The following is a 141,491-nucleotide window of genomic DNA, read 5'->3' as shown; positions in this document are numbered from 1 at the left end:
GGAGTTCTGACGTTTTCTCTTTTGTCTGAGTCGTCCGATTGTTTGCCTTCCCCATTCTTCTCTAGGAGCCATATGCACTACTTCTTAGAAGAGGTCAAAGTTAAGGATTCTCGTTCAGGCTGGATCATCCCAGGTTTGATGGCATTAGCAAGAATTTTCAGGATCTTTTCCGTTCACCAGTAAGGCTACTGGGTGGTGAGGTTGAAGGTAGGAACTGAGCTAGTTTGGACCTCTCTGTTTGCTCCAGACAAATCTGGTTATTTTCTTGGGCATCTGTCTAGTTTGGCTGATGTTCATGATGTGTGTGAGTGTGCGTGTGTGTGTGTGTGTGTGTGTGTGTGTAACATTTATTGCTCATCTCATTAGGTATTAGAGGAGAAAATTCATTGTCTTAACTCAGAAGTCTGATATTTATATTAGATTTTGTTTTATATATTTAGAAGCTCTGATATGAGACAAAAATTCAGTACCTCTTAATCGTTCTTTTATTGATATGAAGTATCACTATTTGTCCATTTTAGTGCTTTTCATCTTGAATTCTACTGTTTGTTACATTAATATTGTAACATACATAACACAGTCTTTTGTTTGGTGTGCTGGGAAAATATTTTGATCTTTAAACCCATGTGTTTTTATTCACTGTGTAACCCTTTCTCAATTCAGATGACTAGACTGTGAGTCACTCTTTGCCTTAGAGGAGATTGTCGAAATGCAACCAGAATACAAAAGAAGCAAATTCTTGGTTTGTGAATGTCAGAGCTGTGGCTCAGGTGTAAGACATTCTCAGCCAGTTTCTTCACCCTCAGAGGAGAGAAGAGTCAAGTCACATTCTGTTTGCCCTGTTCTATTTCCTTAGGTGTTACTTCTCTTTTTTGTGATGTGTGGGGTTTCTCATTTCTGATGTCAGAATTTTACTCAAATATTTTGCTATTCTTGGGTTGGGTGTTTTCACTTAATTTTTGAAGTTTCCTCATTAGCCCACATGTGAGTGCTGGATTGGTTTATGGCATCTCATTGCCAGGAATTTCAGGAAAGTGCTTTGCTGCTGGGGGGGGGGGGGCAAATGGGTGGGGGTTGGTATGTTAGTGTCTAGTCTTCTGGAAATGGGGACAACCACAGTACATGTCACCTACTAGTTTGCTTTTCTGGTTGAATCCTGACTTACACACACCTATATGTTGAGGCTCTGCCAGGAGTGATTTCTTTAGCACCAATAACTTCCCCAAAGTCTCCCACCATCAAAGGACTTACACATCAAATCCCCCTCCTTCCTTACCTACTCTTCCTTCACTGTAGGATGTCTCCCTCACCCCCTGAAAGTTCCCTCACACATCCTGTTATTTCTGACATTATTTATGACCTGATTCTGCTGTGAGTGATCCTAAAGGTCCTAAGACTCCCATATGTAAAAACATCCTTCAGAGTTGCAGCAAAAATCAACTCCTGCAAGGTGGTAGGTGGGACTATAAAAATGGACTATAATGGGAGGGAAAACTAGACACCAGTCTCCTACCCAAGAATTTAGTGACTTCATTGGTATTCTGTGGAGTCCTAAAGGCTTTGAAGTCTCTAAGAATTTCTGGGTGTCGTGCGGGAGGGAAGAGAATTGGGAAAAGAAAAGGGGCTCATTTCCTCAGGCCCTTCTGGGAGCGATGCACGGGCTTTATATGTAGACTCATTTAGTATTTAGGACCTCATGACGCTCCCCTATGCTTCTGGTGGAAATGCAGATTGTTAGAACCTCTTCACAGGTGGTTTGGAAATGTTCAAATAAAAAAGTGTGTATGTGCACGATAAAGTTTGTATAGAGTCACTGCAGTATTGTTCCACAAGCAAATGCATGGGCACCAAATGTCCCTGAAGGGGACCAGATGAATAATACCAGTTGTATAAATGATTATCCATCCATATCATTAAAGACTCCATCCATGAAGAATGAGACATCTGCATATGCTGAGAAGAAATAATGTCTTACATGTATTTATCATAGAAAACAAGATATGTAAGGAATGCTACCGAACCATTTTTTTTTTGGGGGGGAGGATATGAACACACTGGTATCCCTCCCCCAAGGTGCTTATTTACACTTACACTATCTCTGGAAGTCCACAAAATAATTTGACAATATTTTTCTGAAAGGGAATTTGGGGACACACGAGGGAGGGAAACTTACTTTTCACTCTATTCTTTTTTGTGCGTTTTACACTTGTTCCCAAGTGTATGCATCCTTAAATTTTTTTTTTAAACTTTTTATTTTGAGATAATTGCAAATTCACAAAAGATTTGCTTTTAAACAAATTTCCAGCCTCCTCCTCATCACCCAAAGTCTCCCCCAGCCCACAGCCCTTCTCTAGGGTCTTGGCTGTAGCTGACAGCCTCCATTGGTTTCTTCAGCTGGACGCTGCTGGACCTGTGGTTTAAGGTAGGGATGTGAATAAGGGCATTTACCTTTTTACTCTGTATCTTTTATATTTTTTGCATATATAATCACGTACCTATAGTATCTTTTAAAAGCAAAGAACTTGCTTATTTAAAAAACCTCCCGACCCCTTCTCACACCCTGGTCCCCCCACCCCCCAGCCTTTTACTTGGGACGAGCTCACCAGCTGGCCCTTCTCCAGCAAGAAGTCAAGGGCGTTGTGCTCGGGCAGCAACCCTAGAAAAAAGTATTCTGCTGACGGGGAACCGAGGTGTAGAAGGATAGCGTTTGTTTCCGTCTTCGATCACACAGGGATACAAACATACCTACCAAGCAATAGGTAAAGGTTAGCTATGAAGCAAATTTGAAGCCGAATCACTACTGTTTGAAAAAGCAAAGGACGCAGCGCGCTGCATGCCGGGATTGGTTTCCCCTTTCCAGCTGGGCCATCGTGCGGCTGCGCAGAAGGGCGGCAACGCTTCCGAGCGCATGCGTGCGGCGGCGGCGGCGGCGGCGGCAAGACTGACTGCGCCGGGGTGGTGGCGCCCGCGCGGGCGCCGGGGAGCTCGGCATGGCGGTGCCTGCGGCGGCCATGGGGCCCTCGGCGCTGGGCCAGAGCGGTCCCGGCTCCTTGGCCCCCTGGTGCTCCGTGAGCAGCAGCCCGACGCGCTACGTGCTCGGGATGCAGGAGCTGTTTCGGGGCCACAGCAAGACGCGCGAGTTCCCGGCGCACAGCGCCAAGGTGCACTCGGTGGCCTGGAGCTGCGACGGGCGCCGCCTGGCCTCGGGGTCCTTCGACAAGACGGCCAGCGTCTTCTTGCTGGAGAAGGACCGGTTGGTGAGCTTTCAGGGCCTGGCCCAGGCCAGGGAGGGGGCGCTGGTGCCGCGGTGAGGGGGGCGGAGGGGCGAGGAGTGTGGCGGGGAGGAATGTGGGGGTGTCGGGAGGAGCAGGCTGCGGTGGGGGGGGGGCCGGGCTGGTAAGGGGAAAGGGGGGCTGTGTCAGGAGTGCGGTAGGAAGGTGTGAAGATGAGGGGGCGAAGGTGAGGAGAGGGGTCCCGCTGGTGGGGAGGAGGATGGATGCGGCCGGGGCGAGGTGGGGTGTGGGGGTGGCGAGGGGCCGTGACCTGATGGGGGCGCTGTCGGGGGAGGAGGGCCCCTTGGACTGTGATGGGGCCTCGGGTGGGGATGAGCCTCGGTAGCGGAGTAAAGGTGGAAAACCAGAAGGAAGGAGAAAGGCGGGAGGGCCAAAGAGGAAGGCGCGGGTGTGGGACGTAGCCTCAGTGCATTGAGAGGTGGGGAGGGAGGAGGACATTGGGAAGAGTTTTGGGGAGGAGGCTTGGCAGGACTGGGGTTTTCAAAATGCTCCGAAGTTTTGTTGGTCTCCAGAGACCTTGGTTTGAATAAAGTTAAGAAGTTTCACGTGGAGGCAGGTAGATATATGTGAAGTGACATCCGGACTCTGTTCTTTCAGGTTAAAGAAAACAATTATCGGGGACACGGGGATAGTGTGGACCAGCTTTGTTGGCATCCAAGTAATCCTGACCTCTTCGTCACTGCATCTGGAGACAAAACCATTCGCATCTGGGATGTGAGGACCACCAAATGCATTGCTACTGTGAACACAAAAGGTGACTCCAGAGAGAGGGCAATAGGAAGATAAGCGACTTATATTTATTCAACAGACATTTTCCAAATAACTTTTCTGTGCCTGGCCTTGTGCTACTTATGGGACATCCTGAGCTGAAAAGACACAACAGTTCAATGCTGGGAGAGACATATGCATAAAAATAAAAAAAAGCAACTAACATAATATGACATGGCTCATTTTATAATGGAGATGTCTACAAGGTGAATACCCAGAATGGAGATGCTTAAGTCTGTTGGGGGAGACAGGGAAGGCCTCACAGAATTTGAGCAAACTCATAGACATAGGAATTTGGTGGTGGAGGTATGGTGGGAGGATGGGGCACCTCTAAGGAGGGAAGAAGGTGTGCAGAGGCGTGGAGAGTTTGGAAAACTGCTGGTCAGCTAGAATGGCTGAAGCTTGGATGGTCCTGGTGGTCTGGGGGAAAATGACCTGAAAGTTGTGCAGGTTATTTATATGTTGTTCTTCATCAGATATTGTCCTGGAAACCTTGAGGTCATTTATTATATTTTATTGACTAAGATGTCATTGATTATAAGATGCACCAGTATTTATAAGTGCAATTAGGAATGAAAATAAAGCTTCCAAATAACCATGTATGTCAAAAATTCTGAGATGCATTTGATGCATTTTAAGATGCATTTATAGATAATAAAATGTGAAAAAAATATACATCTTAGAATCAGATAAGTTGATGACATTTTTACTGGGTGTGTTCAGTGTGGGCCACTGGACTTTGTTGACAAGACTTGTACCTGTAGGTGGAATGAAGCAGTGGTTTCCCCACGTATACAGTGGGTGATACATGCGTGATTTAGGTGGTATGTGGATGAACATTAAAAAATGGTTTTGTGTATGTTTTAATGTCTGTTAGAGAAAAAGAACCAGCTCATAGAATTTATTGCTAATGAAAGCTAAATTTTCTGAGCCAATTTTTAAAAAACTTTTCAATAAAGAAAAACATAGTTGTTACATGGATAGGACAAAATTTGTGAAAGTGGCATGTGAACGACTGGAGTTTGGGAAATGCTAGTGTTAAGAGAATAAATTTACGTTTAGATCTTGGCTCTATTACTTCATAGCTTTGACAGTTTGGCTCATTTTTCTTACCGTCCATTTCTTCCCCTGTAAACAGGGGATAGTAAAGTGATAGTAGAGTATTGTGAGGCCCACATGGGGAAATTTAGCTGAATATGCTGTGCTCATGGTCGATCCTTAGGTGGTGGTGGCTTTCCATGCACTACGACCTTAACGAAGGAGCTCTGGCGATCTCTCTGGTCTTCCTTCGAGGATAACAAAATAAACTTCTGGAGGATTAGGGGCAAACAGGTCATTTTACTGATTTACCTGGTTTCCTAGGGGAGAACATTAATATCTGCTGGAGTCCCGACGGGCAGACCATTGCCGTGGGCAACAAGGATGACGTGGTGACCTTTATTGATGCCAAGACACACCGTTCCAAAGCGGAGGAACAGTTCAAGTTCGAGGTCAATGAAATCTCCTGGAACAATGACAATAACATGTTTTTCCTGACAAATGGCAACGGTTGTATCAACATCCTCAGGTGAGGGGGTCCTAGCTCAGGGGACTCATATCTTTAACAGCTGGGTGTTCTGGTGGATACACAGTGAACTGGATGTGAATCTGTCCTGAAGGAGCTTAAAGGACACATGGTAACAAAGGATCCTGACCTCTGTTGAGCGCCTTTGAGTCAGGCACCTTGTATTTTGCTGGGTCCTCACAGAAATTCTCAGGGGTTGATGGTGTGCTTTCCATTGGCTAGATGAGGGTCTGGGATTCAGAGAAGTGAAGTCACTAGTCACCTGGTGAGCACTAGCACTGGATGCGTCTTGAATGATGGCTGATTTGTACGCTTAAAATCTCAGCCTAAATATTGTGTTCCCTCCAGGGAAGCCATCTTCAACACCCTCTCTCCGCCAAGGTTAGAGGCTTTTGTGCTTCCTTTTGGGAGCATTTCTCATTTTGTATTGTAATAGCATGTTTACCCGTCTATATCTTCCATTGGACTTGAGTCCCATGTGTTTAACTTGTTTACTGTTGAATTCTTACTGCCTAGGCTAATACCTGCTTCACATAGTAGGGATTTCGTTAAATATTTGCTCTCTAAAGGAATGAAATTGTGGAACTGAAATTCAGGTCTTTCAGGTTCTATTCTTTCTACTATCCTGGGTGTGCAATGCAAGGCAGAGTGAAATAGGTTTTACGTTAGAGAGGCTGGGAGTTTGCTGTGGAATCCCAGCGAAAGAAACTCATTGACTGGACGTTGGGGGTTGAAAGGTGCAGGTTCCGAGATTGACCTTGAAAGATAAGTAGAATTTTAAGAATTAGAAAAAGAGAACTGCACAATTGACAAAATAGGTTGTCCATGAGCAAGATTTATTTGGAGAGTAGTTTGTAGATCAGGGTTGCTGGTAGTGGTGGCAATTAAGGTATCTGAAGAGAGGGCCTGAAAATGGGACGATAGAGTTGAAATATAATTTGGGACCAGCTGATGAAAGGCTTGGAATTCTGTGCTTAGCAACTTGAGTTTTATTCTCTAGGCAGTGGGGATTCTATAACTTCCTTTTAAAGCTTTTTTATTAGAAAGTAAAACACAGATACAGAAAGCCACATAAAACAAATGTATAGCTTAATAAACAGTTATATGCATAGCACCTGTGTAACCCCACCCCGTTAAGAAATAGTACTTGGCTGGCGACCCCAGAAGTCAGTCCATAGGCTTTATCCTAATCATAACTCCTGCCCCTCAAAAGTAGGTACTATTTTGATTTTTATCGTTTTAGCTACCAAGTGTGCATCTCTAGATACTCTACTTCTGCCCGTTAAAACAATTTTTATATGTCTTTCAGGGTCCCCCTCCATCTCTTTCTTTTCCTTACAACGTACCTGTTGAAAAAAAACAAGCCATTAACCTGTAGAGATTCTTCCACTCTGGATTTTGCTGATTTCATGTGCTTATTTATTTGTCAGAATGTAAGAGACACTTCCTCTCGTCTGCTGTTTGGTTACCCAGGAATATAGTTTGTTTCGGAAAGACAGGATAAATCCTTGATTCTTTCCCTTTGTCATCAGATAATGAATGAGTTTCCTATCACCTTCCAAGGTGACCAGCTAAGAAGCATCATTATGGACGCGTGTATTTAAGCGTGATAGATGTCTTTCGATCTATTATAATTATTATCCTCATTGAAACTCAAATTATTCCATCACTGGCCAATGGGAACCTCTTCAAATTGATTCCTGAGTCTTTTTTTTTTTTTTTGGTCTAATCCTAGTGGTCTTTAGTTTCTTGCTGTCTGGTATGACAACATGGTTCAGCTTCATCTTGTACATTTCCTGCCCCAGGCCTTTGATCAGAAAATTCTCTGTAAATCCCTGGACGTTTTTTACGAAATAAGAATAGTGCTAGGAATGCCCATATTGATGGGTTGGTCATTGTTTATAGACCTTTCCAGGGGACAGAGCTGCGAAATATATCTATGTATTTTTAAAGGTAAAATACCTTGTGAATTTATACTGATAACTTCCAATTAAAATTCAGGACTACAGAAATTTTACTAAACCTCTTAATTTTACAAATACATCTCTTTCCTTCCAAACCGAGTATTGTGGATCTCAGAGATGCAGTGACATTAGGATATCCTGTGGTTACTCATCCCATGTTACACATATACTTATCTCGGAATAATCACCACCACCAGTGTTATTACTTAAATTAAAACAGCAAATTACGGTTTTTGTATATGCTTTCCTCATTCTTCCTCCATTTAAAAAAATAGTTAATACTATATATTGTCAGACTATACAGCCATGTCATATTATATTTTTCCTTTTAACCATATACAGTTTCTACAAGAAACTGTGTAATGCTCACTACTGGCCCTATGCTGATAAGTCTCTAGTCATTTTCTTGTCAAAGCTCATTCTTTAGATTCCTCTGGAAGGGTTGGTTCATGGGAACAATATTCCCTGAGTTCATACTTACTATAACTTATATACTTATAAAAGTTATAAATGCTTTATTATATTGCACTTACTATTTGAGCTCTTCGTAATTAATAATTAGTTTCGCTAGACGTAAAAAGCCTCAGTTTATGTTTTCTCGTGTATCTTAAATGTTATTCCATTTTCTTTTGGCATGAAGTGTTACTGTCAAAAAGTAATAATCGAATTTTCTTTTTCTTTAAATCTAGTAATTTTACTATGTGTCTTCACGTCTGGGTTCATGTTCTCAGGTGTGTGGTGTGCTGTGTGCTGTTTCGATAAGTTGTTTGAAATCTCTATTTCGGGAAAGTTTTCTTGAATGATAGTCTTCGATATTCTGTTTTATTTCAGTTTTCTTCTTCGTGTCTCCTATTATCATCTTAGCAGCGCAGTCCTCGTCCCACAGTTTCATTGCTGTCTGTCTTGTTTTTCAGCTACCCAGAGCTGAAGCCGGTGCAGTCCATCAATGCCCACCCTTCTAACTGCATCTGTATCAAGTTTGACCCCATGGGGAAGTACTTTGCCACAGGAAGTGCAGATGCTTTGGTCAGCCTCTGGGATGTGGATGAATTAGTGTGTGTTCGGTGCTTTTCCAGGTAAATAACTGCCAGCACCTTCCTTGTTGGAAAGATTAATGTTATTTCATTTTGGGTGAATTGTGCCCTCTTCCTGGGTTACTCTAATGTCTAATCTGTGTTACAGGCTGGATTGGCCTGTGAGGACCCTCAGTTTTAGCCATGATGGGAAAATGCTGGCATCAGCGTCAGAAGATCATTTTATTGACATTGCTGAAGTAGAGACAGGTAACTAAAACTCTCCCTACCTTAATCTTCTGTCTTTCATCTCTGGCCATCGGGACTTTTCTTTTCATGTGTTTTCATCTTTGCACATTACTAATTCACCAGCATTAGCATAAATGAATTTATTTTCTTAATATGACAGTCATAGTCAGTAATGAGGGAGCAAAGAGTTAGGAAAGACGGGCAAATCTGAAGGAAAGTGATGTAGGAAAATAGTTTGCATTTTATTAACTTTTAATTCTTTCACTATAAAAATTAAAAAAAATATTTAAAATATAAATATTTTAAATTTAAAATATAAATATTTTAAATTTAAAATATAGAAAATTTAAAATATAGAAAGTAGAAGGAAGAAAAAAGTGTCATCTGTGGTCCCACTATCTACAACCTCTTTTTAGCATTGTGGTATATTCGTATCTTTTGCCTGCATTTCAACACACACACACACACACACGCACATATGCACACATGTATAATAATACATATAAAACAGCTTTATTGTAATATAATGTACATACCACAGTTGGCTAATTTGAAGTGTATTGAGTGTATGCTGCATTTTTAAATTGGCAACACGCTACATGCTTTTACTACATTAATCTTTACTCTAAGATGGAAAAAAAGTTAAGCGAGACTAAAGGAATAACAGCTTTTGAAAATCATGTTTAATTTCAACAAGTGGGAGGAATGAAATTGGGGGAAAAGAGCGTGTATGACTCTATTACAAGGCATTGAGGTTTAGTGGATGGATCTGTAGCTTTGGCAAGAGACTGACTTTGTCTGTTGACTGTCTTGCTTCCTTGCGGTGTGACTGACTTGTTAAGTCACCTGTTTCTTTATAAAAGGGGGTTTAAAATCATTATCTGTCTTGCTGCATTGTCATTATTCTTTATGGAAATAAGGATCTGTCTGATTCATACGGGTGCTCAACAGACACCAGCCGCTGTTGAGTGTTTCTCCAGGGAGTACAGAATCGGGTTCAGAGCACAGGCTCTTAAGTTAATCCGCCCGCCTTCAGTTCCTGCTCTGCCACCTACTGGCTCGTGACCCCTCTGCGCCTCAGTGTTCTCTGTAGAAATGGGGTAATGATTGTATCTATGTCTTGGGGCTGTTACGTGGATTAAATGAGTTACTACAACTGAGAACGAGTGTGGTCTCTTACTAATGTATTGATTGGTTTCTCTACATTGATTTTTATAGGAGACAAGCTATGGGAGGTGCAGTGTGAGTCCCCGACCTTCACTGTGGCTTGGCACCCCAAAAGGCCTCTGCTGGCATTTGCCTGTGATGACAAAGATGGCAAATACGACAGCAGTCGGGAGGCGGGCACTGTGAAACTGTTTGGGCTTCCTAATGATTCCTGATGGGGGCTGGCACAGGGAGAAGGCCCTGGCCTGCCCGTGTGTGCATTTGGTCTGCTCTCCTGGAATGGGGGGCACCCAGAGTATTTGGACTTCCACTTGGTATAAAATGTAAAGTGTTCTGTTGGGTGGCGTGTTCCCGTTGCCTTCCTGTTGTGTTGGCTGTCCCATCCTTTCCCCCTGCATGAGGGCTTAGCTGTTTGGGTGCGGACGCCAGCATACTACGTCTGGGGGCCTCCTGCCATCTTGCTTTTAGGGTGGACTTCGGGGGGCTGGCTTCTGCTTGGACAGCACCTTATCTGGAGGGGAGGGTCAAGAACGGTGAGTTGGGGTTGGAGATTTTTTTTTTTTTTGAGTGTTTTTTAATATAAAATGTAATTTTGAGAATTGAGCATTTAATAAAACTGACTTGTGTTATGAGACTTCTAGGACTTTGAAATTATGGTGTTATTTTTATGTTATTATAGGGAGATGTTGCAATTTTGCATTCAAAAAAAAATTTCTAGTTTAAAGGTTGTAGTTCTATTATTTAATGTCTTACCACAAGAACTCCGAAATGCAGGGACAAAATGGGAAGTGCGTGGGCAGTGGCCGTCCTTTTAAGTCATCAGGTGTGTGTGTGTACGTGTACGTGTACCTGGCCTCGTTCTTCAAAGGATTTGTAGATGACAAATTTATAATAAGTACTGAGAAAATGAGTGAAATACAAATAACATCAGGATAAGAAATATAAATTAGAATAGATAGGCAAGACTAGGGAAATTAAAATAGAAATAAGCCAAGAATTAGGACCTAATTGAATGCGTGAACGACTTTTCCCTGCTGGCAGTGTGAAGAAGGGGGTAGTTAGTTAGCCAGTTAAAAGAAAAGCACCTGCCAGCAGAGCAAAGCTTTGGTCAGCTCTCACCTCCAAAAGAAATGGCTCATGTGGGGGATTCTTACTTGTGAGCAGTGTCTTGATTTTCATTATATTTGAATGTATTTTGGCATTAAAAAAATAGGAAGATGCCTCAGTAAGTGATGTTTGTAGAAAGATTTGGGAAAAGCAGGTAAGCCAAAAGAAAAATCATATTCCTAGCGCTTCAGTTGCAATGGTTTTTCTGTTCTCATTTGCGATTCCCATTTTACAGGTGAGTGACCCAGGGCTCTGAGCAGTCGACTCTTGGCCTGGGTTAGTGTCTGATGGCTTGAACCCGTCTTCAGGCTCAGCAGTATTTCCTCCTCCAGCCCCCGCAGCAGCCTTTGCCCCCGCCTTTTCTGACAAGATGGTCTTTCTTGTTGGCAAACCAACATGTGTCAGAAATTCAGTGCTGTTTATGTCACTAGGAGTAAATTTTGGTGCATGGTTTCTTGTTTTTGCAATTATTTATCATTCATGTGGTTGCTGCTGTGTTTATGTATCCCCCTTGTCGTTGGAACCAGATGCTAAAGGTTTTGGTATTTGATTGCATCCCTCCTCTTCCATCCATGTGGATTTTTTTCTCGGTTTTTGTAGTGATCCATGCCACCTGTCGCTTAAAGAAGAGATTTGTTGCTTTCAACTAACAGGAGTTGCAGCAACAGGAAAACTGCGAAGAAAGAGCTCCAGCTTGCGGCAGCCTTCACTGACTGTCAGGGTGGCGCTGACGTCTCTGTTTGGGCTTCAGAGTCCTTTCCTGGAGAAAGAACTGATTTGGCCCAGATCTGAGAGCCCTGTGGTTTGAGTGAGTTTTCTATTCAGCAGGAAAGCTGCTGTTCAGAGTCGCGTCGGGGTGTGTCGTGTAGTTACAACTCCAGACACTAGCAAACCAGACGTGGTCAGCTCTGACCTAGACTGGAGTTGGCAGGGAAAGTCGGATTTGCTGTGCCAGTGACCCCTTTCTGTTGACTTGGAATTACACGTCAGGCTAAGAAATAGGTAGTTAAGATTATGGTATTTCAAAAAAAAGAAAAAAAAGATACTGTATCTCCTGCTGAGATCCTGAATTCATTGTGGCTTGAGGGCCAGGAAAGGATGAAACGTGCCAAATGGTGAGCTTGTGTGAGGTGTATGTGACTTGAGGGTTGTTCCCTCCGTCCTAACCTGTGTTGCAGTGAGGCTGAGCAGCGGGGGGTGGCAGGCTGGGGGTAGTTCCTGGTGGCGTGTGTAGGGAGGCTCCGTCCTGGTCAGAGGCACTTAGATCCAGGGAGCAGGCGAAGTCCAAAGCAGGCTGTGCTGCCCACATCAGACGACAGGTGTGGCGAGCCAGAGGGCAAGCCAGGAAGAGGCCCGTTCTGGGAGGGCCCAGGGCGCGGGGTGGGGGGTGAATGTGTGTGTTACGAGCTGGTTGGGCTGTGACTGGGTGGGTTCAGTTTAGAATGACCAGGAATGGGGCACATACACTCTTAACTTCTTTCCTGTGTCAAAGATGTATTCTACTCCTGAAGGACTTTCGTCACAAAAGGGACCACGTAACGTCTACCTTCTGGGGAAGGGGAAAGCCCATCTTTCAGAGGGGAATAGAGGTCACACACGGAAGTGCATTGCACACTCAGTAGGTGGGTGAGGATTGCCTTCGTTTCTCCCTCTGATGCTGGAGCGGTGGAGAGCAGGCTGCCTGCATCCCTGAGCAGAGCTGGGTTTGAACCCAGGTCCAGCAGGGGCTGGTCCTCCTCACAGCGGGGGTGATGGATCCTCTCATCCTTCGGTTGTTAGAAGAATTGAAGGAGATCAAGTGTATGTGGAGTGTCCGGCACAGCACTTGGCACACGGGAGATGCTTAATAAACACCTGCCTTGCCCTTGAAGAAGGACACTTGTAATGAAGACGGTCTGGCCGCGGGACATGCCCCCGTCCATCAGCCGCCACGTTCATCATCGCAGGAGTGGGGGCTGTGAAGGGAGGACACGTCACACCCTGAGCGTGGCGGGAGAGCAGGGGAATAACAGGTCTGCTCTCCGCTGTGGCCTGTCTGGGCCCATGGTGGACACGTGTGCCTGTGAACAGTGGAGCGCATGTCAGAGCCGCGCGTGTCGGTGGTGGAAACAGCAGGGCCAGGGGCAGCCCTTGTTAGCTGAGGTTGCTGGGAAAGTGTGGGGAGGAGGGGACGTGTGAGAAGGTGCTGCAGCTGGGAGCAAAGCCGAGGTGGTGGCAGTGTCCTGGGATGGGGGTAGTGGTCAGGTGGCACAGGAGCTGGGCTTGGAGAGAGAAGGGAGGGAGGTGGCAGCTGCAGGTTGTTTCGTTCCCCTCTGGTTGCCAGTGTGGCCTGGGGAGTCGGCAAGAGTAGGATAGACCTCAACTGAAATCCTTTTCCGCCACCACCAGCTGGGAGGCTTTGGCCAAATGACCTCCCGTCCACGAGCTGCAGGTTGCTTGTTTTATAGTGTCCATAGTAACAGTACAGCTTACGAGGGTTAAATGACTTGACACATGTCACATGACTGCTAGGTTGTGACGCTTAATAGCTGTTCCTGTTGTGCAGGTGTTATCACCACCGCTGGGGGCCTTGTGGACCTTAACCTTTCGAGGCTTTCACTGCCCCCTAAGCTTAACCTCATTTTGTGCAATAAGGCGGTGGGGTGGGGTGGGGTGGGGTGGGATTTGGAGAAAAGGAGTAGTTAACACATTTTGTAATAGCGATGTGTAGGCGAAGGCCCTTTGCTCTCACTAACTTGAGAACCGGTCAGCCAGTGACGGCCAGTTTCCTAGCAGTTCACACGTCTGACGTCGTTGCTGACCTGGAGCCTCCAGCTGTTGGATTTCACGGCATCGGCCTCTTTGGAGAAGCAGGCAGAGTGTGAAAACATGCCCACCGGCCAGCAGTGCCCTGGCTGGAGTGCCAGGGGGTAGCGGGCCAGCGTGGATTTGCCAGGAACAAGTTCTAAGCTCATCTTGTTTCCTTTCACCCTCTTGGTAAGGTGCCTACAATAAGGGGCAGGCAGGGCGCCGAGCCAGCAAGCAGTCTGGCAGGAGATCTCGGGGTGTCCTTGAGGACCGAAGCAGTGGGCGGGGCACAGGCCAGTGTGAACCTGGTCATCGCGGCTGTACCCAGATGGGGCTTCAAGGGAACCTGGAGAAAGCTCTCCTGAAATGGGACGTCGCCGTGGAGTTCAGGGTGCAGGTGACATGCTGCTGATTGTTTACTGGACGTTTACGATGGGCTGCAGCTCCCAAACGGCGGCTCACGGGCTGCATTCAGTGTGCAGAGCGGAGGAGGCCCTCTCGTCCTCTTAGTAGGAAGGGTCATTGCTGATGGACCAAACGTCTGACCTTTCTGAGAGCTGGGCGTCGTACAAGAGAGGGGGAAACAGACTGCTGTCCTGGGGACCCATTTCACAGGTGAAAACCGAAGTTCAGGGGAGTTAGGGCCCTTGCTCAGGTCAGACAGTGGGTACATTAGTTTGAAGCCCATGTGTTTCCCACTGCTACGTCCTGCACGTGGGTCCCAAATCCCAACTGTGTAGGTTCAGCCTAGTCTAGATGTGGCTTATCAACCACAGAGGTGGAAAGGCCAGGAGTCTCAGGATTGTCACCTTCCACACGGGTTCGTCTGGTGCTTTCTGGCAAAGCTGTCCCGACGCTGGTGGGCAGAAACCAGAGGATAACTAAGAGTAGCTCAGTGAACTGAAGGGAAATAACACATGGAGGGCAAGAAGGTTCATTCAACCAGCCACTCAGCCCCTACCCTGTGCCAGGCCTGGGCGCCGTGGGTACAGATGTGCAGCTCAGCCAGTCTGTCCCAAGCCCCAGGAACCCACAGCCTGGTGTGGACATGGTGACAACACGGCATGATAGTGGTTTCATAATAGAGTAAGTCCGATCGTCTCCCTTGTGGGAAACACTGCAGTGGCTTCCGCTGAACTTTGCCCCATCCGCTCTTCCAGGCCGTGTGCTCTTCAGCATTTTGGCTTTAATTTCCTCCTTTCATGCCGCCTCGCTTTGCCCCGTTGCTTGATCTCTTCTCATTGTAAATTCACTGAGAGTACTTACATCAGAAGTTGTTCATAGCTTTGCTTGTCTTGTGACCATCTTCCCAACCAAACTGCCAGTGTCTTGGGACCTTTTTCCAGCACGTTCATTGCTTTATCTCCAGCCCCTAGCACAGTGCCTGCGACTACCAAGCAGGGGCTCAATAAATATGTATTAAATACACGAATGGCTGGGAAAGCTTGGGCAGAATGCCCTCTAGGCTGTCAATCCTGGCTTTGGAGGAGGGAAGGAAGGGGTGGTAGACAGCTAAGAAAGGTAAAGCCCTCGCTTTCCCCTCACAGTGACCCACAGAGGGAGGCAGTATAGCCCCCAACTCACAGCATGTGGGCCCCTTTCCTTGCTCCAGTGGTCCAGCTGTCAGCTGGAAGTGCAGCAGCTAAACCTCTGCAGTCCCAAGCCCAGGACCTTCTCAGTGGGAGGTTTTCTTGGCCCTGGCTGTTCCCTAGAACCCTCCACCTCCACCCCAGCTAAACCCCCAGCGGAGTCTAACTTCCCACTCGGCTGACAGCCACTGCCCTATAGCCCTGCTGTTTCTCTGGTCTGTAGAAAGGCAGGTGGCATCACAAAAATGGCCCAGGAAGGCTTTCTGGAGGAGGTATTCCGGTTGGTCCTAGAAGGTAGGCAGGAATCAGCCAGGCAACCCTTGGATTAGGTTGGAGGCAGAGGGCCAGTCGAGGCACAGGCATGGAGACACGGAGCAGCCTGGCCTGGTGTGGCAGCGATGGGGTGCAGTGGTGCGCTGGGCTTCCCTTTAACGGTGCTTGCCTCGAGGACAGAGCGTCCACCCAAGCTTTTCGATTCTTCTGCCTTGTCTGTTCTTCTCTAACCTGCCTCTCCTCTGGGTGTGGTTACCTGACGATATTCTGAGGGCTTTGGCTTCTCCAAGCTTCTGTCCCACTGTCATTAGTGTCACAGAGAAGGAGGTCAAGATGGATTTACCTGAAGGCTTTTTGGGTGGAATCGGCTGGATCTGGGCCTGGTGGCTCCATTAAATAAAGACCAGAACGTATACAGGAAGCCCGTGTGCGTTCAGACATCAGCGCCTGCCGGCGTGGGGCCCTGGCCCAGCTTCCTAACCAGTCTGGCCCCATCTGGCTTGGAAGCACGCAGGCTGTGGTGTCATGGTCCCGGGATCTTATCTTGGCCTTGCCACTTGCTGGCTGCGTGAATGTAGGCACCTCTCGTCACCTCTCCGAGCTCCAGTCTCCCCACTCTGGGCTGTTTGATTTTCCCACAGGTGAAGAGCAATATCCTGTGTGCTCAGCATGGGGGGAGCTCCAGCACAGGGGGTGCTCCATCGGAGCTGGGTTCTCTCCCCTCCCACCCCTGCTTCCCTGGATTTAAGGGAGGGGGATGGGAGTGGGGCTGGAGATACAGACTGGGGCCACCTGTGAAGGGGCCTGACCTCTGTGCTGTGGAGTTAGACCCAAGGCCTGTGAGCGGGGCTTTGAAGGGCTTGGAGCACTTGGGAGCTGTGTGTTAGGAAGACCACCCGGGTGGGTGTGAGCTCTCCAAGCTGCCCGGTGTGATGCAGAGCTGCTCACGCTGGGGGCCTCCGAACCCCCTCGAAGGCCTTTTAAAGCACACATTGTTCGATCCCACCCTACTGTGGGGTGGGGTCGGGGTCTAACAGATTTTTTGGGTACCTTGCTGCTGCGGGTGGAGCTATTAGGTCCATGGGCCGGCCCAGGGCGCTGCTGAGTTTATGTGTGGCTAGCCCCGTGGCCTCGGCCAAGTGCTCTCACCTGTGTGACCCTCGCTTTGCTCATCTGTAAATGAGATAACTAGCCAGTTCCAAAGACTTGAAAGGATTCAGTGGGGTGGTACGTGTAAGCACTTAGCTCCGCGCCTGCCATCAGCATTCAGTAGTTGTTTTATTATGTGTGTTAATACCAGTGAGGAGGCTGTTACAGGTGTGGAAGGGACAGGCTGAACCAGGCCAGCGGCCGCGGGGTGGAGCGGAGGGGTCTGGTTTCTCTGAGCCTCCGCGCCCTGGGATCCTTCCAGCACTCGGCTCTTGGTGAAAACCTGCCTGCTGGTCCCCGTGTGGCCACGAGAGGGCAGTGGAGCCAAGGTTGTACCAGGAAGGCTGGCGCTGGTCAGGGCATCCAGCCTGTATTCCTGTTCTGAAGGCTAATTGTGTTTGCATTGCAGTGCCCCTCCATCCTGGCGCTGTGCACTCGCTGATGGTTTTGAAAACACTTGGCATCGCCGGGCACCTTTGAGTTCCTGCTCGTCTTATGGCCCAGGATTAGCCACGGCTGAAGCGTCTCGCTTTCTGGCAGCTTGTTTATTTCTCAAGGGCACAGGCAGAGCAGAACGCGGGCGGCCTGGGCCCTGAACCTCGGCAGAGCCTCATTTGAACCATTGTTGCTCTCCTGCCAGTTCAAAACTTGGGGTCTATTCCATCTTACATTCCTGCCCCGCTCCCCAGCCCTCGCCTGCACCCTTTGATTCTGTGGGTGGAGAAATACAGGGGATTCCACATCTTTAATCCATTGTGAAGGCTGGCTGGCTTCAGGGTTTCCTAGGGGCCTGGTAAACAGCGCCAGTTGAATCCAAGAGAAGTGCAGGTGCTCTTTCAAGGTCATAGAATGTGGTGACGGCAGGACAAAAACGGAAAGGAAGCATGTTTACAATACTCGATGGCGTACTTTGTCCCCAGCCTTGTACATTGACGAGTAGCTTTATCCCATAAGGACGACGAAACGTACCAGTGACAGCACCTTGCACTTACGGATCGAGTGGTATGCTAAGTGGTTTTCACATATTCATTCTTTCAACCCTGATAACTGCCCTGACGTATTATTAATCCTGAAAAAACTGACTTGGAGAGGTCATAGAACGATCCGTAGGGCCACAGAATGGTGCTGTTAGAAATTCAAACCAGAATCCAAGCTTCCAGTTAGCAGCGTTGGGCATGGTCAGCTCTGCTTTCAGCCCAGCTCTTTCCAGAGGCGGGGCAGCTAGACGTTGGGAAGGAGAAGGCCAGGCTTATAACAGTTCAGCCTAGGAGGTACTCGTGACCCCACTAGTTGACCAGTTAAGAGCTTGGATTGGGGACCAGGTGGCCCAGGTTCAAATCCTGGCTCTGTCACCTGACAGTCTCTGTGACCTTGGGCAAATTCTTGACATCTGAGCCCTAGTTTCCTCATTTGTGAAATGGGGGATAATAGTAGCTCCCTCACTCGTTTGCTCTGAGGGTTAAGTGAGTTAATATATGTAAAGTGCTTAGATCAGTGCCTGGCACAAAGTAGTAACTCAGTAAATGTGAGCTCTTACTATTGTCACTATTATTTTTTTTAAATTAAATTTATTGGGGTGACAATTGTTAGTAAACTATTGTCATTATTTTTAACCATCATGCCGGGTTCACCTCTGTTCTCAGTTCCTGCATGTACTAGAGGTTGGCGAATGTGCCTTGAATGAAATGAGCCTTTGGATTCAGAAAATGTGATCTGAGCTCTGGAGGGTGCCAGGTGCTGGCGTGATACCTAAATGACTCCGTGCTCAGGACTAACCGTTTGCTAGGAGAGGTCAGCTGTGGGTGCTTACCGCTGCACAAGGCAGAAACATTCCGCAGACGTCCTGATGTGGGCGAGAGCAGTCTCGGAGTGGGGTAAGGCTGTGGGCCCGTCTCAGAGGGGATGGCCTTGGAATTAGGCCTGGAAGGGTGGGTGGAGGGCAAGGCGGGGGAGGGGGGCAGGCCAGAGAATTGAGGCTTCTTGGGTCCAGTGTGCCTCCAGCTTCACAAAGGATCACTGAGTCAGGTTGGATTCTTACTCATTCAACAAATATTCATCGGGCATGGCTGGAGTAAGGCACTGGAGACACAGTGGTGGTTTTGACCCAATCCCTGCCCTCAAGTGACCTGGATCTAATGGGGCAGCAGCCAGGACACACAAGTAATGCCAGTCATTGTGGGGAGCGGGCAGTATTGACTCGGAGCCTCTTACGTGCAGGTGAGAGACGCCCGACTCTGACTGGTTTAAACAGAAAGGAAATTCACTGGCTCAGAAACCTGGAATGTATTCAGGTGTGGCTGGATCCAGGGTCTCAGAATAGGTCCCTAGGAAATTCTCTCTCCCCACCTCTTGTCCCTGCTTTTCTCTGTGCTGGTTTTGCTCTCTGGCAGCCTGTCCCTTTGCAGTGGCCCCCAGCAGCTCCTGGCTTCCCTCTTTTTCAATGGTTTCTTCCGGTGCCAAGGACGGAGTTTCATTGGATATATTTGGTCACATGCAGTCCCAGCTGCACAGGGGAGGGAGAGTACAGGGAAAGTCAGTTCTGCTCAAATCACCTGGACTGAAGTGGCAGGTGGTGGGGTGTGGTGGGGTGATTCCCCTAAGAAAATGCAGATGCTGTCACCAGAGGAAGGAAGAGTGGACGTTTAGGCAAAATCCACGAATGTCCACTGCAGCTACCACATGGGAACAGAACAGCTTCCCAGTTAAGAACGCTGGCCCAGGACTCCAGTTCCCAGGGATGGAATCTCAGTTCCATTGTCGTGTGACTATTTCACCTGTCATTCTGAGTCTCAGTGTCCCCAGCTACAAAATGCAGATGGTCCAGCATTGTAACCTTGGGTGGCGTGGAAGCACATTGCAAAGGCATCAGGCAAGCCCCAGCAGGTGTCACTGCGGTTTGGTGTGGCATGGAGTCTAGTCTCTAGATTGTGACCTGACCAGTTCCAGGGCAGCTGTCCACAGACAGGCAGCCAAAGTGTCCCGGGTTCAAAGCCCCAATCTGCCACTTACTGGCTGCCTTTTCCTCCCCCATCATTCCTGCCTCCCAAGGAGGCTGGGAAGTGTGATGAGGTGATACATAGACGTGCCTGGCACGTATCAGTCTCTGACTAATGAGAGATGTGTTCTCAGTACTGTTATTACTGCAGAGCATGCTGGGAGCCAGGTGTGGCTCCGGCAGGACAGACCACGTGCTCTGTGAACAAACAGCCATCCTTCTGGAGAGAGGGTGCTTTTGGCCAGCAGCCAAGCCTCCTGGGAAGGCTTTGTGTAGCCTGGCCCTTCCCACCTTTTTTCAGCTGGGGGTGGGTACAGCCTCACAGAGGTTCACATTTCGCTCTAATTACCCCTCCGGCTCTACTGTCAGCCTGTCTTTCATTTCTACCACCAGGCTGTCAGCCGGTTTGAACAGAATCTCATCTGGAGTGTGTTAACTCTTGTCCTGTTGTTGGCAGAGATCTGGGATCGCCTCTGCATTAGGACAAGTTGTAAGTAAACACACATTTGCTCAAATGTGGCCCCGCCCCCAGTCCGTAGCCTCATCTTAGATTTGGGCAGCTTCAAATCAGGGAGCACAAGGTTGTTTGGAAAGGGCTGTAGAAATCATTTAATTCCATCCATTTTACAGAAGAGTAAATTGAAGGTGTTTGGTTAAGTTGCTCATGTACGTACAAATATCTTGAGGATCCAGACAGAGCTAGCTTTCAGGTCTTCTGACTCTTAGTCCAAAACTTTTATCACAATAACGAGGTCCTTCAATCATTTATTCACTCTTCAGCAATATATGTTGACCATGTATTACTATATTCTAGACTCTATTTTAGGCACTGTGAAAACAGAGCTGAGTAAGAAACAGTCTCTGCCCTTGAAGTGTTTATGATATATCCATCCACTTATCCATCCGTCCGTCCGTCCGTCCGTCCATCCATCCAGCCATCCATCCATCCATTCATTCATCCATCCATCCATCCATCCATCCATCCATCCATCCAGCCAGCCAGCCAGCCAGCCAGCCAGCCATCCATCCATCCATCCATCCGTCCATCCATCATCTGTTCCTCTTTCCATCAGTCTACTTCTCTCCACCCACCCATGAATACATCTGCTTATGTCTCCATCCATTCAATGTGTCTATAGGGCTCCAAGTCCTGGGCTGGCACCAGGGATTGAGATAAGTGAAACAACAATGTTCGCTCCTCAGGCGTTCACATCTGGTGGTGGGGACAAAACAGAAAGCTGCCTGTAAGGTGTGTGTGAGGAGCTCAAGTTGTGTGCAAAGGGGAGTCGCACTTCCGCCTATTATTTCTGAGAAGGCTTCATTCTGAGGGTGGAAATAGAGCTGCAGCTTGGGTCGGAGTTCCCAGTGGGGAAGATGAGAAAGAAACTTCTAGGCTGAGGAAACGACAGGGGCAAAGGCATGAGAATGCCCGGGGGGTTTGGGAGGGAGAGAAATTCCTTTCGATTTGATGACTTCTTAAGGCTCTGTTAAAAGGACCTTGAGTACCACACCCAGAGCCAGAACGTCACCTTGTAGGCATTTGGAAACCATTGCAGAGCTTTCAGCAGGAAGTGAGTTAGGGCTGTGGGCTTTTTAGAAAGATCACCGCAGGCAGTTGGGTCAGAGGGGAGAGAATGGACGTACAGGACTGTTTGAAGCCGGTTCTAAGGTGGGGGTTGCAGGTGCAGCCGACTCTCCTCTCCTCTCTTGCTTTGCATGATTGTCCCCGCTCCTCTTCCTCCTCTGAGTGCAAAATCAAGAACGGAGTCGTGAGTAGGTGAGGCGTTAGGGAGACAGCTTGCCGGGGTGGCCAGCACAGATGTTTGGAGGTGGTGGCAGGTGAACGCGCAGATCCCAGCTCTGAGAACTGGGTGGAGGGCGCCCAGCCTGGGCGTGTGGAGTCGCAGGTGGGGGCCCTGGTGCTGGACACCCCAGGGACAGGTGCTCCCTGGGAAGAAGGTGATACGGTCCCTTCTTGGCCACGGGGGAAGCTGTGACATGTTCTTGCAGAATATCTTTAAGATTCCTTTTAGACTGTTTTATAGAAAGTATGGAATGAAATTGAACACAATCCTTGCCGTTTATTAAGTGCCCTCTGTATGCTATTACTTTCCTATCACCATTACTTCTGAGGGGGGCTCTATGCGAACCCCACTGACAGGTGAGGAGTCTGAGTCTCTGAACAGTGGTGGCTCCTCTGCTTTGATTTCTTTATTTAAATGAGAGCAATGTGCACGGGGAGCCAGAGCCTGCTCAGACAGAGCTCCCAGGAGGGTTTTGTTTTGTTTTCCTTCCAGGCTCTGCTCTTCAGCTTGGCAAGTTTGGAGCTGGAGGGCAAGGTGGGGTTGGGGGGTTAGGAAAGAAAAGCAGTATCGAAGGTTCATGGGATGCCAAAGAGGAAAGGAAAGTTCACATACATTCTCCCCACAGCCCTGCCTTGTGAATATCGTGGAGAGGACTCCTCTCGTCTCGTCTACCCACAGACACTGCACGCGTGTGACCCTAGCTGTGCCAGGCGTGCATTCCATTTCCCTGGCCACACTGACTGAGCATGTGACCTAAATCAGGCCAATCACATCCTTCCCTGGGATTCTTAAAAAGTGGAGCTGACAACCCTTTTGCTCCCTGAGCGGAGCAAAGCTATCCTCTGACGTTCTTCACATCGTGTTGACACAGACTTCAAAGAGTTAAGCGGACATGCAGAACGAAGGAGGAAAGGAAAGGAGGAAGTTGTAGCATCATCGCCCTTCCCCCTCCCAAAGCCCCGATTTCTGTTTAGAGAGAAACGGGCTCTGGGAACATTGACCCCCCCCCCCCACTCCAGAGGGGACCACGTGGCGGGGTGGGGCCGCTCAGCACCCTCCACTCCCCCACCGCAGGCATTGCCAGAGATGGGTGGCACCAAAGCTGGTCCAGTCAGGGTGAATGACAGACTTTTACTAAATGCTGGGGCGCAGTTTCTCTTTCCTGTTGGATGAGAACTAGGAAGCATGTAGCTACCAAGTGAGCGTCCGTTTTAGGCTCAGCAGGTAAACCATTCATGGGATGAGGTTGCCAATTAGAGAGGAGAGACGAGCAAGACTCTGGGTCTAGTAGTGGATCAGCTCTTTCCTGATGCCCACTCCAGATGTGGACCCTCCAGCTCTGGGGACCATAAATCTCTATGGTTTCACGTGTCACCACGAGCTTCTCAACTGACAGGTTAGTCCTGGTGCTATTTGGAGGTCTGGTTCCAGGCAGCTCAGAGGCTGGTTCCATGGATTCTTCCCTGGCCATCATCTTGTTATATGAACAATTACACTTATCTTGCTTCTTTCTTTAAAAATGAAATGATTTAAAAACATTTTAATAGAAACATAAAACCGTATAGAAAAGTAGACAGACTAGTATAACGTATGCATTCTCAACCAGGGTGGAGGGGGTGGTTAAAAGGTGGCAAACATTGGTTTCTGGGGAGGGAGTGAATACATCTTAACTGTGAGAATGGTGTTTCTCCAAAGGGTCATGGTACGTGAACATCCACACAACACATCCTTGATGTTGAAATTTCAGGGGTGGGGGTGCCATTACAGAACAATATCGAAAAAGCTTCTTAGGGGGATGATAATGAAAAACAAGGTCGAGAAACACAGGCATAGTGAACCCCATGCAGCCATTGTTCAGCTTGGACAGTTGTCAACTCATGGCCAACCTTGTTTCAACTGCATACTCGTATATCCTCTCCCATCTTATTTGGAAGCAAATATCAGACATCGTATAATTTTATCCGTAAGTATTTCAGTATGAATCTCTAAGTGAGACTCTCAAACATGTGACCACATTATTATTGCACCTGAAAAATTAAAAATACTTTCTTAATATCATGGAATAGCCAGTCAGTTTTCAAATTTCTAATGAGATGTCTGCGGCAGATCCAAATCAGGGTCATTGCCATTACGTGATGGATGCCTTTGGTCTATTTAACATAAGCTTCTCTGTCATTCTCATTCTTTTTTTCTTGTAATTTATTAGTGGAAGAAACTGGATCATTTGCCTGTAGAGCTTTTTATAGTCTGGATTTTGTGGATTGCGTTCTTGTGTCATTTAACATCTTCCTTTGTGCTTAATGTGGTAATCAGCTTCAGGTACGGCTGATATACAGTAAACTGCACAATTTAAAGTCTACAGTTTTCTAAGCTTTGCCATATGCATACACCCATGAAACTGTTACCACAATCAAGATACCTCAAATGTGTCCTCTGGGACTATTATAATGGCTCCCGCGTGGAAATCAGCCTCCCTCAAGCAAACACCATTCTGATTTGTGTCACTATAATTTAGCCTGCGACCCTAGAGATTTAGATAGGTAGAATCACATAGTAGGTACTCTTTTGTCTGGCTTCTTTCACGCAGCATAATTATTTTGAGATTCATACACGTTGTTGCTTATATAAATAGTTCATTTCTTTCTATTGCTGGATAGTATGCAGTTTAAAATGGGTATCACAGTTTGTTTTTTGATGGGTTCTTGATGGCCATTTGTTATTGTTTCTGGCTTTGAGCTATTACAAGCAAAGCTGCTATGAATATTGCGGTGTAGGTCTTTTTATGAAATATGCTTTCCTTTCTCTTAGGTAAATACCTACGAGCAGAATGGCCGGATCGTAAGGTAAGTGTATGTTTACCTCACCAGCACGGGAGTTCCAGTTGCTCCGTGTCTCCAGCAACACTTGTGAAGGTCAGTCTTTTCAATTTAAGTCATTCTGACGGTTGTGTAATGGTATCTTGTTGTGGTTTTAATTAGCATTTCTCTAATGACTAATGAGTAATGATGTAGAGCAACCCTTTATGTGCTTCCTTGCCATCTGTGTGTCTCCTTTGGTTAAGAGTCCATTCAAATGTTTTGCCCAGTTTTCAAAATTGGCTTGTTTTCTTATTGTTAACATTTTGCGAATTATTTATTTATTCTGGATGTAAGTGCTTTATTAACTATATGCTTCACAAATATTTTCTCTGTGTGTGTGGCTTGTTTTCTTTTCTTAAAAGTGTGTTTTAAAGATGAGAAGTGTTTACTTTTGACAAAAATTGGCTTATTTGTTTTCTTATTGTTAAATTTTGCACGATCTTTATTTATTCTGGTTATAAGTGCTTTATCAGATAACATGCTTCACGAATATTTTCTCTGTGTGTGTGTGGCTTGTTTTATTTTCTTAAAAGTGTATTTTAAAGATGAGAAGTGTTTACTTTTGACAAAAATTGGCTTATTTGTTTTCTTATTGTTACGTTTTGCACGTTCTTTATTCTGGTTATAAGTACTTTATCAGATAACATGCTTCACAAATATTTTCTCTGTAAGTAGGGCTTGTTTTATTTTCTTAAAAGTGTGTTTTCAAGAGCAGAAGTGTTTAATTTATTGGTTTGTTCTTTTATGGATCATGCTTTTGTTGTCAGATCTAAGAAGTCTTTATGGAGCCCAAGGCCACAAAGGTCTTTTCCTCTGTTTTCTTCTAGACGTTTTGTAGTTTTAGGTTAACATTTCAGATTTATGATCCATTTTTGAACTAATTTTTGTAGATGGTGACAAGTATGGCTTCAAGTTTGCTTTTGCCTATGATATCCAGTTATTCCAGGACCACTGTTGAGAAGGCTATATTTTCTTTGCTGCATGTCCTGTGCAACTTTGTCAATTTCTCGACTCTCTTTCTTTTGTTCTACTTACCAGTGGGGTTGCTTTGATGCTGATAGCGCACTGTCTTAATGAATGTAGCTTTATAATAATTGTCGAAATCAGGTGGTCTCCCCAATTTCATGTGTTGAAGCCTTAGACCCCTTTTACAGTAGCCCCTCCCTTATCTGTGGTTTCCCTTTTCATGAATTCAGTTACCTGTGGTCAACCAAGGTCTGAAAATATTAAATGGAAAATTCTAGAAATTAACAATTCGGAAGTTTTAAGTTATGCACTGTTCTGAGAACTGTGATGAAAGCTCACGCCACCCAGTTCCGTCCCACTCAGGATGTGAACCATCCCTGTGTGCAGCGTCTCCATGCTGTATGCACTGCCTGCCCGTTAGTCACTTAGGAGCCGTCTAGGTGATCAGATTGGCTGTTGTGGGATTGCAGTGCTTGTGTCCAAGTCCCCCTGATTTTGCTTAAGAATGGTCCCAAAGCGCAAGAGGAGTGATGCTGGCAATTCGGATACGCCAAAGAGAAGCTGTAAAGTACTTTCTCTAAATGAAAAGGTGAACATTCTTGACTTAATAAGGAAAGAAAAGATCATATGCAGAGGTTGCTAAAATCTACAGTAAGAACAAATCTTCTATCCATGAAATTGTGAAGAAGGAAAAAAAAATTCATGCTAGTTTTGCTGTCATACCTCAAACTGCAAAAGTTATGGCCACAGTGCTTAGTTAAGATGGAAAAAGCACTAAACTATCATAGGTATGTACGTACGTATAGAAAAAAACATAGTGTATATAGGATTTGGTGCTATCCTTGATTTCAGGCATCCACTGGGGGTGGGGGTCTTGGCATGTATCCCCCACAGATAAGGGGACAGTACTGTACCTTAGAATGGGACTGTATTTGGAGATACAGATTTAAAGAGGTAAATGATGTCATCTGGGTGGGCCCTATGTATGACTGGAGTCATTTTAAGAAGAGGAAATGAGGACACAGACAGTGATAGACAGCAGGCACCTGTGCACATGGAGGGAAGACTTCATTGAGGCCGCATTGAGGTGGCATCTATAAGCCAAGGAGAAAGGGTCAGTAGAAACCAAACCTATCAGTACCTTCATCTTAGACTTTTAGCCTCTAGAACTGTGAGGGCATACATTTCGTTGTTAAATCACACAATCTGTGGTCCTTTGTGATGGTGGGTCTAATGAACTAACACAGAGGGGCAGTTGTTGGCCTCTTGGCTTCCTCCTTGCAGAACAGAAATACTGGTGGTGTTAGTTCATGTTCATACTGGTTTCCATAACGGTGTCCCCCAAATATATAATGGGTCAAATAAACTCAAAGTTTAGTTTTGCTCAAAACTGATGTTTCCGAATGGTGGACATTTGTCCTTCAACTGGGGATTCAGGGACTCAGTCCTGCCATTTGGTGGCTCTGCTGTCCTTCAAAGCTTGACCTTGAAAATGCTCATCTGCCTCACAGCCCAGGAGAGGAAGAGCGTGGAGGGGAATGGAGGGGAGGGCGTTAGGCGCAGTCCTGGCAGTGACAAGGCTGCTTCATTTGTGTTCACATTCCTTCTGGCCACACAGAACTGCCAGGGAAACTGTACTGAGTTGTGTGAGCAGGAGGAAGGAGACAAGGCGTGCAGAAAGCCAGCGAGTTTCCTCCATAGGAACAAGGCACAGACAATGACCCTTCCCCATCATTTTAGTCCAATCAGGTAGGATACTCTGATATCTTCTTTAGGCCTCACTTTCAAGCGTGACTATGTGGCTCAAACGTTGTTAAGAAAGTCTCCTTTGGTTCTGTAGCTTCTCAGAGACCCTGTTCAGAATCAAAGCAAAGCCAAACCACTCTGGTTTTCTTCTTGGGTCAGGGTGGCATTTTCTAGATTCATTGGCCAAGAGCTCTGAAGGCTTATCAAATAACCATGTGGGGACGGTGTGTCAGGCTCCGTTTCAGAGATGCAGAAATAGATGAGGTAAAGTCAAGTGGTTGCACCCGGCAGAGTCCAGTTTCAAAGCCAGGTCTGTTTGACTCGGCGTCTTTGGCCAGTGTCGTCTGCAGTGACCCTCGCCTTAAATAAGTGGAAACCGTTGTTAGAGCTCTCAGTCTCTCTTCAATTAGGAATTTATGATTGCGTTTCAATGCTGTCACTCATGGGCTTTGCCGTCGTGGATGGGTGTCCTTCATCTTGGAGCCCCACTTCCTCCGTCAATAATGTGGAGATAACAATACCTAACTCAGGTGTCTGTGGGCTAAAGAAGATGCGACCTGGGAACGGCCTTTCCACAGGCTGTGAGAACCTAAAATACAGGACCTGGCTCCCTTGCTGTTGATTTCAGGCTGGAGATGGTTCTAAGAACAGGAACTGGGGCCTGTTGGGTCTGGAGGACACATGAAGGTGCCATTGAAAGGGACAAGCGGCAGCTGCCGGGCTTTCCCAGCTGACTGTCCCCATATCCGGGAACTTAACCTCCTAGGAACTTAAATCTTCTGCTTTTCCAAGAGAAGCTGTAAACCTCAATTTGTTTATGAATTTCCTCAATGTTTAAATGTTGGCATCTAATTAAAACAGAAATCATATCAACCAAACAAGAAGTTCTTGACTGCAGGTGACAGGAGTTTGAGAAACAGTGTGCCAGGCTCTGTGCTAGGCCGGCAGGGGACAGAGGCAGGTGGCCCTGGCCTCCCCCAGGAGGCCGTCCTCCAGCGGTGAGAGGAGCCGTCTACATGGGAAAGTGGCACCGTAATAGGATTCGGCAGAATGTGACTTGACCCGCATTATCCTTCCACTCCTTAGGCCAGGGTGTGCAGAACGCTTTTGGCAGCTGAAATTGAAACAGTAAAGCAATTTGTGCACTCAGAGGGGATGTCTCGGGAAGTGTTTTCAGGGCTTTCGTGTTTCCTGGGGGCTTTCACTGTCTCGTTTGATGCCTTCTGTTCAATGAACAATAATCCCATTTTCCTGGGTAACAAGGCTGCTCATAGAAAGGGAGGGTCTGAGAGGCACAGGCTGGCCTGGGACCCGGTCTCAGGAGCCCATCTCACCGCTGCCGCACACTGGCTCAGGGAGGGCAGGGGGCTGGGGACGGGCCATATTTGAACAGCAGGTATTCATGGTGGCTCGGGGGGGTCTTCCATCCACGCTGTCAGTCTCATCACCCCCACTTTAGAGCCAAGAGTGTGGCTCAGCAGACATAGGAGCCAGGCGGCTCAGGAAAGGTGCCAAAGAGCGTCCGTGAGCCGTGGAGTCACCTGCGAAATGTTTTACGCCAGCACTTCCGCCCCTTCTCAGGGTAATGGGCCAAAAACTTGCGACAGATTCTCAAAGGTCAGTGATTCCAAAATGGGAAAGAGCGGCTCATTGGAGCCGAGGCCTTTCTGACTCCAAAGCCTGTGCTGAGTTCTCCCCCACTGGCTCTTGGTCAAGAGAATGTTCTTTAAAGTGAAACTGGTGTGAGCTCTGGGTCTGCATCCTGCATCTGGCTCTACCCCTTATTAGTGTGCTTCCCCGAAAATAAGACCAGGTCTTATATGAATTTTTGCTCCAAAAGACGCATTAGGGCTTATGTTCAGGGGATGTCAGCCTGAAAAATCATGCTAGGGCTTATTTCCGGTGAGGTCTTCTTTTCTGGGAAACACGGTAGCTGCTAGATCTCCTTCCTTCTTCTGTACAATGCGGTTCGTTTATCCCACACATATTTTATTGAGCCCCTGCTCTGACTCAGAGACTGTCGCTATGACCCAGCTGTGAACAATGTCCCTGCTGTCATGGATCTTGTGTCCCAGCGAGGGGATGAAGACATTGAACAAATAGCTGTATGAGGAGGTGGTGAAGTGCCATGGGGGAAAATGCGGGGTGCCGGGGGCTGGGGCGGGGCTACTGTTTTATGTCGGTGCTCAGGGCCGCTCCTCTGATGGCCACTGAGGCACAGAGCTGAATGAAGGGGAGTGTCACACGGCCGTCAGGAGGGAGAGCCTTCCAGGCAAAGGGGGGGAGTGTGGGGGAAGGGGAAAAACTCTGGCCCACAAGGTAAAGTCTGAGATCGACATTCAAGGCTTTCCTCAGTCCGGTTCCAGATTATTTTCTGATCCTTCCTCTGGGTTTGCTCGCGTATCCCTTGTGGGTTTGCTTGACTCTTTTTTCTTGTTGGTCAACTCGTGAATCGTACACTTATCAGTAGCTGCTCGGCGCCAGGCCTGTGCTGAGAGTCACACAGGAGCTCCCTGTCTGGTGAGGCAGGACTGTCAGAATATGGCTGATTCCATGACAGATGCCAGGAGACAGGGTCACCAGGGGCCGTAGGACCACAGAGGAGCGGGTAACGGGTCCTGCCCAAGAGAAGGGAAAGGTGTGCAGGAGACTTCAGTGAAGAGGGGACATGTGCACAGGGTCCTGAAGAATGAGTAGGTGTTTGCCATGTGGGTACAAAACAGATGACATACAGTGTTCTGGAAGCACTCACTGCAGACGGTCTCCTCGCCAGGAAGTCACCACTTTCTAGCAGTGAAATATACTTTTGCTATTCTCTACTTATTCTGTAGGATACACAGAGGTAACGGACACCTATCCCCAGGTGAAGGCAGGTGAATGAGTCCAGCTGACTCAGGGACTCGGGGTCTGAACGATAAATACCCGTCTAATGGGGGCTATTGATTGTGGCTCTGCAGAAGTGCGGGTTCAGTGTCGATACAGTGAAGCTCACCCCGGTTAGTGTATCATGCAGTGTTTTGACAAAAACTATACATAGTTGTGTGACCAGCACCACAATCAGAAGATATCTATCCATTGCCCCCCCAATTCTCCAGGCCCTTTGTAGTCAACCCTTTCCCCACCCTTAGTTCCTAGAAACTACTGTTCTGTTTTCTGTCCCTGTAATTTTGCCTTCGCAAGAATGTCATAGAAATATAACCCTAACGTGTCTGCCTTCTTTCACTTAGCATTTAAATTACATCTGCGTGTATTATTCATTTCTTTTATTTCTGAGGAGTGGCCCATTGAATGGCTGTACCACAGTTTGTTTGTTCATCTTCCAGGTGAAGGACGTTAGTTAAGACTATTTTCCAGTTTTTGGTGGTTGTAAATAAAGTTACTATAAACTTTTATGTGTAGACTTTTGAATATGGGTTTTCATTTCTTGGGTAAATATATATAGAAGTGAGATCGCTGGGTCATATGATAAGTGTAGGTTTAACTTTATAAGAAATTTCCAAATTGTTTTCCAAAGTGACTGTTTGTATTATTTTATATTCCCACCAGCGAATGAGTCAGAATTTAAATTACTTAGTGTCTTTGTTGGCACTTGGTATTGTCAGTATTTTTTTTAAAGGCCATTCAAATAGGTGTGTAGCTTATTTCATTGTGGTTTTAATTTGCATTTCCTAATGACTAATTATGTTGAGCATCTTTTCATGTGCTTAGTAGCCGTCTGTATATGTTCTTTTGTGAAGTGTCTATTCAAATATTTTGCCCATTAAAATTTTCGTTTGGGCTGGTCAGGTGGCTCAGGCAGTTAGAGCTCCATGCTCCTAACTCCGAAGGCTGCCGGTTCGAATCCCACATGAGCCAGTGGGCTCTCAACCACAAGGTTGCTGGTTCAACTCCTTGAGTCCCACAAGGGATGGTGGGCAGCGCCCCCTGCAACTAAGATTGAACACGGCACCTTGAGCTGAGCTGCCTCCCTGATGGCTCAGTTGGTTGGAGTGCGTCCTCTCAACCACAAGGTTGCCAGTTCGATTCCTCAAGTCCCGCAAGGGATGGTGGGCTGTGCCCCCTGCAACTAGCAACGGCAACTGGACCTGGAGCTGAGCTGTGCCCTCCACCACTAAGACTGAAAGGACAACAACTTGAAGCTGAACGGCACCCTCCACAACTAAGATTGAAAGGACAACAACTTGACTTGGAAAAAAGGCCTGGAAGTACACACTGTTCCCCAGTAAACTCCTGTTCCCCTTCCCCAATAAAATCTTTAAAAAAAAAAAAATTGGTTGTTTGTTTTCTCATTATTGAGTTTTGAGGGTTCATTTTTTGGATAACAGCTTTACTGAAACATTACAATTTGCATACCATAAATTCACTCATTTAAAGTGTACAGCTTATGATTTTTAGTATATTCAGAGTTGTGCAACCATCACCACCATCAACTTTAAAACATTTTCATCTCCTCAAAAAGAAACCCCAGGCCCTTTAGCTGTCATTCCTTAAGCCCCCATAGCCCCCACCCCCCCACTCTAAGCAAACACTAATCTATTTACCTATTCTGGACATTTTCTGTAAATGGAATCATACAATCTGTGGCTTTAAAGACTTGAGGTTCTTTATATGGTCTGAATACAAATTGTTCTATGTCAGGTGTATGATTTGCAAACACTCCCATATGTGGTCTTTTTATTCTCTTAACTGTCTTTTGAGGAGCAGAAATTCTTAATTTCAATGACACCCAATTTATCGACTTTTTCTTTTATGGGTCATTGTTTTAAAGTTGCAGCTAAGTAACCTTTGCCTAACCCGTGATCACAAAGATTTTTTTCTATATTTTCCTATAGAAATATTTCTTTTCTAAAGAGAGATTAGAAATCCATTTTTCATGTGAAATATCTCAATTTGTAAGTGTTTTGAAAAACAAAATATATCTATGGGCTAGAAAAGGACTAAGGGCTACCAGTTTTCATATATTACTTATGTGCAAAAGTGCTTATAATTGGCTGGTTTTGATCTGTTAAAACAGGAGTTTCATATGTTCCAATGTAATGCTCTTTGCAGGGTGTTAAAGCATAGGCAACCAACTGAGTCACAGGTGCAGCACACCTTGGGCTGTCCTTTTTTGTTTTTTCTTTAATTTTTATTTCTCTGGTCAAGTCCCTTGAGTTTGCTAAGCCATCCCTATGACAGCTGAGCAAACAGGCTCAATCAAGTGAAACATCTTTCCTGAGGACAGCCAGTATGGTGCTGTTAGGGGCATGGATTAGAAAACTCAGCGGGCCGCCTGGCACGGGGTTCTTCAAAGCAGAGGCCTCCACAACATTATAACCTGAACTTCACAGTTTAAATCCGTTTCCCTGTTTAAACCTTGTGATAAATGCACCAAGAACCCTCAGACGTGCTGCATGCTAAATGCTAACATCTCGGAGGTGGCCAGCAGTTTCTCATGCTGTTCATCTCAGTTTGTGTCGGCTTCACACTGACGTTTCTCCTATCTCTGTTTGTGTCCTTAAAGAGAGTACTGAAATTGCAAAAGCAAACTTTTAAATATCACTAGCATTTCCAACTCCTATTCCTGGGAACCTGGGATTTTCTTGATATTTACAGTTTTGAAAAGTATAGGGCTTTTAAAAAGTCAGTGCCGAGGTTGAAACATGACTGCATCTGTCATCCATAATATCTGATTTCCTGTTCTTTTTGATTATTAAAACAACCTCATCGTTCTCGGTGATTGACCTTAGAATAAGTAAATGTTACAGAGTGTGTGGCAGAGGTGCCAACACTTCTGTCACTTTCCTTTCTTGGTAGCGGAATATCGCATTTCCCGAGTCCCTAGCATTTGAATTGCGGTGCATGACTGGATCCTGAGAGGCATGGGGTGTGGGCGGAAGTGGTGGGCCCCCCTTCTCCTCCTCCCACAGAGGCCGGGGCTTAATGGTGCAGACTGATCAGGTGGTGGGTGACTGGCTGGGGGACATGGAGACCTGCCAGGAAGAGCTCCCCGACCTGCACTGAACTGTGACACGAGCGAGAAACAGATCTTTGTGTGTCAAGCTGAGATGTTGGGGCTGCTTCTTATTACAGCAAGTCGTGATCTACCCTGACTAATATAGGATTAAATAAATACAACTTCTAGTAAAACACAGTTTTTATCTCTTCTATGCTGGGTTCCATATATTATTTATGGAAAAGTAAAAAGTTCTGCTGCTGTAAAAGCTACCAGACTCAGTGATTGAGTTTAATGCCTGAATCTCACAGGTCAGGAACTCAAGGTCCAGAGAGGAGCAGTGACTTGTCCAGGGTCACACAGGTGAGGCAGGGCTAGAATCCAGTGTAGGGACATCTGTAATTTTAGCCCGTCCTTTCTTTAAGTAATTGTAGTTGAATTTTCCCATCCTCGTACTCAGGCCCTACTCTCCATGCAGGACTCACCCTCATCCCTCCCCTCTGGGCCTGGCTAATCTATGTATTACTCAGACCTCAATGGTGAGCTTGATGATGGACATATGACCCAGTCTGGACCAACCAAAACTGATCCCTGGATTTTTACTGGATCTGCTGGAAAACAGTCACTCTCTGTAGGTCATTGAGCCAATAGGCTCTGGGTCTCGAGCTGCTGAGGGCCATCTTAGTCTATCTAGGTTGAGACTGATGCTAACACAGGGGAAAGCAGAGCTGAAAGATGGAGAGAGACATGTGGTGTTTGATGATGTTGTTTGAGCACCTGGATCCAGCCATGCCTGAAGCCTGAGCTTTTAGTCATATGAGCCAGTAAAATTTCTTTTTTTTGTTGTTTATGGTTTATGCCAGTTTTGATCAATTTTTCTGTCACTTGTGCCTGAAATGACTTATACAAACTGTTTTTTGTGCTTTTTTTTTTTTTTTTTTCCCACTATGAGGAATTGCTGTATTTTTCTATTTTACTGACAAGGAGATGGAGGCCCAGTCCATTTGTAATCAGGTGCTTCAAGCCTCACAAGGTTCAAGGCTTGGTGACTCTTTTGTCTGAGGGATGCTTTGTCGCAGAGCAGCTCTTCACTGCTTCCAGGGCCTGCCCAGGTGTGGCCATCCGTTATCCTGTTTCACGAGGGGGACAGAGCATTCACCAGAGCAGGTGCTACAACATTGTTAAATTGAAAGAACCTCCCTACAAAGAATGTGCACAAAGAGTATGAAGAGGCAGTTCAGGGGGAAAGAGATGCACGTGGCAAACACGCACGGAAAGATGTCCAACTTCACTGATAATTCAGAAATATAAATAAAAAGGAGATAATGCGTTTTTTTAATTAGTTTCAGGTGTACGAAGCAATGTAATAGACATTTACACCCCTCACAAAGTGGTAAATCCCCCCGATCTACCACCCCTCCGACATCATATGTAGCTGTTACAATACCATTGACTCTATTCCCTACGCTGTACCCCACATCCCGTGACATATAGAGCTGGGTCTTATTTTCAGGGAAACACAGTGTGTGTATATATATGTATACATATATTTAATTATAGTTGACATTCAATATTATTCAACTTCAGCATGAGGTGTATAGCGCAATGGTCAGGCATCTACCGAGTCTATGAAGTGATCCCCCTAATAAGTCCAGTGCCCAGCTGGCACCTTACATAATCTTTACAACATTATTGATTACATTCCCCAAACTGTATTTCATATCCCTGTGGCGAGATACTGTTTTTCACACACGAGTTTGTCAAAGAGCTGAAGGTGGCCTTATACCTGGGGATGGGGAAGTAGGTACTTTCATGGGAGGAGGGTAAGAGGGCACAGCCTTTTTGTAGGGCAATCTGGCAATGTCTGTTACGTGTGAAAATGCATACGCCACTTGGCCTCCTGCTTGATAAACTCCCAAAAATATGCAGAGATGGAAGCGAAAGACCGCTCAGTACGGTATTTGTAATAGCCAAAAACTGGAAACAATTGCCCATCCAAAGAAGACCGTCTTAATGAATCATAGTACATCCGGACTGTGGAATAAATTTCAGCTGCTAGGAGGCATGAGGTGGCCCTGGGCGTGTGGGTGTAGAAAGGCGTCCAGGGTGTACCATGTTGGCAGGGGAGAACAAGGTGTGTGACTCGATGCGATTTGTGTTGAAATAAAAATGAAATCTTAGCAAAGTTAAGATGAATTCAGTTGGAAAGCAGGACTAGAGGGCCAGGGGACTTTGATTTTTAACTTATTAGCTAGTCTTTACAATTCTGTTTTTTACATTATGAACACATATCACCTTGTGATTTTGTTGACTCATTTGAATACTAATAATGAGGCACAAGGTGAAACATTCAGAAGGCACCAGGGGGGCTGCAGCGTTTTCCAGTTCCCCTCCACCTACCTGACAGAAGGAATGTACTCCTAGCCTGTACTTATCGCGTTTAGAAGGAGGATGGATGGGGAGGAGAGATGACTGAGAAGGTTGCATCTGTGGCCAGGTGTAGGGGGGGATTCTTGGGGTCACTCTCTGTCCTTGGCTCCAGCCTCAGGCCTCTTGAGACCACCTGAAGCTGGTGAAGGCCTTCAGGGGCGCCCCAGGTCTGGGTCCTGTCCCCCAGGGCTGGCCCTCTATCTGCCGGCTCCCCTCCGACAGGCCTGCCTGACGGCCCAAACACTCATTAGTCAGGATGGGTCTGTAGGCAAATATTTATCCCTGTGCAGCTGCGGGCTGAGCTGAGGCCGCAGGTGCTGGGCAGAGTCCTGTTTACCCAGCGCTGAGTGGGAGGGCACTGACTGTTTGCCGAGCTCCATCCCTGGCCTGGCTCAGGTGCCCAGGAGGAAGCTGAGCAGCAGAGGATATGCCAAAGTGGGGAGTCAGGGGTGCCTCCCTGGCAGCCAAGCCCTGCGTGGGCCTCAGTATAAAGCCCCGGGTCCTGTGACACTAGCCCCCAGGTCCTGTGACACCAGCCACTCCCTGTTTCCTCTTGCAGCTGTCACCAGGGGCCGTGGGGTGAACCCTGTTCTGTCACCAGGGGCCGTGGGGTGAACCCTGTTTTGTCACCAGGGGCCGTGGGGTGAACCCTGCTCTGTTCACCAGGGGCCGTGGGGTGAACCCTGCGCTGTTCACCAGGGGCTGTGGGGGTGGGGGTGGGGGGGTCTGCTTCGTCACCTCTGCCCCGTGCGGACTCCTGCTCATTCTTGGGTCACTGACCACCTCCCACCCCTAGTGGGTAGGTGCTCTGTTAGCTGTTGCCATGGTCCCACAGATCATGGAAATCATGTCTCATTTGCACACACTTTCCTGGTTAATGTTTGTCTTCTCCGCTAGACACTGGACAAGCAGGGACAGAGGCAGTTTCGTTGCCCACTGTTTCTGCAGCTCCTCTTACAGGGCCTGGCACCCAGTAGGTGCTTGCAAATATGTAAGTCTTAGCCTGAGGGAAGCCAGGCAAAGGGAACTGCATGAGCAAAAGGGGTTGAGAGGGAGGGGCAGGAAGTGGCCCGAAAGTCACACAGGGGTGGGGACTCTGAAGGCCTTGAAGGCTGTGCCAGCGACTTTGGTTTTATCTGGTCACAAATGGGAAATTGTTGGAAAGTAAAAAAAATGCAAATAATACCGCAATTGGTAAATTTGATCCTTTGAGTTGAATAGTATAAATCCTGAAGCTCCTACAGTGGCTTGCTGCCCCCACTGCACCCCGTTTCCCATCACTCTCCCCTCGGTCAGCCCAGCCCCACTGGCCTTGCTATTTCTTGAACACCAGTCCCAGGGTCTTTGCACTTGCTGGTTCTTCGGGCTGGGATGCTTCTCCCTTGAATATCATGGCGTACCTCCTGACGTTGTTTAACTCTCAGCCTCCTATGTCACCTTACTCGAGAGGAGCCATGGCCACAGGCGTCTCATTCCCCAGTGCTCTTATCCTGCTTAATTTTCCTCCATAACTTTTGTGTCTGTCGACTGTCTCCTCCCCAGGGATTTCAGCTTTTCTGTTCACGGCTGTATCTTCTAAGCCTAGAACATGCCCCTTTATTGCTTGCTTGTTGAATGAATGAATGAATGAATGAATGAATGAACAACCGACCGACCGAATGAGGACTGTTAGGCCACGCCCCGGCTGTGTAATGCTGCTGACAGGGCTCCCACGGGCCCAGCCCCTTCCTGTCTCCGTAGCCCTCACACAGCATTAGCTTCTTTGATCTGCTCATCAGCCAGGAGGGGCCACAGGACAAGGATTGTCACCTGCCTTGAGAAATGGTTACCTAGAGCACAGAGACACTGTGATCGCATGGACAGAGAGCAGCGTGAAATCGCCTACAGGCGCATGACTTCACTAAATCAAGTTTTAGAATGTGCTGAGCAGGACTTGCGGCGCAGACGGCAGAACCTGCCTTCTGAGGCCGGTCTTCCTTGCGTTCCGTTCCCAGCTCGGCTGTTTCCTTGCTCTGGGATGTGGGACATACCGAGCCCCTTCTCTGAGGCTTGGCTTCTCCTGTGCAATGGAGGTACAATTCCCTGAGATGGCTGTAGGCCAGGGGCGTTTTAACACGGGCATTTCCTGGGCCCCCCCGTCTCCTGTGCATCCTTTTGGGGAGTTGTGTGACAGTCCACCGAGTGGGGTCACCGGCTTTGCTTCATCGGCTGACATGGTGACATGACAGCTGGACACAGTGACAGGAGCTACCAGTCACTGAGTGCTGGGTCCTGCTGGGCTCCAGGCCGAGCACACACCGTACGCCAGTCCTTGCTACAACTCAGGCGGGGGCTGTTAATGCTCCCATTTTGCAGGTGAGGTTAGGCGGCTTGCCCAAGGCCACACGGGGGTCGCAATTGGAAGCCAGGTTGTCAAGCCAGGAAGCTTTAACTGTCTGTGCTCTCGTGGGATTTTTGTCCTCATTGTATAGACAAAGCAAAGGAGGCTCAGGGAGCACAGTGACCTGTCCCAGGCCCCACTGGGCAGGGCAGGGATGAGGGAGAGCCCTGTGCCCGCCCCCAGCCCCCGTGTGTGCCCTGGGCAGTGTCCCTGTGTCTCGTTCCTCCTGACCTGGGGTAGCACAGAGCTGAGGACGGAGTGGCTTTTTGGTGTCTGCCCTATAACCAGCTGAAGGCTTAAAGACGGGAGAAATCAGTGGCGAGCAGAGGAAACCTGTTCCTACTCAGGAACCACTCTTCTCTCCCTTCCCCTCCCCTGCCTCCCTCCAAGAGCTCTGTACCAATTAATCAGCAGACATCCAAGGCTCCAGCTGGGACTGAGTGGGCTGGACTCATTAGTGCAGAATGACATTAATATCCAAAAAGCTGTTGAGACAAATGCAATGATTCAGGGCAGGCACCTGTGTAGGGCTGGCTCTGAAGCTGCTGTGGACAAAGGCGCTGTGGTAAGAGGCAGACGGAGCAGAGCAGACGTGGGAGGAGGGCCAGCCAGGTGCCCCGGATGCCCAGGGGAGCAGCAGCTCCTGCTTGGGCAGCGTCTGCCTCGTCCCTCCTCCCCGCTCAGGAGGCCTCCGTGGACTGTGCACAAAAGAACTCGGGACTATAGTGCCCTTCCCACCCGTGGGTATTGTGACTTGGGCCAGTTAGAGAGGCCGTGCTGGGTGGTGGCCAGGTCCCAGCTCCAGCGCCTGTCACTCACAGTGTGGCCTTCAGCAAACTGCTCCGTCTCTGGGTCTGTCTGTTCGCTGGGACTGGGGATAATAACCGCTGCCTCTCAGGGTGGCTGTGGGGGTCGCGGATGTGGACGTGCTTTGTGGAACGTGACCCAGAGAGACAGATGCAGTCTTCTCCTTCCGCGTCTCCCTCATTGTTCTTTCCCCAGGAGAGCTAGGCTTCAGACTCTTTACTTTTCGTGACATCAGGAACCAAACCAGCCCTTCCCTGGAGCCTTAGGAACCATTCTGTTTGTTTCCTAGGCTGTTCATTTCTTCACTCGCTCATTCATTCATTCGCACGTTGACTGAGCGCCCCCACAGGCCGGCAATGTCCAGGCACTGAGCATTCCAAGGTGAGTGGGAAAGGTTCCCACAGGGGAGGCCTCCCAGTCTAGTGGGGACCCCTGGAGGGCAGAGGTCACCGCTGTCATAGATGGTGGATTCCAGGGCCTCTGCAGGCTGGGTTTTCTCCGGATATTCTGATTTCAAATCTACATCTCACAGTCCTCATTAGCATATTGCTTATTCCATCACTTTTTTTTTTAACTTAGAAAGTGGCTGATGCACTTGCAGTTCTTTGGTGCTATGGAGTGCTAGCCACTGCGACAGGCTGGATTGTGTGGTGGCAATGGGGACCCCAAGCCCCAGGAGCTCAGGCGAGCGGTGACGTCCTCTGCCTGGAGCACACGTGTGTGGTCAGGAGAGCCTGCTAGGACCGGCCATGGAGCTGTCCCTGCGGCTTGAGGTGGCCGGGGGCAGCACAGTGGGGACATCATTTATTCAGAAAACATTTATTGAGTACCTACTGTGTGCCAACCACTGCTCTAATTGTGGGGATACAGCCGTGAACAAAACAGACAGAAATCTCTGCCTTCGAGGAAATGACTTTCTGGTGGGAGGTGATAAGTGCTGTGGAGAAAGACAGGCAGGTGACAGGTGCCATTTGAGCAGAGACCTGGAGGAGGAAAGGGAGTGGGCCACATGGATATTTTGGGGGAAACTTGTGTTAAATGTTAAAGTTGCTTCCCTGCTGTTAAATAAGCTGTTCTGACTTGTTTGGTTAGGAGGGAACACCAGTTGGTCCCTGAGGCGGAAGCACACAGCTGGGCTCTGGGAAAAGCCAGGAGGCCAGAGCTGCGGGGGTGGGGGTGGGGGTGGGGCAGGGCAGGTGGTGATGCAGTGGGGGGGCAGGTGGTGATGGGGGTGCGGGTGGGGGGGCAGGGCAGGTGGTGATGGGGGGCAGGGCAGGTGGTGATGCAGTGGGTGGGGTGGGGGGGCCCACACCATCTCAGGCCTCATGGATATGGCTGCTGGAAAAATACAGCATGCCCAGTTAAATTTGAATTTCAGATAAACAACAACAAATTTTTTAGTATATGTTCCATGCAAATTTTCCTTTCTCTGAAATTCAGTTTAATTGGGCATCCTGTATTTTGATTTGCTAACTTTGGCCACTCTGGCTGTGGGCCTTCCTAAGACTTTGGCTTGACCCTGAGATGGAAGCCACTGCAGGGTCTGGAGCAGAGGAGGGACAGGATGTGATGAGTTTAAAGGGATCCCCGGTTTGTGCTGCGTTGTGACCAGCTGCAGGGGGCAGGGGCAGAGGCTGGGGGACCCGCCGGAGGTGAGCATGGGCCAGATGCATCCGAGCGGCAGTGTGGGGGTGCCGAGGGGGAGTCCGGATGTGTTTGGAAGATAGAGGCTTGGTAAGGGATCGGTTGTGGGTGGGAGAGAAGAGGAGTCAGAGGCCCCGTGGCTTTTGGCCTGAACAGCTGGAAGCATTGAGAGGATGGCAGGAGTGTACGTGCCTGTGCCTGCCTGCGAGTGTGTTTGGAAACACTGTTGCCTACCTGACAGCCAGGAGGAGACACTGAGTAGGTGGTCAGACACCTGGGCCTGGAGTTTGGGGAGAAGACTCCATTTCTTTGTTGCCAACATGGATACCATCGAAACCACGTGGCCGGCTGAGAGCACCCAGGTGGTATGTGGATGGCAATGGCCCCACTCAGGGCTTTTGCAAACGCCTGGAGACTTGAGAGTTCGGGGTGTGCTCAGGGCCCAGGGGTGGGGGGTGGTGAGCACTGATGGAGAAGCCCGGGTGGGATGCAGAACGAAGCTGCGTGGCCTTGAGGACCGGAAGCCGTGGAAGGGTCTGAGCAGGGAGTGCTAGGGCAGATCTGTGTGTTAGGGGGCTGTCCTGGCGCGGGCTGGAGAGCGGTGAGGGTCCTGGGGTGCCAGGCCTGACCCAGGACAGCAGCGGGGAGCCGGGGCCACAGAAGGCGGGTGGGTTTGTCTGTGGGACTGATGAGCTGGGTGGCAAGCTGGATGTGGGCAGTGGGACGATGAGTGTCCAGAGCCTTTGGGTGGCGCTCGCTGGGCTGTGGGGCAGGGAGAAGAACACAGAGCCGCCCACTCACCCAGCACCCTGTGGCCGCTGCGCTTGTTAGCAAGGAACACTCCTCAGAGGGAACATATGTGCTGTTATTCTTAGGTGATTAGCCACACATCGAGGAGAGTGCTTGCCAGTCGTGGGTAAACAAAAGCCATTTGTCAAAACGGGATGTTCCAGCCTCCTCCTCCCCTCACTGGCCAGTTGCCGCTGTGAATTCCTGTTCCATCAGCAGTCAGGCTAATTGAATGCCTGGCTCCTGGATAATGGTCGCCTTCAGAGCAGAGTCTGTGCGCCAGGAGCCTGCAAACGTGCAAACCTTGAAGCTGCACGAGATTCACAGGTGCATTTTTGTTGGTCACATTTTGGAGTTGGGGAAACTGAGGCTGAACATCTGCCCTCCCCCTTCCGTCCGCAGGCAGCAGCTTAGGAAATTGGACTGACATTGTTTGTACGGAGCCCAAAGCTGGCTGCTCTGAATCCCACCAAGAGGCCTGCTCTGTGTTTCCCCTTCTGGGTCCCGCACATGCTGACTTTCGGGGTTTGCGGGTAAAGGAAGCTGATGACCTAGAGGAAGGAACACAGGATGTACCCACTTTATGACCTGCTGGGTCCGACAGACCCCGCTCATGATGGGCAGTCCAGGATGCATGACCGCTCGGCGTCTCATGATGGAGCCCTCGGTCTCTACCAGGGCCAGTAGCACAGGACGACCTGTTTTCCAAAAAGTGTATAGTCCTTTGCTGCAGATTACATGCGCTTACTTCAAAATCCTCCCAGGGTCCCCACTGTTGTTCTCTATGGGAGCCGTACTTCCCAGGGCACCCCCTCCTGCTGCTCACATGGCTGAGCTGTGTGGCCCAAATGATAAGGCCTCATGGTACCAGCAGCCAGAACCTTCTGCAGAACCTCCCTTGCTCTGGGCCTTGGCAGCCGTCGTGCCACCGACATATGGGCTTGGAGCAATACTCCAGGTCTGAATACTTGTATGTGGCCTCCAGACCCCGCATCAGATGCTGTGCTTTCTTCCTACGGTGGGAGGTGAAAGATGAAACAATGTGGAGGGAGGTCTCAGACTCACTGGATTCCTAGAAGTTTGACTGAAGTGGTGGCGCCTGGGTCTTCGTCACCAGGGTTCTCCCTCAGCTCCGGCCTCCAGGTGCCATGTCCCTCTGTTATCTGCCTGATCAGCATGATGCCGTCAGGGTGACAGGTCCGTGTAGCACTCAGCAGGGTGTGCCGATGGTCCCGACCCCCGTGGACTAGCGTGAAGATGCTGAATGGCTGCTGTCGCCTGTCCTTGTCAACGCCTGCTGCTTCTGCCTCTCTTTCCCAATCAGGACAGAAGAGCATACATTTATCAAATTGATTAATGGCTTCCTAACTCATACCCGACTTCACATTCATTGCGGCAGCCACAGTGCCACCCCTGGCAAGGCTGCTGCAGGCGGGGCGGGTACCTGTTGAGTTTCTGGTTGTCACAGTCCTTCTTTAGGACCCACCTGGCTTCCGTGGGTGTGACTGGTGAAGTAGGTGGCACTGGGATCACCACCCGCATCCTTTAGACCTTTAAGAACGGCTCTGATCTTTGCCATCCCCACCCCCGTTCCCGGGATGCGATACTGGTTTTGATTTACTATCCTTGCCTGAAGGGGCCATTTTAGAGGCCTCCTCCCCGCCCCCCACCATGACAGATCTCACCTCCCAGGATGCGGGAGGGGGTAGTGCCACTTACTAAGTGTGTCTTTTCCAGTTATACATCTGGAGGTCACTGATGGGACCCAGTGGATCTACTGGAGCTGGGCCTGGGCTACACGCCCTTCCCACGGTCACGCTCTGGGTTCCAGGTATCAGTGTGGATTTCAGTTCTGTGTCCAGCTGGCCTGGAAATGCTGGGGAATCCCCCTTTCCCCAGTACTCAGCTATGTGTGGAACTTTGGGGAGGACTGGCGGGGGGGGGGGGGCGGGCACTGCTGTGTATCATTGAAGGGTCCTTCCTCCTGGGGACAGGGGCTTCCCTTCAACCACTGGGTTCCAGGTCCGAAAACCTGCTCAGGCATGGAACTGGGGAAGGGGTCCTTCTTATTGAGGGGACTCTCTTCAGCCTTCATCTTTTGGTTGTGCACGTGGCGTGGTACCCTGCTGGGTGCTAGCTGGGGCTGGGGAAGCCATGCTCTAGTAACTCCGTAACTCTGGGGCTCACACTCCCCGGCTGCCTCTCCGCCTGACCGCTCGGCACAAAGTCCCATCTTCCTGCCTTCATGTGGCTTCCAGGTTTTCAGAACCGTCTGCTCCCTGCTGCTGAGAGCAAGCCCACTGGTGTAATGGCGTCTCCCACCAGCCCCGTGTGCAGGAAGAGCCATCTCTGAGCTTTCAAGTGACGCCGGGGCTGCTCACCAGCGCCCTGCCGAGAGCCTGGCCGGGCGGTGTGTCCTGTGGTCCTGTGGCTGTCACAGGCCTGGGGCGGGGGCCGTACAGAGTACGTCTCCTGTGGCCTGTCCGCTTCTCTGGCCTTTCAACCATCGGCCATGGCTCTTCTCACTTGTGTGGGCCTCCATTTCATGCTCCATTGAGGAGAAAAAGCTCACACACCCTGACATGCAATTGTAAGGTGAACCCCAACTTCACGGATGTTAATGAGTGGAAATACGTGCTGTTGAGAACTGATGAAATACAGTAATTACCAACATTTGAAATGGGCTGTTCCACATTAAACTCCCATATTCCGGTTTCTTTGGAATAATTGGAAGCTCCAGCCACCCAGACACCGCTTCTTTGCACCGCAGCAGTCAGCTGGAGATGAGCCGGGCTTTCCTCTTGTGAGTTAAGATTCTTTTGTTTGTTTATTTTAAATAGTAATACGTTCCTGGAGCTCAAAAATCAAAACAGTATAAAACAGCATAGAATGAAACTCCCACACCTGTCGCCATCTGCTCTGTTGTCAACCCCTCACCACAAATAAAGCCTTGTATTGGATTAGTTTTTATGCAGACACAACAAATACGATAGATGTTCCTTCAACTCTCTTTCATTTACAGTAGACCCTGCCTTTGCTTTGATGACTTAATGATGTATCTAGCAGATATTCCAAATCTGTAGAGAGATGCTGGTCCTCCAGAGAGGCCGGGTTCTCCGTTAACTGAAGTCTCCCTTCCACCGGCTTTCTTCTTTGCATGTCCAGTGGGCCCCTGGGGGAATTAGAGTTCAGCCTTCCTGGCATATCCTGGGGACACCACTAGGGCTAGGGTGGGGGCCTGCAGGCTGGGGGAAAGGGGTGTGAGATGAGTAAGAGGAAATTTGCGAGTTTCCTGGCGGTCGCAGTGTGCGGGCGGATGCTTTGGTCTGGCATCAACGCTCTTCTTAAGGACTGAACGGGGAGGCAGGGATGAACAAGGTCCAGGAATTCAGAGCCGCGTGTGTGTGTGTGTGTGTGTGTGTGTGTGTGTGTGGAGAGCAAAATGAGCAAAATGGACAATTATAACCGCAGAGTGGACGGTGTGATCTTGGGTAAGTTAATTACACTCTTCGAGTTTCTGATGTCTCATTTGTGAAGCAGGGACATTTCAGTCCCCACCTTTCCTGTCCTTGTCCAGGTTACATGCAGCAGCACAATGCCAGGCGCTCAATATGTATTGTCTCTGTGGGGGGTTGTGGAAGGAAGGAGATGCTTCGAGGTGATACTGAGTGGGGTTTTGAAGGGAAACTAGGAGTTCACAGGCTGGAGAAGTGGGAGTAGTACATTGTAACACAGGAAATAGACCCCTGGCTTGTCTTCCGCTGTGACCTCCATTTCAGAGGACGTGACTGAACCTCATACAGGAGGTGTGGTCCCCCCAAGGTCAAGCCTGCAGGAATGTGGCCCTCAGCCGGGTCCGTCTGACTCTGAGCCCTGTGGGCAGTGCCCCCTTCAAAATGGGAGTGCCATCGCTCCCAAGGCTCATGCATGACGCGTCTCAGGTTTTATAAGTGTGGTTGCTGCAGAATGTGGGGCAGACTTGCCCTCTGAAGGAAGGGGTGTTGCCTGGGGCTCAGGGCTCAAACCAGCATCTCTCACCACTGCCCAGCTCTGCTTTCCTCTGTGTGTGCTCCCTCCCAGGTGGATCCCCCCAGAAGGTGGCCAGATGGCTGCTGGCAGCTCCAGGCTCTCACGGGGCCAGCTCGGCCACTGCAGAGGAGAGAGGCAGCGTCTTTCCCAGTGTTCCAGCTAAAGTCCCAGCGAAAGTCATGGCCGAGCCAGTCACTGTAGCTCGGTGAATGGGGTCCTATCGCAGGTCAGACCTGGGTCACATGGCCACACCAAGCCAGGGCATTCAGAACCTCAGGGGCTGAGAGTGGAGGAGGGTTGGTCCCCCCAAAGTGATATCGGGGTCCTGCACCCAGAAGAAAGGGAGATGGCTGGTAGGCAAACTCAGCAGGTGTTCCTTAGAACCCCAGCAGAGGCCACAGCCTGGTCTGTGAAGACAGACCTGGCCATTGGAGTCTGTGACCCAGGGGAAGCCAAGTGGTCAGGAAAGAACTCAGGCAGCCCTTTAGGGAAGGCATCCTGTCCCGGGCAGCGGCACACGTGGGGTACCAGAGCCCCTGACAGTGGAGGAGCTGTGCCCTGCAGGGGACTGGCACTGGCCCGGTCAGCCCTGGGGATGGGGTGGGCAGCCTCCCATTTCTTCCCTGCACTGCCCTGATTGCAGTGTGATCAGGGGGTGATGGAAGCATCTGAGCTTCCGTGAGTCATGAGCTCAACCATCGCTCACCTGACGAGACCCCCAGGGATGCACAGTGATGAAGCAAGAGGAGGAAAGGGTTTCACCAATTAGTACCCACCCCAGAGGGACAGACCCAGCCTAGGGAAGCCAGGGAGGGGCGTCCAGTCCCCATGGCATCCGCTGACCCTTTGTACAGAGAAACCTGTGTTTCCAGGGCAACAGCCACCTCCTGACTGGACACCTCCCCTTGCCAAGGCGTGCAGTTGGAAATATCCTGGCAAGTAATTGACTGCGAACGTTCTGTGCTCCAGGCCCTGTGTCAGGTGCTGCACACACATGACCTCCTTTCATCCTCCCTGCACGAGGGGACGTCATTGTCCCCCCGTTACAGACAAGGATCCAAGGCTCGGGGACGTTAGGAAACTTCTCCCCAGGTCACACACTGGGAGGGAGCGATGATCCCTGTTTGAGGTCCAAGCCCTTGTTCTTCCAAGCTGCGGCCCTTGGATGCTGGGGCCAGAGACCCAGCTGCAGCCCCTGCCCCCCAAAATGTGTCAGGCGGGCTGTGCTGCTTGTTCCCGGCAGCTACTCAGCATCTGCTCTGAGGACGCAGACAGGGTCATCAGTTTCTGCCTACGGGCTCCTGCCCCAGGCAGTTCCCTCAGCTTGTGGCCCTGGCCGGAGCCTGGCGCTCCTGTTCTCATCTGAAGCCTGGCAATTTGGGGCCCTGGGCCAGAGTGCTTCAGTGGGTGGGTGGGAAGTTTGGGAGAGGGGCGGGAGGGCTGGGAGTAGGAGGGAGAGGGGGAACTTGGCACCCCAGGCCTGCAGGAGGCAGCTTCATTAGACTGTCCCCAGGGCACTTGGCAGCCGGTTATTAAATGCTCCCTGGGATGGTGAGCCTGGCAGGGGAGGGAAGAAAACAACTGAGCGAGCTGTGGGGGGTGGGGGGAGGTTGACTCTGCCTCTGCCTGGACCAGGGAACCCCTTCTTCGCATTATGTGAGGGGAGCGCTGAGATAGGGGACTCTTCAGGGCCTAAACCTGTCGCCAGGGTGCAGGCCCCTTCTTGGCAGCAGGGATGGTGCCGTGGGCATCCTCGGATGCAGGCAGGGAGCTGGTCCCCAGGGTCTCTGGGGGCTCCCGTAGTGGCTGGGCTGGGGGCTGCGGCGTCCACTGCACCCTCCCTCCCTGTCCTGCTTGCCTCTGAGAACCCTGCCCGTTCTACTTGTAGCCTTGAGGCGTCTTCCTGCTCCCGTATGGTTGACCTTATCATTTCCCCTTCCCCCCGTGTAGACAGAAATCTGTGGAGTGACCGAGTCCCCAGGCCTCTTCCCTCCTCCCTTCCCAGCAGCCCTCGAAGCTGGTCAGTGGCGCTCATACCCGCCCAGCTCAGGCTGCCTGCTGCGCAGCTCCCAGGCCCGCAGACGCCACTTCTTCGCACCCTCCCCTCAGCTCATCTCACCTGCATGTGCCCCACCTCGGAGTGACTGCAGATATGTCCCCTGTGGGAGCCTGGGGCTCAGGGCTCGGTGTCTTGTAGGTCCTGCTGTTTCCAGCATCCAGCCCAGTCAGGCAGATGGTAAATGCTCAGCCAGGGCTGCGGCAAGAAACGAAGTGTCGGCCAGTCTCTCCAGTGCCAACGTCAGGTCTCTGTGAATTAGTTGCCTGTTGCCGCTGTCACAAGTGATCCCAAGCTTAGTGGCTGAAACTGCATGAATTCATCCCATATTTCTGGAGATCAGAAATCCTGGGCTGCCATCGAAGTGTGCACAGGGCTGCTTCCTTCTGGAAGCTCTAGAGGACTGTCCTTTCCTTGCCTCTTCCCACTGCCGGGGCCTTTTCCACTTTCCTCGCCTGTGGGCACTTTTTCCAGCTCGAACCAAGCAACGCGGGGCTGTGTCCTCCTCATGCTTCCATCTCTGTGGTTCTCTTTCCTGCCTCCCTCTTCCATTTGTAAGGACCCAGTGATGACACTGAGCCCGACGGGGTCATCCAGGGTGCTCTCCCATTTTCAGGCCAGGTCAGCAGCAATCGTAATTTGCCTCCGTCGTTCCTGTTTGCCATGTAAAGTAACAACACATTCACAGGTCCTAGGGATTAGGGCGGGGACGTCTTGCAGGGGGCACTGCCCTGCTCGTCACAGCACGGAAGAAGCTGGAGATGAGTGCCATGTGGGCAGGGGCACCGTGCTCTGTGAACCCCCAAGAGCCAGGGAGACCAAGGGCAAAAGATGTGGGGGAGCGGGTGCAGAGGGCAGGGTGATTTGATGCAGGTAAGAGAGTTTTGGGGAGAGCCAGAAAGGGATTCCATCTGCAGATGACAGAAACCCAAAGTCCTTTCAGCACAAAGAGTTTATTGACTCATGAAACTAAAAACCACAGGTCGGGATTCCTCTAAGTGCGGCTGGGTCGCGGGTCAGAGGACCGACCTCCCCACGACACCATTTCGCTTCATCTCTCAAATCACCTCTCTGCCCTGGCTTGGTGTCACCCGACCCACGTGAGATGGCAGCATGGCGGCAGCCACTCCCACCCCTCGGTGCCCAGAGCAGCTGCGGGTCTCAGCAAGTGTCACTGCCCCGCCTTGGCTCGCCTGCACCCCAAGTCTAGTCCCCATCCGATCACAGGGCCAGGAGACGACCTGGTGCTGGGTGGATTGGACTGCACCTAAATCACGGGGAGAAAACAGGGGAAGACGGGTTCCCAAAGGAAATCTGGGAGCTGTTTTACCAGACGGATGACACGCCTTTGCACTATCTTAGGCGGGCAGCATGGGGTAGCAGAGGGAGCGCTGGGCTCCCATTGTGGTGCTGTGGCTGACTTGCTGTGTGACCTGTCAACTTCTCTGGGCCTGGCTGGAGAACTAGGGGGTGAGGTGGGATGCTCTCTAAGGGCCCTGCCAGCATCAGTGACCTCACCACTCGGAGGCCTTTCCCCTCTGTTTCGTCCAGCTATTTTCTTGTGCCTCTAGATGCTAGTAGTAAAAATCCTTAGAAACCACGGTGGGTTCTCTGCAGAGCGAAGTTTGGGATGACTTCATTTTCCGCACTAAATGTTGGTTTCATGGGAGAATTTGGGGCCTGAGCAAATGGCTGGGGACTGTCAAGACTTAGGGCTTGTGTGCGACGGGGGTTGGCCCTGACTCCATGCCTGGGGTCAGCGCTGGGCGTGTGGCCAGGGTGGGGCCGTTGTGTGAGCTGGCGTCACTGTATGGCTGAGGTGAAACTCAGTCTGGGTCAGGGTGGCGCTCAGAAGCTGGTGAGCAGTAGACGGGCAGATGCCACCAGCTGGTACACGCGTGACTCGGTGTCCTCCATAGGGACTGGCCACATGTGAGTCCTCAAGCACTTATTCTCCTCTCACATACATATTTCAGTTGATCTTTTGTGTCTTGTCTGCCTGCTCTGCTCAGAATGTCAACTCCATGGGGACAATGACATTGTTCTCTATGGTACCTCCAGCTTCGACTACAGTGCCAGGAATACTGCAGGTGCTCAGTAAACAGTTGTCAGTTGACTAAATGAATAATGTGGGGGTACATCTTCCAGGTGAAGCCGATGCTGGGGCATTAGACTAGCAGTTCCCCAACTTGGCCGCCCTTTGGAACCACCTGCAGAGCTGGGAAGAACCCTGACGCCCAGGGTGTACCCCTAACCAATTGACTCTGAATGTCTGGTGGCCAGAGTCAGGCATTAGTATTTTTTAAAGCTCCCCAGGTTATTTCACTTGCTGCAAAGTCTGCGAGTCAGTCTCGGCATTAGACCAGGGGAAGGACAGGGGCACAGGCCCCGTGGCGAGGGCACACACTGCGGCCCGCACACGCAGGAGGAGGGAGCTGGCCGAGAGGCCCGCTGCAGTGAGGCTGGGTTCTGGGCGGCAGGATGGAGACTTTTTGTCCTAGATCTCTATCACACTCTCCGGACACCCGCCAAGGAGGTGATTACTTTGCTCTCACAGAATGGATTTTGGCAGCGAGTCAAGAAGAGCTCTCACTTCCCAGCTAAATGATGGCAAATCAATTTGAGGTCTCGGCTGGAGCTGCTGATTAGGGCTGGCGGCCAGGGAGCCTCTGGCCGTCAGAGCCGCGGCAGGGCCTGTGGGAGGAAGTGGCGGGCAGCAGCGAGGGGCCGGCCTCGGGCTCGAGAGCCCAGCCTTGTCTTGGTGGCCAGGGGAAGCCAGACGGGGCTGCTGTCCAGGTGTGTGAGTAAAATCTCCACTTATTTAGAGTAGTGATAGAATCGTGTTATTCACCATTTATTGAGAATGTGCTATGTGCCGGGCACTTTAATACCTGGGCAGTGCAGGTAGTATCATCTCTGTACGGGGGCCCTGAGAGGTGAACGTGTGCTCAAGGTCAATGGCTTCAGCATAACAAGCCAGGCGTGGGAGCAGGTCTGTCTGGGAAAAACCTAGATGTTCGCTCCCGACGCTCTTCTGTGTGTTGGTGAGCATGTCTGCACTCTGAGCTCGCGTGAGCATGCCAGGTGCAGGTCTGAAAGGCAGTGCCTGGCCAGAGGCGGCCCCTGGGGAAGAACTTGCTGAAGACAGGAAGGAATGGGGAAACATTTGCTGACTGGATGGGGGAAGGAAGGCGGGTTCGCTGACTAGGGGCTGAACAAAGAGCTGCACGTGGGAGAGCGTCCCGATGGTCCCCACCCCCTGTGATGGTCCTGCTGGTCTTCGTGCCCTCCCACCCTGTGTGGCCAGCAGATTCTGCAGACGTGATGGTGTGCGACTGCCGAGGTTAGGTCACGAAAGATGTTGCAGCTTCCGCCTTGCTCACTTGGATCACTCCCTCAGGGTGAGGCGAGCTCCCATAATGTGAGGACCCTCAAGAAGCCCCCCAGAGAGGAAAGGTGGCCTCCTGCCAGGAGCCAGCACCAGCTGGCCAGCAGTGGGACCGAGCCATCATGCAGGTGGAGTCCCCAGCCCCACTCAAGCCTTCCGATGAGACTGCGGCCCCAGCTGACCTCTTAATTGCCACTTCACGAGAGATGCCAATGCAGAGCTACCCAGTCAAGCCATCCCGAATTCCTGACACTAAGAAACTGGGAGAAAATAAACATTTATTGGTTAAATCCACTAGGTTTGGGGTAATTTGTTACACGGTGACACATAACTAATACACATTGCCAAGTCTCTTTTGCGCTGAGGAGAGCTTCCTGGAAGAGACAATTCATTCTCTCTGATCCCTTCTCACTTGCGACCCTTGCCTCTCAGCATGTTTTGTATTACAGTGAAAAGATACGAGATAGATTTGGTTTTAAATCCAAGTTTCTCAATTTACAGTTTGGATGACGTGAGGATTTTTATTGACATGAATTCTCCTCCTGATCTTTTTCACGTCTTCTCCCTACTTTCCTCTAGTCCGCTTATTTTTCTTCGTCAGTCTCGCCATGGTAATTGGAGCATTTCATTGTGCTGGCTACCATGTTTCAGTACCTCCTCTGTGCCACACGCTGTGCTGGGGGATGTACAGACACGGTTTTGTTTAATTCCCTCAACAACCCTGGTGGCTGCGGTGGGATTAGGCGTCATTCTACTCATTGTTTTTTAAAAAGATACGGAAACGAAGGTTCTGAGCCACTGTGTTATCTGCCCATGACCAGACAGAAGGAATCAGGATTCAAAGCCAGGTTTGTTGGAAAACCGGAGCCTATGCTCATTTCCACTGTACACTTCTACTTCTGAGCCTCAGTATTCTCATGTGTAAAATGGGCATAATCCTAACCTCAAGATAAGCAGAGGCAGCGCCTTGAAAGCAGCCAGCCCTGTGGGTGGCATGTAGCAGGGGCTTAGTAAGTGTAGCTTCCCTTGCTTTCCCCCGAACTCTGCCCCCCACCCCTCATGAACTTGAAGATGGGCTGTTTTGACCCTTCTGTAGACAAGGTCATGCCAAGCACCTCTCATTTTGAGAGTAGAGGGGAGTTGATGTGGTTGAGAGCTGGAGACCACTGGGCCTGCCCCAGGACGGGGTGGGTGCCCTGGGCCTGGAACCCAAGGAAGTGATAACACCAGATCTGGCCCCTCCCACGGAGCCTGTACCATGTGCCAGCTCCCTGCCCAGGGGAAGTGCCCTGCCCAAGCTCACACAGAAAGGAAGGGCGGGCTGGCGCTGGCTTTCATACCCTGGTCAGTGGCTGTGGAGAGGCTGGTGTGTGGCGATGGCTCCAGCTGGAGGATCCCAGCTGAGAAAACATTGTCCTCAGGGGGTTGGAGTTGTCTCTCAGATCAGGCAAGAAGCCCCAATTAATGACAAGTGTTAAGTGAGTGGTCTGGAAGCAGGGTTTTGCAGTCAATTAAAGGGCTGCTGGAGGAGGCTTCATTAACCCCCTGCCTCCTGGCAGCTTCTGGTTTAGGAGAAAGCGGGGACCTGTCTGACTGTCCTGGGCTCCCCACCCTACGACGACAGCAAGCAGAGTGCCCTCTACCGAAGATCGCATCGGAGGGAGCCCTGGGGGGTGTGGGGGGGCGGTGGACTTGAAATCCCCTTTCCATAGCAGGCCCCCGATGTCCTGTGCTCTGCTCCCCGTGGTGAGATCAGCGGTCAGGACTGTTCCGTTTGGGGGCTGGCCATGCGTCAGTCTGTGCAGCTCCTGTCCTCCCCAGTGCGGAGAGCAGATGGCCTGCTGGAGTCTCCCCAGGAGCACACGGGCAGATGCCCCAAAGCCAGCTCCTGTCTTCCTCCAGACGTGTCTCCCAGTGTTCCAGAGATGGGGTCACCAAGACGGAGACAGGGGCGTTGGCCGACACCGGCTGCCTGCAGCCCCCCACCTACAGTCCTCGAGGCCTGCCCATTTGCCCTGCTGTGTCCCTCCAACTTGCTTGCTCCTCCCTGTCCCTTCGCCACTGCCCGAAGTCAGACCTCAGCATCTCTCACCTGGACGTTTCACGTCTGACCGTGTCACACCTCTGCTCAGGCCCCTCCAGTGGCTCCACTTTGCCTGTAGGTCAAGTGCGTGCTCCATTGCCTGGCGCCCTGGTGGACGTCCCCCTCCCCATGCCAGACCCCTCCAGGCCCCTCTGCCTGCCCCTCTGCCTGCAGTGCCCTCCTTCTCTGCCAGGCTGACGCCTCCCCTGCACACTGAGCTCCCCCGACTGAGAGTCCAGGGGACCTGCTGCTCAGTGCACTCGCCCAGGTTGGTGGGCAGATCTGGGAGAACGGACAGGAAGGGTGATGTAGGGGCACAGAAGACGGAGGGGTCAGATTCTGCCTCCATATCCCCCTGTGCAGTAGGCACAGGGAGCCAGCGGCAGTGACTGGCCATCAAGTCAGTGCGATGGAGATTGACTGCTTGGGCCCCGAGTCAGCAGTGGGTCCTGAGCGCCCACTCACTGGAGGCTCGACTCAGTGGTGGGTGCTGGGAGCACCGGGTACCAGCCAGTCCTGCCCTGATAGGGCTCCCAAGTCAGTCAGAGACATGTGAGCGGCATAAATGCCAGTAGGATTTGCAAAGCGCCGTTTGGTGGATGGTGGCACGTGGTGCTGAGTGTGTGCAGGACCCCACTTACTCCTGTAACTGGAGGTCAGAACAATCACTGTTACTATCCCCTGAGAGAGCCCCCGGGGAGCAGCTGATTGACGCTCGGCACTGAGCCAGCCCCGCACTGCCGGGGGCAGGGGACAGGCTGTGTCGCTCAGGCGGGCCTCACACAGGAGGTGACCTATGAGCTGGGGCTTGAAACTTGCGCGGAGTGCACCAGGGAGGGGAAGGGTGCCATTCATTCCAGGCTAGGAGACAGAATGTGCAAACGTGAAGCAGCGTGGTATGTGGGGGTGGGGCGTGGGGCGCATGGAGCACAGAGATGGGGGGTCTGACCGAGCAGGGTGGCCATTTTGACAACCTTGATGTTACCCTATAGGGCATGATGGGTGTTGGGCAAGGGGGTGACATGGTTAAGTCTGTGTCGTTTAGGCGAGTGTCCTAGGCAGGGTGGGTGGGTGCAGGGGAGAGGCAGAGGCTGGGACACCAGTGTGGGGGGAGTGGGAGGTGCCCAGCCAGGCAGAGAGAAGAGGAGGCCTTGCTTAAGGCAGGGGGAGGGCAGAGGGCAGCCGAGGGTGGTGGTGTGGGGGATTCCGGCCCGGTCCTGACTCCCCAGCCCGGCCTGGGAGGTGTCTGTGGACAGGAGCGGTGCTGAGTGGGCTGCTGTGTGTCCCCAGTGTCCTGCACACGGCCTGGCAGAGAGCACGAGCTCCGTAGTGTTGGTGGGATGACCAGTGACGGACCTTGTCCACCCAGGTCACTTGGCTTTATGCCAGATGTCACACCCAAGGCTCTTGGCGGCTAGAGAGGGGGTGTGGGGCGTTGCAGCCAGGCTGGGCCACCAGCCTCTGGGCTTGTACAGTTGGCTTTGGAGGGTGGGAGGTGAGTGGCCCTGAATCCCTGCGGCCAGTCCTGATCTGGCCTCAGTTGATTTCTGGGGTGATCTCCAGTGTCCCAGCCAGAGTGAGGGTAAAACTGAAGGTTTTCTGGGGTCTCTTGAGCTGCATGGGTCGGCCTCCCCCATCCCAGCTGGTGCTCCATGTAGCCCTGTTGGTGCCGATGGACAGAAGAGGACAGACACTGAGAGCTGCTGTACAAGGTCTTTTCTTTGTTGTCATGGTTGGTTTGGTACATCTTAGCATCTGCGTCATACAAAGGGGGAGCAACAGCCATGGCTTTTGGTCAGGTTCAGGGGGGCATGAGGGGGTGCCCCTCCCCTCCCCCAGGCACTGACACGTTTAAAGGAAGCAGAGCAACAAGGACACAGCACAGATGTGGGCAAAGGGTGCCCCCGCGCGAGCAGGATGGTCGTCCTCACCTCATCTCACTAGGACCCCACCCTAGGGCCAGCATGAGCACCTCCCCTCTCTCCACCGTGAAGAGGGGAGCAGGGGACATGTGCGGGGAGGCATATCATCAGTCAGACCCCCAGTTCCCGTGCAGTCAAGGACCTGTGGGACCTTGGCAGGTGGAGCAATTGGGTGGTGTGGGGGCAGCTCTGCCAGCTGGGTGCCAGGGGCTCTTGGGGCTGGAGACCCACCCCCTTTCACTGACTCTAACCACTAGCCTTTGGGGTGGCTGCTTTGCCCACCAGCTGTCCCATCTGAGGGCCCTGGGCTGAAATACCTCTTCATCTTTCCCCTTCTCCTTCCCCCTTTCTCTTTTATCTATCTATCATCTATCTATCTGTCTGTCTGTCTGTCTATCTAACACCCACACACACCCTGCCTACGAGGGTCTCTTGACTTCGTCCTTGAGTTTAGGGGAGACCCTACAAGGCTTTGCTGGGAAGGACCCCCTGCAGGAGCTTCTGGACCTGGAGCGGAGGATGGCCACACGTGGGCATCTCGGCCTGTCCGCAGTGCCCAGCACGACAGGCCCAGAGATGCCCTGTCCCTTCTCTGGCGGTGACCTTGCAGGACACAGCCTGGCGGGGGCCCATGTTGGGTGGTGCGCGCTCCCTTGCACTGTTCTCTTCTCACCGTGTACAAGGTCGCACTGCCTATTTCCCTAGCTGGGGGATGTCTCCCATGTATGCTGTGTGTGTGCTCAGTTCAGGGGCCTGTCTCTCCTCACCCCCACCTCCCAAATATGTCATGCCCCTCCCATCCAGCCGGCCACACATGCCTCCATGTGCTACCCTTTCCTTGCTAGAACCCCCCCACACACACACACACTTTGTCCCCCCACGGGTGTGTTGCACATGGCATCCTCTCTGGGCTGCACATTAGCTTCTCTTCAGAGTCAGATCTGTGTCAAGAATGACAGTCATCTTATCCCCCTGCACCTCAGAGTGGTCCCCTGGCGGTGGCTGGAGCCAGGTGTGCCCCAGGCTGGAACTGTCCCCATTGCCGCCTCCAGGAAGGCTTCAGTCCTGAGGCTCAGGAGCAGGCTGGGGGAGGCTGGTGAGGCTGGGAAGTGTGCCAGCTGAACCAGCCAGCCTGGAGGGCGCTGTCATATGGGAAAAGCCCTGAGCCTGCTCTGGAGTGCAGAGGGGCTTTGGAGACCCCCAGGGACGCCCTCAGGCCCAGCATGGCTGGGTCCCCCTGCTCATCTGCGGCTCCCAGGCCTCGGTCTCCGCTGCCCAGCGGCACTCTCGGCTCTGGCCCCACGGTCCAGGGAGAGACCTTTCTGAATGCTGGGATCCACCCGTGTCCAGGTGTGGTTCTCCTATAGGGCCTGGGAGGCGGGGCTCCTGCACTGCGTCCTGCCTGTCTCTGCTCGGATGCCAGGGCTCCAGAGAATGACCATCCTGCCCAGGACAACAGACACGAACAGATAAGCGGACAGCAGGGGTGCGAGGTGGCTCCCCATCACAGACACAGGCGCAGACACAGGCCCCCTGGGGGGGCAGCACACGGGGCGGGGGCGGGGCAGGTCCAGGGAGCTGGAGCTGCTGGGCCCTGCTCCCCGGAGAAGGAGCAGACCAGGGGACTTTTCTGGTTCCCTAAACATCTGGATTGTTTTGTCTTGTCTTTAAAGTATTGCAGTCTAACTGATATGGCTTTAACTATTGGAAACGGACAGAGAAGACACATGTCTCTCTGAAATAAAAGCATAAATCCACTAAAATGGAAAACCTGCAGAATGCAAACAGGACCAATGGGGCAGGGGCTTCAGGGTCAGGCAAGTCGCCCCCTCCCTGGCCTCTGCTTATGGGTAGGCCCTGGCTGGGACCCAGCATGGCTTCTTGGGGCATTGACCTGGGTCCGTCCCAGGGGACTGCTGAGGACTCAGGCAGGAACCCCCAGGGTCAGGAGGACCGTAGGCCAAGAACAAGGTCTCCTGTTGGGTGTGACTGCTCGTGACCCATGGTTTGGGGGCTGAGAGGGGGCATCGCACCCATGTTCTTTCTCCTCAACTGCATGTTCTGCACACAGCGGCATTTTCAGAGCCACTCACATGCACACAGCAGGCTCAGCACATGTAGCAGCAATCTGAAACACGCATTTCTGCAACGTCTAACACATACCATCCTCCTGACACACAGGGTGTTTTGAAAACAGGCAAATACGAGCCAACACCTGCAAACTCTCATGCACATGTGAGATGGCGAGCACACATAAGACACAGGCCCAACCCATCCACACCACCTCAAACAGGCACCCACACCGTCTCTAACACGGGCGTGATGACTCACACACATACACACCACACTCTAACCTTCCACCTGTACGTGCAATCGCTGGACACACAATTGTTGCTGCAGTTGCTGCCCCACGTACTCACGCATGACGGACACACGCCTTCCTCTCTTGTGTGTTCTGTGGCCCCCCAGTTCTCATACAACTGACTGAGCAGGAGGCCTTGACAATTTGGGGTGGGAGTCTCACACATCCCAGAGGAGAGTTTGTTCTTGGCCGTGGGATGAATGGACAGATGCCTTCTGTTAAGTGGAGACTGGCTTCTCCCCAAAGGCTTGGGGCTTTGTCCAGGAAGGGGCCTCCAGGGGACCATTGGGTCCTGGAAGCACGTGGACAGAACAGGGTGGGGAAGAAGGGTGGATAGGAATGGAGGCAGCTTGGCTGCACCAATGGGGTGGGGGGTCCTATGGCATGGGCCATCACTGCCCAATGGCTCCAAGTGTTTTCTAGGGGGCCTGGGCAGCCCCTTGGCTGGGCAAGCTGGGCCCAGACTGGCAGTGGGGCCCAGGACCCAAGTGGAGGGTAGGGGAAAGGAAGCTGCCCCACTCTGGACCCCTCCACAGAAGGGTTAAAGTCCAAAGAGGCTCCATGTGGAGGGACTGGCTTGACAGGGGCTACACCTTTAGGGTAAGGGGTTCGGGGGTGCTCCTGGGTTGGGTGTCATTGGGGGAGGGAAGAAGGAGCACCCCAGCCTCCTGTCCAGAAGACAGCAGGGCCTCTCGGGCTGGGCCCTCACAGGGCAGGCTTCCCCGGATGCCCTTCCCCAGAGCCAGGCAACACTACAGCCTGCCCTGACCTGGAGGCCCACGGCGGGTGGGGGGGCAGAGGCCCGTGGTCAGCATGCTGGGCAGGGCTGGAATGTGTCATTACTTTGGCTGGCTGGGGACAGTGGTCCTCCTGGCAGTGGGGTGCATGAAGGAATGGATGGGGTTACCACACTAGCATAGACCCCAGGCCTCTGGAAGGGGCCCCCAGTGCTTCCCGCGCTGGGTTGAATGCCTCCTTCTAGGGAAAAGCTGTGTTCCCTTTGTCAAGTGACTTGGGAGTGAGGTGGGGGCTGGCTACCCTGGATGAAGGGGGTGTGAGGGGGTGCTGAGGATGGGGAGCCCCTGGCCAGGGAAGGGGGGCAGAGGCCAATTGAGGTTTTCCAGAACTGAGACTTAACTGAGTAAAAAGAAAAGAAAGAACCCAAACAAAAAAGGAAGGAGTGGGGACAGGGCAGGAGGACAGGTTACTTCTTGAACATGTCCTGCAGCGGCCCGGGCAGGTATTTGAGCACCGTGTCCAGGATGCTCTCCTCTTCCTCCTCCTCCTCGTCCCCGCAGCCGGCGGGGATGGCCTTCTTGGGCCGCGTCAGGCTCCCCTCGCACGGCTGCTCCAGGGCCGCCTTCTCTTCAGCCTCTTTCTCCTCCTTCTTCTTCAGTCCGTACTGGGGGGAGGGTGGGGAGAAGCGCGCACAGGGCAAGGAGAGAGACTCAGCTGGGGCAGCTCCCGAGCACGCCCCAGCCTCAGTCCTCGCATCTGCAGAATGGGGACAGGGACTCCTGGTAGAAGTGTGCGTGTCCTCAGTAGGTGCTCACTCGTAAGAGGGAGCTGGTGCACGGGGTTGCCTTTCACATTTACACCCGCTCATAACAACTTCTCTGTTCTTTGGAAATCCCCCAAGGTCCGAAAAGCAAAATTTCTTGCATATATTTGGACCCAAATTTTGGTGACAAAACTTGACTTCAACTGACAGAAGGCTACTTGTCACCTTGATGTATTGCAGTGGTGTGACCAGACATGTGCTGGCCTGTTGGGCACACAGTGGCAGCCTCAGGCCCACTCGGATGCCCCCTAACAGTGCTCAGGGCTCTATGCTATTTTTCAGAAATCCCCACATTTTGGATTCCAAACCTATTTGGCCTTCAGGGTTTCCGGTAGCAGACTGCAGACTCGCATTCCCTATGTGCATTCACTATCTTATGGAATCCACATCGATCCTCGAGGGGGGTGTTCCCGTGGCACCCATTTTTCTGATGAGAAGTTTGAGGCTCAGAGAGAGCTCGGTCTAAGGTCAGAGCTGGGATTCAGGGGAGCCTGGGGCCAGGGTGTGGGGCTGCCTGGCACCGCGGGGAGCCTGGGGCCGGGGTGTGGGGCTGCCTGGCACCGCGGGGAGCCTGGGGCCGGGGTGCGGGGCTGCCTGGCACCGCGGGCCCTTACGCGCAGGGGTGCGCGGGCCGTGCTGACCTTGTCGCGGATCTGCTGCCGGACCTTCTCGCGCTCGGCCTCCATGCGCGCGTGCTTGGCCTTGCGCTCCTCCTCCTGCTGCCGCAGCGCCTCCTGCCGCTCCTCCTCCTTCTTCTGCGCGTCCGGGTCCTTCTCCTCCTCCCCCCCCAGCATCTTCCCCATGTCCTTGGTGGCCCCTGCACGGGAGGGGTCGGGGAAGGAGAAGGCGGGCTCAGGGGTGCCGGGCTGGGGATAGAGGGGCCCGCTGTTCTGAGGCCCTCTCCCACCCGGGCCGCGGCACCCCACACTTAGCGGGGTGCAGGGCTCTGGCCTCACCTCCAAGGGCCTGCTTCATGACGAAGTCCATGCCTGTGACCGGTTAGTGCGCCCTAGTCCACAGCCGAATTTGCATGCAGCGCCCCTGGCAGGCCTGGCTCCCAACAGACGAGAGACGCCAACCTGCAAAAGAGGGTTAGGGGTTGGATGGGCGACACTTCTGCACAGGCAGGGCAGGGCGCTGGAGTTACACGGATGGAGACCTCCTCCTGCCAGGCACCGGGCACCATCAGCCTCAGTGCCCTGGTACTGAGCGGACAGGACGCGGAAAGGGGCGTTTCTTGAGCACTTGCTATGTGCCAGGCACATACGTGCTGCCAAACGGCTTCTGATCCCTGTTTTAAAACCATCTGGACAATGTTGCTTGAATTTGTTTGAAGTCAGGATTCTTGGAAAGAGCCAGTAATCTGGATCCGGCCAGAGCAGGGTTCTAATGCCACCCTCATTCCTTATGTGCCATGTGACTTTCGTGCAAGTTACTGAAGCTCCTTGACCCGTTTCCTCCTCTGAAATGGCAGTGTCTCCTTTCCCAGAGCTGCTGTGGGGACTGGAGAGCATTCCAGCCTGGGCCGCTGGACGGACCCCTGGATGGAATGAGCATGTGCTCAGGGGCGGTGAAGAAAAGAACAGCTAGCTTGGATGAACACATCCAGACTTCTGAAATTAGACGAATGGAGAAACAAATTATCTGTATTGCAGCACACATGTAAGTTGTGTGTTTTACAGCTTAATTTGAATTGCACATAGGGGGTGAGAGACACAATAATCTTCTCCGGCCTCAGAGCGTTTAAAGTCGCAAGCGCAGGGCCTTGTAAACACTCAGCTTCTTCGTCCTCCTCTTCCTAAGTCACTCTCAGTTTTTATTATAATTTTTATTGTTATTATTTTGCCTCAGCAGATTTTGTTCAAATAAAACCTTAATGGGAATCTCAATATGCAAAGTATGTAAAAATGGAACTATTCCAGTGGTAGGGGGAGGGGGGGCGGGCCCTGGAGCTCCCCTCCCCCCAGCCTCCTTCTTACCCTGTTTCTTCCACATCCCTGAGAACTTGGCCCCCGATGCTCTAATTCAGAGATTTCCTTTTTATTATAACCATTCAGTTTCACTGGTTCTTTCACCACAAATCCCCTTCGGGGTGTGGATGGGACATCTGTGAGCTGTCCAAAGTGTGATATGGCTTAATAGTCAACCAAGGCCAGGTTGATTCCCCAAGACCTTTCATCCCACACAGCTTTGGGGTCTTTATGATTTGCTAGGAGGAAAAGGGGGTTCTGGGAAATGGTGGCAGAGAAGCCAGACCATATTGCAACCAGGTTGAGTTCAAGGTCACTGGCTGTTTGTTGATGATGGCTTTTCCTCACTTCTTTCAAAATGAGAAATCATATCGGCCGATGGCAATCTTTCCATAAAATGGGGCCCGACAGTTTATTTGAGGATGTCTACATGATCAGACCACCTGATGGGTTGTTTTGAGGAGAGAAAGTCATGATGGTGTAGAAAAAAATCCCCGAGGGCTTTGGCATGAGACACACTTGGTTTGAAATCCTGGCTCTGGCTCTCACCGGCTCCCTGGGAAAGCTTCAGTTTGTTCCCTACAAAACGGGAACATATTAAGGTGACCCTTCTACTGATATTTGCAGGAGAAGACGAGGTACTAGCCAAGTGCCTGGTGTGTAGCAGGAGCTCATTCCTATCAGCCAGGGCGGATTGCATGTTGACGAGGACACACTGAAATGGAACAACGTTTCCAGGAAATGCAAGAGAACCCACCCTGACCCAGAATTCTGAGCTTGAAGGCTGCTCGGCTCAGTCCATCAAGACGTTTTCATTTGATTAAAAACACTGTAAAGAGACAGCATCTCTCAGAACAGGACAGGAACCATGAAACATGGAATGATTTGAGGAGCTCTTGGGCTCCCCTTCTGTGTTTACATGCAGCTCAAGGAATTGCCAGGTGGCGCCGGAGGATGCAGGACTCTCATTTGAGATGCTGTAAATTGGTTGACAGGGCACGTGTGGTGTAGTTCCAGCCTCATCCCTAACTTGCTGCTCTGGCAAGTCACTCCCGGGCCAGATGTTCCCCCTGGGCCCTTTCCCCAGCGCTTTTATTGGAGCAGTTCTGCAGCATTGGAACTGCTGGTTCCCCACTGTATCTCAAACCTCTCTCCTCTCTTTTCTGTGACTCTGTCCTTTCCTCTCCCGTCTCCTGCCGTCCCCTGTCCCTTTTGTGCTTCTCCCTTTCCCTGTGCCTGCTCTCCAGGCTCTCTCCTCTTTCTCTCTCTCTCTCCTTGGCTGACTCCTCTTCTTTCTTGTCTTTTCACTGGTCATCTTCCCAGGACTCTGACCTCAGCCTCTGCCTCTTTTTCCTCTCTAATCTTTCCCTGGGGAAAAATCATCCTTGAAAGGGGCTTTACTGACCGCTGACACTGAAGACACCGAGACATGTATCTGGTACGCAGACCCCTGTATTTATTCATCTAACCGGCATTGCTCAAGGGCTGAGTTTCCTTGATGCTTATGTCCCTGTCACTCTAGGTGGCTGCTGCTCCGGGCCTGCCGGGAGTATTTAGACCAGGAGTCCTACTGCCCACTCCCAGCATGCCCCTGTCAGCTGTTAAGCGATTTCTTGTTCACCTATCAAGAACCCCACCCCCGAACCAATTTCTCAAGCCCCAATGTACTCCGACCTCATCCCCCACAGCAGGTGACTTTCCTCCCCCTTCATGTGGAGTAGAGGAAGGCATACCTGACTTGGGTCCTCAATCTGCTCTTTTACCTGCACGACAGTGATCATTGACTTAACCTCTGTGGGTCTCAGTCTTCTTCATAAAGTGAGGATTATAATACCATTTTGAAGGGTCAGAAATATTCTGTGGAATGTGTTTGGTAACTATCGGGGGCTCAGTAGATGGTGTCTATTATGGTTATCAAAACTAGGAACACCAGCTGCTGTGTGCTCCCCTCCTCCTGGCTCCCAAGGAAGAGGCCCCCCCCTTCCCGCTGAAGCCAACCCATCTGCCTCAGCTCCAGATTTCCTTACCGTACTCACACCTCCGCCTTTATCCATTCATCACTCCCTCTTCCTCACATCTTCAGCCTCTTCTGCACGGGTCCCTTTTATCCCCCTCCTTCTCCACCTCTTGCCCTGAGCCCCACCTTTCCCTTAGTCTCTGTCCTCTAACTTCGTAGTGGAGGGGTCTCCACTTGGTGTCTCCACTTCTTCTCCCAGTCAAGCCCTAGGGCTCTGTGGGATCAGAGATTGGCTGCCTCTGCTCCGTCTCCAAACTGCCCTGGTCAGGGTTGCAGAGGCCTCCTGAATGTCAGACCCACGAGTGTTTTCACAGCCCTCCTCGTCCTCCACTCCTCTGTAGCATCAGATGCTGACGATGGCCTCCCCCCACCCCTGCCCCACGGTTTTTCTGCGGAATCTCCTGAATTCCATGACACAGCACTGCTGTCTCCATCCTATTAGACGGGTCTCGCTCTCCTTTGCTGGCTCCTTTCCTTTAAAATGTAGCTTTTCCTTACGCAATCTCTCCTCTTCTGTCCCCTCCTCCTCCCCCTCCCTCCTCCACTGTCTCCCTTGGGCATCTCGCCCACCCTTATTGGCTTAACAAGGGTGAGCCTTCTTCAGCCGCAGATTGATCTCTCCTTTTCTCCCTCTGTCTCTTTCTCCCTCCTCCCTCTAGCCACTCTTTCCCCAAACCTGCACATTTAATTCTCTGCTAGATATTGTCACATGGATAAACTCAAGTCAACCTGTCCAAGGACCAATCGCATCCATGCCTTCCCCACCCAACTATCTTTTCCTCCAGCACGCCATGTTCCAATCGCCTCAACTGAAAATTCCAAAGTCAGTGAATTCTTCATTCACTCAGTCACTCACTCACTCGCTCACTCACACTGCAAATGTTCTTTGAGAACCTCTTCTCTGCCAGGCATTGTCCTGGGTGCTGAGGCTGTGGGAGAGCACAAGGGAGTCCCGGCATTTGCTCTTGCAGCCTTCAGGGGGCTGGAGAGGCAGACACTGGGCAAAGGCCACACATGGAATTGCTGAGTGACCACTGGGGCTGGGTGCTCAGGGAGAAGCCTGGGGCCTGTAGCTTCCCAACACTCTCTGTGTCACACGCTCCTCTCCGGTGGCTGCTAATAGTGCTTTGGTTCTGGGCCTCAAGCCTTACACTCTGTCCCTCCCCCAGCTCTCATCCATCCTCACATGGCCGTCCGATTAATCTTCCTAAAGGGCAGACCAGCTCATGCAAACACAGCCTGCAATGGCTCCACGTGGCCTGTCAAACCGACCGGAGAGCTTGTGCTGAGCTTCACGTCCTGCCCAGTAGCACCGGCCTGCCTCGCTGCTCATTTCCTACCCCTTGCATGGGCTCTGCCTCCGCTGTACCCCAACACGTATTCTTTCCAAACCTCTGGGCATTTGTTCATGCTGTTTCCACAGCCTTGAAACCTCTCCACCTCGTCTCTGCCAGTTCAAATCCTGGCTCTGCTACTTACTAAGTGACCTTCAGCAAGTAACTTCATCTTTTCTTATCTGTAAAAATGGAGACAATGATACGCATGCCCAAGGCATATTGCGAGCATTAAATGAGGTAATGCAAAGAAAATGCTCAGCTCAGTGTTTGGCACATAGTAGGTGCTCAGTACATGTTAGCTGTCATCATGTCATCAGTAGCAGCAGGAGCAGTATTAATTCTCAAAGATCCCTCTCCAATATTACTCTCTCCATGAAATTTCCCGCTTCCCCTGGATGAGATGTCATAGTGTCTTTCTCTTCTGAGACCCATGGTGTTTTCTAGGGCAGCCTCGCCTACCTCCAGCCCGCACTTTCTGCCAGGCGTTATTTTTCTCTTCTTGGTCCCTCTGAGCTCCTCCCAGGGAGGGCCTGTCTCTTGTGCTTTTCTCCTACCCCGGAGGCCACAACAGGTCCTGGTTCCTGGTGGAGCCTCAGGATGTATTAGCGGGATTGAATTTAATGTTGTGTCAGCGAGTATGTGAGAATGTATGCGTTCAAAGTATGACTCTGCGTTCTAACTCGGAGCTTAGGCGGCGTGTGAGTCTCCGTGAGCGTGTGTGCAGGCGTGTGTGTAGACGTTTTGCCATATGCCTGTTCCGAGTGCTGAGGTCCCCAGGTTGCCTGCAGTTGAGGATTTTAGCTAGACCGCCAGGAGGCGCTCCTCAGCGGTTCTGCGGGCAGCTTTGGTTCATCCCGGCGCGGGAAGGGTGGTGGTGGTGGTGGTGGCGGTGGTGGTGGTGGTGGCGGTGGTGGTGGGGGGGATGCTGGGCTGGGGGAGGGGAGAGAGGAAGGGGGTGGGGAATGCTGCTGCTGCAGCACCAGGTTTCCTTGCCTCCAGCAAGCCCTGGACCCAGGACTCGTCTTCCGCTTCCCCTCCCTGACTACCTCCCAGCCTGTCCCACCCCGAAGGCAGCGCAGGCACCTCCTGAGGCTCTGCTGTCTGAGCCCCAGGCCGGTTTCCGAACTGGACCCCTGCCATCTGACATGCAGACTCGGACACCTGCAGTGTTTGTCCTTGGGGTTGTTTTTCTATTCTTTATGACTCAAGTCCGAGCTATAGTCACCACAACTCAATTCAACACTCATTTGCTATTTGCACACGACCCTAGGCTAATTGCCGTGGCAGAGACTGGGAATGCTCCTCCATCCCCACCCCCACCCCACGCCCCTGGAAGGGAGGAGCACTGGGGGAGGGGAAGGGGCAGTAGAAAATGAAAGGGGGTTGGGAACCTCCTTCCGCAGAAGAGCAGAAGTGGCAGGGGCTTTGCGTTCCCCGGCAGAAGAAGGGACAGGTATCCTGGCGCCCCTCTCTGGGTCCACCACACAGACCAACACGCCCCGAGCTCTCTCGGTTGGCCACTGAGCGTGCCCCTCCCCCAACACATAGCTCCAACCCCAAGACCCAGCCCGGTCTCAAACTTTGCCAGAGGAGGGGGCAGAGTAGGGCGGGCGAGGACTACAGGAGATGGTTCCTGAAGGCCCCCAGGCAGCGGGTTGTGCAGCCTAAACCGCGGCCGCTCCTCCGAGAACAAATAGTCCCTTTGCCCCCCCCACCCCCCGTCCCCAAACGACTTTAGGTTGTTTGCCCCTCCACCCTCCGTCTGTCCGCCCCCTCCCCCCCGCCCTCTGACTCACTCCGGGACCCCGAACTGTACCCCTCTGGAGCAGCTCCCTGCCCCAGGGCCAAGAAGGCCCTGGCCAGCCCCGGGTTAACCACAGCCTGAAGTAGCTTAGATCCACGTCCCCCACCTCCACCCCCACGAGCTCGAAGTTGTTCTCTGGGTTCAGATTTGAGTCTCCCGCTGCCCTCTGGGCGGCCCTGGCTCCCCAGGAGCCGGGCTGTTTCAGGCTTCTGTCCCGGGGTCTCCGGCTCCGGGGCCCACTCCTGCTTCCCACTTTGCCCGGCTTCACTCTCTTCCCTCCGCCTGCTCGCTTCCCATTCACGGGGAGCTGTCCTTTCAGCACTTCGGCGAGCGCTCCGGGGAGGGTGTGCTAGCCGCTGCCTCGCAGCCTCCCCTTCCGGCTCCCGGCAGTCCTGGGGAGCTGTCCCCCGAAAGCCCTACTCCCCAGCTTCCCCAGCTGCCCTGCGGCCTTGAGGTGAGAGCCGGGACCCTGTTGCCCACAGCCCGGCTCCGCCCTCCCGGCCCGCAACCAGCACCGACCTGGCAGCCCCTGCAACAGTCTGAGCCACTGCAGGGCTCCAGCCGTTTTCAGCGAGGTGGTTCCTTTGGCTACTCCAGCTCCCGCCGCCGCCTCGTGCAACTCCGCCAGGCGAGCTGGGGCCCCGGCTGCTGCCGGAGGCGCCCTCCAATCACGCCCCTCAGCCAGGCCCTGACGTGCTACCGCTCCCCTTCCAGATGGGAAATTCAAATCTCTCTCTCTCCCCCTCGTTCTCTTCTCTCCCGCTCTTTCTCTCTCCCTCCCTTGCTCTCTCCCTCTCTCCCTCTCTCCCCTCTCTTCCTCCTCCCCGCCTCCCTCTCCCTTTCCCATTCTCCCTCCTTTCACCCTCTCTTTTCTCCCTCCACTCCCTTTCCTCCGTCACCTTTCCATGTCATCCTGTTCCTCGCAGACACCCCTGCCCATCCCCCTCGCTGCCACCTGTCCTGGCCACAGCTCTTTGGACTGCAAGCTTGCTGCTTCCAGGCACTGAGGGGCAGTGGGGATCGGGGATGGCGGAAGGGTTCTTTAATGCAGAGCTCAAAAGTCGCCTGCACAGGAAAGCCTTTCTTGATTCCTCCGGGGAACTGGCCCAGTCTCCTCAGGGTTCCCACCACGGGACACACACACACACACACACACACACACACACACACCTGTTTCAGGGCTGTTCTCCTGCGTGCATGCCTCTTGCCCATGAGGTCCCAGGGGCCAGGACAACCCTCATGTCTGTGCAGCCCCTCAGCATGGCGTCTCCCCACATGAGCACTCAGTAAATACTGTGAATGGCGTGGGTAAGGCCCCCACAGGGGCTGAGGAACCTTTCGTGTGGACCTGGAGGGAGGAGACTGCTGTAGAATGCAGTGGACTTTAGGCCAGTCCAGTCCCTTCTCGATCTATAACCCTGTGAAGAATAAGGAATCCTTTGGCAAACTGTATTCTAGAAGGTCACTTCTTTCTGTCTTACGCCCATGGAAGAAAAGGGAACGCCAGGCCACAGGGCAACACTGCCCTTGTCCCCAGCCTTTCCTCCTCTCACGCTTTTATTTTTTGTTTTATATTTCTCTTGTAATGAGCCCTTCCATTCTGCCTGCCATCTTTTGGCTCTAAAATGCTTCCTTTCATCCAGCCCAGTGTGTAGGAAAATGGCTCAGGGGAGGAGGGGCCTCACACCAGGACTTGAAAAGATTTGCAGGAGTTCGTGCATCAATCAGGGTTATGTCAGAGTGGTGATGACTTCTGCTTCTGTAAGGGAATGGCTTCCTTCCAAGAAGGGAGAGGCAAGAAATGCAGAAGGACAGGCTCTGCGAGAGGAAGGAGGCATGATTTTGTTCTAACAAGGGGACTGTTCCTTTACTTATGTTCACAGCAGAGGTCTCAAAGCGGGGAAGCCCCCGCAAGTCAGAGGCCATCGGTGGACCTGCCTCCTCACCTGGAGGGTCACCTTCTGAAGCTCAGCCCCTTCTCTCCTTACAGGCCGTGGGGCTTGGAACAGGGAAGGCCCTTCCTTTATGTCCGAGTTCCCTGCTATGTGGGCCACCAGCATGCTCACGTTTTCTTTTTCTTCCTTTCCATGGCAGGCACTAATAGAGGGGGGCAGAAGGGGGGCTGTTTGATTAGAATAACTTAGACTTGGCATTAATGCCTGAGGGGAATTCTGGGCAGGGAGATCTGTGACAGTCTTTTTCCCTCCTCCCTCCTTTCTCCCTTTTCTTCTAGAACAGAAGCTCAGTGAATGGGCCCTGGCTGGCAGTTACAGTTGGGGTTTTTCCACAACAGCCATTGCTTTTGACATGGATGTTGACCAAACTGGGCTAAAAACCCAACTTAATCGCTAGAAAAATACTGAGCTCAGATCTGAGCACCTCACTTTAAGATGGAATTTAATAAGCTCAAGTATGTTTAGTAGAGGAGGGGGTGGTTTGGTGGTGGACATCTGGACATCAGGTCAAATGAGGGAAGGTTGAAAGATTTGAGAATGTCTCACCTGGAGGAGAGAATGCTGAAGAGGGACTAGCCCTCGAGGAGCTGGCAAGTCTTGCTCAGTTTGTAATTCAGCTCTTAGCTTGGTGCCTGGCAAAGTGGGTGCTAAGAAAAGGCGTGTTGGATGAACAAATGACCATTGCAAGGGAAGAGGAGTATGACTGTTTCCACTGGTGCTGAAGACAGAATTAGGGCAACAGGGGAAAAGGGAACCGGGGGAGGGGAGGAAGACAGACTCTTTAAGAAGAACCTTCTACCAATTGTAGCTGTCCAGCCATGACATGAACTCATGTGCGGTGGTGAAGTTCCCCATCCCTGGAAGATGGCAATTGGATGACAGATGACAGCTAAAGCCCCCTTTGAACACAAGCTTCTGTAGAAACTGCGTGAGCTGCCATGAATCAGGTCTAGCTGCAGAAAATCTTACTGGTGAATAAAAGGACAGATCAGTCAAGTTTTGGTGGCTTCATCCTGTTGAATGATTAGGGATAAATCATGACACTTTAGCTACTGGCGCTTCCTGTCAAGAAAAGATGGTGGAGAGATGAGTCCTTGCTCCTTGTTCAGTGTTACCAGTCTAGACACCGTTCCCAAATGCTCTATTATCACTGCAGAAAAGTTGCGAAATATTATAAGCATTTCCTAGTGATTATACCACTACTAATCATAGCAGCCACGGGCCCCCATTATGTCTCAGGCGCTCGCTTTGGTGCTTTGCATAAATTACATCTCTCTTTCGGTTCACACAAACTCCTGTTTTCAAGATGGGGGAGACAATGCCCAGGGACATACAGTGAGTCTTGGGCAGAGCCAGGATGCCAGCCCAGGCCTGCCTGACACCAGGCTTCTCTTCTGACACATCCCACAGCCTATGGAAATGTAACTTTTGCTCTGCAGATATTTTTTTACATTGACATTTACATTCCTTATTTTCCAGTTTCTCACTTAAAAAAAAAAAAAGAATTCACACCCAAGCCGGGGTCTTCATCTCCTGTGGGTTGTCAGCATTTCCTTCAGTCCCTCTAGTTCAGCCCCTAAGCCAGCTGCTGTGAGGCTCTCCCCACCCAGCCTGCCATCCTGCGGAGCCTGCTCTGTGGACAGCTTCTAGGCGTCACCTGGCAGGATAGGAATGTGGATCTGGGGAAGGTGTCTTACCCTGGCTGCTGCTTCAGTTCCACTTTTATTTCTGAGCCCCGTGGGCTGAGGCAAGGGGCCAGATTTGAACAGATTTTTACAATGATGTGTACATGCCTTGAATGTTCACTAGGAAGCCAATCAAGAGAGCTAGTGTCAGTACTTTGGGGAGTCAGGAACAGTGTGTGACGATGACAAGTGCCACAGACCATCAGTGTGGTGACCAGTGAGAATGGCCATGTCCCAAGGTCAGCTGATTTCTTCCCTGCAGTTTGCCTCAGTCCAAAAGGCACTCTGGGTGCCTGCAGGAGGTGAGGCAGGGGGGGCCCCCAGCCCTGACCTGGAGCCCGCGGCTGGGCCTGTCCTCAGCTGGGAGAGGAGCTGGTGGGCCCAGGGCGACACCTGCGTGCTCCATCCTGCCACTCTAGCTTGAGCCTGGAGGGGCAGAGTTGGTCTTGGCTCGAAGGGCTGGCCATGTGCCAGAGGCAGAAACTGAACTGTGGGGTGGTGCACAGGGAAGGCCTGGAGGCCCCCCAGCTCATCTGATGAGTGGCTCCCCTCTTGTCACCGGTAATGGTCAGGGTGCCGTCACTGTCGGCATGAGGTCAGGGCCCCAGTCTGTCTCCTTCAACAGGCACTGACACAGTGTGAAGGCAAACCCACTGGTGTGCAATGGTGCACGCGTGTGTGTGCCCACCAGGGTGGAACCGTGCAGGAAGTGGGCAGTGTCCGTGTGGAAGGAAGCAGGTGCTGGTAGGGCAGGTGTGGGTCTGCCACCCTGAGACCTGAGTGTGTCCCTCCTGGTGTGAGTGCGACATCATTGTGTAGAGCTAAGTGGCTTGTTACAGTGGAATGTGTCAATGGCATTGTGTGATGGTTCGGGTAGAAGGCAAGGGTGCCACATACGGCTGTGCAGGTTGTGCCCCATGTAACCACAGATGGCGGCATTTATATAGACTGTGCCAGAGGCAAAGCCTCTGGGGACATGTCACCGTTTCTGTGTAACGGTGTATGTGTAACTGCTGTTGTCTACAAGACATGGCACAAGTGACAAGGTGTTACGATTAGTATAAAATGGTGCCACCATTGGTGGTAAGTGTCAGACTAAGTGTGTCACAATGCACTGGCACTTGTGTCACTGTCCTTGTGTGGGGCAGAAGCGTGTAGATGTGCAGCCAGGAGGATGTCATCACCTCTGTAGGCATGCAGGCTCAACGTGTCAGTGGGAGTCACATTCTCCCCCCACCAGACAGGCCCTGGTAACCCAACCTGCCAGCTCCTGCCCCTCCTGGCACGCTGCAGAAACCTTGGATTCGCCAGTCTCCACTTTCGTTTCTCCGAAAGAGGGTTCTGGGTTCCCCATCTACACCCTGACTCATTGGTGGTACATGGAGTAAGTGGGGGAACTCCCTGAGGAGCCCCTCACGCAGAGCCTCTCCCAAGCCCGGCGTCCACCTCCCAGCTCCTCAGACACCCTCTGCCACCCTTCATCCTGTCCCCACCCTCCCAGGTCCAGGCACTCAGTGGCATGTGAGAGCAGTCCTCTGCCAGCCCACACGGAGCCCCAGGACACCCCACACAGGCAGCTCCCTCTAGCTTGAGCTTTTCTGAAATCTTATGTTTTCATATCCGCCACACCGTCTGCAGTGACCCTGCCACCCAGCAGAAGAGGGATGTTTTGATGACCAACTTTTCCTCCCTTGCCTCCGGTTCTTTATCGAGCTCTCCGCTGTGAGTTGTCTCCCCTCCTCCAGTCTCGGCCCTTCCAACACTCTGGGATGTGGTTGGACCTCCCTGTCCGTCAGGAACTCTTCCTGACGACTCCAGGTGCTCATGTTACCCCAGAGCCAGCCAGTGCACCGGACCAAGCCTCCCCATTGGAGTCCTAGCACTGGACATGCTCAGGTACAATCCCTGCAGCATCGAAGTTTGTTCTGTGCCCTCAGGAGGTCCCCCTTCCAGAACATTCCTCCACCCTGATGGCACTTGGTCCCTCATCCTCTCCCTATGTGAAACCCATGCTCAGACAGACAGTCTTTACACCTTAGAATCCTCCCCTAAGGCACATGGCAACAGAATAACACAGTTCCAAAATACGAAAGTCACAAGCAAAAGGCCATTTTTAGAATCACATTTAGAATCGTAGAATCTGCAATGACAGACTTTCTAACACTACACGTCCATGAGGGGCCCATTCTGCTCAGGACCACTGGCTTGGGGGCCTTGTTAGAAAACGGCAGATTCTTGGGCCTCATGCCACATGGACTGAACCAAATCTCTGACATGAGCACCTAGGAATTTGTACTGGTTACCAAGCCCCCAGGTAGTTTTGATACACCCACTAGTTGGAAACCCTTGAATCAACAGGATCTGAGAAGCATATGATTTTGGGTCCTACTCTTATAGGAAAAAGTACTAAGTCATGGAATCATAGAATATTTCAGGTTTAATAGATTCAACTGATCACACACGTTCACTCACAACTTTAGAATCTTAAATTCTATGAATCTCAACGTCTAGAATCATAGTCAAAAGTGACCCCCGAGTGGGATTTTGTTCCTGTTCTCGGAGGAATTTTTCTTTCTTGGCCTCACTGCTTTTTTTTTTTTTTTTTGAATGGAAGACTCTTCCCCTGTGCTTTGCAGGGCTGCCTCCATGGTGTCACCTATATCAGTGAAAATCAATGTTCTTTCCATCTTGGTGCAAAGGCAGCCGGCAGACCCCCTGCTTTTATGGAGTGAGTGAGCCAGAAATTACATCTCGTTTCCGGTTAGGACCGGCACACTCTGGCCCACAAAACAGATCTCTCTCTTTAATAAAATGAATCTGAGGGATATTATGACTGTTTCACTAAAGCAGGCATATCTGAGGGACATAGACAACAGAGGTTAATAAGCTCTGGAGCTTCTGATCAAGGAAATGAAAGAGAGAGAGAGAGCGAGAGCAAGCCGGGAGCCAGCAGAACACGGTCTTGGAGACTACTGGGTGTGCCCGTGTGTGTTTGCGTGGGGAGGAATGGGGTGACGAGCAGAGATGAAACATGCATGAAACGTCAGCAACGAGAAAGCAACTGCCCGCTCATCTAATCCAGTGCCCTCAATTTACAGATGGGGAAACGGAGGTTCAGAAAGGGGAAGGGACTTTCTCAACACCACGCAGCAAGTTCATGAAACGCCTAACTCGTAGGACAATATTCCTTCCCAGTTACAGCACCACCTTTCTTAAAACACCTCCAGTGGGCCGAGCATTGCCCTAGGGATGTTACAGATGTCAGCCCTTTCAGCTGCACGGCACCCTTATGTGGTAGATGTTTTTCACTCAATTATTCATTTATCAGACATGTGGGGACGGCCTGTGACACGCCAGGCAGTCTCCTAGGCAGACAGAGATATATAAGAAATTTCGGAGTTTCTCTTCCCCCTCTTTATGTCACAGCGAGAGATGCAAATACTCCACAGAGAAATAACACATGGACCAATTCACACGCTCAAGAAGATCCTTGCCCATCGGAGCCTCTGATTGGAAGCACTTAGAAGCGAGTGGGGGAGAGAGGCCCACAGACAGCGGACGATGATACAACAGTAAGCGCTGTCCGCGTGAAGAGGCAGCTCTGAGGAGAGGCAGACACACACAGCTTGCAGGCCAGATGGGACTGGAGCTCAAAGCAGAGGCATGTCAGAGACACTGAGGGGGGGACAGTGGTGGGCTCTGGCACAGAGACAGGAGTTACAGCTCCGCAGCCCTCTGCCCCTTCCTGACGGCGGGACTTTTCTCAGAGACAGTTTCCTCTTCATGAGATGAGGGGATCGTCCTGAGCTCTCAGGGTGATTGTGAGGCTCAGATAAGATAACGTTTAGGAACTGGAAGCCGGGATTCTCTCTCCCTCCAACACCTGAGCCAGTCAGGGATTCCTTCTGGAGTTTGGGGCCGTGGGACCATTAGGCAAAGGGTCGGTCCTCTATGATCTTCAACGGGGATTTGTTTCTTCTCCTTCACCCATTTTTGGGGCTTCCTCCCTTCCTTTCCAGCACACAAGGGACAGGGATATTGTGTTCCCAGATGGAAATTGCCTGAAGGAAGTCAAGAGGGGGCTTAGCCTCAGGCTAAAGAACAGGAGGAATTTTCCACCCACAAATCTAAAAATGGCTGCTCTGTGCCACTCAACCTCCAGTTGTCTCTTTCTGGCAGAAACCCAAAATAATACAAAACCACCTTTTATTTGGCAAACAAACAAGGGGTTGGAGAGGTCTTGGGAAGCTGGAGCCAGGGAAAAGCTTAAAAGGCTGGACAGGAAGGAATTTTCATTTACTGAGCCCCTCGCTGTGGTAGGTGGTTTATAATCTTTATTTGACTGAATCCCCACAGCTGCGCCTTCCTTACCTTAAAAGTCATCACTTCCACTTTATGTTCAGACGGCAATTCAGACGCAGAGGTTAAGCACCTCGTCCAGGGCAGCGCAGCTGAGAAACAGTGGCACAGGTGTTTGCAACTGGTGGTCTCTACAGATGGCCACGTTTCCAGAGGGGGGTTAGGTGGGTTTCTGAAAGCTGGACCTGGGTCTGCAGCTTTGGGGCAACTGGTCCCAGAGTGTAGGTGACCCTGCTAAGGGCATTTATATGTGGGCCTTACTATGGCTGATTCTTAACAGGGCTGGGTGATCAGAAGTGATGGGGGCCGTAGGCTAGGGCCCTGGAACTGTGCCCTCAGGATTTAAATAAGAAATCCCTTCTTCTGTGGCCGCCTTTGATCACGTCTGCTCAGTTTGGCTCAGCCCAGCTCTTAAGCCAGCTCTCTAACCATTGCTCCGGCATCTGCTCCTGCCTTCAGACGGACTTTCTAACTGGCTTCCAAATCAGTAGGCGAATCATAGCTTTCTAAACACACGTCTGACTGCATCATTCCCCTCCTTAAACCATGTGGTGGTCACAGCTTATCTTGCCACCTGGCATCCACTCCTCCCTCGTGTGGTATCAGCTTGGGAGGAGCCAACCTAGCTGCTCATTTGAACCCCTGGGTGGATCACATGACCTGGGCTAAGCCAATGAGCACGTACAGTCCTCTGGCCCTTGGATTAGTTCAGAGGCAGACACGGGACCAAATCAGACCACTCAGGGCCAGAGAGACTCAATTCTGGGACTTTTACTTGAGCTGAAGGAAATGGACGCTCCTTTTAGCTCCACTGTGACAAGAATGGGGGTTCCCAGGAGCCACCACATGGAGTCTCAGAACAGGGCCCAGCTTAGAGCCGGCAGAGGCAAGAAAGGAGAGCGAGGACCCCTGGCCTGGTGGCATCGTTTACACAAACTTGGATCAAGCTGTGCTTGCAGCTCTCCCAGTTCTTGTCATTCTTAGGAACCAGTAACCACCCCTTCCCCTTTCTCCTTGTTAAAGCTACTTTAAGCTGTTTTTGTCTTTTACTTGCAACCAAAAGGATCTTAGCTAATACAAAAATCATGTAATGTCGTCCCATCACCTTCAGGAGAAAGTTCAAATCCTTTAAATTGGCCGCCAGGGCCCTCCAGGACCAGACCCTGTTCCATCAGTAGCCACTCGGTGCTCCCTGTCTGTCACTCCCAGACGCAGTAACGCGGCGTTCCTGAGCCTTTGCCCACGCTGTTTGCTGCTGGAGGAATGGCCTTGTCTGCTCTGTTCACTTGGCAAGCTTTTGCTTTGCCACCAGGGTTCAGCTAAAGCATAAAGGAATCCTTTCTGGGAACCAGGCCGCGCCAGCAGCGTCCTCTGTGCTCCCACTTGGGCCTCTTCGAAGCACCAACGAAACGAAACTAGACGCTTAAAGTTGGTTTTCTTGTCTGACTTTCTCTCCAGATTTTGAGCTCTTTGCGGGTGGGGCCTCGCTGAGGCGGAGGGAATTCCTTCACTCAGCAAATACATGCTGAGCATCTACTGCATTTCAGGGACCCCTCTAGGTGCTGAGGACACCATAGTGAAGAAATAGACACCTTCCCCTCTGGTCCTGTAGGGGAAGCAGACCTGCTGCTCGACTATACACACGTAATACCACAAGGGGCTGCCGCCTCATGTCTCTGGGCTAGAGCCTAGAGGAGGGACAGGCTCCATGCAGGCCCTCAGGAAGTGGCCGTTTAATGAATGAGTGTGGATGAGCTCTGGACACCCTGCTGTCCCCCAGCCTCCCTTTGGGACTGTCAACTGGGACTCTATCAGGACCTCTTTGTTAGTGACTTACCCCCATTTCCAGCCTGCACTCCCTGGAAGTCATAGTTAGAGAAATGACGTGTGTGTGTGTGTGTGTGTGTGCACACGCGCGACACTCACCTTTGGCCATGGGACTTGAGCAGAGTGCCATTCCCGTTGACTTCCCGGGGCAGCGCCATCCCTTCTCAGGCCAGCAAGCAGGAGGCCGTGTGCTCCTCTGCCGACTTGGATCAGGGCTCCCGGCCGGGCTGCCCTCTCTCCACTCCTCACTCCTGTCCCCTCCGTAGGCCTGTTGCCAGTCCTTTGATCATCTCTGTGACTGTCCCTGGGGCTTTATCTGGCTTCATGAGGACGTGCTGCTTCCTCCCGCTGGTGTCGCTCCCATGCTCAAAAGCCTTCGATGACTCACCGTAGCCCACAGCATCGAGTCCAGACCCACGAGGGCCTCCCTGGATCCAGTTTCTGCCTCCTGTGCCAGCCTGTTCACCACGGCCAACTGCTCTCCTACATAGCACTCCCAGCTACGGAGCATTCGCCGCCTCTGATGTTCACTTTGTTCCTTTATTTATTTATGTGTCCTTGATTGTCTCCTCCTACTGGATCATAAACTGCTTGAGGGCAAGGACGGTGTCTTGCTCAGCCTGGAGTCTCCAACAGCAAACCCAGGGCCTTCCCTGCTGTGAATGCGCAGTGAATATTTGCAGAGATGACATCTGGCACGGCATCGCCTCCCTGCTTGGGGTTGAAGTGGCTTGTCCTGGCCCATGGGCCTTGAGGTACCCGTCTCGGGTGGTATTATAGACCCAGGCCCTCGCTGGGCCACAGAACACAGTAACATCCTGGCATCCTTGTTTAAATCTTATTCTTCCTTTGTTTTGCATTCTTGGTCCATAAGCATAGCTGCACAATTTCCCTCTATGCTTTAGTCTCATCACTGTGGCATTTTGTCATTGGAATGTTTTTGGTATCATTTGCTGTGGTGACACGTTTTTGGCATGTTTCTGGTGTCTCTGTCCTCCCCCCCTCTCAGGCTTTATGGTCTGGTGGGGCTGACCCCATGCCTCACTTCCATGGGTGGGCATTACACCCATAGCCAGCCAATTAGAGCTCTATTAGCTCTGGCTCCTGTGATTGGATGAAAATGACACAAGCTAAGCCAGTAAGAATCAGCCCTGGGATTTTAGCTTGAACCAATGGACAGGAAGCTTTCTATAGGATTTGCAGGGCTGGCAGAATGTGGGCCAGGGCAGCTGGGCCATTTTGCCACTACCTGGGGAGAGCCTACCCAAGGGTAATGCCAACACAGAGGAGAACACAGCCAAGAGAAGGGAAGGACACAGATTCATGATGACAGCCTTCGAGTGCCTGGGTCCAGACGTGCCTTTAAGGCTCATCTGCCCATGTACTTTTCTGTTACATGACCAATAAATGCCACCTTTCACTTCAGTTGTTTTGAATGAGGTTGCTGTCCCTGCCACCCAGGAGAGACCTGCTGGAATGTGTAACTTTGGAGCTATGGCCCCTCCTTCAGAAAATTTCTGATCAAGCAGGTTGCGTCCCTCAAAGGACCCACCGTTTAAAAACCTCACATTCTAAGAAGGAGCCGGTCATCCTGGTGTCTGTTCTCTGTCTCTAAGCTGCCTCTGTGGTCCCCACGGTCATGTGACTAGCATGGGAGGAGCTCACACTGGGGGACCTTGCTCAAAGCTTTGCCAAAGCTCAAACTTCATATCCACAGAGCCCTGTTCATATATCCACATCCCCTCAAAACTGCACATATTTTTGGCCAACAGCTCCGCAATTTCACCCTTGAGTGGCATCAGCATTCTTGGGCTGGTGCCATCTGTGCCTGGCAATTTGTCTGCATCTCATTTGTCACTTAGAGTTGGAACATTTGCCCGCCAGAGCAGTGCCTTTGGAGCCCCTACTTACAGGGACAATTTGGGAGCAGGAGTTTCCCTGAGGTCCTCCTCAGTAAGGACACGGCCGAGGCTTCCCCAGATGTTTCGAATGCCTCTTGTTCGTCTCTGAGCTCTCTCCCAGACCTGGGATCACCAAGCATCGTGCCGGTCCTTTATCTGAGCTCTTTCCATTCGATGGATTTGAAAGACCTCCGAGTTTTGGCCCCACAGTCCTTCTCAAGGTGACTTTTGGGGTATCTTTGCACTGCTCCCTGTACTGCTCCCGGTGGGCTGGTGCATTCTAAGTCATCATTTCTAACAGATTTTCTAAAAGATGCCTTTTCCCTTGCAGCAGCTCCTCAGCCATCTCTCTTGTTGTTTTGTTTTGGTTCTTACTGTAATAGATTACGCTGGGCTATGGTTGGAAGAGGGAGGAGGTTCTGTGACATCTTGTGATGCCACCATCTCAACATGTGGCTTCCGGGATCACTGTGGTAGGAAGAAAGAGCTGGAAGTGTCACAGAGGTCCCCATGGCACCAGCTGGGAGGTGACCTTGCAGGCCAGCTTCTGTTTGCTCCTCCAGATTGATGTCCCCCCACCCCCCGCTCTGCCCAGGAGCCTGGCCTGTGTGGACCCGTCAGCAGGCTCCCTTTGTCCGCAGGCTTCTCGTTGGGGTTCTATCAATGGGAGGTACTGGCAGCGACTGGAGGCAGGAGGAGAGCAAGGTTAGAATGTCCCTGCGCTGAAGGCCACCGCTCCTGTCAAGGGGCCCCTCCCATACATGTACCCTCTGCAGGCCGGGCAACTGCTTCCTTCCTGCCCTTCAGGCTTAGAGGTGGTAATGGCTCCCACCGATGCTGACCCTCCAAGGCCAGAGATGATAAAAGGCCTGCATGCTATTGAACTGGGATGGGGGCCGTCCATTGGGAGGTGTTACGTGTGGGGTCAAACCTGCGGTGAGTCCTTGGTTGAATTCTTCTGTCCCCAGTCCCAAGTTCTCCGATCTCATTTGCAGATTTCTTGAGCAAATTGCCATTTTTGGAGAACTGAGAGCCTCCATTAAGGATCTAAGCATGTTCCTCCCCCACTTTTGGGGAAACTGAGGCCCACAGCCTCCGGGGTCATTGCCTTCCCACTGACGCGCACCAACCACGTCCAGAACCTGCGGCGCGGAGGGCGCAGTGTGGCCCTGCGCATGTGCTGTTTCTGCTCATGGGCCCCATCTCCGCAGAGGCTAGTTAGGTAGATAAGGAAACTGAGGACCCATCATCTCCCACTCCCTCTTCACCTCAGGACGTCTCCCTCTCTCATGAGACAACCCACACGACATCCTGTAAATAACTTCATGTTCCCAACACCTCTCCTCCTTCTCCTTGGAAACCTGCTCTCTCTTTGGACTCGCTGCGGGTTGTTAGATTCCTGGCTTGGCTCAGTGCGGAGTGTGGCGGGCGCTGCCACATTGCATCTGCAGGCCTGGAGCAGTCCCGGCTCGTCGTTCGCTAGCTGGGTGACGTTGGGCAGGTGACTTCACCTCTCTGAGCCTCAGTGTCCTCACCTGAGCACGGGGGTGGGGGAGGATAGTAACAAATGTCCGTGGTAGGGATTAAATGAGGACTTGGACATAAGCGCCTGCTGAGTGTGGGACACACGCAGGGTGTTAATGAAAGTATTTCCTCTTTTCTTCCTTCTCTCATTCTCTTTCCCCTCTTTTTCTTCTCTAATTGGTTCCGCCCCCTAGACGTTTCAGGGGGAGGGCAGGCTCCATACACTCAGATGCCTGCAGGGTCAGGCAGGTGACAGATGGGGACACTGCTTAGAAATGTCCAGGGAAGAAGCTGCTTCCCAAGCACAGAGCCTATAACGGGGGATGGGGGTGGAGGGGAGGCTGGTCAGCAGGAGGACGTGGCCTGGGTTGTCCCGCGGTCTCCGATGCCCCACCCCACGGCCTCCCTTCAACTCAAGGCTGGCTGCAGCGCCCTCCTCCCCCAACCCCCAAGGTTGCAGGATCCACTCACTTAGATTTCCTGCTGCTCCAAAGTTACATATTTACATTTGATGTCATCAAGTGGAAGGGAGAAATCAAATGTGGCCTTTCACTGGGTTTGGATGGATGTTCTGGAAGAAGTGGGAAGGGGCTTTATCTGTAGGGAGGGGTGAGTCAGCATGACCCCTGCCACGCAAGCCTGTGGAATGGTCCAATAATGCAGCCACCTTACTGAGCTGCTTCGTGCTGGCCACTGGTCTCCGAGCCTTATGTACACTGCCTTGTTTAAGCCTCCCAACACCCTTATGAGGTGTTAGTTTTATGCCCATTTCACAGATGGCAGAAGAGGTGGAGAGAGGAAAGGAAACTTGTCAAGGTCACACCGCTAGAAGGTGCCATTAAGGATTTGCATCCAGGCTGTCTGGTCCTGAGGTCTGCACTCACCTCTCTGCTCTTCTGCGACCAGGAAGTCCGAATGGGAGATGGGGCTCAGGCCACGTCTGGGTGTAGGGTGAGGACACACTGAGTGTTAATTCAGCACTGTCACTGTGTCACCGCCTGCTGCAGCACGGTTGCCCTGTGTCTCTGTGGTGAACACAGGTTGTCCTATAGCTTTTCTTCTGTACAGTGCCTTAATATTCCTTTGGGGTCCACTGTTCCCTTGTTCTCTGGCCATATGGTTTGCATGGAGCTCCCCAATCCTGTTTTCCTCAGTCTCTAGGGAATGGTGCATAACCCAGGCCCAAGATGGTCCAGTAAGAAGACTCAGTCCTGGAGCGTGTTCTGGAAATTTTAGAAAAATTCTCCTTCTGTTGGAGTTACTGAACTGAGAAAGTGTGAGCCTGGAGCTGCAAGGTCACAGTGTGAAAAGATTCTGCCTAAGTGGGGAGCCAAGCCAGAGAGAAAGAGAACTGACAGATGCAGACACTGAGCCCTGATGGTAGCGCATGACTCCTGGATCAAGCCCTTCCTGTAATCCACAATCTGCCCTGGTATTTTTCAGTTACATGAACTAATGAAACCCTTTTTTGCCCTTAAACCATTTTGATTGATTTTTCTATCCCTTGCACCTGAAATAGGATTGACTGGCATTGTGCTAACTACTCCATATATGTTATTACATTTAATCCAGTGACGTCGTTGACGTGGTGCCCATTATCCAGATGAGGAAACTGAGGCTCAGAGAGATTTATTATATTGGCTAAGGTGTCACAGCTAGTAAGTAACAGGCAGGGATGAGCCTTCTGCCTTATGGTATCTCTTGTAATGCAAGAGATACCATATGCAAGAGAGTAGTCAGCAGGTCTTATCCTACTGTTCTCCTTGCTTCTACCTCATCTCCTTTAACCCCCACTTTCTCAGGGAAGAGAGCTTCCCTGGCTACACCTTCAGACTAAGTTCTCTTCTCTGGGAGACATTTTTATGGCACAAAGTACTTTGTCTCCTTAGCATGACTGAACTTCAATAATGATTCGTTCCAGTTTTATCTGCTCCGCTGGGTAGGAGTCTCCTGGGGGCAGAGGTGATGACTGCTTGTTGCAGCGCCGATATCTGGCACAGCGCCTGGCCCTGGTGGGCACCTGGTAGTGTTTGCTGAATAAATGAATGTGCAGCTTATCTCCCCCACTGTGGCCCTGGACCGTTGTACACCTGTCTGATTGCAGTGCTGCAGCATTCTGACACTGCACAATTTGCTCGTGCTCTGCTGTGAGCTTGGGCGCTTCGCGTGCGTACGGATGGTTTTCCCTGCTAGACAGTGAGGTCTTTGAAGACACGTTCGTTCTCCCACCGTCGTTCTTGGAGTGGTAATAACAGCAGCACAAGGAATAGCAGTAATAAGAAGCAATTACTGTCTTCCAGGCACAGCGCTAAGGCTGCGTGCGTGCTGCCTCGTTTGATCCTTGTATCAGCTGTCTGTGCATATGCTGTTCTGACCCCATCACAATTAAGGGTGAACTGAGGCTCCGAGAGTTTCTGTGCGCTCTTTGGCATCTCCAGTTTGAGCTGGGGTTCTTTCTTATGCCATCAGAACAGAACTTGCTTTTGCAGTGCCTTTAGCAGGGGACGGCCAGGCTGGGTGGGAAGGCAGCGGGAGTAGCAGAGAGGCTGATGGCAGCTAACAGGTTGCCCCACTGCCTGTGCCCCATTGAAAGGAAAAGAGCCTTCATTGTGAAGGTCAAGGGAGGGATGAGCAGGGAGAAGAGTGGGGGAGGCTCAGGGCAAGAGAGTGGGGCCGGGACAGAGGTTCAGGGGTCTAGAGAAAGGGCATCAGGCATGAAGCTGGCCGGCCTGGGCTCCTACCCTGGCCTCAGTACTTCTAGCTGTGTGACCTTGGGCAAGGCACTGCACTTCTCTGAGCCTCCTTTGGGGGGCTGATGGTGTGAGGCTTGACACAGCACCTGGAAATGGCCTGGCCAGTGCTTGACACAGGGTACCATGTTTGGGGTACAGGCCGCGTGCTGGGGTTGCTGTCAGTTCTTCACCTGCACACACCCAGGTGCAGCCACTGACATAGTCACTCAGCCGTACAAGGCAGCGGGGTCTGAGCTCTGGCTGTGTGATTTACCGTTCCAGCTGCCTCAAGCAGCTCTGAACTTGGATCTTGGAGAGAGAAGGAGCTGCAATGGACAGTTGCTTGCTTTGCACTGTCACTTCTTAGGGGTTCCATGTGTCTGTTTTCATGGGTTTACTCTCGAGGGACAAGTCACCTTCTTCCCAGCATACCTTGGGGCAGTACATAGGCACTGGTCAAGAAACCTGTGGTGGCCTGTGCTGGTGCTGGGACCCAGCGACAAATGAGACCCTGGGCCCAGCAGGAGGGAAGGAGGGGCGTCGGCGCAGGGTTTCTCAGGGTCCCGTCGGAGACTTCTTGTGCTGCCATGTGGGGCTGGCGCCAGGCCGGCCCAGGGGTGAGGAGCCAGCTAACGTGCACCAGCCTCTCTCCCTGGAGTAGCAGCTCCACAGTTTTGCCACCGTCTAATACCACCTCTGCTATTTACTTAATTTTGCCTTCTAATTTCACTCACTTGCAAAAATAAAACACTTCATTGCATGCATTTAAAAAGGAAACCTCATCTTCCCACTTCACACCGGGAAATCAGTGTCACTTGCTGTCACAGAGGGTAGCAATGCGCTGCTGTCCACCTCTGTTCAGTCCAGCCCCGGAATCTGGGGGCCTGGCTCCAGCCTGAGTCTGAGGCCACCCTCTCATGGCTGACAGGGACGTGTTAATATTAGAGAGGTGTGAAGGACCCTGGTACCAGCTTGAGACTTTCTCATGTGCGCCCCTGAAAGAGTAAACAGGAGGAATACATTCCTCAGTGTTCCACTGCTATTTGAAGTGGTAGCCTCCAGGGTCAGGTCACTCTCTGAGCCTCAGACTGCTTGTCTTTGAAATGGGTACACTAGCAGCCCCCTCACCAAGTTACTGCAGGGGCAAGATAGTTCTCTGTCCTTGGTAAGGTTTTATACTCATGTACAGACTTATTTTTATGATTGTAATTCTGTGGGAGGGGAGGGCGATCGGAGCCTTCCTGGCCTTGGACTGCCTCCTCCCTGGGGAAATTATCTGAGTTGGAGCCCACACGGAAGCCTTCCTGAGTTCATGACAGGCTGCGTGCTGATGCCTGTCTTTGAGGGGAGCGTTGTGGGCTCCAGCTGAGGCAGCTTCTGTTTTTAGCTGGAATTGTTGCTGCTCAGCCCCACCGTGTGGAAAAAAGAAACGTGGTGCAGAAATAGCCCATCCCAGGGACTGCCCAAGAGAGGGTTTCTTTTGACTCAGGCTGTTGCAGAAGCTGTGGCAGGCTTGTCAAAATACATCTGCCTCTTCTCCAATGGCCCACGGAGCCTCAGACTCGAGCTGGGATACCAGCTTGGGTGCTAGACCTGCACATCTGGAACCTGGCCCCTGGGCGCTGAGCATGCCCTGGCTTTGATCGCAACACTAACTACCTCCCAAGGACCTGAGGGCAAAAAAAATAGATATGCTGTGCCAGTGGCATGAAGGAGCCCACTTGGTGTCAGGTTTGTTGTCTCTGTGGCGCCTGTGCCTGCAGAGGAGGCTGCAGCGGGGGTTATTACACCCATTTTACAGGTGGGAAAGCTGAGGTCCAGGCCACGAGGTGATCTCAGGATGAGACCTTCTTCCTCCTTGCCCTTCTCTGTACTTCAGGCGACTGTGGTCTCTGCCTCGGTGCCTGTCCTCCTCTTATGATGGTTCATGATCCAGGACACACGCCACCTCCCCAGCCTTATTGGGACGTTGTGTAGGCTTCTTGATGGCCCTTGTTTCCTTGCCCAGGGACTTGGCACAGCTGCTTGTCTCGGAGAAGGCAGAGTCATCTCTGAGGCGCTGCCCAGGGGGGACCTGACACATGTTTGCTGAAGGAAAGGACGGCGTTGGAGTGTTTCCCTGAGGGGCTCCCCACATCGACCGAGTGCTCAGCCAGGGAAGGGGGATATCCTCAGGGAGACAAGAACATGGGCTCATGGCTCCAGAGTGGTATACCCAGCTGCCCACAGGCTCCTCCCATTCAAGACACCTGACTGGACTCTTTCATCTCCTACCAGGCTCTGCCATCTCCCTGGTTCCTGAAGCTCAGAGCCCCGGTCAGCATGGATGTCCAGGTCCAAGGACAGACTCCCCACCATGCCATCTCTTCCCTCCGTCCCTCCATCCCTGATGCCTGACGGTTCCTTCCTCATCCCATCTTCATTCACGTCCTCGCCTAGAGCTGACTCATGGATCCTCTGTGAGCTCAGCTCTGACCACGCCGCTCTGACCCCGCTCAGAACAGTTGGCAACCCCGCCTTTCTCCGCTGGCATCTCTCAGAGTGGATGGTGCCGGTATTAGCAGGGGCTCTGTGAATAAGGGGGAGCTGGGTCAAGTGAGTGGCGATTGCTGAGCTAAACGAAGTCAGACAGATTTTTCCCTGCAGGGATTTTTAGGATCTTTCATGTGCTCTTGTGGGTTATGAGTCTCAGAGAGGTGACACAGTGTGTGGCATTTCTAGCACTCATTTGATCGTGGAGGCTTCCCATGTAGAACACCACGGGAAGGGGCATTCTAAGGAACGCACTTGGGAGGTGCTGGTGTGTTGGCCAGAGCCTGATCTCCTTGCCTTGGCGACCAGGGTCCATCACAGGGTGGGTGGCTTGGGCCTACCTTCCTGACTGCCGTTCTGGCCAGTCCACTAACATCCAGAAACTTCCAGCCAAAAAGAACCTCCAGATGCTCACCGTGCTCGCTGTGGCGTTCCTGCCTCTGTCTGCCACCCACTCAGCCGCCTGTCAGATTTGCTCTCTGTACAGCCAAAGCCGCCCTCCTCGGGCCCAGCCCAAATGTCACCCCTCCCCAAACCTTTCCAAGTGATGGAGCCAGGGAGACCTCTCGCCCTCCTCCCGCCCACAGCAGCCCCAAATCTGGTAGACCTCTGGGCATTCTGAATGTGACAGTATCACAGCGAAATCTTGGGATCCACACTAATTTGCTAAAAATTGATGATTTGCGAACTTGAGCGTTTTCATCAGCAGCAGAGCAGACCCCCCCTCTGGTGCGTCTTACTCCTGACAAACCGCCACGCAGTTTGTGACCTGCTGCACAGGCTGCGTGTCCTCAAGGAGCCCCTGAGTCTTGGCGCAGAGAGCACCCTAAGCTCAAATAGACAAACACGCTCGGGGTCACATGTTTGTTCCCCCCAGAGGGACAATTCCAGTAATCTTCTGGGGGGGCGGTGACGGGGGTGCTGCTGACTACTAAGAGGCAGGGCACTGCATGTGGTGCTTTAGCCGCGTCATATCACCTGCTGGCCACAGCGGTGCTGGAGCCTCGGGGGCTGAGGGACCTGCGGAAGCGCACGTGGCTGGGAAGCTAGGCCACCAGGACGTGAACTTAGCCAACTCCAGCGCCAAGGCCTGGCCTCTCCTGTTAGGACCCCAGTCAGGACTCACGTCAGAGGACGTCTCTGGGAGCCCCCCATCTCTCCTAGGCGGCTCCCTGCCCAGGGCGGTGACCCCCATCCAGCACAGCACTGCCACGCACGTCTCCTGGGCCAGGAGCCCTCAAGGTCAAGTCTCACTGTCTTTGCACCTCCAACACCTGCCATGGAGTTTGGTTGCATATATGAGGTCGTGTGCGTGAGGTGAGGGATACGTGTTCCTTGGCCTAAGGAAGATTCCAGGACTTTGTGAGAACAGTCCTAGGAAGACATGAGCTAAGGCCCGTGCTTGGAATCCCACCGTCCTGCATTCCTGTGGAATCAGCAGGTCCAGTCCCTCTGCTGTCACTTGAGGATGGCTGGCCTGCTAGATGACCAAGGACATCACTTCGAGCTGCAGACACCCCACAGGAGGTGACTGGTGATGCCGGACAGGTCAGCACTACCCAGACAGGCCAGCTGTCTGACTGGTGTTCCCTCCTGACACCCGCTGAAACACGGACAGTGTTACATCATGCCCAGCGGCACCGCTTGGCACCAAAACACACGCCAGCACAGTCCCCCCACGCCATGTGGAGGAATCCTGGAAAAACACAGCTTACATCATGGCACGCCTCTGCTGAAAACCCTCTGTTAGCTCAGGATAAAGCCACCGCACTTAGAGTGAAATCCACAGTCATTTCTGGGGTCTCCAAGGCCCCCTGTGGGCTGAGCCCACTTTTCCCTCTGCCCCCCTCACCACGGCTCCTCCTCACTCGCTCCACTCCAGCCACACGACTCTTTTCTCCCTCGAGCTGCCAAGCTTGTTGCTGCCTCAGGACCTTTGCACTTGCTGTTTCCTCTGCCTGGGATGCTTTCCCCCACATCCTTACCTGGCTGCCTCCCTGCTATTCACTTTTGGCCTTGAGTGTCCTCTCCTCAAAGAGACTGTCCCTCTTTTATTCTATTTAAATGAGGACGTTAGTTCATCTCATTACTCTGTATAATGGTCTTCATAGCTCTTGCCACTCTCTGGAATTATTTTATCTTACTTGCTGAAATATATTTGTTTATGAGTTTATTGCTAGAATAAAATCTCCTTGAGGAGAGGAAACTCATCCTTATTCAGTGCCATGTCCCCCCACCCCCGCCCCACCCCCGTAACACCCCGCTGTGGTGCAAGGAAGACAATCAACAGACTTGCTTCCTGAGTTAGAAAGACAGCCAGGTGGTTTAGAACGCAGGCGCTGGGGCCGATGGCCTGGGTTCAAGTCCCAGCCCTGCCACTTACTGACAGATGACACCCTCACTTTATAGATGAGGAAACTGAGGCACGAGGTGGTTAACCTACCCAAGGACACACAAAGTGTTCACTCTGGGGGTGGGACCTTGGGCCCCATCAGCGGAGAGCTCAGTAGGGGGTTGGAAGCTGGTCAGTTTGAGGGGTTAGAAGCTGGTGTTCTTACCCTCCCCCTGTGGCCCCTTATAGTCACCCCCTCCTTCACCCACCATCCCACTTGTTCCCAGGGCACCGTTGTGTGACCAGACCCTTTGCAACCAGCTGGACCATGTCCCAGCTCCTCAGCGTCCTGTGGTCTCTCCTGTCTGGCCCCCAACCTAGGATCTGAGCCGTGTGCCCCCCGTAGCACAGAAGCCCTCAGGGGCTCACGAAGTCCTACCTCTTGACACGGTGGACAGGTCCCTGCACTGCCCCCACCCCTTGGCCTGCTTGCCCCTCCTTCAGCCACTGCCTAGTTTCCTGAAAGCACCCGTTCTTCCTGCCTCTCCCTTTGCCTGGGGCACCTTCCCCTCCTCTTGTCACCTGGTTCACTCTCCTCCATCACGCTCCCCCTCGTCTGGGCCGCTGCCTGACCCCAGCGGGTACATCACCCAGTCCTGTTCTTGGCCCCTCATCACTCCTCAGCCTTCGTCCATCCTGGGACGCTTCTCCCTGTCCTCTGCCCACCCCGTACCTGGCCCCCCAGTGCCCCCCCGCCCAGGTCTCTGAGCAGGTATGTGGATTCTGGGGAGCCTTCCTGAGTTTCCTGGCTGGATGGGGCACCCTGTTTCCTGCTGTGTTAGCTTCCATCACAGCACTTACTGCCCGCCCCTTCCCATCCCGAGCACCAGCCCATGGGCTGCAGGGCCGGACACAGAGCAAACACTGAAGACAGTTTGTTGAATGAATACGTGGTGATCATGAGCCGGGTGAGGCAGCTGCCAGGACGGGACGGGGCAGCTCTGGGGGCCAGAAAGCTCACTGGCAGAGAGAGGCCTGAGCCACGCAGGGCGCTGCCAACCGCAGGGACCGGAGCCCAGGCAGCGCCTGCAGCTCCCGGTCCCACACCGCACTCGCCTGTGGCCTTCTCTTCCCCCTGCTGACCAGCAGGGTCTGGGGAAGCCGGGGTTAACTGTGGCTCTTGGTACCAAGTGATGCGGACTGTCTGTGATCTGGACAAATTGTGCCCATGCCCCTCTCGGGTGGAGGGCCCGGCTGAGCAAGACCGCCCCTCTCTCTGATCCCGCCTGGGTCCGAGGTGAGGGCAGAGGATGCCCAGCTGAGGCTGAGATTCAGGGAGGGCCCCATGGCGCCTGCCCGCTGCCTGGAGTGTCTGTGAGTCTGCGTGCAGGGGCACTGGACTCGGTGTCCTATAAGACCTGGCCCGGGTCCAAATCCCAGTTCCCCAGCTTTAGCTGCCACTCTGAAGGAGCCAGGAGGCGTGCTGAGATTGCCATGCGGCTGACCTGGCACAGCTCAGCTCGGAAGGACCCATTTGAATGGCCCTGGAGGATGGCCCTGGGGTCGCGGACACCATCTGGGCAGGGGAAGAGGAGGCCTGGACCCAGCCGCTGCTTCTCAGGTGCCTCAGGCGCTGGGGGGCGGGGGAAGAGGGGCCTCATTTGCAAGCGTTTTCCAGGCTTCAGTGCTGCTCACACAGCTCCTCCCGCCCACACTTGGACCGTGTTGTCAGAAGAATCTTCCTCACACAGCAACTCCAGCACAACCTGGGCCGTGTTGCCAGAAGAATCTTCCTAAAATACTCCTCATGTCGCATCACTCCCCTGCTCAGAAACTTCCTGCGGTGGCCTCACATTGCCCGGGGACGAGTCCAGCCCTTTCACTGGCACGAAAGCCACCCCAGCCCGTGTCTCTGTTTGTGGATGAGGCTTTTGTCTGGAGTCTCCCTTTTGTGTCCTTGGTGCCATCGCCTCGTTGATTCACCTCGAATGCCCGCCAGGATACGAAGAAGCCTCCCTATGTTACACACGAGGTAGCTGAGGCTCCGAGACGCTGACTGACTTGCCCAAGGGGGCCCCTGGGGTCTGGCTGCTCTCGGAGACCTTTGGAACCTGAGCTCAGCTGGGCCTGAGGGTGGAGCTGGCCCGCGGCTCTGAGGCCTTCCAGCTGCCAGGCCGCAGATCGCCTCAGCGGCCCTGGAGGGATCGGTGCAGAAGCAAGCTTTCCAGACAGAGGAGGCAGAAGGCCCACCTTACAGGCAGGGGGCAGTGGGCATGGAAGGAGGCCCGAGGCAGCAAAGGCTCTTAGAGCCGCTGGTGAGGAGGAATATGGCAGGCCTGGGTCAAGTCCCAGCTCTGCCACATGCTAGCTGTGGGGGCAGGTCTCTGCCCCTCTGAGCCCGGGAGTAGAGTTGTGGGTTTGCTGTGAGTAAAACCTGATGGTGGTATGCAGCAGGTGTTCAGTAAATGTCCAGCATCTATAAAAGCCCTTTCTTTCTCTTTGGAGCTGGAAGATTACTTTTGTAGGTGAGGGAACTGAGCCTCAGAAGAGGGAAGTGACTTGCCCGAGGTCACACAGCTGGCGCGAGGTAGAGAGGGCTGGAGCCTGGGTCCCTCCGCTCCTCACCCAGATCGCTGGCCTCTTCACACCACCTCAGGGCTGAGTGTGTGTGGCCCAGAGCCCCTGCAAACCCACAGGTGTGGAGAATGATGTGTCACGCTTGTCCTGTGGAGTTGAGGATTGGGGTTCTGGGGGCACAGAATGACCAGTGTGGGCCCTGCGTCCACCCCGGGACGACTGGCCAGGCACCTGCTGAGGTGGGTGTGTGTGCGTGTGGTCAAGGAAAGAGCTACGGGAGCCACATGGCAGGACCTGCCCAGGCGACGGTCTGACCCTGTGTTTCCGGAGGGAGTGGGGGGTGAGGAGGCAGGTACTCGTGTTACTCAGGCTGCTGAGCGTGAAGTCACACTGACTCCCCTCCTGGGACCAGGGCCACTCATCCCTGCTCCCTTGCAGTTCTAGAACCCTGAGAGTCTGGCCTTAGAAAACCAAAGGCCTGGGGACAAGTCATGCCCCTGTATGTGACCTTGGGCACATCGTCCATCCATTCACCCCACAAATAGCCCCTGGGCTCAGGCCCTAGGGACCAGCATCAGTGATGTTCCTCCCCTTAGGAGGCTCATACTCTGTTAGGGGTAACAGATCATACCTGAGCAAACAAAACACAGGATAATTTCACATGGTGAGAAATGTGCAGAAGAAAACACAGGGTGCGGTGTTGGGGGATAGGACGTGGGAAGGGGTTACTCTAGAGGGAGCAGCGCTCACGTGAAGGTGACTTACAGGATGGGGTACTCTGCCAAGGAGGTAGAAAGGCAGGTGCAAAGGCCCTGGGGCAGGAATGAGCGTGGCGCTTCAGGGCAGTAGACGAAAGGCCAACATGCCTGGAGCGGGGGGAGCAGGGAGAGAGCTGGGGAAATGAGCCAGTGTCGCCAGCAGGGGCCCGGTCACACTGGGCCCTGAGGGTCCCAGAGCAGACTGTGGATTTTAGTCTGAGAATAGAGATCCTGTAGGGTTGTGAGCAGCGGGGGGACAGCTATGATGCCTTTTAAGAAGGCCCATCTGGCTGCCGTGTGGAGGACAGATCAGGGGAGGGCGCTGAGAGTGGCAATGGGTTAGAAGGCTCTTGCTCCCGTGAGACAGGATGTGGACGAGGCAGTGGAGACGCGGAGAAGTGTCCCGCCTGCTCCCGTCTCAGCTTAAGCTTGTGGTCTGGAAAAGGGTCTGTTGTTGACTCCCACTCAGGGTGGTTGTGAAATTTAAATGAGGAAACATACGGACAGTGAGCTGTTGGCTGCGGAACCTGCCGCTGTGCCTTGTCGTGGGCGCCGCGTGACGGGCGCCACGTTGTGGGCGCTGGACGGCCTCCCGGAGTCTCCGTTCCGGCCTGCCTGGGGTCTCCCTCTGATCCTTATCAGGGAAAGCTCTGGGCAGAGCGGCAGCCGGGGGCCCACTGAGCCTCATGTCTGTGACTATGCCATCTCTTCCATCTCTTCCATCTCTCCTAGGGGCCCCCGCGTGCATCGAAACATGCTTTCCTAATGTACAGTGCAGCCCCGAGGCTCATCTCTTCCCCTGCAGTTGACAAACACACCATTTGATCCTCGGTGTCCTACATAAGCTGGTCCCTTCCTCCCTCTGCAACTGCACTTTTCTACTCCCCACCCCCTTTTCCACTCATTCCCTTTGTTTCAGCCTCACGGGGTTTTATTCTGTTCCTCCAGGTATGAGAAATTCTTTCCAGCCTCAGGGCCTTTGCATGTGCTGTCCTGTCTGCCTGGGCGGCTCGTTTAGATGGCAAGACAAATTCAGGCCTCCCCTTCAGAGAGGCCTTTTCTATCCAACAAGCTTCCCTCCTGGTCACAGGCAATCATTTCTCTGTTTTGTTTTCTCATGGCACTTATTGTCGTTGGGACCACCACCTGTCTCCCTGTTGACTGATTCTCCCACTTGACAGAGCAGGCCTTTCTCTGGCTCTGTGGACCTCTGTGCCCCCCATGCCTGGTACATAGTAGCAGCTTGATGAGGTTTGTTGAATGAACGATAGACCAATTCTGTGAGACAGACACTTGTTTTCCCGATGAAGAAAAAAGCTTTTTGCGTCTCTAGGCACCCCTATTTCTGTCAGTGCCTCCCCTCAAGATTCAAAACTGTGACACTCCGTTGGTTATTCCTCCTTGCCTCTGACCTCTGGCCAGCCACGGGGGCTGGACAGTGCTTTCCTCTGCTGAATGCCCCCTAGTTAGCATTATTTGTAACCCATACCTTTGGACAGGCTCGCGAACCTGATCCTATAGATGAGGAAACCGAGGTCAAGAGAGATGCTGGGTGTGCCTGAGGTCGGGGTGGGGAGGCCACACACGTGTGCTGCCCTCTGACTTCACCACACTAGGCAAGACCGCAGGGGAGGGTGCAGGGAAACAGGGAGGGGAGGTCTCAGGGGTGGAGGGTGCGTGGGCCTCCCCAGAGCTCTGGCTCAGCAAACCCTCCTCACCACTGGTTTGCCCAGCCCCAGGGTGTGGAGCCAGAGGAGCAATCTACATAATGTGGAGGGTCTCCCTTCAGCTCGCATGGAGCTCACCTGAGCCCCGCAGAGCCAGCCACCTGCTCCCTGCTCAAGCCCTGAGAGCTTCTCAGCCCCTTAGGTGATGGAATTAGGTGGGGAGCGCCTCTACTGGGCAAAATCTGAGCGCCTTCCTCACAAAAACATGAGCTGGAGGGAGGCGGTAGGTATGCTGCTATGAGAGTGTGTGTGTGTGTGTGTGTGTGTGTGTGTGTGAGCGTGTGTGAGCGTGTGTGAGCACGAGCTCGCTGCTCAGTGTGTGCCCCTGGGGGCCCCTGTTTACAGCTCAGGGCCTTCTGCCTGGTGTTTGCAGACCCGTCAGCCCATCAGGAGTTGAGAAGGTCAGGCAGCCACAGTGAGGCATCTGAGCTTGGCGTGTTCCCCAAGGCTCACGGGAAGGCAGAGAGGAGAGGGAGGCGTGGGGCCAGGCCCAGCCTGGTGTAGTCTGACCATCTGACCCTGCCCAGCTGACTCAGAGACTGGGTGGCCGGTGCTGTCTGCCCGGCCGGCTGACCCTGCGAGGCTGGCTGACTCATCTTGCTCCACAGACCATTCTCTGGAAAGCCGGCCTCAGTCCCAACTCAGTGCTAGCTCAGCCCTGACTCCCGATTCCCTGGATGTGACAGGACAAGGGTCTTTAGACTGTCACACTCACTGTCTCCCCAGGGCCACTGGCCCTCACCTCTGGGACCTCTGGTCTTCCTTTCCTCAGTTTCCTCCTCTTTGAAACGGTGTCACAAGTCAGAGGTGGGGTGAGAGCTTCTAAGAAGGGCAGAGCCGGCAGGTGCCGGGCTTGGAAAGGCTGCCCGACCCCAGGGTGCAGGTCCCCACTGGGGCCCCCACGGAGCCATCGTGCAGCTGCAGGTGGGACAGCAGGGCCCCTGAGCAGGGGTGCTGGGGAGCCGGGAGCAGGATGGTTTCCATTCTTCCACAGGCACTGAGCGTCTGAAGAGACGTCAAGTCAGGAGGATACACTGTGGCCTCCTGTGAGCGGGGGGTGGGGGGGCATAGTCAGGACCTGGGGAACGTTGGTTACTGCAGTGAGAAGGGACATAGTGGGAGATCCTGGGGTTTGGAGTCAGACTTCGCCCACATCTCTCTCTGTGACCTTAGGCAGGTCTCGCCCCGTCTCTTGGTTTCCTTTCTGGTCAGATGTACAGTAGCTTCTTGGCCCTGTGGTTGGAAGCGCTGACTCGTTGAATGTATGTAAAGTGTCAGCACATAGTAGGTGTTCAGTAAGTATCACATTGGGAGTGTTCGAAAAAATGGTTCCCTAGGGTACTAGGGACCTGCTGTTCTCAATTAAAACGTGGCCCTGTGGCCCCCTCCTCAAGGCAGGTCCAGCATCGCCCCTCTGGGCAGGGCGCCTTGCCACATCCTCCCTGGGCTCCCACATTGCCGCCCGCGTCCCCTCCTCCACAGCACTTCCTATTGGATAACCATGATCTGTTTGTGCCTCTGTGTTCTCAGAGCTCCCGGAGGGGAGGGGCTCAGGGAGGAGGCTGGCAGCCTGCCTGTCTGCTGGCTGAGCAGTGAGCCCTGGCAGGGGGTGGTCAGGGGAAGGTAATCCACATCGACCCGTCCTCAGCAGATGTTCCACACACTTTATCTCATTTGTCACTGACACCTTGCAAGGTAGGGGTCACACTCCCGTTTTGCTGATGAGGAAATTGAGGCTCAGAGAAGAGACTAGTCCAGTCACTCAGAGTTGGGTTCCCACCCAGTCTGTTCTTCTAATCACTGCAGTTCCGGCCTAGGGTACAGAAGGGAGACCCCTGCCCTGGCCCCCGTGCCTGGGCACCACAGCACGCCCCGTGTCTGAGAGCCACTGCAGAGGATGCGTCTGCAGGTGACGAGTTGTGTGTCCCTGCTGGGCCGGGACTTCGGTCCTCTGGAGCCTACAGGGTAGAGGCGGCTTGGGGCCCTGGAACCTGGGCCAGAAAAAGGATTCTCGCCAGCAGCCCATGTTCCCGAGGCACAGCGCGGGCACGGAGCGGTTCCATGCTCAGCTCTCGGCACTTGCAGGCTCAGCGTATGTGTTCCTGCTGTGTCTCCTGTGTGTGTGTGCCACTCCACGTGTGCAACTGCTCCCTGGGCGGGCCTCTGGGTGTCACACGCATGTGTGTACGCGTATATGTGTGCCTGCTGGGTGTTTGCACAAAGCGTGTGCCTGTGCAGCCAGGAGTTCTGACTTTGCATCCGAGTTCGTATCCATGTACAAATCTGCAGGTTGCGGAGAATGTGTGTGGCCGTGTGGGGGCTGGATGTGGGTGAGAACTGCTGAGGGCACCTATGGACCCAGGGGCCTCCAGCAGCTACTGTCTGATCCTCACCTTCCCCGTCAGGGTCTGTGCTTCTTGAATCATTCACATAGTAAAACTCCGTGCTTTCCTTGTTCTACCTGAAAACATATCTAGCACGGCCTTTATAGTTGGAGAGCTCTCCATTCAAATCCCAGCTCTGCCATCTGCTGTGCTCTCCCGGGCCCTGGTTTCCTTGGTCAGACTGTTGTGACAACCAGAGATGACACACATGTGCCTAGTGCACAGGACGTTCTTTGAGCTGAAGGTACTATGGAAAGAAGTCTTGTTAAACTATGTGTGGTCCCTCTTACACATCTGTAAGTAGGGATATTTCCTTGACATCATTTCAAGACGGTCTCCTTGCTTCTGGGCCACGCTTGTCCTTTCTCTGGCCTCAACTAATTCAGAAGAGGTGAGACCCTCCCAGACCTGCCGTGTGACTCAGAACCACACTGCACACCTTGGCTTTGGCATAAAGTGGCTCATGTGGGCTTTCGCAGATTTGCCCTGTGATGAACTGTGCTGAGTTTTCTCCATGGAGGGCTAGACACTAAGTTCTTCTACTACAGGGAAAGGCATCTCCTATTTTAAAACCAATGAGAGACACAGAAGCTATAGGCTTGGTAAACTAAGGTGTGAGTTTGTTTTGCAGGTCCTATGACTTTCTCAGGTAGGGTTCTTCTGGTGGTGAAGTTGGGTATTACAACCCAGCTCTACTCAGCCTTGTTAAATACTCAGGGAAAAAGATTCAGATTAAAAAATACTTAGGGAGTGCTGCCATGGAGCCGAAATTGTGCTGGATTTATCGCCATGTGGTCTCATTTCCTCTGGGCAGATGGAAAGCCCACTTTACAGGCGAGGCACCCAGCCTGCTCAGGGGCACTCACGATGGAGCGATGGAGTCAGGATTGAAGTCTGGGTCTGCTGACTCCAAGTCACCTCCATGACACAGCTAGTTTTCAACCTCTTTTAAAGAAATGGAATCCTATTTTCAGATGAATTCATTATGGCAGCTAAATGGATATGGTTAGAATGGAGCAGTGCTGGCAGAAGTGGTGGTGGTGGGTATGGAGACCCCTGAATGGGTCACCTCTCATCTCCGAGGTGACCCCCAAGCCCTGTTGTGGAATCTTGGGCTTCAAAGAACAGAGTGGGAAAACCATGTGGCCCCAGCCTCTACTTCCACAGGAAAGGCTTAGCTTTGTGGCCTGGATGGGGGATAGCTGTGTAAAGGTGACTGACAAAGAGGGGAGATGTGAAAATTCTAGAAACAACTGACTCCTCCAAGGGACGTGAGGGTGGGAAGCTGCTAGTGCTTTCCATTTGGCAGGATACATTGGGGTGCCCTCACTCCAAGAAAACTCCTGGACCCGTGATTCTATCCACTGAGGCTGTTTCCTCCACTTTGGGAACATAGGTCTGACTTCTAGATGAACATTGCAAGAAAAATAGGAGTCACTTTGTCACCCAGAAGCATTTCTGAGGTGTATCATGGTTTAAAAAAAGATGATTACCAATTGTTTCCCAACAGCCTATCCCCCGCTGAATTGTATTGCTTATTTGTTTATTTTCTGAGTATTCTCTGTCTCCCACGAGAGAGCAGGAGCCTCGCTTGTCATTTTCAGTGTGAACACCCGAGGGCCTGGCCAGTGGCCAGCAATATGGTGGACGCTCAGTACACACTGGTCAGTTGCCGAGAGAGCCAGCAGGGAACAGCGTGCCTGCTTTGCACAGAAGGAAACCAAGGCTCAGAGAGGTGAAGGGGCTGTTGTGCTCAGGCAACTGGTGGGCAGCCAAGTCACAATTTGGATCCCGCTTCCGGCTTTATTGTTAGCGGTGGAGCAACAGTGACTTGGATGAATTTATTCACTCCACCCCCATCCCGCTGAGGAGGTGGAGAGTGACCAGCTTCTTGCCCAGGATGCCCCAAATCCACCCTCCAGCCCTCCTGGTCCCAGTCCCATCAGCCTGTCGGCAGGGTGGGGACATAAAGACGGGCTCTTTCTGGGGCCTGGGGAGGATTAATTAGTGTGTAAAACACTTTCCAGACAAATGTTAAGTATTATTAGCATTTAAATCTAGTTTCATCTTCCCTTGCATCCTGACAAAAGGGAACAGATGGCCCTGGCTCCAGGTGGAGAAAGGGAGGGCGGGCTGCTCAGCGCCAAGCGGGAAGTTTTAGGCTCTGGGCTTCCAATTATCCCCTGCCTGATGTGGGAGGCCAGGGTGCCACGCTGCCGGGCTGCGGGGAAGTCTTTCGTGTAAAAACCGAGTGAAGGTCATGGGAAAGCACGGCTTGGGGTCTGAATTCACCTTCCTGGCTGCATGCCCTTGACCAGGTCTGGCTCCTCTCAGAGCCTCAGCTCAGTGATACCCGCTTTGTAGGGTTGGAGTGGGGCGTGAAGGACACCCACCATGAGAAAGCCCTGGCCCTGGCGCCTGGCCATGGCAGCTGCTCCATGAACCTGGCTGCCTTGCCCCTGACTCCTCTAGGACACCCAAGCTCGGGTCTGGTTTCTTCTGGAGAGGTTTTCTGGCAATTGAAGACACCTGGGATGTGAAATCTTGCAGGTCTGAACACAAGCTGTGGCTCCACCCCTTGTGTGATCTCCTCCAGTCTGGACTTCATGTTCCTTATCTGTAAAATGGACGTGGTGCTGGCGCTTGCTGTGCCACCTGGCAGGGAGGAGATGAGCTGAGACGATGGCTTTGTAAACGGCACCGGGCAGTGCAGATGGGAATGAGCCCTACTGTGTTTTATCCTGTTTTCTGCCCCAGGTCTCTGTCTTTCTGGCTGTGGAGGGGGATGGTAGGAGGTGGGATGCTTGGACAAGATCTGCGTGTGACCCTGCCCGACTGAACCCCAGTTCTGGCCTCCACCCTTGCCTGTCCTTTCCCCCTCCCCCCGTTCAGTGAGGAGACCAAAACCCAGAACAAGAGCAGTGCGGACAAGGAAGCTGTGTCACTCAGGCTCACGCAGAGGCTGGGAAAAGGCCTCATATGCTTGAAATGTCTGGGGAGCAGAGGGACCAGTGGGATAGGCTGGTGACGTGCAGAGAGAATGGGCTTTGGAGTCAGGCCGAGCGGGGCTCGAATCTGAAGTCTGCCCCTTCTTGTCCCTGGGACGCTGGGCGAGGCATTTCACCTCTCTGTCTCAGTTTCCTGGTCTGTAAAGTGGGAATGATGATACCCTTCTAGAAGGGCCACAGCAAGGATGAAATTAAATGAGAGAAAATATGGAATCCAAAGCCGTAATGCCTTCTGGGATGACTCTGAGTTTTTTCAAAGGAAAATAGTGAGGCAAAGAACTGCTGGTTTTGTGCATTGTCTTTACCCACCATTATCTTTACCTCCCTGTGTTTTAAATTCCCTTTCTTCTGGTGACAGTCCCTAGTTTTATTGTTCAGGGATCTGCCACAGCCCTGCCGTCCCTGTGAGTCCAGCCAATCTCATAGATCCCTGCCTTCTTCTGCTTTAGGGAGAGCCACGTGACCTAAACCAGGCCAAAGAGAGGCACTTAGGCCTGCTGGGGGCGTTCCCAGGAAAGGTGCTCCCTTTCCTGCGGGTGGGAAGCTGTTGGACAAACCGCTGCTCCTGATGGCACCGTCTTGCCACCCCATGAGGACACCTGCCTGAGGGTGGCCAAACGAGAGCCCACCAGAGCTAAGAGATGAACAGAGCTAGCTTCCTGATGACGCCAGGAAGAGCGTAGATCCCACCGTGCGTGCGTTTGCAGTGACAGGAACCACTGCCTAACTTTGTTCTTTTTACCTAAGTCAGTGAGTTTCCAAAAACCACCGAAAACTGAGACTTTTTTTTTTCCAGTAACTCACCTACAATAATTTGATTCTAACAAAGCGTTTGACTTCACCAGAGGGCCATGGGTTTATACCTAAGCTCTGCTACTCCCTGGCTTGGTGATCTGCGGCAAATTGCTTAACGTCTCTGAGCATCAGTGTTTTCAACTGAAAAATGGTGCTAATCACTGTCCCTCGCTCATGAAAATTAAGCCACAGAAGGTGGATCCAGTCATCTGTCTGCCGCTTGGATGTGTGGCAGCCCCCCAGTCCCGCGGGCACCTCCAGGCCTGTTCCTTCTCCTGTCCCTCTTCCCCACCCCCTCTACCCACTTTGCCTCTCTTCTGGATAATCAGCCACCGCATATTTCTGCTTTCAGAACCCTAGACTGGGGGATACAGCCATGTTGGGGGGGTCATAGGGACCACCAGGCAGTGGCATGTTTCTAGCTCAGCAGCTGTGATGGTACAGAAATCGGGCTTTGGAGCAGCCCTGGGAGGTGGGGGGGCCCGGGGCTGAGTCTGTGAGTTCTGGGCAGGCGCCATCAGTGTTACGGGGCTGCACCTCGTCCCTGGTTCTGTGCCTTCCTGACTGAGCCCTTGGGCCCAAGATGCAGCCTCTGGTTTCTTCATCTGCACATGGGGACCTCTGCTGTCTGTGTTGTGGGCTCTTCTGTACACGGGGACCTCCGCTGTTTGTGTTGTGGGCTCAGCGAGGGCAGACAGGTGCTAGGAGATGCTTTGTCAGCCTTCGTATGGGCAGAGGCGGAGTGAGGTAACCATGGGTGATGGAATGCTAGACTGTTAGTGCTAGACAGATGAAGTCCCTCCTTTTACAGACAGGGAGATGGAGGCCCAGACAGGCCCAGCGGCCTCGCCCAAAGGCTCGGCAGAGCCCGTTCAGAGGGCAGGCAGGTGAAGCTCCAGCCTCATTAATCCCTTCTGTCCTTTGGCAAACACTGACAGAGGGTCTTGAAGGTCTGCTCTGCCTCTGGCCCACTGTCCTGGCAAAGGGGCACCTTCCTCCTTGTGGAGGGCGAGCTTCTGAATATCCTTGGGTGGCAGGTGGACGCGTGGTGTGGGCAGAAGGCCTGGTCCCATGCCCTCGCCCCTGCTCATTTGCCGGCTTCAGAGCCTCAGACCTCCGACAAGGTGGGCACGGCAATGCCTGCCCTACAGGACTGTTGTAAAAATCAAATGAGAGCAGCCTCAAGGCGCATGCGTGTAGAGACCTGTGGGAAGCGAACTTTCTACCTCTGTTGGTGTCTGTGCAGTGAGCCCAGTTCCCAAGCTCTTCTGTGGATTCAGGGCCAATCGTGCGATATGCCAGTCAGGTGTGTGTGGGTGCATCCTGTCCCAGCGGCTGCTTTCCTCCCCCACACCTCGCTGTCTCCACCTGTCAGATGGGGGAGGCGTCCCCATGGCTATGAATCACGGTGTCTCGAGGAACAGAAGGTACAGAAGGTTCCTCACACCTGCGTGTTTGCCGGGCTGCTTGGCTCAGGCCCTGGGATCCTCAGAATATGCCTGGGACAAAACTGCCTGAGTGTGCAGAGGAGGCGTGAATGCCTGAGGGGGGGCAGTGAGAAGAGGGGCAGCCACAGGCTTATCCAGGTCACCCCAGGCTCAGAGAGGGGCTGGGCCTCACCCCAGGCCACACCACTGGAAGTGTGTTGACCGGTAACGGATACAAGAGGCAAACTCCCTCTCCATTCCCGAAGGAGAGAGCGTCCCTGGGGACCTGGGTTGGCCTGGACATCCGGGGTCTTCTCTCCCCACCCCCAGCAGAGAAGAGGGAGAGGTAGTGTCCAAAAACCAGGGTGCCCTTCTGGGAGATGCCGTCCTGTCTCCTCCTCACATGCAGTCCGCCACCAACTTCTGTCCATTCACCCTCCATAAAACCTGTCCAGCCTCCTTCACGGCCCCGCTGAGTTTTGCGTGGACTGTTACTCCTGCTTTGGAACATCTGCCTCCAGTTTCATCCTTGTGAATCTTTTTTTCTATAAGCAGATCTTTCTTCAACCCTAATCTGACCACAGACTCTCGTGCCATGGCTCCCTGTGCCCAAAGCCTGGGGCCCATTCATGACCTTTCACCCTCTGACCCAATCTAGCCTGACTTTCTGTTCACCCCCCTGCATTAGGACAACCCCAAATCCTCCTTAAAAGGCTCTCACAGTCCTGTCTTTCCATCTGTTTACTCTCTGAGATTGCCTTTCCTCACCAGGGTCAGCCGAAAGGTCCATCTTCTGTGAAGTACCTCATCTTCTCGCCCCTCGGTGCACCCCACCCTCCCCTGGGCTCCCACATCTCTCTGTCACAGTCCCCAAACTGCCCGGTGTCCCCATCTGTCTTCATGTCCATCTCTCCCTTCAGACTGGGAGCTCCTTGAGGGCAGGGCCACCCCGCGTCCTCTGCACCCCACCCGGGCCTGGCACAAGGAGATGCTCACGTCCCTCTGACACGCTGCATTGCGCCCAAGAGCCTGCTTAGTGCTCCAGCCCAGTCGCCAAGCCTGTCACACTTACTCATTTGAAACCACTACAGGGCAGGGGGGAGGGGCGGGGGCAGAGGCAGAGAGTCAATTGCTCAGACCTCCACTTTGTCCAGGGGAGCGACTGTGGCGAGTCTGGGAGGTCACCCCGTCCAGCAGCTGGGAGCTGAGCTTTCCGCTCTGCCCTTAGTACACTGCCTTGGGGAGATAAATGGGGTTTTCAGGAGGGTGGTGGGAACTTTCAAGCCATCCCTGACCCGATGCCAGCACAAGCAGACGCGGAAGCAGATGGTGATGACCAGCGAGCACTCATGCAGGAGGGAGAGAGCCCCACGGCACAAGAGAGCTTTCGTCTTGGAATCGCTGGACCGGGGGAGGCGAGGCCATTTAATTGATAACGGAGGGAGAAGAGGGCACTGCTTTCCCAATGCACGCCTCAGGAAGCCCTGCCGGCGCAAGCAGGCAGCTCTCTCACGGCTTCTGCCAGCTAGCAGGGTTCTTAACAAGGAAAGTGGGGAAGGGAGGGAGAGGGTGCCATCTCCAGCTCTGTGCCGGGGGCTTGAGCGCCACTGTCTCTTCTTACCACTCACATCACTCAAGGAACAAGCTGCTCTCCCAGTGTCCTGGGTGAGGGAACGGAAGCTCAGAGGGGGACAATCGTTAACCATCTTCCCACAGCCCGTAGGCGGTGAGCAGAACGTCAAGCCCGGGCCAGATGCCCTCCTCTCCTCTATCCCGTCCGGGCCAATGAGGTAGAAAGAACAGTGGGCGAACCTGCCGGAATCCGGATCCCTTACTTGCCCACCGAGTGGGTCCTGTAAACCACGGGGCCTCTTTGATGCTCAGTTTCCTCACCTGCACAATGGGAATGAACGGCCCACCCCTGGGGCTGTGGTGTGAGAACAGAGCAGAGCAGATGAGCTGGGTCTGGCAGAGTCGAGTGGAGGCAGAGAATTGCTGGTGATCATGACTTTTCCCTGCCTTGCTCTTGGCTGTCGGTTCCCTTGGATGACGTCTCTCATTGCCGAGTTCTCAGTCAGTTGAAATCGGACAGGTCAGGCCTCAGCCTTCAGTTCCCACTGATCCTGGTCAAGTCGTTCACCTCTGGGCCTCAGTTTTCTCCTCTGTGAAATGAGCGTGCTGGGCAGCACCCCTCTACCGCGACCTGGGGTTCCTGTACCCCGGGGTTTCCTAAAGATACTAATGGAGGGCAGATAGGGAGACGGAGTTTTCTGGCAGCAAGGTGGGCCTGGCTAACAATGTTGGCAGATTTGTTCGCTTCGGATTGGCGTGATATCCCCGCGTGGCTTTTTCTCTTGCTGATCCAAGCTCTGAGTGGCAGTTAAGTGTCTTTGATTAATAAAAAATGTGGGAAATAAATTAATCATGGCTTAAATGCAGTGTGTTTGGGAAACAGAATCTACAAAAACTCAAATCCACTGAGGCCAAGCGGAGAACAAAGGTGTCCTCGATAGTGAAAGGTTGGGGACGCCTGGGGTGTGTGTCCACGGGGCTCTCCAGTTGTGGGCAGGGGGCCCGTGTGGCCGGGGGCCTGTGGTGCTGCCACTAGGGATGGGAGGCTTGGCCCCTTTAAGGCTGCGCTCCCCCTCACCAAGCCTCGGTGTCTGCGGAGGAGGACATGCATTATTGAAAGCACATTTCAATACCTATTCACTCTCCTCCTCCTGTGGGTGGCAATCACAGTTTACATAATCTGTCTCTCTGTCCTCCCAGGCAGATGCTCCCTTCTGGCTGAGTGGGGGTGGGGGGAGAAGCATTAACTCTGCTGCCACCCCAGTGGTGGCCAGGTGGCCTTGGAATGAGGGAATGAGAGCAGACATGGAGACCACACAGCCCTGCGTTCAGGGTCACTGATGTGAGGTGTGACGTTGGGTGCCCCCCTTCGCCGTTTCCCCAGTGATCTCGATCCATTCCCATGGCCTCCGACAGTCTCCATGCTAACAGCTCCCCAACCTGTGTTTCCATCCCAGAGCTCTCTCTTGAACTCCAGGTCCATCTTTCAACAGCTTGAGAGAGAGCTCTTTGTGTGTTCAAAGGCGGCCTCGGCTTGGCATGTCCCAAACTGATCTCACCAGTTTTCTCCCCATCCGCCCATCCATCCATCCATCCATCCATCCATCCATCCATCCATCCAATCATCCATCCATCATCCGTACATTCAGCTACTCATTGCATCATCCTCCTGTCATCCCTACATTCAATTATCCATCCATCCATCCATCCATCCATCCACCATTTACTCTCTAGCATTTGTCAGTGTTAGAGGTACAGCAACACACAAGACTGTGTTTGCCCTCCCAATACTTAGAGTGCTGTGAAGGAGACAGACAAGTAAATAGAAAGTTACCCGTGTAATAAATGTGATGAGTGTGGTGATAAGCGAGGTGTAAGGTGCTGCAGGAGCAGAGAAGGGGGTCCCCAACACAGCCTTGGGGATCAGAGAAGACTGTTTTGGAGACGACAGCTAGGCTAAGACCTGAGAGACAAGGAGTGAACTGCCTTTCCTCTGAGTTCTTTGTCTCCATTACCCAAGGGGATTGACACCCATCACACACACCCCCCTCTTTTTGTAACAGTGTAACATCTTCGGGAAGACCTACTCCTTTCCCCCTCATGGTCTTTAGGGATTGGGTGGAAAGATGACCTCGTCACCAGCTCCAGGGGTGAGCGTGCGCCTCAGGACCACCTGTAGGGAAGGGTTAGACATCAGTTCACTGAGAGTCAGCCCCGGAACTCTGCTGGCATCGTTGGGAATGGGGTATCCTATTGCCATTGGGAAGGGGGCTGCTGTGTTGCCACTTTGAGGGGGACAGCCCACGTGAGAGTCAGGCCAATCTAGAGGACAGCAGAATCGAGGCAGAAAGGGGAGTCTGAGGCCATCGTGTGAACCCCACATCCAGATGTTCCTGGCACCAGCAATGTCAGGCTTATCTTTCTTCCTTTAAGCTGTTTTGAGTTGGGTTTCTGTCACTTGCAGTGAAAAGAGCCCTCATTAAGAGGAAAGATTCTCATTAGCAGTAGGAAAGCATTTTTGTATCCTTTGTCTTGTCTGATTTTCATAACTGCCCTAGGAGGTTGTGTACAGACGGTGAAATGAAAGCGTGAAAGCTCAGAGAGCTGAGTCAGTGGGATTCAGCTCTAGGTCTGCCAGACACCAAAGTCCATGCTTCATTCGGGAGACTGTGGAGATTAAATAAGAAGGATGCTGGAGCGTGGGATTTAGATTTGAGAGGAGAGGGCCCTGAGCAACTGGTTCAGGGGAGAGGACGCCCCCTCCCCACAGTCACCCACATTCTGTTGCGTGACGATGTTTCAAGGTTCTGGTTAAAAAGTCACTTCCTCTGTGATCCCCAAGGCACCGCCTCCTTTTTGCTCTTCAGCCCCATCAGTGTGTCCTTTGTAATACTGGTCACTTTCAGCCTCCCACGTCACTTATTTAAGTGCCTTCCTCATTCCCTTCCGGAGAAGTCCACGCTTCACTCATCTTTGACTAGATCCAAGCTCTTTGCCCCATGCCTGGTACCCAGTAGGAGCTCCATGCATTTTTTAAAAAATAAGTATTTGAAGTACATTAATGTCCAGATAAAAAGTACGTTTAGGATGTAAATTAGAATGGCAGGGAGCTAAAGAGGGAGAAATCTAGATGAGACATAGACAAAGACACACAAAGAGAGAATGAGTCAGTGACAGGGTGAAGGACAGAGGGCAGGGGGCCTGAGAAGGAGACAGGGAGCGAGTCCTGGATCCTGGACGTGGAGATCTGGGAGGGTCTGCCAGCCGTGACTGGGGTTCCAGTGACCTGAATTGCTGTTTTGTGGGTGACCCCTCAGGAAAGGCCTTGGTTTGCTCCAAGTCCAGTAGAGTTGGAGGGTAAACCTACGACATGGGTGGGGAGAAGCTGGTGGATCAAGGGAGAGTTCCTGTGACCTCTCCCTGCCGCTCAGGGCAGGAAAGGCAAGACAGACAGCTGGTGGACATGACCCTGACGTAAGGGGAAGGGACCAAACACCTGGGTGTCAGCAGCAGCCTTCTGGTGCCGCATCCTGGGACCTCCCACCCAGGACTGCGGTGCAGCCCTTCCTTCCAGGGTCGGAGTTTGCAGCCAAACCAGAGAAGCACACAGCCTTGCATTGCAAGCGGCAGGCCTGTGAGATTCCGCTCTGCTCTGGGGCGGGGTGGTTGACCACTGCCTTCCCCTTCACAGCTTTGCACCACCACCTCTGGCCCTGAGCGGGATCCAACGTGATGCCAGTTATGCTGTCCTCCTTGTTTCTCATCCATCGCTGCCCCTGAGGGGGAAAGGTCGCGAGGACAGGGACCTGTGGGTGTCCCGGGGCCTGGAAAGCTCACCAAGTGCTGAGTGGATTCATGAATGAATGGAAGGATGGGCAGGATGGCAGTGCGTGGTGTGTCTGTGGTGGGGGTGGGGCGGGCATTGCTTGGAGGTGGCACTGACAAAGCACTTTAGCGAGCAAGGCTCCCAAAATAAAGGCCTCTGAGCTCTGAGATGAGAGCCCTTGAGAAGAGAAAGGCCCTTCTGGGGCCAGTTGTGTGGCTGTCAGCCTGAGTGTGGCAGCTGCAGGGAGACAGTCGCCTGGGGCAGCAGGGTCTTGGCAGTGAGGGAACCCTGCTGGGGCCCTAACTGCAGGAGACAAGAGGACTCCGCCTCTGCTCCTCAGGAAGGAGGGAGCCAGAGGTCTGGGCCGTGGGCAGGACGGGAAGCCCCACCCGCCCTGGAAAGATCTGGGGAGGGAGTGAGCATGTGCCAGCGGCCCCAGGCAGTGTGCTGGCTCCTCTCTACAAGGCACTGAGGAAGGGACGGACTACTGAAAGGGACACAGAGCCTAAGGCCCAGGGAAGTCAAACGACAAACTGGCTCAGGGCCACGTGCGTGGTGCAGGCCAGGCTCTGACTCAGGTTGGCCCATCCCCCTTCCCATCACTGGGCAGCCAAAACGCTGCTGCGGCTGGTGGGCACGGGGCCTCTGAGGGCTGTTCCCCTCTGCTAGCACTTTTGGTGAGACTCAGGGCGAGGAGAGGGAAGGAGAAGGAAGACAGGAGAGGGAGGGAGGATTTCTTGAGTGAAATAAGGAGTGAGACGACGCCCTTGAGGCTGTTTCTTAGCTTTCCTTCTGCTCCCTTCTCTTCCGTTCCTTCCCACGGCTCCTCGCTATGGGCTGAGATGGATGAGGAAATGAATGCCGCGGCGAACCCAGCCCCCACCGGGCTCCACTCCCAGGGCCACGTGTGAGACCTTGGGCAAGTCATTCCCCTCTCTGAGCCCGGTCACGTCATCTGTGAGACGCTGCTGACACTTGTGATGGCTCAAGGAGGCTGTGAGGATTTGAAGGGTCAGAGGAGGGAGCTGTAGCCCGGCACCTGGGTAAGATGCCACTGGTTTCAGCCAGAGGTTCCAGAGCACCTGCCACTACAAGCCCAGCGGCCCCACTTGGCCTCCCGAGATGACTTTCGAAAGTGAAATGTAGGTTTCGCCCCTCCCCTCCCAGGGACATGAGCAAGCACTTCAGGAAAGAGGATGTGCAGATGGCCAGTAAGCAGCCCCACCAGTCACCAGGGAAATGCAAATCACAGCGCAAGTACTGCACGCTCATCAGAATGGCTACCATGGAAAAGACAGAAAATGCCAAACGTTCGCGAGGCCCTGGAGCCACCGGAACTTTCAGGCAGGAGTGTAAATCAGCATTTTGGAAAAAGCATTTGCCAGTGTCTGCTGAGAGCAAACCCCCTCCTCCTATGATGCATTGACTCTGCTCCTTGGTATGGGCCCAACACAAAGGTTGTCTATGTTCCTCCAAAGACACGTGCGAGAATCTTCGCGGCGGCTCTTTTCACAAGAGCCGCAAGCTGAACACAACGCAAGCGCCCATCAGCACCAGAACGAATGCACACATTTTGGTTTAGTCACACAACGGAATACAATTTAGCAATGAGCACGAGCCACACACCCGCGTGCAACGACATGAAAGCATCTCAAGCGTAATGCTGAGCGAGAGAAGTCACACACGGAAGAGTATGCTGCTGCGTGATTTCATGTATGCGACCTTCCATCACAAGCCAACTAATTGATGGGGTTAGAAGTTGAGAGCGTGGTTCCTTTTGGGGGAGGTATGACTGGGAAGGGGGCGAAGGGCTTTCTGGGGTGCTGGGACGTTTACCTGGGGCTGGCTACCTAGGATGTTCACTTTGTGAAAATTCATTGAGCTGTAAACACATGATATGAGCACTTTTATGAATGTAAGTTATGTTTCAAGGCAGTGTTTCTATAACCCTCCCCCCCTTTCTGTGGCTCCCTCCCCGCCTGGAGCAGGGTCCAGGCACATGGCTGTCTTTCTAGGCCCTCAGCTGCCTGGCCCACCCCCACCCCCATTAGCTCTCCCTGCCTTAAGCAACAGAGGACAGGGGTAGGTCTCCCCACACGCCGGGCTGTTTGTCACCTCTGTGCCTTGGCCCATGGCCCATGCTGCCCCTTTGCCTGGCATCCCTCCCTCCCCATGTTTTGTCTGCCTCCTCGTCCTTCCTGAACACTCCATCCCCAGGTGGGCCGGGTAGCCCTCCTCTGAGCTCCCACAGCCCCATCCCACACTTGCATTTATCTCAACAGCCCCCATATGGCTTTTTGTTATCACCACACGCCTGCCTCACTCCCCCGAGATCAGGGCCTGTGGCTGAGTCAGCGCTGCCCCCAGAGCTCAGCATGGGGCCTGGCACAGTAGACAAACCGTGAATGTCTGCAGAATCAATGAAGGGATCTCATTCTTAGTTTGGGCTCGTATTTGCCCCTCTGTAGCTTCCCTCAGTTCATCTCCTCTGCTGCGACCTCCACCACTGTCTCTCAGAGATTTCTCTTCTCTCTGATAAATGTCTCCATTCCCGTCATGTCTCCCATGTGGATTTCGCTCTGGGAACTGGAAATGGACTCACATTCTCCTACCCTGCATCCCTCACCTCCTCCATTCTCACCACACTCAGTTACCCCAGACAGCTTCTGGGGGCCAAGGCAGTGATTGGTCAACCAGAGGGGCAGTCGGGCCACACTCCTTTCCCTCAAACCTTAATTCCCAGGACATCAGATACTCTCACCACAAACACCGTGGGGGCGGTTTGAAAATGGAGCAGGATGCTTGGGCAGGGGTGGTTGGGGGTTGTAGGGCGCTTCGCGTCCCCAGAGGCGTGCACATGGGAACTGGCTGACTGCAGTCAGGGGTGCGATTGGTGGGAGGTGACACTCAGTCCCTCCCACCCAATGGGGCAAAAGGAAGAGAAGTGACATCATTTGAGGTCCTTCTGTGCACCAGCTCCTTTGAATGTGTGATCATAGACTTTGCACTTGTTCTGGGAGGAAGGCGTTATCATTGTCCCCATTTTAGAGATGATGAGACTGAAGCCCTGCAGTTGCATTGCACCCAGCCTGACAAAGGGATGGTGAGTGCCTCAGCGCCACCTGCAGGGGCCCAGTGACTCACCATCAGCCAAGTTTATGGCCAAGGCTGACAACAAGGGTCGGGATCCCTGAGCACATTGGCATTTGATCACAGAAGAGAGACCCCTTGAGCAGCTGCAGTCACTCCCAGGTCGTCATGGACCTCAAATGAGATGCCAAGTGGCCAGGTGGTGATTTTACTCCAAATGGTTTGCTCATTGGCATTGACCTCTATTTTCCATCAACTTGATTTTCATTTCCTAGTTCCTACTGATTGGAAAAATAAGGAAAGGTGGAAAGCGCAAGCTGATGAAGTTCTCGCCCCACTCCTTTCCCACTTCTCTGCATGTCTCGAGTTCAACCTATGAATTAAGAGGTGCTTCACGCACTCACCACGAAGAATCTCATTGTTACCCCTGAATGCTGGGTCCTGGCTGCCTCTGCCCACAAGCATCCCGAGCCCACCTGTTGGACCCCCAAGTTCCCCAGCATTGCCAGCTGCAGCCCAGGGTCTGTGCTGCAGAGACATGGACTCAGTCAATCCCCATGCACTCCACTAAAACTTCCAGCCCCTCATGGTGAGATAGGTCGTGCGACTAGTTTTGGCCAACGGGCTGCACAGAGAGCCAACACATCACGTCTGTGCACTATTTAAGAGTGGGTGTGAGTTCTCCACTTGCTATCTTCTGCTTCCTAACAGTGGGACCATCCTGGATCCCTGAGTCACCGCTTGGAAGGAAGCTGCCTGGAGAGCTGCCAGCCCCACAGCAGACTTCAGATGAAGGAGAAATAAGCCTTCATTGTGTTAAGCCACAGAGATTCCAGGATTAATTCATTACTATCGTATAACTTAGCTATATCAACAAATGCCATCACCACAGTTGCCCTTTTATCAATGCCACCTTGTGTCAAGCACCATGATGGGCATAGACATAATAAGACATGCTGGGCACCCACAAGGAGACAGTTAAAGAGCAGCAGATGAAAACAAATGAGGTTTGATAATGCAAAGTGTCAGCTGTGATAGGAAATACAGGGTCTGTGGGAGTCCAAAGGAAAGGTGGCAAAGCAGAGGGAGGGGCAAGTCTCGGAAAGCTTCCTGGAGTAAGTGACTTCTCAGCTGGGTTGTAGTAGATGAATAGAAGTTATTCCACTGACCACAAACTGGTGGTATGTATTGTTTGGTCAGCACAATATTTAATTTTTTTCTGATAGTTGACAATATCTAAGAATGAGAAGTCTCACATAAAGATCTGAATTTTGGCTTCACTTAAAATTACTTCAGGATATTAATCAACACTGGGGCCATGTGCCTGTGTGGCAAAAATTGGCTGCCCCGTGAGCCAGGCCTGAGTTTTCCAGGTCACCACAGTTCCCCTCATGCGTTTGCTCCTTGCCAGCCCTGCAGACATTTGGGTTTGCATCCTCTAAGTGAGTCAGTCCTCAACAGACTTCCTCAGCCCAGTGGATCCTTTTCAGCCATGGGGCCAAGGACCAAGCTTGTCCAGCCATCTCCCTTCCCAACCCATCAGAAGATCCAGAAGCCTGGATCCAGCTCCTCACCGGAAGCCTGCCTGGGCTATAGCTGACGATTGGCCCAGGACGGGGATGATGACCTGGGTCCAGCCAGAGCAGAAGAAAGGAAGGGATAATTCCAGATAGTCAGGTTCAGGGAACCACATTGCCTGGTCCTCCCTTGGTGCCTCGGGGTGGACGTTTGCTGAGTTTCGCTGCCCAGAACCCATTGTCCCGCCTTTTAGTAACAGCCCCAGGATTTTCTTTCCAGGAACCCCCCCTTCCTCAGTGTGCAGCATTGGAGGGAATCTAATCAAGCCTCTTTGCCCTCTGCCAGCCAGGAGGAGGACACGGGGCGCAAGCCAGGCCAGCTGGTGTCCCTCCTGGGGCTGGGAATCAGGAGCAGAGTGATGCAAAGGGAAAAGCAGTGGCTGATGCATCTCAGAGGGGAACCTCAAGAAAACGCCTCAGTTCCTGCTCCCAGAGCCCTGGTCAGCTCTGGTTCCCCTGATGGGTTGTGCCCGCCCTGTGAAAAATGCTGCCTCAGCAGCCCCTGTCTGCTCCGAGGTCCTGTGGTCAGCTGCCCGCCCGGACTTGACCGCAGCTGTTATCTGGGCTTGACCACTGCCGCCAGTTCCATGCCCACCTCACAGGGTTTCACATAGACCGGGCCTGGGTAGTTACTTTGTCCCAGTGGGTGAGCATGGTTCTAGGTCCAGCCGTCTCAGGTTAGAATGGGGAGAAGGTTACAAGAACTAATCTTTGGGAGCCCTTCCTAGTCGACAGGCCCTGTGATAGTATTTCATATGGATCATCTCGTTTTTTTATCCCCCCACGTTTCCGTCGTGCATGTACCACCTTCATGATTTTCACCATATCAATACTATTCATTGACGTAGCATTTTTCTTTAAATTGATGTGCCTTTTAAAAAGCACGGTATTTTATTTTAAAAGGAAATGCTATATTATTTCCATAAATCACAGAGCTTGGTGTGCTGTTTATATTTTTCTAATATGCATCAATTGTGAGCTAGTAAAATAATAACTGTTCATCTACACGCTACCTGCAATCATCGTGCAGACCGTCAATCCCACACGTGCCAGCCTTGGGGAAATGCTGGAGCGTCTGAGTGAACGCTCACACATCCCCGGAAAGATGGTTTACAGATAAGAACACAGAGATCCCACAGGCAGAAAGGCTTGGGGCTGAGATTTGAATCCAGACAGTCTTACTAAATGCCTAGGCTCTTCCAAATGCATTTTTTTAAAAAAATCTAAAGAATCCTTTAAAAATGAAAATGTGTGTGAAAATCCAATGTATAAAATGGATCAAATTAGAGCTTTTTAAAAATTTAAACAGGGTTGTTGGTTCCAGAGCTTTTTTGCGAACTCCCCCTGCTCAAACCCATCCTAAAATGGCTCTTGAGAACCTGTCTCAGAAGCCTGGGATTCTGAAGAATGTCATTTTAAACCCACAGGACACCTTCCCCCCCCCACCCCCCATCTTTTAACTCCATTTAGTCTCACTTTCCCTGTGAGCCAGACTCCTCAGGGGCAACTTCTGGGCCTGTTATCTTCTCTGGCTGGACCTTTCGACCTTGGATCTTTGCCATGTTGAAATCTCAGAATCGGCCATCTTGAAATCGTCCACTGGCATTAGAAGCCTCACTCTGACCTAATTATTCATTCATCATCCACTGATGTCTAATCTGTACCCAGATTTTCAGAGGACACAAGAGGAATAGATGCAGTGACTGTAATGGGTTCCAAATGCAGCGTGGGAGACGCACAGCCAAATGCAGTGAGGGTGTGAGCAGTTCCTGCTCGCAATCGCATTGTTTCTGCAGTCCCTACTTCTCTCAGGGGCCTGGCGGCACCTGTGCTGGGCGGTGCCTGAGATGGGGCAGCCAAGGGGCCCCGGGGTGCTGGCTGCCCTCCAGATTGAAATGCCAGAGGTCTTGTCTAATTTCCCACTGTGGCTCCTGGGCCACTGTTCCTTTCAGCAGCTAATGCCTGATGTAAGGCTGGAGTTAGAATCATACCTCACTCAGACCCCCAAACCCTCACTCTGACAGGAGGACCAACTACGGCTGTGCCAGCATCTACAGTATGAAGCCTGCCCGGCTCCTGCCTTCAGTCTGTGACCCTGCCCCCAAACCTGGAGACCGTCTCCCATTGAAGTGGCTACTCCCCAGTTGCCGTTCTCTGCCAGGAAGAGAAGAATCTGTCACTCTATAAAAATACGCAAAGATCCTGGCCGAGTTCCAGCGCGTTCTCAAGATTCCCAAATGGCGTTCAGCCGTGTGGTGCGTCCCGACGAAGCCACGGTTGCTATGTGTTTCCCTCAGTCCTGGCTATGGCCCCGATCCTCTCTGTGATGCTTTGTCCCCCGACCATCAGCCTTTGGGTCTCCCCTGTGCTGTGGGACCAGGTCTTCACTAAGCTGGCGTTCCAGGAAGCTTCTCCTTGGTGGCCCTAGAGTTGGATCCACCAGCAAACTCAAAACAGCTCAAGTCAACGCAAGTCAAGTCAGCTCAACTCGGTACACACGCACTGTATCTCGTGCTCTACTGCAAACTACACTGAACAAGGCTCTCCTTTTGGAAAAGGTAGACTTCAACAGTGAACAAAACCCTGTCTTTCCTCGTGAGGAGTTTCCTGTTTTGAAGCTGGATCCCAGATTCCAACTTTCCCTTGAGCTGAGGAGCCCTTTGTACACGGGACTGGAGACACGTTCCTTTTCCGGCGCGGAGACAGCGCAACCAGCAGCCTAACTCCTGGGGTCCACGCCCCAGGGCTTCCCAAACTACCTCCTGGGGGGGTCCGACTTCAAGACTTGAGACTGCAGAGTCAGTTTGCCCCTCACCCTTTAGGATCTGATTCCTGTGGTTTCTGAGTCATTCATTCATTCATTCATTCATTCATTCATTCACAGACCTGCACTGAGTACTTCTTCTGTGCCAGACACCTTACAGACACTTCCTCATTTAATTGTCACAGCAACCAGTGTGGAGAGCTAGAATGTACCCGAGCCCTAATTCCAAAGTCTGTGCCCTTTCCGTTTCATCCCACTGTCCCTTAGGATGATTCAAGGATGGAGATCACCACATGCTTCAGCAAACACATTCTATGTGGAGGGAAAGAGGGGCTCATTGAATATTTTGAGTAAAGCGAAATCCCACCTGCCCGTTTTACTAGAATTCTTGGAGAAGTGAACTATATAAGGAGACAAAAGGTGACTTTCATAAAAAGCCTCTGTCAAGTTTCTGTCCCAAAGCCTATTAATGCAATTGATTCATTATAGAATTGGGCAGAGGTGGGTGGTAAGTGGGAGGGAGTCTATTTTTGCATGGATAGAGAACAGGCTTAGAGACAGGAACGAGAGGGTGGCGACAAATGGGTGTTCTTTCCAGGGGAGAAGAGGGTTCCCTAGGAATTGGTACTGAGTTTGGTCTTATGTAACCCCCAGTGTGCATGCATTGTGCACCCAGTGTGTGCAGGCCCTGCTTTAAGCACGGGGGTACCCAGACAAGTCAGCTCCCCTCCTGCGGGAGCCCAGGAAGGAAGTACTCGGTGACATCTCCAAGTATTCGGAAGCCAGGAGGCCCCTCGGTGGTCTGAAAAGGCAGGACATTGGAGACAAAACTGAAGAAGGGGGTGGGGGAAGGGAAGGGGCCCCAGGCAGCAACCAGAAGAGTTGAGCTCTAGGACCAGCAGCACCACAGAATTGCTGTGTGACACTGGGCAAGTTCTTCCCCTCTCTGAGTCTCAGTTTTCTCTCCTGTGCACTGAATGGATTTGCCTAGATGGTCTGTCAGGGTGTGGTACTCTGGATGGAGAACAAAGACGTGAATAGGACCTGGTTAGGAGAAAGTCTCCATTTCCTGGGGCCCAAATGTCCCCTTCTGTCCTGCCCTGTGATGGGGGACCCCTGTCTGATTTGTGAACGGAGAGGAGGAGGCAGAGAGCCATGAGGTGTGTGGGGCTCGGAGCCCAGCCTGGAATCCCTCGGTGGCATTTACTACGGTGACTCAGCATCAGAAATAGCTCCCATCTGGGTGAGCAACGGTATCTGTAGCCATCGAGCGATCTCTGTATCCACACACACTCTCTCTGTGCAAATATGTGGCTCGCTGTGTGCTAAATACGGGGTGGCCTGGAGACGATCCTCCTCTTAAAAGACTATTTGGTACAAAACTCAAGACTGTTTATTTAAAGAAACAAATGACAACTCTGCCTGTTGGATTACCGGTTGTGGGTGGTGGGGACGAGGCGATGTGGATGGATGAAGGGACGCCGGTGTGATCCGAGCTGGGGGCCGCTTAGAAGGGGCTGAGGCACCTGCCCCACCTTCACCCTCCGTCTGCGGCGGGAGGGGTGATGGCCGCACACACAGGAAGCTTGAGCTCCTGAGGGGGGGCATGGCGGGGGCGTGTTGAGCCACAGTTCAGCAAAAAGAGCATAGGAACTGGGACTGACAGGAGGGCTGGGCTCTGGCCACGCTCTGCCCTGCCACTGATCTTGGGTAGTTCATTAATTCACTCATTCGTTCATCAAACATGCACCAAGCACCCACAAGGTACATGGCCACGTGGGGTTCCAGACAAGAAAAAGTAGGTCTGAATTCAGGCGTAGCCACCTAGCAGCCGTATGTCTTTGGGTTAGTCCTGTCCCTTCTCTGAGCTTCCGTTTCCTCCTCTGTGAACGGGGGGTAATGATACCCACCTAAGGATTTTGCGGGGCAAGCATCACTGAATAAGAGAACACACAAGGAAGTGTTTCTCTGTTGTAAACAGCTCGAAAAGCGCACAGTAACGCCATTCCACCACATTGCCCGACTGAGCCATCGCATTCCCACTCAGGGGTGTTCTTGGTGACCGTGGAGAGGAAATGCCATCATGACCCCTTCACCGGGAGAGGGGACCATCCATGGAGTGACGCTGGGAGTTCCCTTACCTTTGCTTTCCTGGCAGAGCTGAGGTGCAGGGATCTTCAATCAGTGAGAAGAGCAGATAGCATTCCAGAGACACACGGCTTCCTGGGGGAGGAGACAGGGTGTTGGGGGGTCAGGGGAGACAGCTTCCGGGGAAACTGGCCTCCCGAATGGGCATCGACCCAGACCCCACCCAGGGCATGCTCTTGCCCCTCCTGAGGCACCACTGATGCTGTGGGCCCCACACGGCAGGGGGTGGGGCAGGACGGGGACCTGCTGGGCATCAGACCCACCACCTGGCCCCCCCACACCTGCTCTCCTGACAGCGGCTGCCCTTCTTGTTGCTGGTTTGGGCAATCTTGTACCCCTGACCTCCCTGTTTTCTGGCTGAAATGTGATTTCTGACTGGTGACAATGGATGGGATTTACTGTTCGTCATATCTGGGTTTGAATTCTGGCTTGTGGGACCCATTCCCTCTCTCTGAGCATCAGTTTCCTTCCCTGTGCAACGGGGCTGCTAACAGCACCAACCTCACACATGGGTGCGTGTAAGTGTTTACTGTGGGTGGTGGTAAATAAGGTCATGTCTGTGGAGAGGTCTACTACGTCGTAGCCCCTCACATTTTAGTCACCTTCCCTGCTTTCTTCTAGGGGGCACCCAGAATTCCTGCAAAGGCAGGGAGTGGGTCGTACCTGACTGTTTCCACAGCCTGGCCCCAGTGGGCGCCCCGCACTCTTTGTTGACGGGGCAATGCCTGACGTGAGCTTTCACACCATCACTAGGGTAGGGAAACCAGGGTTCCACTTCCACTTTACAGAGGAGAACACAGGTGTGAAGAGGGGTCCTGATCTGCCCAGTTTCCCACGGGCCGAGCGGGGAGCCGGATCAGAACCCATATGCTCCTCACTCCTTCCTCCCACCGCCGTCAGAGGCTCTCTCAGCTGGACGCCGAGGCTTCGGCCCCTGCGGGGCCCGAGCTGTGTGCTTGGGGCCTGACTGCAGCCTGTCTCCTCCTCCTCCACTATCTCCTCTTCCTTCCATAGCCTAGTCCTGCTCTCCCTGACTCAAAGAAGTAGAGATTCTTGTCTCGGGGGACTGAGGATTTGGTCCAGGTGACACAGATGGTGAGGGGAGCAGGATTCCCAGAGCTCAGCTGACTCACGGTCCTTTCCGTTGCCCGTAGCCTCCTGGGACCACCTGGGCGACTCGGCACCTGGCCCCTGGGTCTCAGCGACTCCGTGCTGCACCATCGCTTCCTAACACAACCTCCTCCACCGGCCCACTGCCAGGGTAGGACGCTGCGAGGCAGGGCCCTGGCGAGGCAGGACTTGATGTGTGTCTGTTGAGTGAGTGAATGAGTAACTGAGTGGCTGAACCACTGGGCCCGGCCGTGTTTTAAGTGCTGGTCACACCACAGTGAAAAGGGAGGGCACGCTCCCTGCTCTCAGGGACTGACAACATTTGAATTTGTCACCAACTGGATAGGAAAGAGGGCAGATATTACTGCTTTCTGACTGGGTAGGTCGGGAAGCGGGGAGGAAGTCTAGGGCAGAGCCTGCTGCCTGCCCAGGGAGCGGGCATCTCGGAGCAACTGGCTGCCTCCCTGGGCTCAGGCAGGGTCCGCTCTGCGCTGCGTCCGGAGGCTGACCGCTAAGAACCAAGGAAAGAAAGGTGGGTGGTGCGGTAAGTGTTCCGTGCACCCCTGCTGAGTCCCGGACAGCGAGCACAGTGCCTGGCACATACCAAATGCATGTCGGGAGGACTCAGGCCCAGAGGCTTGTGGGAATCAGAATCCTTGCACTGGAATGGGGCTTTCCTGTTTGCAGAGCCCCCTTCACACAACAGCTATGAGTCTCACAGGTGAAGAGCACGGTCAGAGCACATTTATTATGAGCACTCTGTGCTGGGCGCCCGCAGGGTCCATAAACCACGGCATCCACAGCATTAGGCGCGTATCTGCGGTGTGCCAAGCCCTTTACATCCATTAGTCTGGCAAGGCCAAGGTCATAATCCCCATCTCACAGAGGCAGGCCCAGAGGCCCAGAGCAGCCTGGACCTTGCACAGTTGAAACCCAGTCTTACTTTAGGAGTGAGATGTAGAATGCTCACAGCCTAATGGGCACACACACGGGAAAGCGGAGAGTTGAAATACGATGTGGCAGCCCCGGCGAGGAGGCAGCGGAGGGCTTCCCTGGGAAGGGGTGTCTTGAGCTGAAGCTGAGCCGGCGGTGCAGCAGGAAGGGCTTTCCAGGCGGAAGGAACAGCGTCTGCAGAGGTGTGCGAGAAGCCTGGTCTACTCAGGTACTCGGAGCAGTTTGGTGTGGCCGGAGCCTTGGGCAGAAGGCCGGTGATGAGGGGCTTTAGCAGGGCGTGGGCTTTGTGTTCCAGAGAGTTCCTTCTGGGGACGGGTGGGGGGATGGGAGGAGCCGGTAGCTGGACGGCACTTGCTGAGCTGTGGTGTAGAGGGAGAGGCAGGCCCAGCCTCCTGGCTTGGAGGGGGCATGGAGCGGGCGGGCAAGGTTCTGAGTGTCAACACTCCCCTGGGCTGACCTCCCTGCAGAGTTGGAGGTTCTCCCCCAGCTGCCAGAAGGTCATGGTGGCAAGCCCTGGTCTCTGCGCCAGCCCCAGCTCTAGCCGAGGCCTCCTCTGCCACCTGACTGCTCCCAAACTGTGTCCTAGCAACCTCACAGCCCTCACCTTGGCAACGCCAGCTTCTGCACTCTCGTCCTCTGATTGGGCTGCGAGGGAAGGTGGATCTGGGACGCCTCCTGTCCACTAGACCCGCCCAGGGAACCACTCCCCTGAGCTGCCGCATCCTGGGCCCCTGGGCCCCTCAGATAGAGGCTGGCCAATCAGATAAGGGGGGTGAGTGTGCACACTGGACAGGACTCTGGACCAAGACATTTGGGATCTGGGTTCTGGCCCCAGGGTTGACTTTGGATGAGCCTTTCTCCTCATGAGATGAGGATGAGCCTTAGGTTTCCCTTCTGTAACATAAGGAGGTGGACAACTCCACGTCCAGAGTCTAATATTGTCTTCTTCCGTTTCTGATCTTTTCATGGTTATTGGTCGGATGTTCTGTTGCTGCCATGGAATTTAGTGTCCAGGGACTTAAATCCTGGTTTACTTGGACAAGTCACTTTACCTCTCGGAGACTAGACTTTTTTCCTCTGTAAAATGAATGTCTCCCATGCCCTCTCACTCACAGAGTTATGAGAATCAGGTGAAATGGTATAAACAAAAGTGCTTTATAAATGGCAAAGGGCTGTACAGATGTTACCTATTTTTTCACATGGGCTGTGCTCAGTCATGATTTACTGAACCCCCTCCCCCACCCCCGCACCACACTGGCAACAGCGGCAAGCATTTGTTAAGCATTTCCTACGTGCCTAGCATCGTTCTGAGGGTTTTACTCATCTGATCTCATTTAATCTTCATCACAACCGTGGAAGGCACTTGCTATTATTGTCTCCGTTTTCCAGATGAACAAATGTGTGTTATGTACAGAGGATCTCATTTAGGCCCCTTGGCTTCAGAACTTGACCCCTTAGAATTTACTGAGGTGGCCGTCTCGGGATCCCTTGTCCCCGCTTTGAGTTTTTCCTCTTGCCTGAAGTCAGGGTCTAACTCAGGGCGCGGTGGGTAGAGGGAAGTACTGTCGGTTCCTGAGCATCCGTGATGATCGAGCTTTTAGCACCCCCTTGCATTTTGCACGTGAGGCAGGTGCCTCTCTTCCTTGCTTCACCCCAGCCACAGCCAGCCCTATGTCTTCTCCCATCCCCGCTGCCTAATGGCATCAGAATGCAGCCTGCACTGCGGTGCCCACCCGGCCGCCAGCCAGCCGGTGGATTTACTTCCCAGCAGGGGAACCTAGCACTGTGCTTGCCCTTTGGCTCACCTGCTCTAGAGATGGCAGCAGGAACTGTGGGCCTGAATGGAGGTCCAGGGGATCATTCTGACCAGTGGGGTGACCAAGGGAAGTGACTCAATGGCAGTTTAGAATATGCCACCGTCTGCTTTACCCCGTCTTCAAGGCCCTCCCTGCTTTGGGCCCTGTCAACCCCTTTGCCCTCACCTCTACCACCCTCTCCCTCGCTCCGTCTGTTTCTGTCCTGCGACCTTGTTAGGATTCTTCTACCCCAGGACCTTTGCACTTTCTGCCTGGACACTTGTCCCATGACCAGTGGCTGCTTTTGGTGCAGATGTCAATTTTAATGTGTCTTTCTTCCGGTCTCCCCTGCCTGCCTCGTGTGAACAGCCCCTGCTCTCCTTAGCACGCCCCCTCTTTTATTTCCTTCCTAGCATTTATGTAACTTGGGGAAATTGTTTACTGGGTATTTTCTGTGTCCCCACTAGTGAGAGCACAGACCATGTCGTATTCTTCATTGTCTCTCTAGCATCTGAAACAGCACTGGCCCTTCAGAGGTGCTCAGAGTGCTACAGAATCAATAAGCCATACCCCGGGCTTCAGTGTCCACATCTGTGCAATGGGATGACAGCCCGAACCCCACGTTGTCAGAATCAAAGACAAAACCACCCTGTGGGGCCAACAGTATTATCCCCATTTTATAGCTGCTGAACTTGAAGTTCAGAGAAAAGGTGGGACTTGCCCAAGATCACCCGCCAGGAAGTGCGGGTGTTCTTTCCAGCTGGAGGAGCGCGGCCCATGCCCTGCTCCGAGCAGGCTGTCAGCACTGTGAAAACTGGGTCTGCGTTCCTCTGTGTCTCTTGCCATCTGCTGCTTGAACTGCAAGACCCTGCTTGCCCACTTGGCTGTCACAGCTTCCTGACGAGTCAAAGACAGGAATTCTAATGGCTGGTTTTTGTGCAACACAAAGGTCTGCCTCTTGCAAATGTGGAGATACATTTTCTCTGCATTGGCAATTACCACGCTGAACGTCTGGGGAACGGTTTTCATCTTCCAGGCACTTTACGAAGATTAACTCCTGAACCCTATGCTGCAGGGCTTGTTTTGACTTGAGGGAGTGTCAGGGGCTGTGTGGGCGGCAGTGTCTTTTGTCACAAAAACTGGGATTCAGAAGCCTTTGAGCCCCCAGTCAGCATCTCTAGGAATTTGCTTTATTTTCCTGAGAGTGGTTTCACCACTGTCCAAAATGTACTGACTTTCTTGAGGATTCAAACTTTCTGACTTTTCCTGCCCGTTTTGGTCATGATTCAGCAATGTATTCCACAAATATTTACTGAGAATATCCTCGGCGTTCTTCTAACCCTGTGGATGTAATGAGGGAACGAAATATGTACTGTCCTTGCCCCGACAATGTTGGGTCAGTAGGGGGGACAGATGACAGTGTTCTGACAGTTACTGGCTGTGTGACTGTGGGTAGGTCCCTTTCCCTCTCTGGGCCTTTGGGTTTTAGCTTCCTCTCCCCCCTAATCCCCCTGCTTCGAAGGCTTTGATGGCCTCTTGCTGCTGACAGAGCTGACGGGCATCTCTGGCCTGACCTTCAGGCCCTCAGAGTTGGGCTCTGCACATGCTCTCCGTTCTCACACCCCCTTTTTGCTCCATTTTTATTTAACCAATGTGCTACTTTTTAATGCTACGTACTAAGTGCTTCACAAATGTTTATTTGTTGAATCCTCACAGGAGCCCCTTGATATAAGTACTGTGACGCTCGTAACCTCCATTTGAAAGATGAGGGCATTGTGCCACAGAGACGTAAGGAGCTTGACTGTGTACCCATAGCTGCTGTGTGGCGTGAGTGGGATTTGAACCCAGGCAGCCTGGCCGCGGTCCGTGCACCGCACTGCTGCTGTGCTGCTTCCCTGTGTGGCCTGGGCACCGGCACTTCACTCTCCTTTTCCAGCTACAATTCATCAGGCATCGCCCTTTTCCACGAAGCCTCCCAGGCTGAAGGAATCCCCCGTGTTGTGTTCCCACACTGCCTTGTACCTCCCTCCACACGCAGCCCTGCCCCGGGGTAATGCTGTCCTGTTTGTGTACTGTCTCCTCTGCTGGACGCTGACCACCTGGGCAGGTGGGGGCGACTGTGCCCTGCCCAAAGCCCGTATCTTCCATTCTCCATGCAGCAACCAGAGATAACTCGTAAAAACAAAGCCAGTTTTTATCACTCCCCGGCTTAAAACCATCCAGGGACAATCCATTGAATTTAGAATAAAATCCCAATTCCTAACCGTGTTCTGGAAGGCGCTACGTGGTCTGGCCCGGCCTCCTCCCCGCCCTCATATGCTGCCACAGTCCCCCTGGCTCACTCCACTCCAGCCACACTGGCCACATGCCTGTCCCCCAACAGCCCAGGCTCACACTAGGGCCTCAGCCAGAGCCATCTCCTCTGCCTGGAATGTTCTGCCTCACATCCTCACGTGACTGACTTTTTCTAGTCATGCGGGCCTCAATTCCGTGTTACCATTTCAGACAGACCTTCCCTATCTGTCTCTATGCTTAAATGTTTTCATTTTTACTTTTTAATTGTTATTAAGGAGTGTGTCTCCCATAAGTCTGTAAGCCCTGTGGAAGCAGAGACCTGGTATGTCTTGTTTAGCACCTGGAACAGTGGCTGACACAGAACAGCCACTCAGTGAGTGAGTGTTGGAGAAAAGTATATGCTCCCCAGGGGCCCTGTGGGTCCCTGCCTATGGCTCCTCAGCTCGGCCCAGATCATATCATGTCATATATCACACATCATACATCATATCGTATCATCATATCATATCATATCATATCATATCATATCATATCATATCATATCATATCATATCATATCTACAATATCTAAATTGGTCTCATCTCAGGCTAAAACCTGGGATAATTTCACAAGCTGCAATTCACTCTCTTTATCACTTTCCTATGTCTCGACTGCAATCATACCCCAGAAGCAAGGCAATTTTATGGACTGTTTTCTGCTGACTTCACCAGGGATGCTTAGAACTCCCGACGTGTATTTTCATTTGTCCACCTGAGACTCGGGGAACTTTGGGAGATACTGTCCTCTCCATCTTGCGGGCAGGGACATCCCTGAAAAAGTGAAAATGCTGACTTGCGAAGTGCCCAGAGCCCGATGGGAGCGCACACTCATCACGGCTGACGCGTTTCATTGGTAACAGGAGACACTTCGTGCCCCAGAAAGACACAAGTGCTCTGAGTGCTGCCAGGGCCTGGCCAAACGCCACTCATTTAACCCTCCAAGGAGTGGGTCGGTAGGTGGGCGGGATGTACAGCCAAGTGCAGGGGAAATGTGCATCCAGTGAGGTGAGTAGCGTGGGTGAAAATGCAGAGAGATGAGGTCTGGGTGTCTGACTGCACAGCCTTTGCTTGCCAAGGGGTCTGCTTAGGCACCAGCATGCAGGTACCACCACCATCAGCTTGCTTCAAAGGCATATGGAAGGGACGTGTGTCAGGGTGTCTCCAAGACCAGCTGCCGTACGTGTCATTCTCTCGAGAACCAGGAAGGACATTTCTTGTCCCCCTTCTCCCTCCATCTTCCAGGGAAGGATATGGCATCCCAAGTTTATGGGCTGAGAAACTCTGAGGTCTAATCTTCCAGGCAAAATGGTGAACTGAAAAGAGAGCTAGACTCTGAGTTCAAAGGTCTTGGCCCAGCTCTCAGCCCTGTGACACTTTGGGTAAATTTCTGTCCGTTTCTGACCCTATTCTTCCTCATCTGTAAAAAGTAGCTGTTGGGTTCGCTGATTTCCAGATCAGTGATTCCCGTGCCTTCAATCCTTCCATCACCATGAGCTTGTGGCTCAGATTACTTTGAAAGGGAGGATCTCTCTCTCTTTTTCTTTATGGGGCTCAATTTGTCTTTTGGTCTGCCTTGCAAATAGTCACTGGCCTCTGGCCGCAGAGGAGGGAGTAGAGATAAACAATTCTGGCATGGTAAAACCTGCTGAGGGGTGATGTACCCCTTGTTTTTCTGAAATAGCCTCTCTAATGCATGTGGTTTATTGCCATAGTGCAGCCTCTCAAAACTATCTGCTAAGGACAGAAATGTCCAGAAGAGATCAAGAAGGGACAGGCATGATTTGAGTCAGTGGAACATTTGAATGGCAAAAGTTGTTATTAATGGTAAAACCCTTCTGCACTAAGTGACATGATGTCTTGAGTTTGCTTCACAATGTGTGTGTCTATGTGTGTGTGTGTGTGTGTGTGTGTGTGTGAGAGAGAGAGAGAGAGAGAGAGAGAGAGAGAGAGAGAGAATAGATGAAAGAGAATTAACCAATTGTTGAAGCTGGATGATGGATATGTGGGGCTTTTTTTTTATACTATTCTTTCTATTTAAAAAAATATATTTGAAATATTTCATCACAAAAGGTCCTTTGGAGACTGACTCCAGCCTTTGTCTCCACTCTCATTTCACAGCCCCCATCTCGAGGACCCTCTGGCATAATGACATTACCCCGGTGGCTATGATTTCACACCTTTAGGCATTTCCACGCAGTTCCATCTGTCTGAGGTACTTTCCTTTTCCCGCTGTTTATCACTCCAGCATGTGCGGTCCCATAGCCTGGCATACTTTGATGAAGGCACTTATCACATTGCAACTGTTTTCTCTTCGGCTTCCTCTGCTGGTCTGTGCCCTCTTCAGGACACTTCTCTATCTCGCCCAGGCCTAGCCAGTGCCTGGCACATAGCAGGTCCTCAGCACACGTTGACAGAGGGAATAAGAGCAGGCAGGGTAGCTACCATTTTTTGAGCGCTGACTATGTGCCACACAGCACCCTACTCTCATTATGCAGACACTTCATTAAATCCTCAGCCCAAGTGGGTACTAGTAACCTGTCTTCTCAGAAGGTCACTTGTCCAAGGTCACGTGCTAGTAAGTGACAGAGCTGAGATTTGGACTCAAACTGAAACCACCCAGCTCTTCTCCCTGCATCTGGCATTTTAACCCTTTGGATGTTACACAACTGGCCCAGGATTTTGGAAGCCTGGGCTTTAGGCCCAATTCTGCTCCTAAATTACTGAGTGACCTTGGGGCCTCTGCCCCCTAAGCCCCATCTCCCGGTGAGACTATCAGTGCTCCAAAGGATCGCGTCATCCAAGGGCCCTCCCAGCTTCAGCTCGGGGTTTCCTGCCGCCGCACTGGCTTCCCTGTTTGGGAACCTCTCATGTTCTCTTGCTCCTTCAACCTCTTTCCTTGCTAATTGCAGCCTCCCAGAGTCAAGCCGTGCTCACAGCGCTCCTCCTCCCTCCACCCCTTGCTTGTGCCTTCGCTCCGGCGGTAGGGGAGGAACCCTGGGCAGGAGGGAGGGGGGAGCATGTAAATGCCCCGTGTTGTGCGGCTTCCCCGCGGTTTCTCGGCCCCCTCCCCCACGGAAACTCAGCCTCGCACTTTCTAGGGATGTTCCGGGGACAGGCAGAGTCAGTGATCGCAGTTGCCAGCCTCGGGCATCTCTGTCAGGCTCTCCGAGGGAAGTCGGCGGTGCTGAGCGAGGGTGGGGGTGGGGGTTTGGAGGGGAGGCGGGCGGCGCACTCCTTCCTCGTAGCTCAGGCCCAGCTCGCCCAGCCGAAGTAGGGGGCCCTCTGTGCCTGTCTCACCCCCCACCCTCTTTCTGACTTCCAGCTGGGACCCGCCATTGCACCGCCAGGCCTTGGCGAACTGCAGACCCAAGCCGGAGACTCGCGGTTATGACTAGGCCCCTTCCCCAGCTCGCCCCCGACACTGCTGTGGGGGAGGCCGCAACCCCCGACGATTGCACACACCCACCCCCAGGGACTGCGCGAGGCCCCAGCTCCTCGGCTTTGTTCGCGGCTCGCCAGGAAGCGGGCTGTTGGCAAGCTGTCTGCCGCTGCGGTGCTGAAGCGGAGAGCGGAGCCGGCCCGGGAGAGGGACTGTCCTCGGCGGCCGCGGTGCTGAGCCCGAACCGCGGAGGAGAGGAGCCCGCCCGCCCGCCCGGCGGCCGCTGTCCGCCTGTGCAGTGCTGACTCGCGGCCCAGACCCCAGCGGCGCGGGAGCTGTCCCCGAGGCGGTGCTGAAGAGAGGAGCCCGTGACGCCCTCCGCCTCGCCCCGGAAGAGCCGGTGGCGGCTGAGCGCTACCGGGAGAAGGAAGGAGGGCCGGAGGCAGCCGCCCTCAGGGAGCTCCGCAGCACCGGGCCTATGGCTGGGGTCTCTCCGGCGAACCCGCTCCAGCGGAGCAGGTGGAGGCTCAGCGACAGAGAGCGAGTGCGCGTTCTACGAACCTGTTGGCGGCTGCAGCTCCTCTGTGGCCGACCTGGGCGCCCGGGACGGAGATTGCGGCGAGCCTCTCCCTCCCACTGTTTCTGGACTCCTCCGCGGAGGCTCTCCCTCCTGCCGGGGCTAGCACACGTGCATGCGGTGGGCACCGAGCCCCTTTCCGTCAGCCCGGAATGTCAGCGGAGCTGCAGGGCACAGAGCTAAGAAGCCTCCCCCAAGGGCAGCCCCGCTCCCAGGGAGACCCGAGCTTCCTGAGAAAGGAGGCGGGGGCTGCCGACAGGGAGGAGAGAGGGCGCCAGCAGAAGTGTCTGTGAAACCAACAGGGAGGCATGGAGGAGTTTCCCACACAGTCAGTTCTTCCCTGAAGTTTGGGTCCTGTAACTTAGGGGACAAACGACATCCTGCCTTGGAAATATCTCTCCCTCATTCTCCATTTCTGTGACCAATAACCAAATGCGGGTCTTGTACCTGCTCTGGTACAAACTCCACTCGCTGGTCTAACTGCTTCTAGTACCTCATTCCTGCCCGTCATCCACCATGCCCTAGAGAGAGCTTTCTAACCCTTCTATATATATATATATATATATATATATATGAGCTACGCCTCTAATAAGAAGCAAAGTCTTTGGTCTTTCCCCAGGAAGACCCGGACCTCCTCTGCAGCTCTGTTCTTTCCAGAACAGACGACCACTCATTCGCAACAGGCTCACCCCAGTGCCTTGGCACCTGCTGCTCCTTTTGACTGGAATGTTCTCCCTTCTTACTACTCACGCTTTGTCTTCAAGTTAAAGAGTCCTTATTCTCACTGAAACTTTCCCTGGCCCCTAAGGCACAATCACTCCCCCCTCCAAGCTCCCTGTACTTTACATTCCTCTACTAGACTTTTTATCAGCTTGTATTATAATTACTTACACATCTATATCCTCAGTTGCCAGGCTCGTAAAAACTGGTTCCATATTTTGTTTTTCTCTCTGTCTCCAACCCCTAGTGTGATGACTGACACACAATAGAGGTTGAATTACATCTGCTGAATGAATGTACACGCGAGAAGCGGAGATCAACATAACTTCCTTTCCTTTATTTGATTTCTGTATATATTTAAAATCCCAGCCTGCTAAGCCCCACGTGGCTTCCCATCTAACCCTCCTGTCTCGTCACATCCAACTCTCTCGACTCAGTAATTCTCCCGATAGTAACCTCCATCTTGTACCAAACTCGTTTTTAAAAATTTTTCTTTCTTTCTGTTTTCTCTGTTTGGGAACCTCATAACCTTGATCTTCACATGGCAGAATGTGTCTTGTCCTTTGGATTTCAGCTTAAATGTCACCTCCTAAAGAGGCCACTCCATCTAATGTTTGCTGCCCCAATTAGTCTATGACATTGCCTACTTCATTTGTTCTTAGTATTGTTACTCTCTGAAATTATTTTATTTACATGTTTACTTGCTTAGCATTGGCTTGTCCTCAACTAGAATGGAAGCTGTCCCAGGGCAAGGGTCATGTGTGTCTTGCTCCTGCTGTGCTCTCAGTGGTTAGCCTTCTGAGAGGAACTTACCTCTCACCAATGCATCCATAGTCCCTCTCCCTGGAAAGGCTCGAGCTATTGTGCAGGGCATTGTGTAATCTTATACTGGGTATCAACCAACTAAGAATGGTTAAAAAAAAAGAGGGGCACACTGATCTTCCTTGGGATGGGCAAGAAGAGGAAGGGGACCTAGCTATGTGGCTATGAGAGGGCAAGCCTGAAACACAGCCCCTTTCCCCCTGGATGGCAAAACCATAGCAACAGCTCCCTTCTCCACTCCATACAAGGCGCATTCACATTCAGTCTCAATTGATATTTATAATAGCCTTATCTGGTAGGTATTATTCTTCTCAATATGGAGCACCTCTGAGGCCCAGAGAGGCAGACTTACCTGACCAAGGTCACACAGCTCTTCCTTGCATTGTGCTATATGCTGGGGATCTAGAACTAAGACATGGCTCCTGCCCCCCAAGGATGTCACATTAGTAAGAGACACAACATAGAAACAATGGATCATAATGCAATTTGATAAATACTCAGGATGGGAAAGAAATGGATAGGCTGCCAGGGTCAGAATAAACCAAAATTCTGCTCAATAACAGTTTGTTCAGTGCTTCCCAGATGTCAGATACTGTACTAAGTTTTATACACTCTTTGTCTCAGCTCATCATTCCTGCATATCTCTGTCCTCATTTTACAGAGTTAACAGTAACTTAGAGGGGTTAAGTAACTTGGCCAAGGTCATGAGGCTGGTGAACAGCTGAGCGGGGACTTGAGCTGACTTTGTTTGACTCAAACCATTACGCGCCCCAGACCTAGTGAATCTGAATGTCTGCTGAGCAGGAAGGGGACTCGGATTTGAAGATGATTCTTAGGTCATTCTCTTACATCTTAACCCCTCCTGAGAAATCCTCGTGTAGAGAGTGCTGTGAAAGGAGAGGAAGACGGGATGAATGGGACCTGTGGGGAGGAGTTAGAGAGAAGGTTGCAATTGGATCTTGAAGGATTAAGTTTCCAGACAGGAAACAGTGTTCAAGGGCCTTGGGGTATGGACATGAAGGGGCTGTTCGCGGTTTGGTGTGGTTGGAGTGTAAGGCACAGGGGCTGGGAAATGAGCCTGGCATTCAGCTTGGACTTGGCCGTGTGCCGTTACCCTAGAGGCAGTGGGAGCCATTGGAAGGCAACCACAGCTCTGCATTAACAGCTGCTGTCAGCGCCTCCGTAGCCCACAGCCAGTAGCGGCATCCGGTCATTCCAATGCGCCAAGTGCTTCCTACTGGCAGAAATATCACCCCGGAGGGATGTGGGCCTGAAGCTCCATGAGGGCACCCTGCCTGTGGGCTTGTTCTAGCCGAAAACCTGGAACGGCGTAAGAGCTCCGTAAATACTGGCTGGAGAGGAAGAAGCCAGAAGAGTCTACTTGAGAGGCCGCTGCAGGAATTCAAGTAGAGAGAGGTGATGAGAAGCGTGCCTTCATCCAAGAATGCACCTCTTTGAACTGCTGACTCTGCGAAGTACAAATCTATGGTCCCCTATCTCCGAGCACCGGGGGAGACTGGAATTTAGCCGTCCCAAATGGTTGCTGAATAATGACAGCAATTTTCCTCTCCAACATACAGCAGAGCATATTGTCACCCAGGCAGCCAACATCTCGCCAAGCCAGGATTTCCTCTGTTATATGCACTTTATGTCTTTTGGCGCCTGGATTTTGGTCCTGATGGTCTCTATTATGCGGCAGTAACATTATATGTCATCGTTTTAAAGGGCAAGCACTATGCTAATGAAACTCAGGCTTGGCTCCAGAACAAAAATCTACCTTCTGTTTCTCCACCCCTCTGGGAAGTCCACGTGGACCCTGAAAATGGCTAACTTACAGGCGACGGACTTGTTTCTTGTATCAGGCCCTTTTAAAACCCTTCACTTCCATTAACCCTATGGAGGTAGGTATGACTCTTATCCCCACCTTACAGAAGAAGAAAAAGGAAGTCAAGAGACGTGCCCAAGGTTGCACCCTGACAGGCAGGCTTTAAACCCTGCCTGTTTGGCTTGAGTCTGCAAGGTTCCAACACTAACCTGACTGCCTCCCAGGTAAAAATCTTCCCATTCTGTTTCCTCCCAGGCCTGTGTAAGCCTGGACAGACAATTTCATCTCTGAGAGCCTCAGTTTCCTCTTCTGTAAAGTGGGGATAAAAATAGCTAGCAAGGAAGGTTGTTGGGTTAAATAAATGAGCTAAAATGTGAAGGCATCTGAATGGTGCTAGTTCCTTTCCTGGTCTTCTTCCTCTGGACCCGTGGTTCCACATCTGGCCGGCAGCTTGGGTCGCAATCTTGGGGCCACTGTTGAATTTTTCCAATCCATCAGCAAGTCAATTAAACTCTTCCACCAAAATACCTCTGAAATTAGTCTGCTGCTTTCCCGCTCCACCACATCCCTTCTCATCCACACCATCATAATCTCCTGCCTGGGTGACTGCAACACCTTCTTGACTGGTCTCTCTCGTTCCACTCTTGCTCCCCAAACTGATTTTAAAAATATACATGTATATCCCACACAGAAAAGCACACAAGCGAACAGTTTAATTGTCACAAAGTGAACACAACTGTGCATGTCTCCATCATGGCCCCCCAGTTACTGTTACCCCCTGGCTCCTTTCAAAAGTAACCACACTTCTGACTTCTGCAACTATAGATTAATGTTGCCGATTTATGAAATCATACAGGACATTTTGTGTTTGGCTTCTTTTGCTCACTGTCAACGTTTGTGAGATTCATTCATACACTTGCCTGTGTCAGCAATACTTTACTTTTCATTGCAGTGTTCCACTACATGACTGTTGCTCAATTTGTTGATGGATTTGTGTGTTGTTTCCAAATTTTGTGTAGCTCTTTTGATACATATTTGTAAGGGTTTTTTTTTTTAATTTATTTTTTAAATTTACTGGGGTGACAATTGTTAGTAAAATTACATAGATTTCAGGTGTACAATTCTGTATTACATCATCTATAAATCCCATTGTGTGTTCACCACCCAGAGTCAGTTCTCCTTCCATCACCATATATTTGATCCCCCTTACCCTCATCCCCCACCCCCCACCCCCCTTACCCTCTGGTAACCACTAAACTATTGTCTGTGTCTATGAGTTTCTGTTTCTCATTTGTTTGTCTTTTTCTTTTGTTGTTTTTGGTTTATATACCACATATCAGTGAAATCACATGGTTCTCTGCTTTTTCTGTCTGACTTATTTCGCTCAGCATTACACTCTCAAGATCCATCCATGTTGTCACAAATGTTCCTATATCATCTTTTCTTACCTCCGAATAGTATTCCATTGTGTATATATACCACAACTTCTTTATCCATTCATCTATCGAAGGACATTTTGGTTGTTTCCATGTCTTGGCCACTGTAAACAAAGCTGCAATGAACATTTGAGCACACATGTCTTTATGTATAAATGTTTTCAGATTTTTTGGGTAGATACCCAGGAGAGGGATTGCTGGGTCATATGGTAATTCTATTCATCATTTTTTGAGGAGCCTCCAAACTGCCTTCCATAACGGCTGCACCAGTCTGCATTCCCACCAACAATGTATGAGGGTTCCTTTTTCTCCACAGCCTCTCCAACACTTGTTACTATTTGTCTTGTTGATGATAGCCATTCTGACTGGGGTGAGATGATATCTCATTGTGGTTTTTATTTGCATTTCTCTGATGATTAGTGATGTTGAGCATTTTTTCATATGTCTATTTGCCATTTGTATGTCCTCTTTGGAGAAATGTCTCTCCAGGTCCTCTGCCCATTTTTCAATTGGGTTGTTTGTTTTTTGTTGTTGAGTTGCATGAGTTCCTTGTATATTTTGGATATTAGCCCCTTATCGGAGGCACTGTTTGCAAAAATCTTCTCCCATTCAGTTGGTTGCCTCTTTATTTTGTCGATGGTTTCTTTTGCTGTGCAGAAGCTTTTAAGTTTCATATAGTCTCATTCGTTTATTTTAGCTTTTACTTCCATTGCCTTTGGAGTCAAATTCATAAAATGCTCTTTGAACCCCAGGTCCATAAGTTTAGTACCTATGTTTTCTTCTATTCAGTTTATTGTGTCAGGTTTTATGCTTAAGTCTTTGATCCATTTTGAATTAATTTTGGTACATGGTGACAAATAGCAGTCCAGTTTCATTCTTTTGCACGTGGCTATCCAATTCTCCCAGCACCATTTATTGAAGAGGCTGTCTTTGCTCCATTGTATGTTTTTAGCTTCTTAGTCAAAAATTATCTGTCTATATTTATATGGTTTTATTTCTGGGTTCTCAATTCTATTCCATTGGTCTATGTGTCTGTTTTTCTGCCAATACCATGCTGTTTTGATTATTGTGGCCCTGTAGTACAAGCCAAAGTCAGGGAGTGTGATACCTCCAGTATTGTTCTTTTTTCTTAAGATTGCTTTGGCTATTTGGGGTCTTTTGTGGTTCCAAACAAATCTGATGATTTTTTGTTCTATTTCTTTAAACAATGCAATTGGGATTTTTGTGGGGATTGCATTAAATCTTTATATTGCTTTGGGTAATATGGCCATTTTAACTATGTTGATTCTTCCAATCCATGAGCACGGAATGTCTTTCCATTTCTTTGTGTCTTCTTCTGGAGATGCATTTTAAAACCACCACAACTCATGATATAAGGCTAAGGCTAAATTCCAGTGATTAAAACAGGTTCTGATGTCAGGGGCAAAAGTGTGTGTGATGTGCATTAGAGAATGGGGCTGCAGTTCTTGCAAACTTCCTGATTTTGTCAGAATTGGAGCAGAAGGACCCTCAGCCTGGTGGTTAAGGAGCCTCAGCTATGAGGGCATGAGAGTAAAGGCTGGGCTGATGCTGGGCGCGAGCAGAGACCATGTCTGGAGCAGATCCATCAGAACACAAAGGAGGATGGCAGGCGCTGGACAATTTCAGGGGGCAGGCAAGCAGGGGAGCCCCAGGCTGTCAGAAACCCCACCTGAGTGCCAAGAGTCCTGTTCTCAGAACAGAAAGGTTGTGGAAGAGGCAACACAGGGAGTAGAGGCTCACAGAATGAACAGGTACAATTTATTACTCCCCTGTGGGAACCACAGTGGTGACAGCGATGCTGATGATGACAGTGATACCATGAGGAGGAAGAGGATGTTGATGAAGATGATAGTATTTGCTGAAAATTAATCCCTACGCGTTTATTGCTGTGTGTTGTTTCGACACGCCCGATGTCCATTCCGCCTTGTCTGTAATAGCATCCGGATGTTCCTTTGGACACTTGTTTCCTGTCCACCATCAGTCCTTGTTATCCAGGTGGGGTTGAGCCAACCAGGGTTCTAGTCCTGCTCATGTGACCCAAGCTTGGCCAATGGGCATATGCTATCTCTTGGCCACAGTAATTGGCTGAGGAGCGGACATAGAGCCTAAAGGGACCAAGCAAAGCCAATGAGGGCCAGTTTGAAGACTCTTGCGATAGTAGCACTCTCTCTCCGTCAGTAACAGATAAGGGCTGCTTCAAGGGAAGGTCTATCTAAAATAAAGCAATTCTAGCAGACAGTAGAGAAGAGAGAGAGAGAGAGAGAGAGAGAGAGAGAGAGAGAGAGAGAGATTTCTGATGTTATTTGAGCACCTGGTTTCTAAAGTCAGATCTACTTTAAACTTTTCAGTTACACTCTGAACCGATAGTTGTTGTCTTCAGTTGGCATTCAGTGAATGTCTGCCATTTGTAGCCAGAAGAGTCCTAACAGTATATCTCCTGTACAATCTTTACAGTAATCATATGAGGTGGATTTATTGTCCCTCTTTCATAGATGAGGAGTGAAAAGTGACCCCGCAACACACACAGCTGGTCAAGGGCCAGCGCGCAATACAAATCCTGCCTTTTTCTGGCTCCAGGTTCCGTGAGTTGCACACCCCAGGCCCTGGCCGAGTTCCACGTTCCTTCTCGGTTCTCGGGTTCCATCTCTGTCCTCACTGCCTCAGAGTTGGACAGGTGCCGGCTCAGGGGCAGCAGGTAGTGGGCCAGCTGCCGCCTGGGTCAGGAGCCCAGCATGTTCTCAAGGGCACAGATGGGCTGGCAGCCCTGTGCATGGGCAGGGAGCCTCAGTGGGGGTGGACGCTGGTTCCTGGAGAAAAATCTCATTCAAGACTCACCGATGCCCAGCGCTGACCGGGCTCTCAGCCCCAGGGAGCAGGTTTGGCGCGACTTCTCTCTCCGTGCCCAGAGCCCAGCGTGGAATGTCTGTTTAACTCAGCTCCTGCACAACTGGGGGGGGAGCCCCCTTGGTGAGCGTGACTGTCTGCTCGGATGTGTGGGTGTGTGGTACAGAAGAACCATGGCAAACTCTGGAAGGTCCTCTTAAATTCCCAGCACCTCTCACAGGCGAGGCACCCAGGGGAGCCGGGAATGTCTTGTTGAACTGAGATGAATAAATATCTGTCTCTCAAATCCCCTGGAGTTGCTGGACCCTCCACTCCAGGATTACAACTCTTAGATTTCTATAGCGTTAATAAGTACGAGATGGTATTTTATAGAATACAAATACAATACCACTGCCAATTACTAGTTAGTACCCGCTATCGAACACCTATTACGTGCCAGGTGCTTCGGATCCAGTATCTCATTTGATTCTCAATGGAATCCATGAAGAATGTATTTTTATTTATTTCCACTTCATAGATAAAGAAACAGAGGCTCAGAGACATGAAAGCACATGTCTGAAACCACAGAAAATGCGTAGCAGCAGAGCTGGGGATTTCACCCAGGTCGGGACGAACTCAAAGCCGTGGCTTTTCCCACTCTACCTGACCTGCTGCCAGTTATTGAATCGCGCAAGAGCAATCAGATACCCTCACGGCGGGGCGTGCTTTCTGTCTGATTCGAGCAGCTAGAGCAGCTCTGTTCTGTGATGCCAGCTCCTCAGTCGCTCTGAATGTCTCTGGAACTCCGTCTGGCTGCCTCTGAAGCCCATTAAATGTCCAGCGCAGAAGCCTCGATCTCCCGCCCCAGGGCTGCTGCCACTCCCGTCTTCCTCCTCTCACTAGGTGTGGCTGCCGGGCCACATAGAAACCTGGGTATCATCAGACACTTTCTCTCCATTCCTCATGTCTACTCCATTGTTGGGCCCCATATCACCCCCCCATTCCCACCTTATTCCCCATCTTAGTTTAAGCCCAGGTGACTGCAGCTGCCTCCTCAGCGCCTACTCTGCCTTCATTCTCCTCCAATCCATTCTCCATGTCACCTGACCAGGTGACCTTTCTTTAGCCCAGGTTCAACCTCTGTCGCTCCTCATTGCCCATAGGATGGAGTCCAGATGCCTCTGCCGGGTACCCAGCATCTTTGCACACGGATGTCTGCCCACTCCCCGGCCTGGCCTTCTCCCAGGTCCTGTGGTCTTGTCGTCTCCTCCTAACATGTGTCCTTACCACTTCCTGTCACCAGTATAAGACAGGAGACCAGCGCTGAGAGCCCTGAAAGTGAGAGGAGAGAGAGATGGCTGTGACCACAGGCCGTGCCTTTCTGGCACACTCGTCAAAATAGTCTGTTCAGTGTCGTAGGATCTTGCTAGTTAGTGCATTCCTTCGTCTCTGGAGAACAAGAGGGGAGCCGGGGAGCCGTCCAGAGCACCCCACGTGGCTGCTGCGCGGGGCTCAGAAATGGAAACTTCTCTGTCTGGCCTCCACGTAGGTGTCTGCCTTGATAAATGACTCTTCTCTATTCCCTGATGCGGGTGGCAAGCTGAAAACCAAGGCCAGTAGGTCACTCTCCAGTCGAATTGACACGAGGTTTTATGCTCTGCCAGCCGAGTCACAGTTTAGCAGGAATCAGCTCTGTTTGTTACCTTACAATAACTCGTTTTTATGGAGTGTTTCCAAAGCATTCAACTTAGCTTTCTGGAACAATCACCTTCTCTTTTCTGTGCTCATATTTCATCAGTTCACATCACATTTAGGAAAGTAAGCATGAAAATCCAGAAGGAGTCGGCACTCAGGATGCTTTTTCCTGTTCTACTTTGGGGACACCTGACGTGTAAATGTTAGACATATTATGGCTGTAGTTTGTGGAAGGAGAGCGCAGGATTCCATCAGCAGATCTGTTCTCAAAGGCCTCGGACGCCCCCATCTAAATACTGCGCGGGTCCATGCACGTGTGTGTGCTTCACGGTAGAATAAGATGTGTAGACAGTGATGTGATCGGAAGATTTGTGTCCCCGCCAAATTCCTATGTTGAAATCCCAATGTGCCGTGTGATGTATTAGGAAACGGAGCCTTTGGGGGCTGAGCAGGTCATGAGGGTGGAGCCCTCATGGATGGGAGTAGTGTCCTTGTAAAAGAAAGCAGAGACACCGCTCACCCCTTCACCAGGGCGCAGCTAGCTAGCAGCTGCCGGCTGTGACCCAGGAAGAGGGCTCTCAGCACCACGTGACCCTGCTCACACCCTGACCGTGGACTCCCAGCCTTCAGAACTGGGAGAGATGAAATTCTGTTTTTTATAAGGCGCCCAGTCTGTGCAGTATTTTGTTACAGCAGCTGGAACAGGCCAAGACAGGCAGTATATACTTCATTATTTAAATTATTTCCTACTTTAACTGACTTTCGTGATTAACCCGTCAGCTCCTAGCCCCAATGCTATAAATTCAATTAGAATCACCACACACAGTGCAGAGTGGGGTGGCAGTTTTGTTCAGGGAGTCTGGAGATGGGAGACCATACTATAGACATAGAGGTACAGATTGAGAAGTAGAAATACAGCTATAGATACAGATGTGTGCTCATATACACTCATAATCACCATCCTGCTGCATCCAGCTCGTGAAAACTCTCTGTGAAGCTTTTATAGCCCTTGCCCCGGCCCCAGGCACGTCATTCACTCTGTCATCCGTACCCTTTTCTTTCACTTTTCGCATTGCATGGTAACTATTTCTTTTACATTATGAACATTCCCAGTAGAGATCAATTTTATCAAGTGGAAGGAGTCCACATTTTGAGATCAGATAGACTTGGGTTTGAATCTTAATTCTATCCCCTACTGGCTGTGTGACCGTGGGTAAGACTCACGACCTTTCTGAACCTGAGCTGTGACCGTCAACAGGAACACATATAAAGCTGCAAATAAAGAAATGGCAGTTGGTATAATCCTTATGTATTGTGGGACAGCCTATTGTTTTGTGCATTTCATGCATCGCTTTTCTCTGGAGATCCCCACTTATTCAATTTGTGTTCCTAGTGCTCCTAGATCAGAGTAAGACTTCACTAAGGGTTTGTAGAATTGAATCATCTTGTACTTTTTTGACGTTAGTGATTTTTGGATTCTCAGCAGAAGCCTCAGCACTGCTTCCTTGAAAGTTTCAGGGGGGGTGAGGGGAAGGTGAGAGAAGGTGTCAGAGTTGGGAGACGGGCAGGGGGAGGAAAAGAGGGAAAGGCAAGAGCTGGAGGACCTGGGCCGGACCTGCCCCACCCCACTTGGGCCTCATGAGCTGTCGGTGTCCACGTGGAGGGAAGGCACCAGGGCCGGCTGATGGAGACGAAGCTGCTGTGTCAGCCAGAATGTCAGGCCCGTCAGTCACTCGGGTCCCTCCGGCTGGGAACAAGCTGGTGCCAGGAGCCCCAGGGGAGGCAGTGACAACAGATGCACTGATGGGGGCAGGGGAGGGAATGACGGCATTTTCTGAGTACTCGCTGTGTTTCTGGCATGGTACTGAGCACGTCTACACCCAGTCTCATTTCCTGCCCACAGTGACCCTGAGCACTGAGGCAGTAATTACACTGCCGAGGTAAACATGAGACACTGAGGCCCAGAGAGGTCAAATGTTCCAGCCAAGGTCACAGAGCTAGGAAGAGGCCGTGAAACCAGATCAGCCTGAAACTGTGGAGTAGGCTTTTTTCACAAGGCATCTTCCAGTCCTTTCTGTTTGGACAGAGCTGACCGAGGCCACAGGTCCCGTTGAATGAACAGCCTGAGGACTTGTGTCATGGCAAGGGTACTGACCTAGAGTTAGGGGCCAGTGCGGAGGTCACAGCCCTGCCACTTCCCTGGCTCTGTGATGTTGGTCAAGCTACTTCCCCTCCCTGAGCCTCACTTCCATCATCTGTAAAATGGGCACGATGACAGGTTTACTGACTACCAAGTAGGCATGCTGGGAAGACTACTGACAGTTCTGGGGCACTTGTCCTGTGCCAGGCACTGTGATAAGCCCTGCACCTATTAGCTTACTCAACTTCACATAAGCCTAGGGGGAGGGGTTCCTGTTAGCCCTGCCTGAAAGACGGGGAAACCAGGCTTTAAAATGTTATATAACTTTCTCCCCAGTCAGTCAGACTTGGAGCTGAGCTGCATCACAGACAGCCTGCTCCAGAGCCTGAAAGCTCATCCAACCCTCAAAAGTGTGCAAAAGGGCCTTTCAGAATGCAAAGGAAGGACAGAAACCTATTGCTTATCAGAGCTAGAAAGTGTCAGCTCTGCCTGCCCCCAACGATGGCTTCCCCTGCATCTTTCCATATGCACCCCAACTGCCCTGGGAACCAGGTCCCAGCACACTGCAGTTCAGAGAGGTTAGGCTACCTGTCCAAGGTCACACAGCCAGAATTGGCAGAGGTGGGATGTAAACCTGGTGTGCCTGGCCCCAAAACCCAAGAGATGATGCTACTATGGTTAATAATAGCGATGGCAGTTGGCCTGCTCCTGGGGTGACTGGAATCCAGAAGGCAGGCCCAAGGTCACCTCCTGAGCTCCAGGATGAGATCGCGTCCTCAGCGACACTCCTGCACTTCTGCCTGGGGAGGTCCCTGTTGGTGCTGTTGTTTTGTTTTCCTTTTTGTATTTTCATGAATGTTTCATCTGGGCTTTTTAGTCCCGAGGCGCTTTAATCACCAAGGGCCCTGTTCCAAACGTGCTGTGCATAAATACTGAGGAAAATAAGTAATGCCTGCTGCCTCCACAGCAAAGCTGAGCCTTTGGGGCCATGGGGACTCCAGGTGCTGGACACTTTCAGGGGTTTCTGGGGCTTGAGCCCCTGCTGTGCCTCTGTCCTGCTGTGTGACCTCCAACCGGCCTCTTAAGCTCTCTGTGTTTCGATTTCCTAATTGACCAAATGGGGAGAAAAGCTTTTTGGCAATCCTCGCAGAGGTGGCCAAATCAAATAGATCTGCAGAAATGTTTGGGAAAACGTGAGGCGAACAAGGCAGGCCTGTTCACTGCCCATGCGGCTCAGGGATGTGCCACTCCCTCTGCTCTCCCCGGTCACTCAGTAGGATGCACGAGGAGGCCTGGTTCATGGAGGCTCCAAGGGCAAGTGTCCAGGGCCACAGCCGGGAGCAGGGTTCACAGGCCACATCTCATGTCCCCAAAGCGTGCTCTTTGCCGCCTGGAGCAAACCCCTGGAGAGCGGGTGCCTGAGGCTGGCGGCTCTTCACAGCCCAGCAGTTCTCCTTGGGAGGAGGTCTTTCTTTTGAGCAGAAACCCACAGACCTGCAGAGCTCCTGCCTGCTCCAGAGAGATACAGGGGTTTGCCGAGTTGCCATGGGAGGACCTTGTGCCTCCCTCCTGTCTCCCCGCAGGTGCAGGCCCGACATCCTCAGAAACTCTTGGGGTGGACAGGTGTGGGGGTGCGTGGCTTTGGAAGGAAGTGTGCTCGAGCTAGGCCCATTGGGAAAAGAGCAAGGGCCCCCCACGGCCTGGGGGTGGGGGCGGGCGTGGGACAGGAGAGCATCCCCGCTGGCAGCGCTGGACCTTGGGGTCCTGGAGTCATCCAGCCCCCCCCCCCCCCCCCCGTGTTATCAGGATTGTAGGCTCTGGAGGCCCTGGGAGTACGTACTGGCCTTGTCACTTCCTAATTGTGACCTTCAGCAAGTGACCTAACTTCTCCAAGCTTCTTTTTCTTCATGACACCACCTCTGCTCACAGAGAGCGTATGGAGGTTGGGTGAATATACATATTGACAAGATGTGAGCACTCAAGGAATTTCAGCTGTTACTAATGTTTGCAAAAGCATCATCTGTGTATCTATCCATCCATCTACCCTTCCACGCATTTGTCAATCTGTCCTTTCATCCATCTGTAAGTCCGTCTGTCTGTCTATTCTCCATCCATTCATCCATTTACTAGTGAGCTTTCACTGAGCCCTGCCCTCTCAGTGCCGACCACTCGGGTTCCGAGATTACAAACAAAATCACACAAAATGAAAACACACGGCTCTTGTGCCCAAGGAGCACATGTGTGAGTTGTGGGGACCGGTGCGTGTGTCAGATCAGGGCTCTGTCAGGAGACATTTGAGCAGGGCAGGTGGAGAGGGCTCCATGAATGGGGCATTTACAAGGTGGGGACGAGATTGTGCATCACCAGGGAAACCGTTACCAGCCTCAGGGGACAAAGCAGAAGCGGAAGGAGCAGTTATAGAATGCCGCCAGGGCTGTGGCTGAGGAGACACCGCCCATGCACAGAAACTGTGGTCTCAGGAAGAGGAGTCGCACTCTGCCAAAGGGGCCCTGGAGGAGGAAGGCACGGGGGTCAACATGGACCTTGCTCTCCTCCCCGCTCCATCCTTCGCTGGTGCTGACCTTGGCTGAGCCCAGCAGATTCAGAGGGCAAAGGGGCCCAGCAGAGAGCTAGATGGAGAGGGCGTGGGGGTGGGGAGGGGCACTCTGTAAATGCCAGGTGTGGTGTCCACTCTGGGGTGCAGGGCTGTCCCAGCCTCCGTGGGATCCCCGCAGAGGGCCCTTTAAATGCCGGTGGGAGGTGATGAGGGCTTCCTGGAGGACTGGCCATCGAGTCAGAGATGAGGAAGAGTTTTCCAAAGGAGAGGCAGGTAGCGTTTCTGACTGAGAGTCGCACGAGCATGGAGGTTTGGGGTAAAGCGTGGAGAATGGAGTGGGTGGGGGGCAGTGTCAGCATGCGGGGGACGGGGCAGTTACGCGAGAGGATGCGGAAAACAGAGGCCCTCTGCCTCTGTGGGGCAGCGCTTGCTGGTGGTCCTGGAGCAAGCAGGCGGAAGGGCTGGGATTGGACCCGAGTCTCAGGGGCCGGCCAGACGTCTTCCCACCTCTGGGACTGCATTTCTCAGCTAGAGAAATTTTTGAAAATTTAATTTTTAATGACTCAAATAAGGCCTGAATATAGTCTCCTTGTCAAAAATGAAAGCACTCCAGCTGCGCAGCCTGTCCTGTGCCTGGAGTTTGGTGTGTGACTTTTAATTCTTTGTCTAGTAGTTCTCAACCAGGAGTCATATGCCTTCCAGGGACATTTGGCAGCGTCTGGAGACATTGCTGGTTGTCACAACTGGGCGTTGGTGCTACTGGTGTGTAGTGGGTCAAAATCAGGGATGCCGCAAACAGCCCACAGTGCCCAGCACAGCGCCCCGCAATGAAGAGCTTTCTAGCACAAAATACAACTGTGCTGAGGTTGAGAAATTCTGGTCTAGGCTAGGAATTCTTAACCTTTTCTTCCCCCCATTATCACTCTCTTTAAAGAGTCTTTTTAGACATTTCCCCAAACCCCCCGTGAAATACTTTAATACTATAGCTGTATTGTTAACCTGCTCATGTTCTCTGTGTATATCTGTGCTTCATATACACAAAAAGGGTAGGATTTCTTAGCTCCCTAAGAATCCATTTTTGACCCATGAGTGGCAACGTCACCACCACTGAAAAGGCAGGGTGTGGGCACTTACACGGGAACCACACTGTGTGCATTTTAATATAAATGGTACCATCCTGTATAAAGAGTTCTGCAACACAGATTTGCAGCTCAGAGATACCTTTTTTCTTTTCGATTTTGGTTCTGCCCAATACTCTATTTTATGGAGCTGGTGTTATAGTCAACCATTTTCCTGCTTAAGAACATTTATAGGCTGTTCAGATTTTCCCCATGAATACAAGCCATGCTACACACACACACACGTGTATATATGTACACATATATGTGCATGTATATACGTATATATATTAAACTATTTTGACATAATTCTAGATTCACATACACTTGTAGGAAACAATACGGAGAGATACCATGTACCCTTTATCAAGTTTCCGCAATGATAATATCTTACAAAAATTATAGTGCAGTATCAAAATCAGGATATTGACCTTGACACAATGGAAATGCAGAACATTCCATCACCACAGTTTTATCCTGTTGAATTCACTTATTAGGTCTTGTTTTTTTGTAGATTCCTTGGAATGTTCTAAATATGTAATCATGTGATATGGAAATACTGTCAGTTTTATTTATTTCCGGTCTGTCTACCTTTTATTTCTTTTTCTTGCCTTATTGTATTGGCTGGAACTTGCAGCACAATGTTGGGTGAGAGAGTGATGAGCTCAGACATCCTTGCCTCCTTCCTGATCTTAGGGGGAAAGCAGGCAAAGGCCTTTCACCATTAAGTATATTGTTCGCTGTAAATTTTGTGTAGATGCTTTTATGAAGTTGAGGAAGTTCCTCCAATTCCTGCTTTTCTGGGAGTTCTGATCATGAATGGGTGTTATATTTTGTCAAATACCTTTTTGCTTCAATTACTATATCATGTGATTTTTCTTTAGTTTGTTAATAAGGTGGGCTACATTGGTTGACTTTCAAATATTGAACCAATATTTGGTCATGGTGGGTAATATAATAATAATTTTCATATATTGCAAGTTCTACTTACTAATATATCTGTTAATGATTCTTATGTATTCTTAAATATTCATGAAGGATATTGGTCTGTAGGGTTTTGTTTCTTTTCTTTCTTTCTTTTGTTTTTTGGTGTTGTCTTTATCTAATTTGGGGGTCAGGGTAATACTAGCTTCATAAAAATGAATTGAGAAGTCTCTCCTTTTCTATTTTCTGGAAGAGATTGTGTAGATTTGGTGTTAATTCTTTACATATTTAGTAGAATTCTCCAGTGAAGCCATCTGGGCCTGGAGATTACTTTTTTAGAAGTTTCAAAATTATGAATTAAATGTCCTTAATAATTTTAAGGCTATTAAAGAAAGTTATCTATTTCATATTTGGTGGTTTGAGGGCAGATTGTGGTTTTCAAGGAGTTGATCCATTTTATTTAAGTTGTCATATTTATATGTGTAGAGTTATTGTAGTATTTTCTTGTGTGTTTTTTATATCCTTTTATTACTCTTTTGATGTCTGTAGATATTAGTGTCTTTTCTCATTTTTTTTTCTTTGATAATCTTATCAGAGGTATGTCAATTTTATTGATCTTTTCAAGGAACTAGTTCATTGTTTCATTGATTTTTAAATTTGTTTTACTGTTTTCAATTTCATTAATTTCTGCTCTTCATGTGTATCATTTCCTTTTCTTGTTTTGAGTTTATTTTGTTCTCCTTTTTCTTGAGGTGGGAGCCTCAATTATTGATTTGAGGCTCTTCTTCTCTCCTAATGTATGTATTTAGTGCTATAAATTTCTTAGCACTGCCTTAGTTGTGCCCCCATTTTGATGTATTCTATTTCCATTTTCACTTGGCTGATGTATTTTTGGATATTTCTTGAGACTACCTCTTTGACCCATGGATTATATAAAAGTGTGCTGCCTAGTT

General features: G+C 51.9%; 2 protein-coding genes across 4 annotated transcripts; one reads left to right on the top strand and one right to left on the bottom strand.

Annotated features, from left to right (window-relative positions):
• The first annotated feature begins 2,902 nt into the window (after positions 1–2,902).
• THOC3 (THO complex subunit 3) lies at positions 2,903–10,652 on the top strand. The gene is made up of 6 exons (XM_019716216.2): positions 2,903–3,257; positions 3,891–4,047; positions 5,424–5,628; positions 8,504–8,665; positions 8,772–8,872; positions 10,070–10,652. Exons 1-6 carry the CDS (start codon positions 2,991–2,993, stop codon positions 10,231–10,233), a joined length of 1,056 nt encoding a protein of 351 aa, XP_019571775.1. The 5' UTR covers positions 2,903–2,990; the 3' UTR covers positions 10,234–10,652.
• Positions 10,653–54,535: 43,883 nt separating this feature from the next.
• On the bottom strand, positions 54,536–124,718 carry CPLX2 (complexin 2). Of its 3 annotated transcripts, XM_019716206.2 has the most exons (5): positions 124,442–124,718; positions 114,301–114,382; positions 59,636–59,758; positions 59,321–59,496; positions 54,536–58,520 (listed from the first exon to the last, which is right to left on the bottom strand). In XM_019716206.2, exons 3-5 carry the CDS (start codon positions 59,664–59,666, stop codon positions 58,323–58,325), a joined length of 405 nt encoding a protein of 134 aa, XP_019571765.2. In that variant the 5' UTR covers positions 59,667–59,758; positions 114,301–114,382; positions 124,442–124,718; the 3' UTR covers positions 54,536–58,322. The 3 variants fall into 3 exon arrangements, with proteins under 3 accessions (XP_019571765.2, XP_019571766.2, XP_019571764.2); XM_019716207.2 differs by lacking the exons at positions 114,301–114,382; positions 124,442–124,718 and adding an exon at positions 75,733–75,913; XM_019716205.2 differs by lacking the exons at positions 114,301–114,382; positions 124,442–124,718 and adding an exon at positions 66,327–66,647.
• Positions 124,719–141,491: the final 16,773 nt, after the last annotated feature.

This window comes from Rhinolophus sinicus, linkage group LG10 (genome assembly GCF_036562045.2).
Source record: "Rhinolophus sinicus isolate RSC01 linkage group LG10, ASM3656204v1, whole genome shotgun sequence".
Taxonomy (NCBI): domain Eukaryota; kingdom Metazoa; phylum Chordata; class Mammalia; order Chiroptera; family Rhinolophidae; genus Rhinolophus; species Rhinolophus sinicus.
This window is presented reverse-complemented; position numbering and strand designations above follow the sequence as displayed.

Bases quoted from the DNA above. Each gene is read 5' to 3' on its own strand.
- THOC3 (XM_019716216.2), top strand. From the start codon at position 2,991: ATGGCGGTGCCTGCGGCGGCCATGGGGCCCTCGGCGCTGGGCCAGAGC. The intron at 4,048-5,423 runs GTGACTCCAGAG...CTGGTTTCCTAG, and splicing joins TGCTACTGTGAACACAAAAG to GGGAGAACATTAATATCTGC. The intron at 8,666-8,771 runs GTAAATAACTGC...TCTGTGTTACAG, and splicing joins TGTGTTCGGTGCTTTTCCAG to GCTGGATTGGCCTGTGAGGA.
- CPLX2 (XM_019716206.2), bottom strand. From the start codon at position 59,666: ATGGACTTCGTCATGAAGCAGGCCCTTGGAG. The intron at 59,497-59,635 runs GTGAGGCCAGAG...CCTCCCGTGCAG, and splicing joins CATGAAGCAGGCCCTTGGAG to GGGCCACCAAGGACATGGGG. The intron at 58,521-59,320 runs GTCAGCACGGCC...CCCTCCCCCCAG, and splicing joins GGCAGCAGATCCGCGACAAG to TACGGACTGAAGAAGAAGGA.